This window comes from Nicotiana tabacum, chromosome 8 (genome assembly GCF_000715075.1).
Source record: "Nicotiana tabacum cultivar K326 chromosome 8, ASM71507v2, whole genome shotgun sequence".
Taxonomy (NCBI): Eukaryota; Viridiplantae; Streptophyta; class Magnoliopsida; order Solanales; family Solanaceae; genus Nicotiana; species Nicotiana tabacum.
This window is the reverse complement of record NC_134087.1, coordinates 2,545,542-2,689,720: the sequence shown is the minus strand read 5'-3', so window position 1 is coordinate 2,689,720 and position 144,179 is coordinate 2,545,542. Positions and strand designations below refer to the sequence as shown.

The 144,179-nt window shown below is 38.5% G+C and overlaps 7 protein-coding genes across 8 annotated transcripts in view; 4 read left to right on the top strand and 3 right to left on the bottom strand.

Annotated features, from left to right (window-relative positions):
* LOC107794337 (pentatricopeptide repeat-containing protein At1g56690, mitochondrial-like) overlaps positions 1-959 on the top strand; it is a 5,020-nt gene extending 4,061 nt beyond the window's left edge. For both annotated transcript variants that reach the window (XM_016616819.2, XM_016616820.2), the window contains one exon: positions 1-959. This exon is cut by the window's left edge and continues 402 nt beyond it. The gene's annotated coding sequence lies outside the window, so the exon portion shown is untranslated.
* Positions 960-5,609: 4,650 nt separating this feature from the next.
* LOC107765510 (beta-fructofuranosidase, insoluble isoenzyme CWINV3-like) lies at positions 5,610-21,268 on the bottom strand. The gene is made up of 7 exons (XM_075218891.1): positions 21,150-21,268; positions 20,962-20,970; positions 17,463-18,325; positions 16,677-16,835; positions 16,273-16,520; positions 6,096-6,186; positions 5,610-5,975 (listed from the first exon to the last, which is right to left on the bottom strand). The coding sequence occupies exons 1-7, from the start codon at positions 21,205-21,207 to the stop codon at positions 5,796-5,798; spliced, it is 1,608 nt and encodes a 535-aa protein (XP_075074992.1). The 5' UTR covers positions 21,208-21,268; the 3' UTR covers positions 5,610-5,795.
* Positions 21,269-23,289: 2,021 nt separating this feature from the next.
* On the bottom strand, positions 23,290-26,881 carry LOC107765511 (large ribosomal subunit protein eL15-like). Its single transcript, XM_016584170.2, has 4 exons — positions 26,763-26,881; positions 26,081-26,247; positions 24,134-24,331; positions 23,290-23,705 (listed from the first exon to the last, which is right to left on the bottom strand). Exons 1-4 carry the CDS (start codon positions 26,764-26,766, stop codon positions 23,460-23,462), a joined length of 615 nt encoding a protein of 204 aa, XP_016439656.1. The 5' UTR covers positions 26,767-26,881; the 3' UTR covers positions 23,290-23,459.
* Positions 26,882-73,850: 46,969 nt separating this feature from the next.
* Positions 73,851-84,450, top strand: LOC107804826 (uncharacterized). The gene is made up of 13 exons (XM_016628760.2): positions 73,851-74,330; positions 74,445-74,552; positions 75,102-75,128; positions 75,666-75,756; positions 77,823-77,866; positions 78,866-78,964; positions 79,648-79,705; positions 79,799-79,851; positions 80,135-80,236; positions 81,038-81,103; positions 82,345-82,466; positions 83,158-83,329; positions 84,120-84,450. The coding sequence occupies exons 1-13, from the start codon at positions 74,208-74,210 to the stop codon at positions 84,180-84,182; spliced, it is 1,128 nt and encodes a 375-aa protein (XP_016484246.2). The 5' UTR covers positions 73,851-74,207; the 3' UTR covers positions 84,183-84,450.
* A 766-nt stretch (positions 84,451-85,216) lies between these two features.
* Positions 85,217-89,031, bottom strand: LOC107804825 (11-beta-hydroxysteroid dehydrogenase B-like). The gene is made up of 6 exons (XM_016628759.2): positions 88,738-89,031; positions 87,493-87,685; positions 86,878-86,963; positions 86,571-86,702; positions 86,255-86,419; positions 85,217-85,811 (listed from the first exon to the last, which is right to left on the bottom strand). Exons 1-6 carry the CDS (start codon positions 88,918-88,920, stop codon positions 85,434-85,436), a joined length of 1,137 nt encoding a protein of 378 aa, XP_016484245.1. The 5' UTR covers positions 88,921-89,031; the 3' UTR covers positions 85,217-85,433.
* Positions 89,032-113,424: 24,393 nt separating this feature from the next.
* Positions 113,425-119,011, top strand: LOC107804823 (putative serine/threonine-protein kinase At1g54610). Its single transcript, XM_016628758.2, has 8 exons — positions 113,425-114,498; positions 114,690-114,974; positions 115,166-115,483; positions 115,688-115,915; positions 116,809-116,909; positions 117,472-117,574; positions 117,675-117,992; positions 118,474-119,011. Exons 1-8 carry the CDS (start codon positions 114,007-114,009, stop codon positions 118,624-118,626), a joined length of 1,998 nt encoding a protein of 665 aa, XP_016484244.2. The 5' UTR covers positions 113,425-114,006; the 3' UTR covers positions 118,627-119,011.
* A 9,136-nt stretch (positions 119,012-128,147) lies between these two features.
* Positions 128,148-131,281, top strand: LOC107780310 (putative late blight resistance protein homolog R1B-23). Its single transcript, XM_016600838.2, has 2 exons — positions 128,148-128,198; positions 128,763-131,281. Exon 2 carries the CDS (start codon positions 128,824-128,826, stop codon positions 131,119-131,121), a length of 2,298 nt encoding a protein of 765 aa, XP_016456324.2. The 5' UTR covers positions 128,148-128,198; positions 128,763-128,823; the 3' UTR covers positions 131,122-131,281.
* Positions 131,282-144,179: the final 12,898 nt, after the last annotated feature.

The window sequence follows — 144,179 nt, the reverse complement described above, 5'->3', positions numbered from 1 at the left end:
AAATGTTGGAAAGCGATTGAATAAAATAAAACCTTTCTATGGTAATGAAATTCTGAGAAGAAAGAAATGCATCGAGTCAGATGGCCCATAGTGACTAAAGACAAAAAGAAATTCTATGAGGTATGGGAATCAAAAATCTGAAATTCTCAACAAAAGTTTGTTCCCGAATAGTGTAGGAGGTACAATGAGCAGGGATGAATTGTGGAAGAATGTGATAACAGTGCAATACAGCAAAACTGATAACTGGTGCACTAGACTAGTGACTACTTCATATGTAGTTGCACTATGGAAACCAATTAGAGGTAGGACTTTATAAAAAAAAGATAACTGAAGGAGCGCAATGGCAGGAAGATCAGATTATGGTCAGATAAATAGCTGGAAAGGTCTATCATGAAAGAGCTGTTCCCTGACCTTTACTATATAGCCGTCTTCAAGATTCACAACAATCTCGATGCTACACTGGAGATGGATAGAAGAAGTTTCAGTCACTGGAAATAAAAAGGGTTAATATAATCCGCGTTGCATAAACTGGAAGCAGTAAATATGGAGGTGAACAAGACCCCGTTGTATGGACAGGCTGCACGAATAGCAGATTCTCAGTTAACTCCTGTTAGAAAACTTTACTTCAACAGAGGAGTTGCAGTAACTCACTGTCCTTGAAAAATGATTTGGAAAGAAGAGTTCCGACAAAAGTTGTGTGTTTTTATGGATTACATCTTTTGGTGCTTGTTTTGACACAAGACGACTTACAGAGGAGAGGATATCAGTTATGCTGCAGTAGACAGTAAGCACCATCAGTCTGTTTTACCATTTATTAGTCCTTGAAGTCATTTTTTCTGTTGCATGTATTGGTTTCTCTTTCTCTTTTTGGTACCTTCTCTATCTATCTTTTCTTGTGCTATTCATGTCTAACTATAAATCGTTCTGCTCCATGTCAATTGAAACTAATATTTTGCTCATTTCTTTTTCTTTCTATAGCGGAGCCAGAATTTTCCCTAAGAGGAGTCAAAATATAAATAAGCATATAAAAAAATTAAGGGGATTCAACACATATATATCTGCATAAAAATAAAATATTTAACATATCTATGCGGTAGGTGTCAATTGACTCTCTTTGCCAATGAGTGGCTCCGTCATTGCATTCTATTATGCATGGTTTGGATGTTATAATAGTATGCATGCGTATAGCTGCTGAGAACCAGAGCATGATCTATTTTAAGGAGAAACAACTCCTGAATTCCAAATTCTTTGCTAGAGAGACAACAGCCCAAAGGTGACCAAATAAATCTGCAGATGAGTTCTTAAAATTCTTCATGCTCTTTTGGCAATATGAAACAATTCTGCATATTGCACGTAGTATCGAATTGATGGACAGAGACAACAAACAACTGGTACCAAATGCTTATAGAAGTTGCAATTCTAACAGGAAAGTTATGCAAATGATGACACCAATAGGTCACATAAATATTTTGCTACTTGAAGCTGGCCCTTAATTTAGGCAGCTGCAACCATAATCTGTAAAATTTACCATAAACATACTGCTGGTGGTTTACTCTTTTCTTTTTGACTGTACAAGGGTCCAAAAAAATAACCTCCAACTCTAGCTCAATGAAAATTATCTTAAATTCCTGAATACAAGCTCAAGAACCACAAAATATTCAGACTTTTAGTGACAAGAAGAAAAACTCAATAAGTCTTGGAACACCCATAATTCACAGTATCATCATCCGAATGGATCCAAAATCAGCCACCTTAACATAAGACATCAGTTGCTGTAGAAACTGAAGCACTTTCACCACAATTACTAATGAACAGACAACTGAATCAATCATGTGTGTCGAGGGGAAGAAAAAGAATAAAAGATAGCCTGGTGCACGAAGCATCACGCATTCACACAAGGTCTTGATTTTGGACCGCACTCCAAAGAGTGTGATGTAACCGGCCTACTTGATGCAAGCATCAATGGCTGATTTCCGTAACCTTTAGGTCACACAAAGACAATTTTACTGTTGCTCCAACTCCCCTCCTTTGAAAGAAAAAAATACAAAAGGGAAAAGGGTCAACTCAAATTGACTATATACATTCAGAAAATAAAATTCAGGTAGATGGGTGATCAGTAGTTACAGGGAGATTAGATTATCAAGTCGAACTCAACCCAATTCTGTCCCAGATTTGAAGAAGAAGAAATAGAGGAATTATCAAAATCTTGATGATGAGATGATGAAGTAGAAGAAGTAGCGTAAGAATAACGTTGGTAGGAATAAAGGCTATGAGGAAAACAGAGGAAAGTCCAAACACAGAGACCAATCCGTTGAAGAGGAAAACAGATAACAAGATCCAACAGTTGTTGGCTGCTTATTGGATCTTGCAAACATGCCAGAAACTGCCAAATCTGTGCTGAAAACTTTGCCACTGACACCACTAATACCCCATTGAATGCCATGTTTTGTTAGTAGTATGCTCTTCTTCTGTTTTTCTTTAGATTCTGCTCTTAAACTTACTTTTCACTTTTCTGTCATTTCCCTCAACTTGAAACTGTATGTTGTCCACTTGTCTGCCAGTTGAAGGTGTAAAGTAGGGGCGGAGCCCGAGTGCTCACTGCGCGTTTGGTCGAACCCAATAATTTTGATTCAAATCATATATTTATTTTTAAAAAGTTCATTGAATATATACGAATTATTACTCCCTCCGGTACACAATAAGGACCAATTTGCTTTGGGCACACGAAAATACTAAATTCTAGACGAAAAATAGTTAGTATAACTAAACTACCCTTCATTAAATGTTGCACCAGAGTTATAGTAGCACTTAATTCTCTTCTCAAATATGAGGAGTAAATGACTTTTTAGAAATACGTACATAAGGGTAATTTTGGAAAAACAAGTTAGAATTTTTTTTCTTGATTATATAAATTGACATTTAATTTAAACCAAAATAAAAAAACAAATTGATTACTTTTTGTGAACCGGAGTAAATAATTTAGAACGCAATAACTTAAAATTTTAGATTCCTGAATCCATAACCTCGAAATATTAACTCTCTGGTGCAAAGTGTAAAGTGGGGGAGAAGTGGTCAGCTGGAATTAATTGGCAATATTACATTGGTTTTAATGGAGTGGTTAAGCTATAATGATAAACCTATTGCTTTATTGGATATAATATATTAATATCATCTAGTCTAACTCGGTTACCAAATAATAGTTGTATTAAATATCGTTATGACAATATTCTAAAACATGATTCACAAGGATCTTTGGCTTTTTGAAAGAGACAAATTAAAAAAACCAATATTGTGGATACGGAATTTCTTATTAAATGTAGCTAACTAATCAAAATGAAACAACTCACCACAATATAAAAGTTGAGGCATTGATGAGTTGTACATATTGAAACAAGACAGTCAACATATTCACATTTAAGATAATTTGTCCTTGAAATCATCATTTTACATTTTTGAAAGATTTCACAATTTTCTTCCCAAATTCCATCCCAAATCACGAAATAAATGATGAATTCAGTGATAGATTCATGTACTCTAGCCAAATCTGAGTTAGAATCACTTATACCAAGGAATTTCTTGAAAAACCTTCGAAAAATCACCAAAATCCGAGTTCTCTAGGTCAAAATATCAAATAAAACACAAAACCTCGTATTTATAGAGTACCCCTCAGATTTCAGCCACCGCGGGCCGCCGTTTCACAGAGATTTGAAGGAAAATAATCACGAATTAGGGTTGAGGGAAGAACGGGGATTATGTGGTGTGATTTTGGGCTGGTTTGGATGAACTTGCCACTTGGCCGGAAAACTTCAAACTCTACACCTCTCGGTGGTTCGAGTGATTTTGGCCGAATTAACTTTCTCAAGACCAATTGGATATGCAAATTTGTACAACTAGGGTTCAAGTCGGGTATTACTCTCTCGAGGTTTATTTGCTAAAATTGAAAGGTACGAATATAAAATATTAGATGTTGCTAAAATTGAAAATACATTAAAATTAGATATATATTAAAATTGAAAATATATTAAATTAAAATATATAAAAATTAAAACTACGATAAATAGCATAATAACAAAGTAGGGGCTTATGTCGTTTCCAGATACACCAAAATCGTGTCTGCCCATATTCTTTCAATTTGGGTTTACAAGTCTGATAAAATATTTATTCTTTTCGTCATTAGTTAGGTAATTAAATTAATTGTTTGAGTACAAAATTTTCCCTTTTGTGTATATTAGTTTACTCGTACATACTTATTTTATAAAAATTATAACATGTTATTTTGGACAACTGTATTGGCTATCACAAAGTTAATTAGACTTTCTAACTCTTATTAATTACAAAAGTATTTGGCTCTCTGTATTATTGTTTAGAATAATAAATATCTATTGCCAGCTCATGTTGTTCCCTTTTTAAAAAGTTAATCATTTTGATTTGAATAAATCAATCATATCTGATAACATTATTGTACCTCATAGAATTAAAGCAATGTAATTATAAACAATACCTAAGTAGCCTTATTTATTTTTTAATCTTAATTTGCATTTACATGATATCCAATCCATCTCTAATTCAAGTAGTTGGCCAGTACTAAAATAACATCAGTTTTATTTAGATCTTCTTAATTCAAACGAGAGTTTTTGACCAATATTGTCTCTTATCTTTGAGGGTAGGTGTATTTTGATCCCTCAAATATAACCTGAGCATATTTAATCCCTTAAGTATGCTAAAGTGGAGCACCTTTAGTCTCACTGACAGAATGTGTTCAAAAACTAACGGTGTTAACCAACTCTGATTCATGAATCAAATCTTCTGCTCTAAAGCAAAATGTTTCCTCTCCTTTTATTAGATAACGCAAATTATCGCTTTAATTCTTCATTTTTAGATAATGTCTTCTAAAATTTTGACCTTGAAAATATCCCCTATGTGCCAGTTTTCAATGAGAAAATGACACTGTATAGCTGTTGTAAAATAATAGCCGAAAAATGTATAAATTTGTATATTATTTTGTATATAAATACATTTTGTATGTTAATATACAAAAATTATACAAATTTTATATACTTTTTCGGCTACTAAATATAAATAATTTCTGGTGCGGGCTAAAAGTGATAATACAATCTGGTTATTTGTTTGCTTCAATAATATGCCTAGAAGTGATCTTGTCAGCTATATATTTTTCAAATTTTAACTTTTCTTTTTGAAAAAATCAACAAAAAATTTTAAAAGTAAAAGTTTCAACGTTAAAATCTTAAATTTATCAGCTCTCTACTATTAGTGGATGTTGGTTTATAAAATATTTTTGATAAGTAAATTAAAAAGACGGTCAGTGCCGAAACACAACTCCGTAATTGATCTTTGACAGATTCTATCAGTGAGACTAAAGGTGCTCTACTTTAGCATACTTAAGGGACTAAATATGCTCATGATTATATTTGAGGGACCAAAATAAACCTAACCTCAAAGATAAGGGACAATATTGGCAAAAACTCTTCAAACTAGCAGTAACTATTTGGTACTTTGGTTTCTACTTTATTTCTCTATACAGATATTATATATGCAGATAAAAGTTTATTAATTATGAGATATAAGAAAACTCATGCAAAATTTATACATATTCCCAAAAGCTGACTTGATCTTAAAATAAAAAGGCGAATGCAATGTTCCTTTTTTTTTTCGTACCTCCAAATCTTTTGGTGATCAAGAATTTAAAAAAAAACATACATGTTTTTATTTCAAATTTATTAAAAAGAAAATGATTTTCCCTTATAAATTATTGGTTAAATGATTCGTCGAACGGTTCAGTTGATCTGAGCCCGGTTTAGACTCCAAGCACTCAAACCGGAGACTTCAACATCGTGGGATCCATTGTTGAAAACAAATATATGGGCATTATCGTTGATGGCTAAAGTAGGATAAGCTCTGGTTGTAATGCAAGTTTTTCCCCCTCCACCAAAGCTTTCTACTATGGAATGATCAATCTGTTTTAAAAAAGAAAAAAAAAAAGCATATAATTAGTCTAGCTATTTCGAGCTTTGAATATGTTACATGTGTTGCATAATTCAAAAATTAGGAGATTTGTATTTTGATAGTAAACTTACCAAAGTTCTCAATGACAACTTTTCCGTAACAGGATCAACATCCAAAAAGGCTCCATATTTGCTTGTGTCGTACTCAAAACCCTCAGCAGACCTGCATTTTGAAAAATTCATAATGAATTTCTAAAATCTTTTTAGTTTAAACAGCTGGGTAGGCGACTATAGTTGGGTGGGCGACTATGTAAGTTAAATGCAAACAAACACTTTCAAACTTGTCATGTTCCATCAAGTAGTATTTGTTGAGTTTCTTTTTAATATGAAAAGGTATTAAAAAGAGGGTGAATATGAAATGGAGGGAAATGAAAATTTTGAGTAAAATTTTAAGTTTCCAAATGCACTTCATGTAGCTCTTAAAGAGTTAGGAAGAAGGCAAGCCTCGCGCCGCCGTCATCGCTCGCTCGGCTCGGCGTTGGATTTGGATTTGGATTTGGTCAAATGATCGATTGATTGATTAATATTTTGGACCAAATTTATTTGTTAATAGTGAATATTAACGTAATATTATCCGTGTTTGTAACGGATGTTTTCTAATCCGTGAATATTAATGAGCAAGTGCTCATTTCACCATGTTGAGTGCTTCCTCCATTAATTAAAAGTCTTAGTGCTCCAGCCACCATGAGTGCTTCCTCCATTAATTAAAAGCCTTAGTGCTCCAGCCACCATGAGAAAATGCTTCACCAAATGAGTGTGTTTACCAGCTGATTACACTATAAAAGAAACCAGCAGCTTGTTGAAAAACAGAAAAAAACGGACAGAAAATAGAAAGCAACGAGCAATCTAATTTCCTCTTCTATTATCGCTCAACATTGGCAATAAATTGCATTCCTTCCTCTCAAAAATTCCATTCGACTTCTGAGTTCTCCTCCTTTCTTATGCATTGCTTTAAACTACAAACAAAGCAACCGTAAGTGTGATTTGCTGTCGAACTTTGTGTTCGCTGAAACACCGGGCATCCCAACACACGAGCATAATCCAATTGTGATATGCTTTGGCCTTTATTCTTTGCTGGTGCAAGATTCACGTCAATTGGAGTCTTTGCAACTTTAAAGCCCAAGTGCTTGAATTTTTCAAGTACTGTCTTAATATAATGAGATTGTGACAATGCCAGACCTTGAGGAGTCTTATGGATCTTAATTTCAAGAATTAAATCAGCAACTCCCAAGTTTTTCATATCAAACTTGTTAGTGAGCATACGCTTAGTAGCATTTATGTTGGAATTGTCATTACTCATTATCAGCATATCATCCACATATAGGCAAACAATGACTATGTGATTTGTAATATTTTTAATGTACATACATTTATCACATTCATTTATCTTAAAACCATTTGACAATATTGTTTGGTCAAATTTCGCATGTCATTGTTTGGGTGCTTGTTTTAGTCCGTAAAGGGACTTAACAAGTCTACATACCTTCTTTTCTTTACCTGGAACCACAAACCCTTCAGGTTGTTCCATGTAAATTTCTTCCTCCAAATCTCCATTTAAGAAGGCTGTCTTTACGTCCATTTGATGAATTTCAAGACCATAAACTGCAGCTAAAGCTACTAGCATTCATATGGATCATTACTCTATGGATCATTACTGGAGAATATATATCAAAGTAGTCAAGACCTTCTCGTTGTCTATATTCTTTGACAACAAGTCTTGCCTTAAATTTATCAATAGTGCCATCATCTTTTAATTTTCTTTTAAAAATTCATTTACAACCCAAAGGTTTATTTCCAGGAGGAAGATCAACCAATTCCCATGTATGGTTGTTCAAAATGGATTCTATTTCACTATTGACTGCTTCTTTCCAAGACAATGATTCCGAAGAAGACATAGCTTCTTTAAATGTTTGAGGATCATTCTCCAGAAAGTCACAAAATCTGGTCCTAATGAAGTAGACGTTCTTTGACGTTTACTACGTCTTGGATCCTCCTAATTAAATGTAATTTCTTTGTTTCTTCCCGAGGTCGTTTAGATCCTTCACCAAACAACTCCCATTCATTTTTTTACGGATATATATTTTCAAAGAACTCAGCATTATCTGATTCTATAACCGTATTATTATGAATGTCGGGATTTTCTGATTTATGAACCATAAATCAATATGATTTACTATTGGTCGCATATCCTATGAAAACACAATCAATTGTTTTTGGTCCTATTTTTACCCTTTTGGGTTTAGGAACTTGCACTTTTGCCAAATACCCCCACACTTTAAAATAATTCAAGTTGGGCTTCCTTCCTTTCCATTTTTCATATGGAATGGAATGTGTTTTACTATGGGGTACTCGATTTAGTATTCGGTTAGCCGTAAGAACGGCTTCCCCCCACAAGTTCTGTTGCAAACCAGAACTTATCAACAATGCGTTCATCATCTCCTATAATGAACGATTCTTTCTTTCCGCAATCCCATTGGATTGGGGCGTGTAAGGGGATGTTGTTTGATGAATAATTTCATATTCTAGACATATTTCTTCAAAAGGAGATTCATATTCACCACCCCTATCACTTCTTATCATTTTGACTTTCTTGTTAAGTTGTGTTTCAACTTCATTTTTATATTGCCTGAATGTGTCTATTGCTTCATCTTTACTATTAAGTAAGTAAACATAGCAATATCGAGTACTGTCGTCAATAAAAGTTATGAAATACTTCTTTCCACCGCGAGATGGTATTGACTTCATGTCACAAATATCTGTGTGAATTAAGTCTAAAGGATTTGAATTCCTTTCAACCGACTTATAAGGATGTTTAACATATTTTGATTCCACACATATTTGACATTTTGATTTTTCGTATTCAAACTTAGGCAATATTTCCAAGTTAATCATTTTCCGCAAGGTTTTATAATTCACATGACCCAAACGTACATGCCATAAATCATTTGACTCAAGTAAGTAAGAAGAAGTTGAAGTCTTATTATTATTATCAACAACTATTACATTGAGCTTGAAAAGGTCCTCGGTGAGGTAACCTTTTCCTACAAACATTTCATTCTTACTTATTACAACCTTGTCGGATACAAAAACGCACTTGAAACCGTGTTTTACAAGAAGTCTAGTAGAGACTAAATTCTTCCTAATTTCGGGAACATGAAGGACGTTGTTCAAATTCATGATCTTGCCAGAAGTCATCTTGAGAAATATCTTCCCATATCCTTCAATTTTTGCTGTAGCAGCATTTCCCATGGAAAGCGTCTCTTCGGGTCCAGCAGAAGCATAGGTAGAAAATGCTTCCCTCACAGCACAAACATGGCGAGTGGCTCCAGAATCAATCCACCACTTCTTAGGATTTCCTACCAGGTTGCATTCAGAAAGTATGGCACATAAGTCATCAACATCATCATTCTTTTATACCATGTTTGCTTGACCCCTTTTCTTGTCTTTCTTTCGAGCACGACACTCCGTAGATTTTGTCCGGTTTTCCCACAGTTGTAGCAGTTTCCATTGAACCGCTTCTTGCTTGGATTGTATTTTGTACCATAAGCCTTCTTTCTCTTTTTGTTATCTTCAACAATATTTGCTCCCATTATTGTTGAATTTCCACGGCCTCTCTTTTTCGCAGCTTTAGTGTCCTCTTCTATTCTCAATCGAATAATGATATCTTCAACGGACATCTCCTTTCGTTTGTGTTTCAAATAATTTTTGAAGTCCTTCCACAATGGAGGCAACTTCTCAATTATTGCTGCTACTTGGAATGCTTCATTGATGACAAGACCTTCAGCAAGTAGATCATGAATAATTACTTGCAATTCCTGGACTTGGGTAATAACAGACTTGCTATCTACCATTTTGTAGTCCAAAAATTTTGCAGTGACAAATTTCTTCATCCCGGCATCTTCAGTTTTGTATTTCTTTTCAAGCGCATTCCACAATTCTTTTGATGTCTCCACACCACTGTATATATTATACAGATTATCATCCAGTCCGCTAAGAAAATAATTCTTGCACAAAAAATCAGAATGCTCCCACGCCTCAATCACGAGAAAGCTTTCATTTCTCTGGAGTTTCATCTGGCAGATCAGGAACATCTTCCTTGATGAACTTCTGTAGACATAACGTAGTCAAGTAGAAGAACATCTTCTGCTGCCAGCGCTTGAAATCAATCCCAAAAAAATTTCCGAGTTTATCTGTCGGTGCCAACGCCGGTGTTCGGCTTGTTGATGCGTTGGCTGTCATCATCGGAATAGCTCGATTTCCGTTGTAAAAATAATCCTTCGTGGCGGTTTGTTGGAAATTAAAATCGACGTGATTTTTTTTTCTCCCAGTTTAAACATTTGTTTGTGTCATTCTTTTACAGAAATGGAAAATGACAACAGAAACCGAGCTGTTCCGATGATGACAGCCAACGCATCAACAAGCCGAACACCGGCGTTGGCACCGGCAGAGAAACCCGAAAAAATTTTCGGGATTGATTTCAAGCGCTGGCAGTAGAAGATGTTCTTCTACTTGACTACGTTATGTCTACAGAAGTTCATCAAGGAAGATGTTCCGGATCTGCCAGATGAAACTCTAGAGAATGAAAGCTTTCTCGAGATTGAGGCGTGGAAGCATTCTAATTTTTTTGCAAGAATTATATTCTTAGCGGACTGGATGATAATCTGTATAATGTATACAGTGGCGTAGAGACATCAAAAGAATTGTGGAATGCGCTTGAAAAGAAATACAAAACTGAAGATATCGGGATGAAGAAATTCGTCGCTGCAAAACTTTTGGATTACAAAATGGTAGATAACAAGTCTGTTATTACCCAAGTCCAAGAATTGCAAGTAATTATTCATGATCTACTTGTTGAAGGTATATTTCAAAAGAATACTGATGTTGAAAGTAAAATTTTTAGTAATTTTACTAACGGAATTTTAATTGAAGGTCTTGTCATTAATGAAGCATTCCAAGTAGCAGCAATAATTGAGAAGTTGCCTCCATTGTGGAAGGACTTCAAAAATTATTTGAAACACAAACGAAAGGAGATGTCCCTTGAAGATCTCATTATTCAACTGAGAATCGAAGAGGACAATAAAGCTGCTGAAAAGAGAGGCCGTGGAAATTCAACAATAACGGGAGCAAATATTGTTGAAGATAACAAAAAGAGAAAGAAGGCTTCTGGTCCGAAATACAACCCAAGCAAGAAGCGGTTCAGTGGAAACTGCTACAACTGTGGGAAAACTGGACACAAATCTACGGAATATCATGCTCGAAAGAAAGACAAGAAAAGGGGTCAAGCAAATATGGTAGAAAAGCATGATGATGTTGATGACTTATGTGTCATGCTTTCTGAATGCAACCTGGTAGGAAATTATAAGGAGTGGTGGATTGATTCTAGATCCACTCGCCATGTTTGTGCTATGAGGGAAACATTTTCTACCTATGCTTCTACTGGACCCGAAGAAACTCTTTCTATGGGAAATGCTGCTACAGCAAAAATTGAAGGATATGGGAAGATATTTCTCAAGATGACTTCTGGCAAGGTCATGAATTTGAACAGCGTCCTTCATGTTCCCGAAATTAGGAAGAATTTAGTCTCTACTGGACTTCTTGTAAAGCACGGTTTCAAGTGCATTTTTGTATTTGACAAGGTTGTAATAAGTAAGAATGAAATGTTTGTAGGAAAAGGTTACCTCACTGAGGGCCTTTTCAAGCTCAATGTAATAGTTGTTGACAATAATAATAAGACTTCAGCTTTTTCTTACTTACTTGAGTCAAATGATTTATGGCATGTACGTTTGGGTCATGTCAATTATAAAACCTTGCGGAAAATGATTAACTTGGAAATATTGCCTAAGTTTGAATGCGAAAAATCAAAATGTCAAATATGTGTGAAATCTAAGTATGTTAAACATCTTCATAAGTCGGTTGAAAGGAATTCAAATCCTTTAGACTTAATTCATACAGATATTTATGACATGAAGTCAATACCATCTCGCGATGGAAAGAAGTATTTCATAACTTTTATTTTGGACAGTACTCGATATTGCTATGTTTACTTACTTAATAGTAAAGATGAAGCAATAGACGCATTCAGGCAATATAAAAATGAAGTTGAAACACAACTTAACAAGAAAGTCAAAATAATAAGAAGTGATAGGGTGGTGAATATGAATCTCTGTTTGAAGAAATATGTCTAGAATATGGAATTATTCATCAAACAACATCCCCTTACACGCCCCAATCCAATGGAATTGCGGAAAGAAAGAATCGTTCATTAAAGGAGATGATGAACACATTGTTGATAAGTTCTGACTTGCCACAGAACTTGTGGGGAGAAGTCATTCTTACGGCTAGCCGAATATTAAATCAAGTACCCTATAGCAAAACACAATCCATTCCATATGAAAAATGGAAAGGAAGGAAGCCCAACTTGAATTATTTTAAAGTGTGGGGGTGTTTGGCAAAAGTGCAAGTTCCTAAACCCAAAAGGGTAAAAATAAGACCGAAAATAGTTGATTGTGTTTTCATAGGATATGCGACCAATAGTAAAGCCTATCGATTTCTGGTTCATAAATCAGAAAATCCCGACATTCATAATAATACGGTTATAGAATCAGATAATGTTGAGTTCTTTGAAAATATATATCCGTATAAAAAGGAATGTGAGTTTTTTGGTGAAGGATCTAAACGACCTCGGGAAGAAACAAAAGAAAGTACATTTAATCAGGAGGATCCAAGACGCAGTAAACATCAAAGAACGTCTACTTCATTTGGACCAGATTTTGTGACTTTCTTATTGGAGAATGAGCCTCAAACATTTAAAGAAGCTATGTCATCTTCGGAATCATTGTCTTGGAAAGAGGCAGTTAATAGTGAAATAGAATCCATTTTGAACAACCATACATGTGAATTGGTTGATCTTCCTCCTGGAAATAAACCTTTGGGTTGTAAATGAATTTTTAAAAGAAAAATGAAAGATGATTGCACTATTGATAAATTTAAGGCAAGACTTGTTGTCAAAGGATATAGACAACGAGAAGGTCTTGACTACTTTGATACATATTCTCCAGTGACGATCCATATGAATGCTAGTAGCTTTAGCTGCAGTTTATGGTCTTGAAATTCATCAAATGGACGTAAAGACAGCCTTCTTAAATGGAGATTTGGAGAAAGAAATTTACATGGAACAACCTGAAGGGTTTGTGGTTCCAGGTAAAGAAAAGAAGGTATGTAGACTTGTTAAGTCCCTTTACGGACTAAAACAAGCACCCAAACAATGGCATGCGAAATTTGACCAAACAATGTTGTCAAATAGTTTTAAGATAAATGAATGTGATAAATGTATGTACATTAAAAATGTTCCAAATCACATAGTCATTGTTTGCCTATATGTGGATGATATGCTGATAATGAGTAATGACATTGCCAACATAAATGCTACTAAGTGTATGCTCACTAGCAAGTTTGATATGAAAAACTTGGGAGTTGCTGATTTAATTCTGGGAATTAAGATCCATAAGACTCCTCATGGTCTGGCATTGTCAAAATCTCATTATATTAAGACAGTACTTGAAAAATTCAAGCACTTGGGCTTTAAAGTTGCAAAGACTCCAATTGATGTGAATCTTGCACCAGCAAAGAATAAAGGCCAAAGCATATCACAATTGGATTATGCTCGTGTGTTGGGATGCTTAATGTATATCATGAATTGTACACGACCAGATATAGCTTATGCTATAAGTAAAGTGAGCCGATATACGAGCAATCCAGGCCAATCTCGTTGGATGACAATAAAACGAGTTTTGGGATATTTAGAACATACCCAGAACTTTGATTTGCACTACAGTAAATTCCCTGCGGTGATTGAGGGATACTGTGATGCAAATTGGATCACCGGTTCAGCTGATTCTAAGTCCACGAGTGGATATGTATTCACTATTGGTGGAGGAGCGATACCTTGGAAGTCGTCCAAACAAACATGTATTGCCTGCTCTACAATGGAGGTTGAGTCATAGCCTTAGATAAAGCCGGTGAAGAAGTTGAATGGCTCCTAAATTTCTTGGAAGACATTCTATTTTGGCCCAAACCGTTGGCACCAATATGCATACATTGCGATAGCCAAACGGCAATTGGAAGGGCTGGGAGCATTATGTATAATGGTAAATCTCGTCATATACGACGAAGACATAAAACCGTTAGGCAACTTCTCTCTAGAGGAATTATCACGATTACCTATGTAAAGTCAAGTGATAATGTGTCAGATCCACTTACAAAAGGCCTAACTAGAGAGGTAATTGAGAAATCATCGAGGGGAATAGGACTATGGCTGAGAACAAGTCATTGTGGCGGTAACTCTACCTAGAAGATTAGAGATCCCAAGATCTAGGTTCAAGGAGATCAAACAAAGTCATTAATGACGGTTCAACATTGTCAACAAAAATCTTGGTCCATTCTCGTGATGAGACAATGTTCAGTACCAGGGATAAAGCATTAAGGCTTTTTAATGATTTCTAAATTTAATACGGGATATATCAAATAGTGTATCTACGAGATAACACGTTTAGGAATCACCTATGTAAGTGTGAAGTGTTAGCCGCTTCAAGGAGAATTCTGCAAGGCCAATTCTCTACGCACTTATGAAATTAGGCGGTGTTCATGGCTGAAACGAACACAACAATGAGAACCAAAGACGGTTAGGGGTTGATTGTGTGACTTATGGTTTTCTAGGTATACACTAAAGTTCGACGGTTCAAAGATATCAAATCTACCGATTGACTATGTATATCCGACATAAGTTCACTACGGAAAGTTCAAAGGGAAACCTACTTATCCAGATGCAATTAATCCTTGCTTGCAAATCACATAAGTTTATCATGCATACTTCCGTGATATAGTAATTCCCCATTCATGTGGGGGATTGTTGAGTTTCTTTTTAATATGGAAAGGTATTAAAAAGAGGGTGAATGGAAAATGGTGGGAAATGAAAATTTTGAGTAAAATTTTATGTTTCCAAATGCACTTCATGTAGTTCTTAAAGAGTTAGGAAGAAGGCAAGTCTCGCGTTGCCGTCGTCGCTCGCTCGGCTCGGCTCGGCGTCGGCTTCGGATTTGGATTTGGTCAACTGATCGATTGATTGATTAATATTTTTGACCAAATTTATTTGTTAATAGTGAATATTAACGTAATATTATCCGTATTTGTAACGGATGTTTTCCAATCTATGAATATTAGTGAGCAAGTGCTCATTTCACCATGTTGAGTGCTTCCTCCATTAATTAAAAGCCTTAGTGCTCCAGCCACCATGAGTGTTTCCTCCATTAATTAAAAGCCTTAGTGCTCCAGCCACCATGAGAAAATGCTTCACCAAATGAGTGTGTTTACCAGTTGATTACACTATAAAAGAAAGGTGCCAGCAGCTTGTTGAAAAATAGAAAAAAACGGACAGAAAACAGAAAGCAACGAGCAATCTGATTTCCTCTTCTGTTATCGCTCAACATTGGCTATAAATTGCATTTCTTCCTCTCAGAATTTCCATTCGACTTCTGAGTTCTCCTCCTTTCTTGTGCATTGCTTTAAATTACAAACAAAGCAACCATAAGTGTGATTTGCTGCCGAACTTTGTGTTCGCTGAAACACTGGGAATTCAGTGGGCTCGAATTAATTACTGTTTCATTTATATTTACATTTATAGGCTAACGTTCTTTTCTCCAGAATTATTATTTACAAGTACAAGTCAAATAAAAATTAACAAGCTTATAAAAATATTACCAGTATTGATGTTGCAAAAGCATTTATATGTTGCAAATAGGGGGTGGCAAACAGGCGGGTCGGGCCGGATATGAGCGATTCAAAATAGATAAATTATTTGATCCATGTATAATACGGATTGAAAATAGGCTAACTGGCATATAATGTGAATATTCATATTATTCATGGTTTCTTGAATATGATCACTTTTGGGATAATTTCTAGTCTCACAAACTTTAGAACCTCCAATTTAAGTCTTTATAAGTATAAAAGTTAAACTCATTAGTTATTCATTGGTTATCCATTTTCTAAGTGGATAATATGGTTCTTATCCATATTTGACCCGTTTTTAAAAAGTTCATTATCCAACCACTTTTTAACGAATAATATAGGTGGATAACTGTTTTTTTTAATCCATTTTGCCACCACCAGCTACAAATAAGCCTAAAAACTAGTGATTTTTGTATGCAGCAGATAATGTAGCCTATCCTTTTAGGAGGAGTTGAGTAGATACCTTTTCTGATCACAACCCATTAGCACAACAAACTTGTCATTCTTTTTGAAAATTCTAAAGAACACTGCAGTATATTCTTCAATGGTATTTGAGGCCAATACTAGCAATCCAAAAGGTCCAACACCAGTACTGTTTGCTGATGAAGCTTTTTGGCGACATATCTCTTGTGAATTACTCCAACTTGATTCCAGATCCTCTGCTTGCTCAAGCGTCGCGATTGGGATTGAGAAGGAGATTTCTACATCCGCCTGAAACAATAATAAGTCGATGAATAAACAACAATTCCAGTGTAATTCCACGAATGAAGTTTGGGAAGGAATTTTTGTATCCAAACCTTCCGTTACCCTGTGAAGGTAGAAAGGTTGTTTCCGAAATGCGCTCGGCAAAAGTTTAAAGAATTATACCTGTGCACCAGTGACACCTGGAATTTCACTCTTTGAACCTGCTTTTAGTGTTGTAGCTGGTAATATAACTTGGTTTTTCCTTAGTGTTTCAAGTTCTTCCACTGGCCATTGAACCAATTGCTTTCCAGCTTTATCGAGCCAAATCTTCCTAGGAAACGTCTGTAAAACAATGATTATCATTAGATAGAGGTAGGCCGAAGAAGTATTGGGGAGAGGTGATCAGGACATGCAGAACATGTCACATCTTCAGCTTACCGAGGACATGATCCTTGATATGAGGGTGTGGAGGTCGAGAATTAAGGTAGGAGGTTAGTAAGTCGTCCAACGTATTTCTTTTCCAAACCTGTACTTCTTTTTCTTAGTTGTAGTACTAGTGTTATCCTGGTGTTCCCTATTTTTAGATCGCTATTATTACCCGATGTTTCCTATGCTTCGATTATATTTTTTTTGGTTATTGTTATTGTTTCTCTTTTTGAAACAGCTTCTCTATCCTCCAGGGTAGGGGTAAGGTTTGCGTACACATTACCCTCCCGGACCCTACCCACTGAGTTGTTGTTATTGTTTATCTTTCCGTAGTTCTTCGTCATAATTGTTGCGGTTTTGCTTTTCTTGAGTCGAGGTTTTATCAGAAACAACCTTCCTACTTTTACAAGGTAAGAGTCAGATCTAGATATATACTACCCTCCCTGATCCCACTTATGAGAATATACTCGATATATTATTGTTTTTCATCAGATATTTGAGAATTGTGCCATATATAAGAAAGGCATCAAAGGAATTAATTACCTGAAGACCAGACCATCCTTTGATGATATCAATTTCCCTACTTGTAGACTCATCAACCCAAGCAATCAAGATCCTCCTGGTTTTGGCACTGTCAAAAAAAGACTTAGAAGCATAAAACCTTCCATAATCCACCCTTAATCCTGATTCAATATTGTCTACAAATCCATCATCTGGTATATATACATCATTCTCATGGTCATAATTTCCAATCGTATAATAATCAACACCAGTACCAGCCACACTAATCTTAAGTACATATTTAATCCCTTGAAAAATCACTTTAGTGTCAACTCCATTTTCAGTACCATCAACTAATACAGGGAAAATTTCAGGACATTCCCACATTCTAGTTTCATTTGTCCAATGCAAGGGTCGCTCAGCTTCAGTCCAATGAATAAAATCTTTACTTTTGTATAAAATAGCAGTTCCATTGCCTTCTCTTTCATTTCCAATAATAACTCTCCAAATTCCATCATCAGGGCCTAACCACGCCGTGCTCGGGTCCCTGAACAAAGTTTCTTCCCCTGGATTAGGTACCATTATCGGATTATGATCCGATTTAATCCATTCGATAAGATAAGGATCTGATAAATCTTTTGGTATGGCTAGATTTTGAAGTTGTGTATCTTGTGTGTCACAACCAGTGTAAAGTATAGCTGGTGTGCCATTTTGGAGAAGTGTAACAGAACCTGACCAACAACCATTGATGTCATATGAATCTGAAGGGATAAGTGCAGGAGGATGAATAGTCCAGTCAACAAGATCAGTTGAAGTAGAATGACCCCATGCTAAGTTTCCCCATATTGCAGCTTCAGGATTGTACTGGTAAAATAAATGGTATATTCCTTTGTATATCATTGGTCCTGCAAATTTAATATTGTAAAATACTAACGGTGTAATTTAACTTGTTATAACAGGTTATTTACAGACAAGAGGGTTGCTCTGACGGTAAGCAACCTCCACTTCCAACCAAGAGGTTGTAGTTCGAGTCTCCCCAAGAGCAAGGTAGGAAGTTCTTGGAGGGAAGGATGTCGGGGGTCTATTTGGAAACAGCCTCTCTACTCCAGGGTAGGGGTAAGGTTTGCGTACACACTACCCTCCCCAGACCCCACTAAGTGGGATTATACTAGGTTGTTGTCGTTGTTGTTGTATAACAGGTTATTTACCATTTATTTTAGTTTATCAAGTTATGCTATTATAAAGTAACTAGCAATACCTATTGATTGTGTAAATATTTTTTTCATAATGTTTAGTGCATTGACACAATAAATGGGGAAAATATAGTAATGATATGATTGATCCAGTATCAAATACTGGTAATAATATAAACAAATGAATATTCTCCTGTGCTTCCAAATAATAAAAATAGCACGGGTTAGCCAGTTTTCGGACTGGTCATTCATAAATAGCCAGCGTTTGCAAAGTCATTGAAAAATAGTCAATATTTTACTGCAATACGAAAAGTTCCAGCATAATATACTGGAGATCGGTGTAACTGTGTATGAACTTCCAGCATATTATGCTAGAACTCCTACACGCGAAAAGTTCCAGTATATTATACTGGACCGGTAAGTATACTGGAGTTCCTGTATATTATACTGGAATTCCAGTATATTATTGGATTATTTTTCCGAATTTTGAACGATATTTTCGTTCAGATTTATCTTTACATGAAAAGTGGCTAAATTTCGATTACTTTTGAAATTATGGTTATTTTTGAATGATTACTTGTAAATTTAGCTATTTTTGAATTCCTTCCTTCCAAACATGATGTTCAAATTTGTACATAGTAGTTTAATTTTCTCCTCAGCTTTAGTTCCTATAATTACTTGGATCCTCTATTCTAGATGCACAACGAAGAGTTGATTATATTTAATTTTCTGATTAACATTTTCCTTATTATATTGAACAAGCAAGCAAACAACTACTGATGATTATAAATTCTATCGAATTATAAAATAATACGTAATTTGGTTATCACTTACAATACCTTCATTCAAGTTTAGTGTAATTCTTGAATTTTATTTAAATTTTGGCATACTTAGACTAGGGGTAAAAATAGGTAAGGTTGGTTCGGATTTTTTTAATTACAAACCATACTAATAATGCCGGATTTTTAAATCTGTAAACCAACCAAACCAACAAAGTCGGGTTTTTCAATCTCGATTTTTCTCGGATTTTCAAGTAGCACAAAATACGTAACTTGTCTCCAAATATTTTTTTAGTCCTAATAAGATACAATTATATAATGTATTTTTCAAGAAAATAATACAATAATATGATATAATTAAAATATTCAAAAAATAATAATAAAATTGCATAAAGCATATGCCATAATGAGAATTAACATAATCTAAAAATACTATATAGGTCATGCTTAAAATTAATATAGCTAATAAATACTATTAATTACATAATTAAGCACTAAAGAAAAAGATAAACTAAGTTATGCATTTTCATTATATACCAATGTAAAACTAAAAAATAGATATTCAACACTATCATCATTCCTAGTGTTGAATTGAATATCTTTTGTTAGCATTAGTATTGATTTGAACTTTGTTTGAGTTACTACATTTATGGGCTATAAAATTTATTTACCATTCAAGAATATTAAGTCCAAACTTAAAATAATACGTTAAAAAATAAAATTTTGAAAGAGTTTAAAATATATTTATAAATTACATTACAATAAATATTTATATATATAAAATATTTTTAAAAATTGTATAAATGTACTATCGGGTTGGTTTGATTTTGGTTTGACCTTTTTTTGTTAAACCCAAACTAATTATAGTCCGATTTTTTTTTCCAATACCAAACCACAATCGATTTTTTTTTTAATTTGACTCGAATTATCGATTTGGTGCGGTTTATCGATTTTCTTTGTACACGCCTAACTTAGACAATGAAATCCTTATTTTAGAAAGATTTTCTAGGACAACTTTCCCGTTTTCGTAAATGAAAATATAAAAACGGACAAGAAAAGAAGAACATTAATTTCGACACCCAGCCACAACTTATTTTTATTATTTCCTCCGATCCACAATAATTGACCAATTTATTTTTTTATTTTGGTCCAAAATAAGTGTTCGTTTATATATTCAAGAAAAAATTCAATTTGTTTTTACAAAATTATCCTTTTATACATATCCCTAAAAAATTTCTTACTCCTCACATTAAATATTTATTAAGGGTAGTTTAGTCATACTAGGTATTTCTATATAGGATTTAATATTTACTTAATGAGCGTGCCAAAAGCAAATTGATCGCTTATTATGAAACGGAGAGAGTAGTGAGCTAAAATTACATCCAATTATCCCCATTTCTCTTTCTTATCATACCCTTGAGTTTTTAGGTTGTACAATATTATTGGAGGAAGAGAGTTGGAACGACAACATTAAAATTTGCCAGTATTATTTGTGACGTGAAAAAGGTAGAATTATGTGATAGAATTTTAAGTCCTCTAAATAGAAAACAATTAGACAAGAAAACTTACCATTAGGATCTGTGAGTCCAACATGTATTCCAGTTCATCAGCATTACAAGTCAACGACACGATCCACCAATCGAACAAAAATCAAGAATAAATAAATAAAAACATAAAATATAAAAAATAAGAGTTTATTATATATTACACAAAAATAATCACAAATCTGAAAAAGGATAAGCATATTTAAGAATTACCATTAATCCAATTTCGGGGAGGTTGAAAATGATATGCAGTTCTATAAGGTTGAGCCATGAGGATAGGAAAATATTGATTTACACTTGAAAACTTCTTTTTTGTTAGTGCAAATGTTGCATACAATTGAAGAAGGTATAAATACACTATCCCGTCTTACTCTGTCTTGTACAAGTCATTTAAAATAATATATTCCAACAAAATTTAAATAATATATGCCAACAAAATTTAAATAATATATCCCAACTAATCCCAAATAGTGTATTCCAACTAATCCAAAGACGGCAAACAAGAGGAAACTTCCATTCCATATATCTTACACAAGTCAAAATATTATATTTACAAGTCAAAATAATATATTCCAGCAAATTAAGACCTAAAGTATTAGTGGTTTATGAATTTGTCATCAATAATCTTAGCCAAACGGTGACCTGCTACGTAAGCATTTTGGACACAAATTTCTCAATCAAACTTGATGAATTCGATCAAACTTGATGAATTGCCATAAAGACAATACTCTGCTCTATATATATTCCGACTAATCCAGAGATGCCAAACGTCCATATATATTGTACAAGTCGAAATAATCTATTACAACTTCTCTGTCTGCATTCAATCATGTACCTAAAAGACACTTAGGTACTGAAGCTACAGGGTGCGGCAATTAGAAAAAAAAAGATGTTAATTTCTAGTGCAGGATTTTGATTTTGATTTAATTTTATTACGAGATGCCGATTAAAGAAGCATGATTGGATATGTGAGACTATGAAAGGCTTACGTAGCAGGTCACCGTTTGGCTAAGAATGTCATTGGTCGTCTATTGATGCAGGGCTTTACCTGCTAATTTTTACTATACCAGTCATCTATTTCGTATTTCGTATTCTGTATTTCATATCTCTAATATTGTTGTTACTAATATATCGTCTTCTGTTGCTTTTTTTTTTTTGAGCCGAGGGTCTCCTGGAAACAGCCTCTCTAGTCTCTACCCTTCGGGGTAGGAGTAAGGTCTGCATACATATTACCCTCCCCAGACCCCACTTATGGGATTATACTTGATTATTGTTGTTGTTGTTGTTGATTGGATGGGTGAGACCATGAAAGGTAGAAACGATCATTTACACTTGGCTTGTACATAAATCCACGATTATAACAATTTTACCAAGAAAAAGCATGACATTTTTTTTCGTTACAATCCATACTTTTGCTGGACAAAATTGGCTTACCGTGACCAAACGAGGATATCGCAATACAGAATCCCCCAGACTCAAGTGAGGGACAATAAGGGAGGAGCATCGAGCAAGTGGGAATAATACATGTCATTAGGGGTGTTCATAAAAATTCGAACCAAATCGATCAAAAAAATCGATACTTTTTGGTTTGGTTTTGAAATTTAAAAACCGATCAAATTTGGTTTGGTTTTGGTTTTAATTAAAAAAACCGAACCAAACCGAATATAGGAGTAGCTATTTTAAATTTATTATTACACCTATATATATGTATACTTTTATACAAAGTTTTAAATTTTTTATAGTAAATATTAATCGTTTGCACTTTTAGTACAATTTTTTACCTTCACATTCTAATTTAATTGGTAGTTTTCCTTTGTTAAATGTAAGAATCTATTTCATGTTAAAAATAATATATTTTTAATTGAGTCCTTAAATTATTCATCACTATTTAATTCAATTATCATCAATATATCTTGGTAAATAATAGATTTCTCAAAGGGCAATTGATTTGATAGTGTTACATTAAAAATGTGGTCACCGAAATGTGTGTTTGGTAGTATATGTCTTATATTTAAGAAAAAACCGATAAATAACCAAAAAACCGACATAAACCGAATCGAGAAAAAACCAACTTAATTGGTTTGGTTCTAATATTTGAAAAACCGACTTACTTGGTTAGGTTTCTTTTTAGGGAAAAACCGATCCATGAACACCTCTACATGCCACAAATTTTTGTGAATGCTAATTTACCTGGTCAAGTATCAAATTGAAGCGATAACGTGTATTAATACCATGATTAAGTAGATAACATTAATGTACACACTAGAACGCAAGACTATTATTACCTTTTTCCATATTGCACCAATATAATCAGATAGTAACCTTAGGTCCTAATTTACTTGCATATGTATTGTTTAGTAAAAGTTGAACGCAACCCATTCGCAGCAAGAAAATAGTTACTTCAATACAAATTTAGATGTTCAAAAATGTAAAGAGCTGAACTTGTCTCAAGATAAAAGTGCTAAAACCAGATAATGAGAACAAAAAACTAAGCAAGCAACAATCTCAAAAAGGTCAAGCAGATCAACGGTAACGTCGGAGAGACAGAGTCTGGTTCCTTTTCCAGGTTCCCCTTCTTGATGGGCGATTTTTGTGGTAAAGATGTCCCTTTCCTCGGAGTCCCCTGTATTTCTTACCGGCTGAGGTGAGACCACGAAGTTCTCTATGCTTATGCACTGGGTTGCAGATCCAGTTGATCCTTGGATCATTGCGAATAGCAGCATGGGCGGCGTCAACCAATATAACCTCAAAGTACTTGTAAGTAGAATCCTACATTTGAGAAGCTTAAGATTACTGTTAATTCCCATTACTAAACCATGCCGTACAAATAGTATAAGCAAGCAATAAGAAACAAACTATAAATAACTCATTCCTCGAAGTAGAACCAATTACCAAGTGATGTTTGCATTTTAGAAAAATAAACAAAGTATAAACTAGCAATAAGAAACAAACTATAAATTACTCATTCCTCGAAGTAGAACCAATTACCAAGTGATGTTTGCATTTTAGGAAAAAAAAAACTAACCACCTCCTAAACCATTCTAGGATTTAACTCGTCAAGTTTAAAAGTTTGGTGTGCATCAAGAAACACAGTTGTTCGTGTTAATTAGAAATGAAATAACTTTACACTCTGGCATGTTAGAACATAAGAAATGCACTAAAAGTACAAGAAAATTAGTGAAAATAAAAACACAAACCTCATTAATCCAGTAAGAATTGAGGACTTTAAGACCAGCCAATTTCCTACCGGCACGCTCTTCAGCAACAGAGCGCTTGCTGCGCTGGAACTTCAGTTGGGTGACACCCTGGTTGGTGGGTTTACCATACACAATACCCTTGGGAACTGGCCTCTTCCTTCCACCACGTTTCACACGAACACGGTAGACCACATAGCCCTGGAAAGACAACAATCCCAATCATAACTTAGAAGAAATTCGGTACTATGGGAAATGACAAAGTGAAGTAACATGGTAAAAACAAAGACTTCTGCATTAGTACTGTTGCTCAAAAGAGTAACAGAAACAGAGTACTAAGAATATGGATTTCTGTTCTTTCTATCTAGGAACTGCACAGAAAGGATGAACAATAACATGGTCATACAGCCTTCAGAAGCAAACAATCAAAGATGTATGTATTTAGCATAACCAAGAACAAAAATAACATACAACAGTGAGAAAAATATAACTCAAGTCAAAGCCCTGTAACGATTAAAATACATTAAAAGTATGCATTTAACATAACCAAGAACTAAAATAAGATACAACAGTGAGACAAATATAACTCAACTTGAGTCAAAGCCCCCTAATGATTAAAATACATCAAACAGACCAGTATCAAATAGGGGTGGGCGTTCGGTACTTCGGTACAGTATTTAAGAATCTTGGTTCGGTACTTCTGTATTCGGTTTGTTAATTGTGCATACCAAATACCATACCGAAGTAGTTCGGCATGGTTCGTTATTATTTTGTTTGGTTCGGTACGGTTTCGGTACGTTTCTACTTTCCTTAACTGTGTATCTGTTTAACGACCCCCAAAAGATAATAAGACCATATAACCAAACCAATGTTAATGCTTCAACACTCTCGGCCAAAGAAACAACATTATATTCTTCGTTAATTATGAAATCATATTTTATCCTTTGTCGGGCCAAATTGTAAAATAAAAACATAAAAAGTAATATTTTCTCCACAAGTACCAGCAAAGAAATCGAGTAATAGAGTCAAATTGCCCAAAGTTTTTGCTCGGTTCTAGTTAGGAATTCCCTTTACACATGTTTGTTCAAATAATCCAAGAAATCGGGGAATGCTATATTTAATCTCAAATTAAAATGTTGATTATTACTCCAGCAATCTGATGTATGAATAAGTTTAAAATTTGTCATTTTATAAATATTCTAAAGGAAACGATCAAATTTTATTTCTAATGTGGTACTGTGTAAGAGAGGAATGAAGAGAGAGTTACACTGAGTCAGTTAAATGGAAAATAAGAGGAAAAGGAGTCGGCTGAAGATTGAACTCGTTGAAGTCTGTTTTGAGAAATATAAGAAAGTTAGAGTAAAAAATCTAAGGTAAAGAAATAAGACTTGGGTTGGGCACTACTTGGGCAACATGGGCTCCATTGGTCTCAATTTTTAGTTGGGCTACTCAAGTCTTAATCTATATAGTTATATTGTATACTTAAAAAGTGACCGCAATTCCAATACCCTAGAACCAAAGACCGAACCGAAGTACCGAAATATTAATTTATTAATACCGAAGAATGTACCAAATACCAAAGAACCTAAATCGAAATACCGAATTAATTAGGTCCGGTCCGGTTTTTCGGGATTTAGGATTTTATGCCCACCCCTAGTATCAAAAATTCAAACTTACTGTCACTGGAGAATAAAACAGCCAGACAGCCTTGACAAGCAAATTGGCAATCAGAGAAGTATGTATCACATATTACCAATAAATAAAGATACAACACTGAGATGAATATAACTAGACTAAATCATGGTAAAATATTAAACAGAAGAGTAACATAAAATCCAAACTTCCTTTTCATTGGACATCCAACTCACTATTTATGGACAAAAACATGCACAAGGCTAAAATATCAAGTCGCATTGTCAAGTAAATGATTATGACACAGCAGAAATGTACCTGCTTGGCTTTGTAGCCCAAGCGACGAGCCTTGTCAGGACGAGTAGGTCTAGTGACACGCACAATAGAAGGGAGCTGTCGGTACTCCCAGCACCTCACCCTTTGCAAGAACCTCATCACATCTGACTGCTTCTTCCTCCATAGCTCTGACACATACGTGTAAGCCCCTATATTTGCACCAAAACCAAACATCACATTCTATTCCAGTAATACCGATATCCATAAACCATCGATGTAACATTAAAAACCTCTACCTATCCAACTTTTACCGTAAAATATAAGACCAATTATATGTACACATGCATATCCTGAATGCTTTTTCTAATAATATTACATTTTTATCACAAAAATATATATAACTGACTGCGCGTGTACACATCCGTGTGTAAGTACACACATATGCGTATATGTATATATGTACGTATACATGCGTATGATTCAAATGCTAGATCTGCTTTATTCAGTCCAACAAATTATAGTGAAAATTCAGAGGTTCAACAAAATCATTAGAACAAAAAGGAACAACTGTCTGAGATTAATAGATGATTCAAAGTATAAACCTGTTCCAAACAAAAAGAAAAAATCTAAAGAAAATAAAAGATTATTCGCATTCAGCTAGATTTCCGACATGAATCAATTTAGCAAAGAGTACAATACAGAAGAGAGAGTTAGACGAACATACCCATTGAATCACTTCTGCTGCTCCTCTCCCTCTGTAGCTGCTCGGCGATGGCGACTAGGGTTTTTGAGTGAAGCGCATTATAAAAGGATTGTCATTACCCTCCTGGGCTATAGTCCTTCGGCCCATTGGCCCATTTAAAAACTGGCCCAAATCCCATTTTATCGAAGATTAGTGACTTGTATGGCCCGTTTGACCATGATTTTTGTTTCATTTTTTAACTTCAACTTGTCATTTGCAGAAATGTTAACAATAAAATACTTTTAATTATACGATACAATCAAACTGGCCTTGTTTGACAAGTGTTATTAGACCACCAAAGGATGTGGTGCAGTAGATGGAACTGCTCCTCCCTTAACCAGAGGTCTCGGGTTTGAGCTTTGGGTATGGAAAAATCCTTGGTAGGGAGCGCTCCCCCCGAATGGTGCCCTACGCGGCACGAATTTGAATATGGTCGGACTCCAATACGAGTACCGAACATCGGGTGGGAAACCAAATAAAAAAAAGAGACAAGTGTTACTGGTATTCTTCAATATTTAACACCAGAATTTAAAGAAAATTAGGTGAAAGCTAGAAAGTACTAAAGTCCTAAGATGTCTGGAGGCATCTTTTAGAACAATATTTATTAGAGATTTAAGAGTGTTGGAAGAGGAAAATTCAAGGAAATTAGTTTTTGGGGGACATTTACGTGGTGTACTTAGGCGACAAATGTTCATTTAGAAAAAAATAATTTTAAAATACAAAATAAATATGTATTTGTTATGAAACAATAAAATAAGAAGAATGAGTATTGCAAAGAAAAGTAGAGAGAGCGAATTCTTATTGATTCAAGATCAATTACAATGGAATAGAACCATCTATTTATAGCGGAAAAGTGACTTAGCCACAAAGTAACAAAACCTAGAATCTTTCTCAAATATAGACATTCACCTTAAATACAATTTTATTTATAACATTCCCCATTGAATGTCTATTCAACATATAATGTGCCTCGTTAAAACCTTAACTAAAATAAAACCCAGTGAAAAAAATTCTAGAGAAGAAAAAAGAGTACACATGTTTAGGAATACGCCTTTTGGTTGCCTCGTTAAAAACTTTACAAAAAAAACCATTAGGACAAAACCTTGTAAGGGAAAAAGAGTACAACGTGTATTAACTATCCCTAATGAGAGCATCAATTCACATCCTTGAGCCTTCTTCGCATTCCAATCTTGTGCACTAGCTTCTTGATGGTTGACGTTAGCAGAGATTTGACGAATAAAATAGACATATTAACTCCGATGAATATGTTGCACCTTGAAAATCCTCGCTATCACATTATCATGCTTATAGTTATAGGAAGATACATATGTGCGCAAATAGAACTTAGGATATGGTACTTCAGGATCAAGAATTGTATATGATTTAAGCGATTTAAATCCTTCAAGTATTGTCATATAAGTTAAGTCATATAATAGACTTTAATTAGATGCATATCGAGTTTTCATATCATGCTAGACAAATAAGATATCGAAAACTGATTGCACATATCATTGACTTTATACTTTCAAGTATTTGAACTACATGTCCAAAACAATAGATGTGCAGGCACACCAGGTTAGATAGGATTAGGAATGAGGTTATCCGCAACAAGGTGGGTGTGGCCCTCATTGAGGACAAAATATAGGAAGCGAAACTTAGGTGGTTTTGGGCATGTGAGGAGGAGGAGCATAAATGTCCCGGTGAGGAGGTATGAGAGGTTGACATTGGAGAGCCTACAGAGAGGTAGAGTGTCACGACCCGGATTTTTCACCCTCGGGAGTCGTGAAGGCGCCTACTCGTGAAAGCTAGGCAAGCCAACTATTAAGGTTCTACACATTAATGCATACCAAGACCACGACAAGTCCGGAGAAGGGATCTCGCCAATAACCGCTGAACTGGGCAGCCTACTGTGGTGGGGAAGCTGTGTCTACCCGTCAATCAGGACCTGTAACACGACATGCAGCGTCCACAAATAAAAAGGACGTCAGTACGAATAAAGTACTGAGTATGCAAGGCAGAAAAGCATAAGTATAAATAGTAATGTGAATAAGGATAGAGAATATACAACATGTAACATCTGGGTACCTCTGTGGGCTACTGACATGAAATGCATGATACAGACATATATATATATATAAACTTTTAAAACATACACCTCTGTGGGCATCATCATTATCATATCGTACCCGACCTCAAAGAGGACTCAGTAAAGACGTACCCTGCCATTATAAGGCCCCGTAGAATCGTACCCGGCCACGTGGAGCTTAGTAAAACCCAACTGATCAGTGGTTGTCCAATAGGTATCGTACCCGGCCGACTATAGCACAGCTCGGTAGAGTAAAATAGATACATATATATATTTATATATATATATATATATATATATATATATAATGCATGCTCGACTCATGGAATCACGTTCTAAACCTTTCAGAGTGACGTAAGGTCAGTATCCTCTATACACGTTATTAGGACTAAGTCTTTACTATGAACCTTATAAGAATCAGGTTGTACCAACAGCATTGATAACATAAGAATAAGAGAAGCAACATCAACATCAATTGTTCCATAAGAGGGGAAACAATGTAAGTACTGCTAGCTTCTAAGAGTAGAGTATCTTTGGAAGCTCGTTCATTACATTATATACAATTGGAGTCGTGCAAAAGAAGGAAAGGTATAGCTTCACATTACTTGTATATACATCCAAACCTCAAGTTATGCAAATGTCACGACTCATTAGTCTACAATAGGAGAAATGACACTATCGCTAACGTTTAAGCATCGTAACTATTATGTACCGACCACAACCTATTTTACGATGAAACGGATAGCACCTTACCTATTTATATGACTTACCACAAGTCAAAACAATCACCAAACAGCCCAAAAAAATCAATAATAATCATATTGAGCCTCCCAAAACAATCCACCAACCAACAACACTACTACCAAGCCTTTTGATATATATTTCACAAGTTCTAGCTTCAACAACTTAGACACAACTTGGATAATCTTAAATGCATATAGAGTAAGAGGTTCCTTACCTTTAAAAAGAAAGAACAACTCCAATTTGACCTTAATTTTCCACGAAATATCCCTCCAATGCTTCCACAAGAACAAGGAAGCGAAACTAGCAATCAATTAGGGGTTTTTGGCACTAGAATCACTTTAGAAGACTTGAAATCACCTAAGGTTGATATTAAAAACTTAAGAGAGTATTTACAGAACATAAACCACTTAAAACAACCTCCCACACGAGCTGGAACAATACAAAAATGAGCAATAACAAGAAGAACAAGAAACTTACTAGCGCCACGGGATTCCCGACACTTGATTTGTGTTGTTTGCCCTTTGTTTGGGTCTTGAATCTTGAGATAACCTTGAGAGGGTATTACTAGGGTTCTAAGGTCCGAATATACTAAAAATTAATGACTTAAAACGGGTTCTAGGCATATTATATATATCCATATCTCTTAAACCGACTATGTGGGACCCATAGAGAGGTGCTTGGTGCAGTCGTGCAAAAATGCGAATATCTCTCTACTCCAATATCGTGTCGACGAACGGTTGAATGAGTATGAAACTAGACTCATAGATCTTCAATTTTGTGGGTAGATCACCCAATAATTCAAAGTAAATTAGGATAAAAGCTTAGTAACATTTGACATAAAGTTTAAGTAAAATTATGAACGTAAGTTGCGATAACTTTTGTCGACTTTTATTTCATAACTCGTTTGACCTCAACACTTATGATACAGATATTATATAATTCAAATACCTTAAAACACAACCTCTTGAGTGTATTAAGCACCTCTAGATTTACCCGAAAATACGGCTGACAACATCCTTGATTCATTTAACTTCTAATACTTGTTAACCACTCTTATACACATTTGTATCATTTAAGACCTATAGGATTAACTTCTTATCATCTCAAAGATAATATCTTCTTGAATTTACTTTGATTAACTTACGACATAAACTAATATACATGAATATGGGTTGTAACACCCTCCCCCCTAGGAACATTCGTCCTCAAATGTAAGGATTTATGGGGAGTTCAAATTATCATGGATTCCAACGGAAATTTCCGGTTGATTTTCCCCTATAAAATGGTCACTAGCCAAACTTGCAAGCAGTTAAGCCCAATGTATAGCCTCACAAGGTTATATAAAGCATAATGGATATGTACATTATCTGTATATCACCATTTTGTATTAAGGAAGAGTATTCTCAAGATATTGCTTACCTCATAGAGTTGTTTCGCCTTCTAATGCGTCCTGCGTTCCCCTAGCATCCTCGTTATCTTTATTCTGGAACAGGTAAGGGTATTTAGACTTCATCTCCTCTTCAACTTCCCATGTCATTTCTTCCATATTCTTGTTCCTCCACAATACTTTGACGGAAGCTACATCATTTGTTCTCAGCTTGCGGACTTGTCGATCTAATATAGCCACTAACACTTCTTCATATGATAGATCCTCTGTAACTTGTACATCTTTGATAGAGACGACTCGAGAAGGGTCTCCAATAAATTTCCTCAACATAGATACATGGAATACCGGATGGACAAATTCCAATTCGGATGGCATTTCTAACTCATAAGCAACATGTCCAATTCGTCGAAGAATTTTATATGGACTGATATATCGTGGACTTAACTTACCCTTCTTCCCAAAACGCCTAACACCCTTCATCGGCAAGATCCTCAGGAAAACCCAATCACCAACCTCAAACTCCAGATCATGACGTCATACATCGGAATAAGACTTTTGCCTGCTTTACGACGTTCTAAGTCGTTCTTGTATCACTTTCACATTCTTAATGGCTTGGTGAATTAAATCTGGCCCATATAACTCTGTTTCACCGACTTGAAACCATCCAATTGGTGATCTATATCTTCTCCTATACAGTGCTTCGTACGGAGCCATTTTAATACTGGAATGGTAGCTATTATTGTAGGCAAATTCTATGAGTGGTAGATGGTCATCCCAATTCCCTTTGAAATCTAGAACACATTCTCGTAGCCTATCTTCAAGTGTCTGAATGGTACGTTCAGCCTGTCTGTTAGTCTACGGATGGAATAAAGTGCTAAGATTCACTTATGTGCCTAAACCATTCTGAAAAGACCTCCAAAAGTTAGCCGTAAATTAAGCTCCTCAGTCTGATATAATAGATACCGGCACACCATGAAGCCTAACAATCTCCTTGATATACAGCTTCGCATAATCTTCAGTCGTGTAAGTTGTCTTAATTGGCAGAAAATGGGCACATTTTATAAGTCGATCAACTATTACCTAGATGAGGTCAAATTTATGATAAGAGCAAGGTAATCCAATAATAAAGTCCATACTAATCACCTCTTATTTCCATGTCGGAATCTCTATATTCTGAAGCAATCCACCAGGTTTCTGATGTTCAATCTTTACTTGTTGACAATTAGGACAGCGGGCTACAAATTCTGCAATAGACTTCATGTTATCCCACCAATATTGCTCCTTAACATCATGATACATCTTTGTTGAACCGGGATGAATGGAATATTGGGATTCATGAATCTCAATCATAATCTTCTCTCGTAACCTTGCCACATTAGGTACACATAATCGGCCCTGGTATTGTAGTGCCCCATCTTCTCTGATCTCGAAAGTTGTAATCTTACACTGCTAAATGCCCTCTCTCAATCTTACTAATGTAGGATCTTCATATTGACGTGTTTTTACCTCAGCTACCAAAGATGATTTTGCTGTATTCTGTACAGTAACACCTCCGTCATTAGAGTCTAACACTCTGATTCTCATATTGGCTAGATGATGAAGCTCTTTAGTCAACCCCCATCTACCTGCCTCAATATGTACCAAACTTCCCGTTGACTTACGGTTGAGAGCGTATGCCACATTATTGGCTTTACCGGGATGATATAATATCTCGACGTCGTAGTCTTTCAATAATTCAAGTCACCTATGCTGCCTCAAATTCAACTCCTTCTACTTGAAGATGTATTGCAAACTCTTGTGATATGTGTAAATGTCAACATGGATGCCGTATAAGTAGTGTCGCCATATCTTCAAAGCATATATTAGTGCAGCCAATTCGAAATCATGGGTTGGATAAATCTTTTCATGCTTCTTCAATTGTCTTGATGCATAAGCAATCACCTTCCCACGCTGCATCAATTTGCACCCCAAACTTATACTTGAGGTATCACAATATACCATATAACCTTTTTTTTTAGGGAGAGTGAGCACTGGCGCGGATGTCAATCGATTCTTTAGCTCCTAAAAACTACGTCCACAAGTGTTCAGACCACTGGAACTTGGTAGCTTTCTGTGTTAACTTAGTCAATGGTACTGATATAGAGGAAAACCCTTCTATAAACCGCCTATAATATCCTGCTAGCTCCAGGAAGCTGTGGACTTCTGACGGTGTTGTAGGTCTCAGCCAATTCTTCACTGCACCGATCTTCTGAGTGTCAACACTAATACCCTCATCAGATATCACATGACCAAGGAATGCTACTGAGTTCAGTCAGAATTCACATTTAGAGAGCGTAGCATATAACTTACGATCCTGAAGCATCTATAATACTATCCGCAAGTGGCCCGCATGTTCCGCCTCCGAACGAGAATACACCAGAATGTCATCAATAAATACGATAACAAACACATCAAGAAAGGGCCTGAATACAGTATCCATGAGATCCATAAAAGCTGCTAGGGCATTTATCAGCCCGAACGACATCACCAAGAACTTAAAGTGCCCATATCTTGTCTAGAAGGTGGTCTTTGGAATATCCTTCTCCTTAACCCTCACCTAATGATATCCTGAACGTAAGTCAATCTTGGAGAAATACTTGGCACCTTGGAGTTGTTCAAAAAGGTCGTCAATCCTTGGAAATGGATACTTGTTCTTTATAGTAAACTTATTCAACTATCGATAATCGATACACATCATTAACGACCCGTCTTTCTTCCGCACAAACAAAATTGGCGCACCCCAAGGTGAAGTGCTAGGCCTAATGAAGCCCTTATCCAGCAAGTCATTCAAATGCGCCTTCAATTCTCGCAACTCTGCCTGGGAGTTCATCTGGGAAAACATCTGGAAATTCATTGACCACGAGGATTGATTGTATAGTAGGCGGTTTCGCCTCCGTATCCCTAACGTGAACGAGATGAGAAATGTAACCTTTTGAGATCATCTTCCTTGCCTTAAGATAGAAAATAAACCTACCTTCAGCGTAGCAGTGTTCCCACTCCATTCAATGACGGGTTCACCAGGAAACTGAAACCTAACCATCTTCGTATGACAGTCAACATTTGCATAGCATGAGGCTAACCAGTCCATTCCCATTATCACATCAAAATCAACCATTTCTACCTCAAATAAATTCACCGAGGTTTGACGACTACAAATCATCACAATGCAACCTCTATATACCTTTCTAGCAATCATAGAATCTCCTATCGGAGTAGATACCGCAAGTTGTTTACTTATCAGTTCAGATTCAACGACAAACTTATTAGCCACAAAGGGTGTAACATATGATAATGTAGATCCCAGATCAATCAGCGCATACACATCGTAAGAAAACATAGACAATATACCTGTAATAACATCTGGAGATGACTCGAGATCCTGTCGACCTACTAGAGCATAGGTTCGATTTTGAGCACCACTCGAACTCGGCACTGCACCTCTACCCCTACCACGACCTGTCGACTACTGAAAACCCAGTGCTGGAGGTTGAACTGATGAGGAAGAACCAGACACAGATCCAGTCGGCTGAGCCATACCACCACCTCCTCTGTTAGGTCAATCCTGCATCATATTGCCAGGCTGTCCGCAAGAATAACACGCATCAGGACCTCGACGGCACAGTCTAAAGTGGGCCTTGCCTCATTGATCACAACGTGGTGTTGGAGGTCTTGTCTGACTAGTATCCCTATGATATTGCAAGCCCGGTGCCCGCAAATTCTAACCTGGACCAGAATAGGTAAATTGATCATATCGAGGCCTCTGAAACTGTGGAGGAGCACTTGCTATAGGTGCCGCCTAACTCCTCAAAGATTGGGGCCTGACACTACCTCTTAAATCATCATAATACCCTGCAAATCTCGCCTTATTATGTTAGCCCCTATCCTGCTCCCTATCTGCCTTTTCCTGGCGCTTACGATCCTCTAGTGTCTGGGCATAAGCCTGAATACGGGAAATATCCAATGCCCTCTACTAAAGAGGTTGTCGTGCACTCATTTATCATATGTGGTCCCAACCAATTCACAAACAATTGCACCCTATCGCTCATCTCGGCCACCATATGGAGAGCATACCTTGCTAAAGAATCAAACTGCATACTATACTCTTGCACACTCATATTACCTTGTCGAAGGTTCAAGAACTTATCAGATCTAGCTCGTCATATCTCATTGGCAAGTAGTGACGAAGAAAGGCCTCAGAAAATTCCTTCCACACAGCTGGAGGAGCATTCAGACCCCTGGATCTCTCCCAACTATCATACTAGAAAACCGCTAAATCCCGTAACCGATAAGAAGCCAACTCTACTACCACCATATCACTAGCATTCATAACCCGTAGTGTACGATGAACCTGGTTAATAAAAGTCTGCGGGTCCTCCTTGGGGTCTGATCCGGTAAACACTTGAGGGTCTAAATTAATAAAATCACAAACTCTCGTACTAACTAGTTTATCAGCAGCACCTGCATTCTGCCTCTAAGCCTGATCAGCTTCCAAGCTAGTCAACAACTGCAAAGCACTTCGCGTATCCTGGTCTATAGTGCCAGACAGAGTAACTGGAGGTGTTGGGTGCCTCCTAATATCCTCTTGAGGAGATGGCGTAGATGAGGTATGAGACATCATCTCACTCTAAGCCTCACTTTGGCCTACTCTGGCTTGGGGCACCTGACTGGTACCCTCTCCCTTAGCTGTATCACACCGTATACTAATCGTTTGCTTCCTAGTCGAAGGAATCACTGAAAGAAAACAAGGTGAATATTAGAGACGAACACTTATGACTCAACTGTACGCACGATCTAGATTCAGGAAGAAGGTAACAACCCTAGAGGTCATGTAGCCTCTTGATTATAAATGTGGTGCGCTACACATCCATAACCAAGACTCTACTAGACATGGCTCATAGACAACCCCTAGAACAGACTTGCTCTAATACCAAGTTTCTCATGACCCAAACTGGAGGGTCATGACTAGCACCAGGGCTATACTTGTCATGCACCAACGTACATTTTATCTAACCTTTTTTATTATCTTTAAAGACCGACGAGATCAATATAAATGGTAGATACGGATCATGACCAACCAACAATGAAAGATAATGGCATAAACATACTTAACATGGAATAACCAAACAGTCAAGAAACTATATATAAGGTACATGCTACCACGCTGGCATGAAATACTATACAACAAAAATCAGCCGACAAGGCATACCAAACTAGACATGAGTCGACACCTGTCTACGAGCCTCTAAAAGAATATAAGTGATGCAACAAAGTCGAAACAGGGCCCCGACATACCCATAATGTCTATAACAAAAATGCATACCACGGTAAGTCCGGAGAAGGGATCTCGCCAATAACCGCTAAACTGCGCAGCCTACTATGGTGGGGAAGCTGCGTCTACTCGTTTATCAGGACCTGTAGCACGACATGCAGCGCCCACAAATAAAGTCAGTACAAATAAAGTACTGAGTATGCAAGGCAAGAAAGCATACATATGAACAGTAATATGAATAAGGATAGAGAATATACAACTTGTAACATCTGGATACCTTTGTGGGCTACTGATATGAATATGAAATGCATAATACATATATATACATAAACTTTTTAAAACATTCGCCTCTTTGGGCATCATCATCATCATATCGTACCCGGCCTCAAAGAGGACTCGGTAAAAACGTACCCGACCATCATAAGGCTCAGTAGAATCGTACCCGTCTACGTGGAGTTCGATAAAACCCAACTGATCAGTGGTTGCACAATAGGTGTCGTACCCGGCCACTATAGCGCGGCTCGGTAGAGTAGAATAGATACATATATATAATGCATGCTCGACTCATGGAATCACATTCTAAACCTTTCAAAGTGACGTAAGGTCGGGTATCCTCTGTACACGTTATTAGGACTAACTCTTCACTATGAACCTTATAAGAATCAGGAAGTACCAACAACATTGATAACATAAGAATAAGAGAAGCAACATCAATATCAATTGTTTTATAAGAGGGAAAACAATGTAAGTACTGCTAGTTTCTAAGAGTAGAGTATCTTTGGAAGCTCGTTCATTACATTATGTACAATCGGAGTCGTGCAAAAGAAGGAAAGGTATAGCTTCACATACCTTGTATATACTGTCCAACCTCAAGCTAAGCAAATGTCACGACTCTTTTGTCTACAATAGGAAAAATGACACTATAGTTAACGTTTAAGCGTCGTAACTACTATGTACCGACCACAACCTATTTTACGATGAAACAGAAAGCACCTCCCCTATTTATATGACTTACCACAAGTAAAAACAATCATCAAATAGCCCAAACAACATCAATAATAATCATATTGAGCCTCCCAAAACAGTCCACCAACCAACAACACTACTACCAAGCCTTTCGATATATATATTTCACAAGTTCTAGCTTCAACGACTTAGCCGCAACTTGGATAATCTTAAATACATGTAGAGTAAGAGGTTCCTTACCGTTAAACAGAAAGAACAACTCCAATTTGACCTTAATTTTCCACGAAATATCCCTCCAATGCTTCCACAAGAACAAGGAAGCGAAACTAGCAATCAATTAGGGGTTTTCGGCGCTAGAATCACTTTAGAAGACTTGAAATCACTTAGGGTTGATATTAAAAACTTAAGAGAGTATTTAAAGAATATAAACCACTTAAAACAACCTCCTACATGAGCTGGAACAATACAAAAATGAGCAATAACAAGAAGAACAAGAAACTTACTAGCGCCACAGGATTCCCGACACTTGATTTGTATTGTTTGCCCTTTGTTTGGGTCTTGAATCTTGAGATAACCTTGAGAGGGTATTTCTAGGGTTCTAAGGTCCGAATATACTAAAAATTAATGACTTAAAACGGGTTCTAGGCATATTATATATATCCATATCTCTTAAACCGACTATGTGGGACCCATAGAGACGTGTTTGGTGCAGTCGTGCAAAAATACGAATATCTCTCTACTCCGATATCGTATCGATGAACGGTTAAATGAGTTTGAAACTAGACTCATAGATCTTCAATTTGGTGAGTAGATCACCCAATAATTAAAAGTAAATTAGGATAAAATCTTACTAATATTTGACGTAAAGTTTAAGTAAAATTATGAACGTAAGTTGCAACAACTTTTGTCGACTTTTGTTTCATAACTCGTTTGACATCAAGACTTATGATACGGATATTATATGATTCAAATACCTTAAAACACGACCTCTTGAGTGTATTAAGAACCTCTGGGTTTACCCAAAAATATGGCTAACAACATCCTTGATTCGTTTAACTTCTAATACTTGTTAACCACCGTTATACACCTTTGTATCATTTAAGACCTATAGGATTAACTTCTTATCATCTCAAAGATAATATCTTCTTAAATTTATGTTGACTAACTTACAACATAAACTAATGTACATGAATATGGGTTGCAACAAAACCAAATATGCACGCAAGTCTAAAAATATCATACGGACATGCTCGTGCGATCAAATCATCAAAATAATATCAACAACTACGAATTTAACCTCAAATTCATGAAAATTCCTTAAGAACATTGAATTTTTCATTCTCAACTAAAGGTCCGATTTATACTAAACCAACACCAATTCTTACCAAATTTCACAGATTCAACTTCATTATTATTTTAAACCTGTACCGGGATCCGGAACCAAGATACGGGCGTGATACCATCAAGAAAATGCATCATTTCACTTCTAAAAGCCTTTATATTTTCTAGCAAATAATTTTCTTTAAAAATTCTTTTCTCGGGATAGGGACCTTGGAATTTGATTTCGGGCATAGCCCGAGTCCCATATTTTACTACGGACCCTACGGGATCGTCCGATCATGGGTCCAGGTCCGTTTACCAAGAATGTTGACCAAAGTCAACTTTAACCAATTTTAAAGGCCAAATTCATTATTTTTCTTAAATTTCACATAAGAGCTTTCCGGAAACACACCCGGACTGCGTATGTAAATCGAGGTGAAACAAAAAGAGGTTTACAAGACCTCGGAACACAATTTTGACTTCTAAAACAAGAGATGACCTTTTGGGTCATCACATTCTCTACCTCTAAACAATCGTTCGTCCTCAAACGGACATAGAAAAGTACCTGAGTCGGTGAAAAGATGAGGATAACGGCTCTGCATATCGGACTTAGACTCCCAGGTCGCTGCCTCAACAAGTTGACCTCTCCACTGCACACGAACTAAAGGGAAATTTTTCGATCTTAACTGACGAACCTGCTGGTCTAGAATAGCTACCGGCTCCTCCTCATAGGTCAAGTCCTTGTCCAACTGGACAGTGTTGAAGTCTAACACATGGGATGGATCGATGTGATATTTCTGAAGTATAGACACATGAAACACGGGGTGCACAACTGATAAACTCTGCGGCAACGCAAGTCTGTAAGCCATCTCTCACACTCGATCAAGAATCTCAAAAGGCCCAATGAACCTAGGGCTTAACTTGCCCTTCTTCCCAAATCTTATCACACTCTTCATAGGCGACACCCGAAGCAACACTCGCTCTCCGACCATGAATGTCATATCACGAACCTTGTGGTCGGCATAACTGTTTTGCCTGGACTGAGTTGTACGAAGCCTATCCTGAATGGTCTTAACCTTATCTAAGGTACCTGTACTAGATCTGTACCCAACAACCGAGCCTCTCCTGGCTCAAACCATCTAACCAGCGACCGACACCGCCTACTATATAATGCCTCATAGGGAGCCATCTGGATGCTCGACTGGTAATTATTATTGTAGGCAAACCCAACTAATGGCAAGAACTGATCCCACGAACCTCCAAAGTTAATAACACATGCTCGGGGTATATTCTCCAAAATCTGAATAGTACGCTCGGATGTCTATCCGTCTGACGATGAAATGTTGTGCTTAACTCGACTCGTGTGCCCAACTCACGCTGAACTACTCTCCAGAAATGTGAGGTAAACTGCATACCTCAGTCATAAATGTTAGACACGAGCACACCATGAAGACGAACGATCTCACAGATATAAATCTCTACCAACCGCTTAGAAGAATAGAAAATTGCCATAGGAATGAAATGTGTTGGCTTAGTCAGCCTATCCACAATAACCCACATTGCGTCGAACTTCCTCTGAGTCCGTGGGAGTCCAACAATGAAGTCCATAGTGATACGCTCTCACTTTCACTCAGGAATCTCAATCTTCTGAAACAAAACACCAGGTCTTTGATGCTCGTACTTTACATGCTGACAATTCAAACACTGAGCTACATATACCACAATATCCTTATTCATCCTCCTCCACCAATAATGCTGCCGCAAGTCTTGATACATCTTGGCGGTGCTCAGATGCCACAATACCTTTGTGCCGCACTATGTCTCTAAGGACAAGCAAATGAGGATAATCATACTACCGATATCAGATACACTCAAATAATGAAGAATGAGCGACTGTGCAAGCTAGCATAGGGCTAGGATCAGAAACATCCAACCTCACGAACTGATTGGCTAAAGCCTAAACATCCAAAGCAAGCGGTCTCTCATCGATTGGAATATACGCATGACTACCCATACTTGCTGACTTCCTACTCAAAGCATCGACCATTATATTGGCCTTTCCCGGATGATACAAGATGGTGATATCATAGTCTTTCAATAGCTCTAACCACCTCCTCTACCTCAAATTGAGCTCCTTTTGCTTGAACAAATATTGCAAACTCTTGTGATCCGTGAACACCTCACACGACACTCTATATAAATAATGCCTCCAAATCTTTAGCGCGTGAACAATGGCTGCTAGCTCCAAATCATGTACTGGATAATTTTTCTCGTGAATCTTCAACTGCCGCGAAGCATATGCAATAACCTTGCCATTCTGCACCAATACCGCACCAATCCCAATACGAGATGCATCACTATATACCATATATGGCCTTGAACCTATAGGCAATACCAGCACCGGTGCCGTAGTCAAAGCTGTCTTGAGCTTTTGAAAGCTCGCCTCACACTCGTCTGACCACCTGAACTAGGCACCCTTCTAGGTCAACCTAGTCATCGGGGCTACAATAGATGAAAATCCCTCCACAAATCGACGGTAATAGCCCGCCAAACCCAAGAAACTCCGGATCTCTGTAGCTGATATGGGTATAGGCCAGTCCTTGACTACCGCAATCTTCGTAGGATCCAGTTGAATACCATTTGCTGATACAACATGACCCAAGAATGCAACTGAACTTAATCAAAACTCGCATTTCGAAAACTTAGCATATAACTGACTGTTCCTCAGAGTCTAGAGAATGACTCGAAGATGTTGCTCATGCTCTTCCCGGCTGCGGGAATAAATCAAAATACCATCAATGAAGACAATCATGAAGGAATCCAAATAAGGCTTGAACACTTGGTTCATCAAATCCATGAAAGTTGCTGGGCATTTGTGAACCCAAATGACATCTCTAAGAACTCATAATGCCCATACCGAGTGCGAAAAGCTGTCTTAGGGACATTGGATGCCCTAATCCTCAACTGATGGTAGCCAGATCTCAAATCAATCTTTAAAAACACTTTGGCACCCTTAAGTTGATCAAATAAATCGTCAATCCTCGGTAATGGATATTTATTCTTGATTGTAACCTTGTTCAACTACCGATAGTCTATGCACACCCTTATCGATCCATTTTTCTTCTTAACAAACAACACTGACGCACCCCAAGATGAGACACTATGTCTAATAAAGCCTTTATCAAGCAAGTCCTACAACTGTTCTTTCAATTCTTTCAACTCTGTAGGGCCATACAATATGGCAAGATAGAAATGGGTTGCGTTCCCAAAGCCAAATCAATGCAAAAGTCAATATCCCTGTCGGGAGGCATCCCTAGCAGGTCTGAAGGAAATACCTCTAGAAACTCACGAACAACGGGCACAAAATCCATTGAAGGAACCTTAGTACTAGAATTACGAACATATGCCAAATAAGCCAAACACCCTTTTTCAACCATATGCCGAGCCTTTATATACGAAACAACCCTACTAATAGAATGACTGGGAGCCCCTCTTCACTCCAATCAAGGCAAATCCGGCAAGGCTAAGGTCACAGTCTTGGCATGACAGTCCAATACAGCATGATAAGGGGATAACCAATCCATCCCCAAAATGACATCGAAGTCTACTATATCGAGAAGTAAGAGATATACACGGGTCTTAAGACCCCCAATAATAACCATACACGAGTGATAGACTCCATTTACAACAATAGAATCACCTACCAGTGTAGACACATATACTGGTGCACTCAAAGAATCATGAGACATAACCAGATTAGGGGCAAAATAAGATGACACATAGGAATATGTAGACCCCAGATCAAATAGAACTGAAGCATCTCTACTGCAAACTGAAACAATACCTGTGATAACAGCGTCAGATGACTCAGCCTCAAGCCTGGCTGGAAAAGCATAACATCGGGATTGGGCCCCACCACTCTAAACTACGTCCCTGTGACGACCTCTAAATGGCTGGTCTCCACCTCTAGGTACCTGACCTCCACCTCTAACAGTCTGACCTCTACCTCTGGCTGCCTGACCCATGCCTCTGGCTGGCTAAGCAGGTGGTGCAGCAACTGGTGCTGGAACCATGGCACGAGAACTCTGATGATGTGAGATTCCCGTTGCCCGAGGGCAAAATCTAGCAATGTGCCTCGGATTACCACAAGTATAACATAACCTCGGCTGATGTGACTGCTGATCCTAAAACTGACCCTGTTGACCCGAGTAACCACCCTGATAACTCTGGAGTGGAGGTACACTAGGAGGTGGTGGTGCATTGTAGGGCAATTGATCAGAATACTGCATATGAGAACCACGACCACTTGGAGCACCGCGAGAAGCCTAAAGTTCTGAATGAAACGGCCTGGAAAGATAGCCCCTACCAAAAGAATCTATGACTCCAGACGAGGCACCACTAAACCTGCTAGAATGATGGGGCCTCTTGTCAGACCCCTGACCACTCCCCTATGATATAACCATCTCAACTCTCTTGGCCACATTGGCCGCATTTGAAAAGAAATCTCGCTTCATGTCTCCTTAGCCATCTGCAATCGAATCGACCGAGCGAGTCTCTCAATAAACCTCTTCACCCTCTCTCTCAGTGGGAAGTATGATAAGAGCATGACGAGCCAAGGCAATGAATCTGGTCTCGTACTGAGTGACGGTCATAGAACCCTGCTGAAGACGTTCAAACTGCCTCCGATAGTCCTCCCTATGAGTGATAGGTAGAAACTTCTCCAGAAATAGCTGAGAGAACTGATCTCAAGTCAAAGCTGGTGACCCAGCTGGTCTATCCAAACAATAATCCCTCCACCAAGTCTTGGTGGAACCTGACAGGTGAAAAGTAGCAAAGTCGACCCCATTGGTCTCCACTATCCCCATGTTCCGTATAACCTTATGACAGTTGTCCAAATAGTCCTGGGGATCCTCTGAAGATGTACCACCATAAGTAGTAGTAAAAAGCTTGGTGAACCTGTCCAACCTCCATAAAGCATCAGCAGATATAACTGCTCCATCACCGGTCTGAGCCACAACACCCGACTGAACTACCCCAATTGGTTGAGCTGCTGGAGTTTGAAACTGAGGAGCCATATGTTCTATAGTGCGAGTAGCATGACTATGTGCTCCTCCCCCAGCCTGAGAGACGATTGGTGCTACATGAAGTAAGCCTGCTTGGACGACACTCATCCTGAAGTACCGGGGTAGCGATGAACCCCTCTAGGACCTGAGTTGGCTATGCTAGAACGGTCTGGGTTGGAGCCTACTCCTCAAACTCTACCTAAGGCTCTGCCACTGGTGATGCTGCTCTGGGCTGAGCCCTGCCCCTGCTTCGGCCTCTAGCACAGCCTCAGCTTCGTCCTCTGCCCTGCATAGGAGCTGCCACTAGGGGCTCGAGCTACTGATCAACAAATGAAGAAGCACGTGTTCTCGCCATCTACGAATGAACAGAGTAGAAGTTCAATTAGCATTGAGAAATCAAAGCGCACGACAGAGAAGAATAAATGTAAAGTTATTCCTTAACTCTATAGCCTCTAGGGGATAAATACAGACGTCTCTGTACCGATCCCTCAGACTCTACTTAGCTTGTTCGTGAATTGTTAGACCTAAGCAACTTAGAGCTCTAGTACCAACTTGTCACAACCCAAATTTCCCACCCTCGGGAGTCGTGATGGCGCCTACTCTTGAAAGCTAGGCAAGCCAACTATTAAGGTTTTACATATTAACAATCAACCCAAACAATTATAAATAGTAACTATAACTAAACAAATGAAAAGCGAGAAAGAGTTAAAATAAATCCAAATACTTCATTACCTGTATACCCACGAATCTGGTGTCACAAATTTACGAACATCTATGAATTACTACAAACACTGGTTTGAAAAGAAAAGTACAACTGTTCTCGGAATGAAAAGAGACAGCAGAAAAGCTAAAAATAGGGAAGGGGGACTTTAGGCTCTACGAATGCCAACAGATCTACCTTGATCTCCCTATACTAAAGGCAGCTACCTCCAACTACTCACCGAGTCCGGTACCGAAATCTGCACAAAAGAGTGCAGAGTGTAGTATTAGTACAACTGACCCCATGTACTGAGTAAGTGTCGATTGTAACCTCGGCAAAGTAGTGACGAGGCTAGGACACGACAATCAATATAAACTTGTGTAGTTAAATCATATACAAACAGGATCATAATAACAGAAATCAACAGAATAGGATGGGAAGGGGACATGCTGCGAGGAATAACATATTCTAATAATAAGCTAATAAGGAAGCATCAATAAAGAAGCATAATGAACATCATATCTATATCAACAATAATAATGAAACGGTAACACGTGCACAACATCACTCTTCATGCTTTTACTCTCATCCTCACCATATGAAATAACAGAAACAACACGACATCACCCTTCATGCATTACCTCACATAATCATGGCACGACATCACCCTTCGTGCATTATTCCTCACAATATTGGCACGGCATCACCCTTCATGCATTAACTCTCAAATCATGGTACGATATCACCCTTCGTGCATTACACTCACTCACAATATTATGCACGACATCATCCTTCGTGCTTTATACTCTTCCTCACCCAAACAATAGAAATAATAAGTTTCGGCAAGGGAATCAACAATATCATAATAACATCCCGACAAGGGAATCAACAATATCAACAATAACATCCCGGCAAGGGTTTCAACTATAATCAATCTCGGTTTCAACAATTACTTTACAAAATGAAACTCAACTTGAGCCAATTCTCAACAATAATAAATTACCAAGGAACTTCCATAAACTTGTTCAACATTGAAAATCATCATTTTGAGCATGATCGGTATATAATAGATTCACAAATATCATGATATAAGACTCAAGGGCATGCTTGACACCAATGTATAGATACTCGTTACCATACCTATACGTCGTACTCGATACTAACACTTAGTAAATAAACCACAACTCCTATTTTCTCAAGCTAAAGTTAGGTCAAACACTTACATCGATTCCACGGATAAGATTAAGCCTCAACTACCGCTTTACCTCTCGATTCTACTTCCAACTCGCTTGTATCTAGTCATAATTTACTTAATAACATTAATAAATGCTAAATAAGCAAATTCTAATGCATGAAAATAAATTTCCCATTACTTTCCCCAAAAAGTCAAAAATCAACCCTGGCCCGCTTGGTCAAAACCTGAAGTTCGAACCAAAACCCGATCACCCTTCATCACGAACTCAAATATGTAATTAATTTTGAAATCGGACCTCAAATTGAGGTCCAAATCCCCAAAATTTGAAAATCCTAATTTCTACCCAAAACACCCAATTTCCTATGAAAAACCATAGATTTTGAAGTGATCTCATGTAAAAAGATGTTATAGATTAAAGAAAATAACTTAGAAATCGCATACCTATGATTTGAGGAAGAACTCTCTTCAAGAAAATCGCTTATGGGAGTTTAGGGTTTGAAAAGTTGTAAAAATGAAGAAGAATCCCGTAAAAATCCCACTTATCAGATCGTAGATGTCGCAATTGCGACTAGGGGTTCGCAATTGCGAACCCTGGGAATTTCTGCTATTTTCGCAATTGTGAAGAAATTGTCGCATTTACGACTGTTGGGAATTTTCAGGGAACTTCACATTTGCGAAGGAATCGTCGCATTTGCGACTGTTGGGAATTACTGAGGACTTCGCATTTGCGAAGAAATGCTCGCAAATGCGAGCAAGGCTGGCCGGGGCATATTTTGCAATTGCAATTAGCCCCTCGCAATTACCACAGTGACAAACTTCGCAATTGCGATCCCTGGTCTCGCAATTAGCCAATACTGATCGGGTCCAACCCTACACCACTACAGAGTGGCAAGAGCGATCGATGCAGCTTTTACTTGAGAAGGTCGGGATCGAATCCACAGGGAGCTAATACAACGTTTGGAATTGGATTCCTTTCTAATCTAGCAGTGTGTAGTGCTCTTGATTACACTTCCAATCATTCTTGTTTGTTTGTTACTTCTAATTTTATACTAATGATGCGCAAAATTAAGCTAAGTAGATATGTTTGTAGGGTTTTCTAAATGGGTAAAGAGGCACTAGGGAAGTGACTTATCCTAGGTGAGTATCTAACGGGATCTAGAACTTAGGGCAATAATGTTATAGTTGAGATCGTGATATAGCCAATGCACGTAGATACTCAGTCTACACCTCTCGGTAATAAGAGTGACTTTGCCCTAATTGGCTTTCTCAAGCCCAATTGGGTGTTCAACTTGTGCAAGCAATATTGGCTCAAGTCGGGTATTACTATCTCTAGGTTTAACCCTTTAATTAGGGCTATCAATCTCTTGAATACACCTCAATTACTTGTTGGCCTGAAATTCCTAAACTTAGTCTCTCTTTCTCAAGAAGAGCCTAAGTCAAAAAGGCACAAATTAGTGTTTGCAACCACTAATCAACATAGAAAGCATAAATCAGGCCAAATAACAATCACCCATAAACATTTAAGCCCTAAAATAAAAGACCCATTAAATACCCACACTAGGGTTGAGCCACAACCCTAGCTAATGGGTTTAGCTACTTATAATTGAAGAAGAAATCATAGATTAAGATGAAGAATAATCCATAAATTATAATTACAAGTTAAGAAACTAAGATTAATTACTAAGTAAACTACAAAATTACTCAAAATATACAAAAACGGCGCTTCACGTGCTCAGCTAACGTAAGATGCCCTAAAAGTCTGAAAAAGTAGTATTTATACACAGCCAAATTTTTCGGACAAAAATGCCCTTGATGGAGGTACCGTTGACAGTAGAAAATGGACCGCTGCAGCGGTGAGGCTACCGCGACAACGGTAAATCAACCGCGGACCGTGGTCTTCAACTTTAGCTCAGACTCCAGGCTCCCTGAATCTCTTCTCCGCAGACCGCGGTAAAAGGACTGTTGTTGCGGTATGGGTACCGTGGTCTCATAAAATCACCACGGACCGCGGTATCTTGAATTCCAAAAATGACAACTCTCTGATTCTTTGCCACCGTGGACCGCGATAAAAGGACCTCGGTCGCGGTGGGTCTTCTGCGTCCGCGGTGGATTTTCTGTTATAGCGCTGCTTTGACTTGGTTTTGAACTTGTTAGGTTTCACTCCTTTTTTGAGCTGGTTATGACATCCTTGTCCCTTTTTTGACCAAACACTACAAACAAGTACAACAAGTTAGGTTTTGGGGAATACTTGTACACATTTTAGTCCAAAACTCAAGCAAAAAAGAGCATAAACTAGACTAGAATCCCTAGTTATCAACTCCCCCAAACTTAAGCTGTCCTAAAGTAACCTTATCAAGAATTATTTGGGACTAACAATTACCCTTAACTCAAATGCATTATCAACAATACACAACCTTTTAGCACCATGGCTATAGTGCAACACAAAAGAATCAAGAGTTAACTCAACTTATCAAGGAAACTCTTTTTGTTACATTGGTAGTTGTGGAACCCAAAATCATACTCCTCAACTCTCTATAAGCAAACCTCACTTTTAGATTGTATCACTCACAACGAAAATTATGGAAAACACACGCATCTCTCTCAAAGGAATGTCACACGTCCGGCTCTAAGTACCATAAGCTTGCCCCTTATGTGAGTCACCACTAATGTAAGCTCACCCAACTCAAGATCATATAGGGCTTTTGTGGGAATTTAATGAAGGCTTTTGGTTCAAGGTAGGATATATTGGTCTACGAAGGTTTCATCTTCCCTTAAGCACTTCATTTGCTTCATTTTGGCACATATTTTCTTGACTTTTTGAGTCGTTTACTTCTTCTTTAGGGTCTAGAGAGACATACTGTCACTCTTTCTTGTTCATTTCAATTTTTTTTCTCCTTTCCAACCTTTCCATGCCTTTCTTCTTTTGCTTTTATTGAATCTCTTCATTTCCTCTACATTGTTCACTTTCTTTTTGACTTTTTTGTCTTTTCTTTCTTTTTATTTTTGCCTTTCCTTTTCTTAATTTTGTACCTTTTATCACTTTTGCATTCCTCGTCTCTCCCCCCAAACTTATGCTTTTGCCTTGTGCTAAGGAAAGATATGGTGCCAAGAGAGGATCATTTTAGAACGGATAAAGGTTTGTATCATGGTTATTAAAAGAATAAGGGTTATGGCTCAACGGGGTTGACTAGGGATATTATTATTGGTAAGCTATGGATGTTTTCAAGTCTCAATTAGGATCAAGGAGAGCCTATAACCACTTCTCAAGTCGAGTTTCACTTAGGATTTCACCTAGACAAACATTCAGGACAAGTTCTAGACTCATTGACACGGGACTTGGACTTGTAAATCAATACCTCACCACACAAGCTATAGGATTGCTAAAGAAATAGAGTTGGGGGCTTACAACAACCTTAGCTAAGATTTGAGCAACACAAATAGTTTCGAGAAATCACTCGATGATTGTTTAACCAACACAAGAGTCTCAAGGTCACAATTACAATTTGTTTTTAACCATAAGGTCAAAGGTAAATGTGTTAGGCCCAAGTGAAGCTTTGCCTGAGGCACCATTGCTTACTAACTACTATTTATATAAAAACAAAAAGAAAAACAGACTCAAACCCTTAAGAAGGTTGTCATGCCATCCATCACCGGGAAGAGCCACCTGGTTCACACAAACTCCACCTTTAGAAAGAACCATGAAATTAAGAAAACCAAAGGATTATTGATCATTGAAACTTGAAAAATAAGAAGCTACGGACCGAAAGAGAAGCTATTAAATGAAATAAGAAGTTATACTATTAAGAAAATCGCAAAAGAAGCTATGAAGTAAAATGCAGAAAGTAAATTGAATGTGCACAAAGGGGGTTTAGATGAATATACATAAGAAGAAATGAATACATACATGAAAGTAACTTTATATACAGACCAAGATAGAACAATAACGAAAATTAAAATAAAAGGAAAAGTTATATACATCCCAAAAGTGAAAAGTAAGCATAAAGAAGGAAAATAGTGTCATAATTACAATCCAACTACCAAATCAAACTACCAAATCAAAAATCAAAGTAGGGCCACTCCCTCAAATGAAAGTTAGCATTGTCTAACCAAAAATAAACTCAAAAAAGAAAGATAGAGAGTGAAGAAAACTCCCTATGGATCCTCCATCTGCATGGGGTCCTATGGTAGCATGGGCTCCGGTGACTGAGTGGGGTCCTGTGGTAGCACGGGATCCTGTGGTTGGGCACCTGGATCATCTGTCCCGGGTGCCTATGGCTGGCCAGAAGCAACACCATCCATCTCCTCCAACTCAATCTCAACATCATCCACTTGGGGGATCATCCTCCTCCTCTTTGGAGCTCCCTCAATCTCCTGCTCCGGAACCTGCTCTGTCCGAGCTGCTAGAGGCTGATCATGCAATAGTAGCTCTAAAGGCAAATGGACAACTGCCTTCATCTTCTCCACTTCTCCCCTCAATTCCTTAACTGACTCCTTCGATGACCGCGTCTTCTTCAGCTTCTTTGTGTATTTGCTCAGCTCCTTAAGTGTTTTCCCTTATTCAGCAAGAGCATCCATTATCAGCTTTTGGTTATCAAGGAGATTCTTTTGGTTGTCCAGAAGCTCCTTGAGAGTCTCCTCTACCAAAGCTGGCACATGTGGCTGTTGGGACACTGACTGGGCTGCCACTGAACTAGATAGCATAGACAGCTTAGAAGTTGTTGCGTGCATCCAATTGTTGATACTATGTTTGGCTCAATCTGTAGGTAGTCAATGGGTATGCTGAGGATAGTGGAATATATGGAGGGGTGGAAGTAGATGGTCTGGAGTCAGGCTCTGGTATGGTAGTGAGAGCCTGAGAAGAAGTGACTACTTCAACTAGTTCTTCAGACTGGCTAGTAGAAGTAGTGGCTTTGCCCTTGAATTCTTTGGCTTTGAGATTGTCCTCAGCCTTGAGGTTGTACTATGAAAAAGGCATCTTTGGCTTCACTTTCATGTCAAAGTTTCTTTTCTCCACCTCCTGATCTTCAAAATACATTGTAAGGAAGTTTGGGAAGGGGTATGATCTGTCACCCTCATTGACCACCCTAGCAATCACCCTAGACACGACATTCCCGACATTGATAGGGAACCCCACCATAATAGCTGCCACTAATATCGCCTGGGAGACCGGCATGGTGTTTTCATGGGTAGTGTGGTCTAGCTTGCTATATACAAAGGTCTCCCACCCCTTCGCCTCAAAGTTTAGGGTTTTCCTCAAGATAGGAACCCCTATTGTCAACCATATTGGGGTGGTGCCCGGGAGAGCCAGATATGATACCAACCACGGACGGGCTACCTCATCAAGTGTCACCTTCTCCAAGTACAATTCTTCATCTTCCTCATTAAAGACTAGGTATTCATTTATTGTCTTCCCATCAAACTTCACTTTCAATCTCCGCACTCTAGTCACTTTGGTATCCTTCTTGATGTGGGAAGTATTGGCATAAAACTCTTTAACTAAGTGCTCGTTTGCCTCTGACACCCTGCTGGTTAAGTAATCCTACCCCACTCGTTCATTGAATTGTTGTTTCATGTTGGGGTTGTGCGACAGAAGATCCCTCTTTATGAACTGGCGTTCATGAATAAGCGACCTTAGAGGCCACCACTCCCATAACTTGTGATAAGCCAGCTCACTAACGAACCATTTTTGCCACATCTCGGGGTTTCTAGTTCTTTCCATACCCCCGGGTTGGGGCACACCCCCTCCCTCTTCATCCGGTACCCCAGCATCTACATCCTATCCAGGTGATGAAAGTATAGGTGAGGTTGAAGTTGAACTATTGCTGCTCTCTGCTGAGCCCTCAAATGGCTCAAAAGAAACATGAACTGAAGCACAAGCAGTAGGGGAGGCTGGAGGTGTGGGCTCATCTCTCAACCTAATTCTCCATGGGAAGTCTAGAACAAATTCTCGCACTGAATCAGACTTTGATGCCTCCCGGGAGGGCAAGTACTCACTTCCCTCAAAATGGAAGCAACCCTATCTACAACCCTTATGGTTTGCCTGGTTTCCCCAATTGCTTCCAAACTATTGGGGTCAATTTAATCATGCCTCATCCCCTACCCCAGGAGGACTCTGCTCAACCCTTTTGCTTGTCACCACTTCCTCTAGATTTAACCATTGAGTGCAAGTATAATCAGTTGGAACTTATTAGTGCAAAGACTAGAAGAAGCAGTGCAGAAAAATAATTGATAGTGCAAGATAAAACCGCAGACCGCAGACCATGAAAAAAGGATTGCGGCTGCGAAGGCTGCACCGCGGACCGCAAAAATCAACCGCGACCACGGAGGTGTGGGATTCAAACTACCCACTCTCTGATTCAGTTGCACCACGTACCATGGAAAAACCATCGCGACCTCGGAGAGGCACCACTGTCAGCAAAAAATGCCACCGCTGACCGTGGTTATCAAGACTTAAAATTCTCACAAAACATAAATGACCGCGGACCGCAATCAAACAACCGCGGACCACAGAAGTCAAATTAGGGCCCAACTCCTAGGGTTTCTAATTTTCAAGCATTTTGGCATTAATCAACACATTATCAATCATGTTAGGTGGTTAATAACCATTTCTAACTAATTGAAACCTAATCTAATTAACATTATGGTACCCTAAGTCAAAATTGAAAGAAAAAGGAAGAAGAAGTAATAACTATCAACTTAAAAGAAAATAAAAAAGAAATTAAAGACTAAGGGTTGATTGGAATTACCAGATGTGAAATGTAAAACAAATTAAGCTCAGTTCTTGTGTTTGTGTAAGCTAGGGCGTGAGTGAACAGTAGTTTATGTTTGTTTGAGAATGTAAAGAGCGAAAAGTGTAAAAAGAGTCCATGAGGTTCTATTTATAAACTGGCCCTGGGACCCACAATTCTTACCTACTGCGGCAGCAGTGAATGCACCGCGGACCGCGGTTGTGAAATTCAGAAGAGCTGTTGCTTTGAGACCACCACTGACCGCAAAAATGCACCACGACAGCGGTTAAAACTTCAGAGAACCCCCCACTTTGGATTGTTTGGCACCGCTGACCGCAATCAAATTTCGCCCCCGCGATAAGGCCACCGCGGACCGCGAAAAATGGAGCACGGACCTGTCCAAACTTCAGAGAGCGACAAATTTTTTCAGCTTAGTCCCGCACTGCATCAAACATCCCTATACACATCTTACAACCAGTTAGTCCAAAAACAAATCATGTACTAAGGGGAAAATCAACGAAAAACACATGGGTTTCCTCCCAAGAAGCGCCTAATTTAACATCGCGGCACGATGCATGTTACCATCAATCACTTGAGATGGATCAGTGCCACCACGTGGCTATCATCAAACTTGCCAAGATAGTGCTTGACTCTGTGCCCATTAACTCTGAAGATCTCACCATTTTTGTTTTTCAAATCAAGAGCACCAAACAGAGTCACAATTACCACCTTAAAATGTCCACTCCATTTTGATTTAAGCTTTCCCAGAAACAGTCGTAACCGGGAATTGAACAAGAGAAAATCACCCACTTTAAACTCCTTGCCACAAGCATACTTGTCATGAAGGTACTTCATCTTGTCCTTATACAAGGACGAACTGGAGTAGGCATGAAACCGAAACTCATCAAGCTCATTAAGCTGCTCCACCCGAAGATTTGCTGCCACATCCGATTCAAGATTTAGCTTCCTCAAAGCCCACATGGCCTTGTTCTCTAACTCAACCGGTAGATGGCAAGCTTTCCCAAAAACCAACCGATACAGAGACATACCAATCAGAGTCTTGTAAGCAGTCCTATAAGCCCATAGAGCATCATCCAATTTCTTTGACCAATCGGTCCTATTTGTATTGACCGTCTTTGACAATATGCTTTTGATCTACCTGTTGGAGACCTCAACCTGCCCACTACATTGAGGATGGTAAAGCGTAGAAACCTTGTGATTGACACCATACTTTGCAAGCAAAGTGTCAAATGCCTTATTGCAAAAATGAGACCCTCCATCACTAATAATTGCTCTAATATTGCCAAACCGAGTAAAGATACTCTTATTGAGAAAAGCCATAACACTCTGGGCCTCGTTGTTGGGTAAATCCACGGCCTCAACCCACTTTGAATCATAATCAACGGCCACAGGAATGTACGTGTTGCCACAAGAGCTTACAAATAGGCCCATGAAATCAATTCCCCACACATCAAATATGTCAACCTCAAGAATGGTGGTGAGAGGCATCACATCATTCTTTGAAATTCCACCTACTCTTCGACACTCATCACATTTCTTCACAAGTTCAATTGCATCCTTGTACAATGTTGGCCAATAAAAATCACAACTTAACACCTTTGAAGTTGTCTTCTCCCTACCATGATGACCACCGTAGGGAGAGGAATGACAAACATCCAGAATACTCAATTGCTCTTCCTCCGAAACACATCTTCGGATCACACCATCATTACAGATTTTTAACAAGTATAGCTCATACCAGTAGTAGTCTAAGTTATCCCGTTTAAGCTTCCTCATTTGGTTAGAAGAGAGCTCATACGGAACAATACTGGTTACAAGGAAATTGGCAACATCCGCAAACCAAGGCATGCTATTCACAGACACAGAGAGGAGTTGCTCATCAGGGAATGAATCATTAATCTCGAGGCCATCACGGGGCCTCCCCTCCCCCTCCAAGCGGGACAAGTGGTCCGCCACTTGGTTTTCACACCCTTTCTGGTTCACAATCTCAAGATCAAACTCTTGAAGTAATAAGACCCATCTCATCAACCGCACTTTGGAATCCTTCTTCATCATCAAGTAGCGGAGTTCTGCATGGTCGGTATGAACTATCACCTTGGCACCCCATGATATAAGGCCTAAACTTCTCCATTACGAACACTATTGCCAACAACTCTTTTTTCGTCACCGTGTAATTCACTTGAGCATCATTTATTATTTTGCTTGCATAATACACTGGGTGAAACATTTTATTCACTCTCTGACCCAAGACCGTTCCTACCGCAATATCACTTGCATCACACATGAGCTCAAAAGGTAAGCTCTAATTGGGTGCAGTAATAATGGGAGTGGTTGTTATTTTGTACTTTAGGAGTTCAAAAGCTTTCATACATTCCTCATTGACCACGAACTTGGCATCATTTTCCAATAATTTGCACAAGGGATTCACTACCTTAGAAAAGTCTTTGATGAATCTTCGGTAGAACCCCGCATGCCCAAGAAAACTCCTAACCCCCTTGACTGAAGTAGGAGGAAGAAGCTTTGAGATCACTTCAATTTTAGCCTCGTCCACCTCTATTCCGTTCTTTGAGATCTTATGGCCAAGGACAATGCCCTTCTCGACCATAAAGTGACTTTTTTTCCTAGTTGAGCACAAGATTGGTCTCTTCACACCGGGACAACACCTTGTCAAGATTCTTCAAACATTCATCAAATGAGTCACCCACAACACTAAAATCGTCCATGAACACCTCCAAAATGTCCTCCACCATGTCGGTAAATATGGCTATCATACACCGCTGGAATGTAGTCGGTGCATTACATAACCCAAATGGCATCCTAGAAAAGGCAAATGTACTATACATACACGTGAAGGTGGTCTTCTCCTGATCTTTTAGAGAAATCAAAATCTAGTTGTACCTAGAGTACCCATCCAAGAAATAGTAGAAGGCACGCCCAGTAAGTCTATCTAGCATCTGGTCAAGAAAGGGCAAAGGAAAGTGATATTTTCGGGTCACTTTATTCAGCTAGCGGTAGTCCATCCACACCCTCTATCCGGTAACAGTCCTGGTGGGAATCAACTCATTTTGCGCATTGGTAACCATGGCCATACCACCCTTCTTTGGCACACATTGTACCGGCGAAGTTCAAGAACTATCCAAGATGGCGTACACAACCCCTACATCCAACCACTTGATCACCTCCTTTTTCACAACTTCTTGCATAGCCTCATTCAACCTCCTGTGATGTTCCACGGAGGGCTTGACATCTTCCTCAAGAATAATCTTGTACATACAAAAGGTAGGGATTATCCCCCAGATATCAGCTAAAGTCCATCCAATTGCCTTCTTCTATTTTTGGAGCATCGCCAATGTGGCATCTACCTGCATGTTAATAAGACAAGAGGAAAGAATAACTGGAAAAGTTGAACTAGGGCCTAAAAATTCATACCTGAGGTGTGGAGGCAAAGACTTCAACTCCAACACGGGAGGTTCCTCGATTGAGGGCTTTGTTGGTGGAGTCTTTCTATTCTCAAGATCCCAAGAGAGCTTTCGAGGCTCATAAGAGTAAGAGCTCATTCCATGCAAGGCATTGACACACTCCACCCGGCCTTCATCCTCATTGACATCAAGGTTCAACTATACCGCTTCTAGAGGGTCCTCCACATTGATCATTGCACTAGTATCATCAACTATCACCACCGTGACAAGATCCACAAAAGAGCACACTTTAGTACTGTTGGACTGCTTCATTAACTTGCACACATGAAATACCACTTTTTCATCACCCACTCGGAAGGTGAGTTCCCTGCTTCCACATTAACTAAGGCCTTCCCAATTACAAGGAAAGGTCTTACTAATATGATCGGAACCTCATAATCAACCTCACAGTCCAAAATCACAAAATCAACGGGAAAAATAAACTTGTCCACCCAAATAAGAACATCATCTATAATACCAAGCAGCCTCTTCATAGTTCTATCCGCCATTTGCAACCTCATTAAAGTAGCCCTCGATTGCCCAATACCCAAAGTTTTGAACATGGAGTAAAGCATCAAATTGACACTTGCACCCAAATCGCATAATTCCTTTGCAAAATTCGTGCTCTCAATGGTATACGGGATGGTGAAAGTGCCGAGATCTTCAAGCTTTGGGGCCATCGAGTGCATAATTGCACTTACTTGGTGAGTCATTTTGATGGTCTCACAATCCATGGATCTCTTTTTAGTCACCAAATCTTTCATGAACTTTGCGTAACCCGACATTTGCTCAAGATCTTCCACCAAAGGGACATTGATTGTTAAGCTCTTCATCATGTCAATAAACTTTCTAAATTGGTTCTCATTCTTTTGCTTCGCAAGCCTTTGAGGGTAAGGTGGAGGAGACCTTGTCAAGGGAGCCTTAGCCTTGGGCACTACCATTTCCTGTATGTCTATTATGTGTTCCCTAGACGGGTTCACGTTATTTTGGGTCTCCACCTCATCATCATGAACATCAATCCTCATTTCAGCATTCACATTCTCTTCTCTCACTTGCTCATCAACTAAAGGAACATCATCATCTTGCACTTGAATCTCATCACTCACAATTTCCTTTTGCTTGGAGGTATTCACATCATCACCTCGACCACTTCTAGTAATTACCGCTGTAGACATGTGATTTTTGACCCTCCCCAAGATCTTTTATATATTAGCGTAAAATATTTAATTTAGGTATAATATAGATATTTTAAGTAATTTTGACTCTTTTACTTTATTTTAGTACAAGAAAACAAAAAATTACAAAAAAAATAAATAAATATATAATACAATAATAAGTTCATTAATATTTGTAGTCATTTTAATCTAAAAAAAATATAAAAATAAAATCGTATTTTTATTTTTAATATAATGTTTGAAAATACAAAAAATAGATTTGTTTTAATGGTTAGTTTTGTTTTAATAAATTATTTTAATAGTAGGACTAGTCAATAAAGGGGCGCGTATTTTAATCTCATTCGCGGCAAAAGAATAGAGCTGGGGCTCGAGCAACCCATCTTTAGGCCTAATTTTAGACCTAGCCCACAATTGTCAAGCCCATAATTCCTAGGCCCATACCCCTTAACCTAAAAACCCTACCCAAAAAACCCTAAACTCTACACTATAAAAAAAGAAGAAAAGAATAAGAAAAACGGAAGGAGGAAGAAGCTGGAAAAGCAGCCAAGCTGCGCAACAAAACAACCCACCCCCACCCGGATCATCTCCTTCGCACCCCACCATCCCCCTGAACCCAAACGTCCCTACCCCTAAAAGCAACCCCTCCTGACTTCGTCGGAAACAAGAGAAGGAAACACAGAGGAGCAGCAGCTCGCATAGCTGCGCGACCCAAACGACCTTACCTCTAAAGAACAACCCCCACTGATCATCATCTTCCCGGATTCACGACTGTGGTGCTCTTCTTCTTCATGTAACAGCCAGCGTTCATTAGCTTTGTAGAGTGCAAAACAAAACCCTACCCCCTCATTCATGATTTGCTTGAAGCAGCCATCCATGGCTTGTTGTCAAACGAAATAACAGACCCCCCTTCCCCACGAGTTTATCTTCTCCATTGGAGCTAACAGACGGAGGAAAAGCTTGGGCAGAAGCTGCGCTCGTTAAAAGAAACTGGAAAGCAGCAAAGCTGCGTAGCTTTTCTTCGGAGACCCCCCCAGCCTTGGCTTCTTCTTCCTCGCGACATCCAAAATCCAAACGCCGCTGCTTTCATCTTCAACCCATCGTCCAGCTTCACGTCGCCCATCCTCCATTAAACAAACCAAAAGTTCCGCCTCCTCGTCTCAGTTTCTTATTCTTCATTTCACAACCAAAAGTTTCCTCCGATACATCGAACCAACCAAACTTCAACTCCAAATCGTTGCTCCCTGTCATGGAGTTTATCGATGTTGTTTTCCGAGTTTAGCTCAAGTTCTCAGGTGAGTTCCGAGGTCGCCGAGGTTCTGGTATTGGTTCAAGGCTCAGGTCGTTAGCTCGGTTTGGTCCGCTGCGTCGGAAGTTTTCTTCGTTGTATACATTGAAAATATGCATAAATAAAGGTCCGTTTTCTCTTATTAAATTCGAATCTTCATCTCCAGTTCAAATCCCACAATGAGATTCTTGTTAGATGTATTAGATCTAGAATCACATGCTAAGTTCTTATACTAACTGAAGCAAGTTATAATTAGTTCCATTTTTGCTTTGGTTATTATTGCAAATTGTATATATGTTCATGTATTGGAGAAATCGCATCGCTAAAATTGTTTGGATTGCTCCAGTCAACAGGTTGTTGTGGTTGCTAAGAGTCGGTCGTGGGGTAATGGTAGAAAAACGATTTGCAAGTTTAATTTGATTTCTTTGTCTTAAGCACTAAGGATTCTGTTGTTACTTATTTAATTAGGACATGGGGTTTCCATTTAATTTGTACTACTTTATGGGTTTAATTATTGGGGTATAGTTAGATTGGAATGAATCTGCATTTCTTATGAGTTTTTATTGCTTTTGAATTAATTTCTATGCCCGTCTTTGTAGTGCTGCTGTTAAAAATTAATAGAGTAATGAATTTGGAATTAAGATATAAGTTTCCATAGATAGTTTATGGTCAAGTTGATTCGGAATTAGAATAAAACAAAATGGTGATTTGGTTTAAAATGTCGTTAATGTGAACTGTGGCTGGCACCTTAGGTTAACGTATGCGAACTTAACTTTTAACAGGCTTAAGTTTGGATTATTGTTTTTACCATGCCAGTTTTGTTCGATAGAGTCATAGTTTAGATTGATATTGTGTTTCCCGTGGTTGTTAAGAGTATGCTTAGGCCGTTAACGATCGTGAGCATGAGTAACTTGTTTTTTAGTCAAGTACAATCTTTTGAAATAATTCGAGGTGTCGTGCCAAATAAAATCACAAGAATGCATGGCCTTCGCTTAATTGACTTGAATCCTTAGAATTTGGGAGGGCCATTTAGCAAACTTCATGGCTTTTCCCCAAAATAATATGGCATTAGACTCTTTAGGCACGATTTTAATAAAATTATCTTCTTAAACTCGTGTGCGCATTGATGCGACCCAAATCCAAATCTCGACGAAGTCGAAATGTGTGGACAACCACGGGTGCATTGATTGCGACGTGGTTCGAAATGCGTTTTCACGATGTCGTAATTCTTTCAAAAATATATAATGATAAAAAGCGGTTTACGAATAAAAGGCATATAAGCTAGCATGTATTAAAATCAGATAAAATCAAATACAATAGTTAAGCGACCGTGCTAGAACCACGGAACCCGGGAATGCCTAACACCTTCTCCCGGGTTAACAGAATTCCTTACCTGGATTTCTGGTTCGCGGACTGTTAATAGAGTCATAAATTTCCTCGGTTCGGGATTCAACCGGTGACTTGGGACACCATTAATCTCTCAAGTGGCGACTCTGAATAATTAATAATCAAATCCCGTTCCGATTGTCCTTCAATTGGAAAAACTCCTTTACGCCCTTTGCGGGGTGTAGGTGAAAAAGGAGGTGTGACAGCTGTGGCGACTCTGCTGGGGAACGAACCCAGAATCTCTGGTTCATGGTTCAGAATTCGAGCTTAGAAAAATTGTTGTATTTAATTATATCTAATTTTCTTACATGTTTTGCTGAGTGTGCTCAATGTTACCGCTTTGATATTATCTGAACTGCATATAAACTGTGCCGACACCCTTCTCTCTTCACCTCCGGGGATGTGCTTACTGGTTGAGACTCCCTATTCTGTTAGTGTCATACCTTGAAATAAGAAAGAGGCCGGACAAGTTACGAAGCCGGATGGCCTTTTGGTTCCCGGTAAGTTGCCCCTCCTCGACTCGAGTTGTCCGCTCGGGTACACAGTCTAGAACACTGACCCAGGTTTTGAACATAGAATAACGTGACTTCATGCCGGATCCCTAGTAGGAACGCTTATTTGCATCACGTTGCATTTGACTTAGGGGACTCAACACAGGGGTTGGGTCCGTCTAGGACTAGCAACCTGAAAAGAAAAGACCATCCTGAAAGGTGTGAATACCACTCCAATGCTTTGGGGCACAATGTGGAAAATTGTCGGGATTTGAAAAGAGAAATAGAAAGGATGATCCAGGAAAATTTGATTCAAGACAGTGGCACCCAGAATATCACGTTGCACCCCTTACATGAGGAGGCACACTTGGTGGGGATGATGCCCGGTGACATGGGGTATGAGAATACTCTTGGGAACTTGTTGACTGAAGTTGAAGATACTAAAGCAGATAGTGGTCATGGCAATATGGATGCGAAGCTTAGTGGCTAAGATGTCGTGCTTGTAATTGGAAAGACGCTCCATTCCTATGTCGGCTGGGGAGGAGCTTTGGGGGTCCATTTGGCTGTCATTTCTGTTGTCCGGATTATTTGCAGGGTTGTAATCCGGATATTGTCTTGTGTTCAAACCCTCCTATCCTTTCATTTTTGTCTAGCTTGTTCAGTCGTAGTGGTTTGTCTAGGGTTGTCTAGGTTTGTTTAAGTTCATTCTAGGGTTGCAATCCAGTTTGTTTTGTTTTTGTTTTGTTATTCGAACTGTTTCATCGTTTGTCTAATGCAAATTCCGATCTATTATTACTCCCAATCATTTTCTTTGTTTAGTTCTTTTCCAACTTTTTGTTTTGCCTTTTGCCGGTTCTAGTGACATGACATGCACGCATAATTCTCAATCTGATCTTCAAAAGTTGCGAAGCAATGAGACCATTTTGAAAACGATAAGGACACTTGAGGAAATGAGAACAGATTGGGACATTTTAAGATTGTTTGATGCCCGAACCATGTGAAACTGGGGCAAGTAAAACATAAAAATCCCCGTAAAAGCAAGTTGGCCAAATTGACAAGGGGGCCTGTCGTGGTAATAAGAGTAAAAGTGTTGTCGAATAGCACATTATATCTGACAGATGTAGAAGGAAAATGTGTGAAAATGGCCGTCAAATTCCTATGCGGTCAAGAGATGATGTGTATGGTTTCTTTATTCTGATTGTACTTGTTTGTATTTGGCATATTTTGAAGTTTGAAATGACGAAGGCATTTTGTTCTGCTATCTAAACACTTTACCCTTTTGTCAACCTCTTTGAGCCTTATTTGTTTTCTTTCATACCCCTCTTTCGGAATCAACAACACAATTAAAGAAATGCAAGTGCCGGGGATACGCAAATGGAAAAAGAAGGAAAAAGGAAAAGGAGAAAGAAAGAAAGAAAGAAAGAAAGGAAGAAAGGAAAAGGAAAAAGAAAAGGGAAAGAAAAGAAAGGAAAAGAAAAAACAGAAAGAGAAGAAAGAAAAAGAAAATGAAGAAAAGAAATGAAAAAGAAAAAAAAAAACAAAACAAAAAAAAAAGAGAAAGAAAGTCGCAACAACGTAGTTTCTATGACGTGAACTACGTTTGACTTGATCCCAAAAGGGTACGTAAGCAGCCTCTCTGAGGTTCAGTCATACCAAAACAAAAATCCAAAAGTCCTCAAGCAAGAAACTGGGGCAGAAATTGTGGTTGTTGTGAGAAGTTGAATTCCGAAAGTTGTAATTTTAACCCATTTTGAAATTGTTTTGAGCCTTTTATACCCTTTCTTTCTAACCCATCCAAAAGCCTACATTACTGTCCAAAAAAAGACCTTCTGATCAGTCTTTGAGAAATGCCAAGTCAAGCAGGTAAGGTAATTCCTGTCAGGGGCAACACTCCGGTCCAAACAAGGAAAATGAAGATGAGAGAATCTTATTGATGAAAATCCTCATGGGTATCGCAAGGTGATGAAAGCTAAGAGAAATAAAAAATGAGAGAGTCTTATTGGTGAAAACCTTCACGGGCACCTTGAGGCGACAGTAAGTTGAGAGAAAGAATGAAATGAGAGAGGTTTGATGGTGAAAACCCTTTGGGGCACTACAAGCCGAATAAGGAATGCGAATCAAATTGGATAAGCGGAGCAATGAAGCCCAGTTTCTCGGCAAAAAGGAACAACAAGAGATGAACATTAGATTTGCTTAACAGAATAGGTCGCAGGTGCATGTCAAGGTCATTAGAGTCGGTATCCACATCCGATAGGTTTCTACTGTGTAGTTTTCTTGTTAGGAATCATCTCTTTCTATTTGTCCTTTACTCTGTTCCTTTTGTTTTGTTTATGTCCCCTTTCTGAGTCTTTTGGTCGTAACAAGTGTGGAATGACTTCAAAATTTTCCACCAGCTTTCCAGTTGCACAAAATGGGGTCACAAGTCAGGTAAAATAACAAGAGCACTAAGCTGGTAATAATCAACATACTTTGGGATCCTTATGAAACACAAAATTTGGTAGAGGTCGGTTCAGGAATAATGCAACAGATAGAGGGTATTGGGATTGAACGGGGAAAAAGGGTATTTTAGTGACACAGATGACGGGGAAAGCGGTTAATCAGTAAACATGCAAGACCTTCAAGAAAATCAGTTGTCACAGAAAACATATGGGGTCAGATAAGAAGACTAGAAGTAATAATTAAGAGATAGTCGTCAAGAATGGCGGAAGTTATCAGCCAAGTTTTAAAGATGGTCGGACCACGCAAAGCATGGAAAGGAGAAAAGGAAAGCCATCCCAGCGGGAGTACCACAACCAACCACCGCACTTTTAAACTGACAGAATTTTCTTTGATTTGAAACAGGGGCATGGAAATGATATTGATAGCAGAAAGATATGCTATAGGAGGATTACCAAACTGGGGCAGAAAATTTTCTGTCGCGTTGAAAGTTTTTTTCGGGTACCCATCTGAAGAACATGAAGGAGGACAACACCAGTTTTTAGGGAAGCAGTGCTGAAAGAAGATAATTAAAGTTAGTGGGTAAATAAAACAAATTTTGAAGGAAAATGGTTAGATGAAAATCTTAGTCTGATGAATTTTTCACCTAAGATAAAGAAATCTTAGTCTGTTGAATCTTTCACCTAAGATAAAGAAATCTTAGTCTGTTGAATTTTTCACCTAAGATAAAAAATCTTAGTCCGATGAATCTTTCACCTAAGATAAAGGCATAAGTTGGAAAAATGAAAGGAAGACATAATGTGGGAAAAGAAAGGAAGGCATAATTTGGGAACAAGAAAAGAAGGCATAATTTAAAGAAGGGGAGGCAGAAGTCGAAAAAAAGAGAAGAAAAGAAAGGAAGGCATAATTTGGGAACAAGAAAGGAAGGCAGAATTTGAAAAGAAAGGAAGTTGGAATTTGGAAAATTAAGAAAGTCGGGATCACGCAAAATGGACCTAGTCTGATGAATTATCTCCTAGAGTCACAATCTTAGTCTGTTGAATCTTTCTCCTAAGATGAAAATCTTAGTCTGATGAATTTTTCACCTAAGATAAAGATAAAAATCTTAGTCTGTTGAATCTTTCACCTAAGATGAAAATCTTAGTCTGATGAATTTTTCACCTAAGATAAAGATAAAAATCTTAGTCTGTTGAATCTTTCTCCTAAGATGAAAATCTTAGTCTGATGAATTTTTCACCTAAGACAAAGTTTAAATTTTAAGATACATTGCGGTCTCTAAATTTTTAAAAGTTGCATTTCAGTCTTATCACAATTCAAGTTTTAGTTCTTATTAGTATGTGGTAACAAACAACCAGTTTCCAAACTGGGGCAGAAAGTTTTCTTTGTTTTGTCTATTTTTGTGAAGTTAGGAGCCCGCCTGGATAATAGAGGAATACATTCAATTTCAAATTTAGCAATCTGGAGCCCGCCTGAAGAACAGAGGTGATACAATTCAAATTTTTAGTTTTCAATCGATTTCTTTGTCTTTTTGAAGTCAGGAGCCCGACTGAAGAACAGAGGCATACAATTCAAGTTTCGGAAGTCAGGATCCCGCCTGTATAACAGAGGTATTTCAAGTCAAGTTTTAAGAAAATTCTTATTAATATCAAGTAACATGTACTCAGTTTCCAAACTGGGGCAGAAAGTTTTCTTGGTCCGTTTATTTTTATGAAGTCAGGAGCCCGCCTGGATAATAGAGGAATACATTCAGTTCAAGTTCAGTAGTCAGGAGCCCGCCTGAAAAACAGAGGTGATACATTCAATTTCAAGTTTCGGAAGTCAGGAGTCCGCCTGGAGAATAGAGACATACAATTCAAGTTTCAGCAATCAGGAGCCCGCCTGAAGAACAGAGGTGATACAATTCAAATTTTTAGTTCTCAATTGATTTCTTTGTCTTTTTGAAGTCAGGAACCCGCCTGGATCGGGCTGCGTGCCGCAACAATATGATGTTTGGGTTGTAGGAGCCCCTTCGGAGTCTGTACACCCCCAGTAAGCGTAGTCGACTATAAATTACGGATCGGGCTACACGCCGCAGTGGTTACTATGATTTCTATTATTATGAGATACTAAAGAGTCGAGTGTTGAGAGTGAGTATTGTGTGACGAGAGTCGAGTCAAAAGTGATTGAGAGGCTGCCCGAGGGGCCATATTCTGAGTAATTTCTTGCCCGAGAGGTCTTGTTATGATATTTTCATTGTTTTCACTCTTCTTTTAAATAAGCCTCTGTTTGACATACCACTAAGTATTTGATTCCAAATGTTTAAACTGAAAATGTGATTTTATAATGAAAACTGATTTTTAAACTGTAAAGATGACATGATATTCTGTTGATTATCCAGTTATGTATTTTTGAACTGCTCGTCACTGCTTTCAGTCCTTATTTACTCTAGTTACTTACTAAGTTGGCGTACTCACGTTACTCCCTACACCTTGTATGCAGATCCAAGTGCCCAAGTATACGAGTGAGGGCTTTCAACTATTTCAGTATTTGATGGAGACTTCGAGGTAGCTGCATGGTGTCCGCAGCCCTGTTCTCTCCCTCTTATCTTATTATCTTTCCGCATTTCCTAGACTATTGATGTATTAGGTATTCAGACTTGTATTAGAGGCTCTAGACTCATGACACCAAATTGTTAGGGCTGTGTAGTTATTCTTATTTTGACCTTCCGCATATTTCTGTTGTTTTAACGCTTATAATGACTTCAGTATTTAAAACTTGTGTTAGAAAATGGCTTAAATGTTAAAGGAAAAGGGGTCATAGTAAATTGATTAGTTGGCTTGCCTAGTAATGTAATAGGCACCATCACACTCGGTATTTGGGGTCGTGACAAGTTAGTATCAGAGCCTAGGTTACATAGGTTTCGCGAGTCGTGAGCCGATTTAGTAGAGTCTCGCAGATTGGTACGGAGACGTATGTATTTATCCTCGAGAGGCTGCAGAACCTTTAGGAAAATTCTTCATATTCTTGAAATTCTTGTCGTGCGAACTTGTTGATTCGAATACTAAACTTCTGTTATTCTATTCTTTCACAGATGGTGAGGACACGTGCTACCGGGCGGGGTGGAAGACCACCAGTTCCACCAGCTGAGGCCACCAGAGGCCGAGGGCGCGGTCGAGGCCGTGGCAGGGGTAGAGCAGCTAGAGCAGCACCGACAGATCCACCAGCTGCCCCAGTTCCCGATCAGGTCCTAGTTGTGGATGCTACAACAGCACCAGCCCAGGCACCAGCTGTGCCTATTGTGATTTCAGGCCTTCCGGAGGTTTTAGCTCAGATCTTATCAGTGTGTATCGGTTTGGCTTAGGAAATTTTAGTTACTACAGCCGCAGCAACTTCTCAGGTCGGGGAAGGCACCCAGACTCCCGTTGCTCGCACACCTGAGCAGGTTGTGCAGGGCCTCCAAATACCGAGGGCACCCCCAGCCCAGCCGGTTGCACCAGCTCAGGAGTTTGTGGTACCAGTTATACCAGATGATGAGCAGTATCAACTTGAGAGGTTTGGTAGACTCTAGCCTCCGGCATTTAGTGGTGCCGAGGGCAAGGATGCCCAAGGTTTTCTTGATAAGTGTCAGCGGATGCTCCATACAGCAGGGATTCTTGAGACTATTGGTGTGGCATTTACCACCTTTCAGTTTTCTGGGGCTTCCTTCACTTGGTGGGAGGTGTATGAGAGGCGTAGGCCGGTTGGTGCAGCGCCCCTGACTTGGTAGGAGTTCTCAACTCTCTTCTTGGAGAAGTATGTACCGCAATCTCGTAGGGAGGAGCTGTGTAGGCAGTTTGAGCAGCTGCATCAGGGGGAGATGACGGTGATGCAGTATGAGATGCGGTTCTCTGAGTTAGTCTATCATGCGGTTTGGATGGTTCCTACAGACCGAGAGAGGATCAGGAGGTTTGTTGATGGCCTCACGTACCAGCTTCGGATTCTCATGACTAGGGAGAGGGTGACAGGTGCTACCTTCGAGGAGGTTGTTGATGTATCCCGCGAGATTGAGATGGTTTGCCAGCAGGAGCGAGAGGAGAGGGAGGCTAAGAGGCCTCGGGGATCTGGTAGCTTTAGCAGTGCTCCTTCGAGGGGCCAGTTCCAGTAGGACAGAGGACGTTCATTCAGGCAGGCTCATTCAGCTCTCCCAGGTTACCGTGGAGCATCATTAGGTCATGGCTTTCATAGTTCTCATCAGGGCCACTCATCACTTAGTGCCCTTTAAGCTCAGAGCTCGTCTCGTGCTCTATCAGTCCAGGGTTCTTCCATGTCAGGTCCTTCTACTGGTTATTCCGGTGCCAGAGGTTCCCTTCAGTCCCCATCTTCAGCACCAGGGAATTGTTATGAGTGTGGAGAGTTTGGACATATAAGGAGGCAGTGTCATCGTCTTTATAATGGTCAGTCTCAGCAGAGGGGTCAACCCTCGACTTCTGCTCTAGTTACTTCATCACCTGCCCAGCCAGCTAAGGGTGGAGGTCAGGTAGCTAAGGGTCGCCCTAGAGGGGGAGGTCGATCAGATGGTGGACAGGCTCATTTCTATGCCTTCCCAGGCAGACTAGATGCTACTGCTTCAGATGCCGTGATTTCAGGTATTGTTTCAGTCTGCCACAGAGATGCCTCTGTATTATTTGACCTCGGTTCCACCTTTTCTTATGTGTCATCATACTTTGCCCGTTATTTGGATATGCCCTGTGAGTCTCTTATTTCACCTGTTCATGTATCTACTCCGGTGGGCGATATTATTGTTGTAGACCGTGTGTATCGGTCGTGTGTAGTGACTATTGGGGGTCTGGAGACCCGAGTGGATCTTTTACTATTATGTATAGTGGATTTCGATATCATTTTGGGCATGGATTAGCTATCTCTGTGTCGTGCTATTCTGGACTGTCATGCTAAGACAGTCATATTGACTATACCGTGTGTGCCACGGATTGAGTGGCGAGGCTTGACCGATTATGTTCCTAGCAGAGTGATCTCATTCCTGAAAACCCAGCATATAGTTGGGAAGGGATGCCAGGGATGTTGGAGCTCAGGCTCCCAGTATTGATTATGTCCCAGTTGTGAGAGATTTTCCAGATGTGTTTCCTGCAGGCTTGCCGGGCATGCCACCAGACAGGGATGTTGATTTCGGTATTGATCTAGTGCTGGGCACTCAGCCCATTTCTATTCCGCCGTATCGTATGGCACCGACGGAGTTGAAAGAGTTAAAGAAGCAGCTTCAGGAACTCCTTTATAAGGGGTTTATTCGGCCCAGTGTGTCACCTTGGGGTACGCCGGTTCTATTTGTGAAGAAAAAGGATGATACAATGAGGATGTGCATTGATTATAGGCAATTGAACAAGGTAACAATTAAGAACAAGTATCCTTTGCCTCGCATTGATGATCTATTTGACCAGCTTCAGGGAGCGAGATTGTTCTCCAATATTGATCTCCGTTCGGGCTATCACCAGTTGAAGATCAGGGATTCAAATATTCTTAAGACGGCTTTTAGGACCCGATATGGTCATTATGAGTTATTGGTGATGTCTTTTGGGCTGACCAATGCCCCAGCAACGTTCATGCATTTGATGAACAACGTGTTCCGGCCTTATCTTGATTCGTTTGTCATAGTCTTCATTGATGATATTCTGGTGTGTTTGCGTAGTTAGGAGGATCACGCGGAGCATTTGAGAGTTGTGTTACAGAGATTGAGGGAGGAGAATGCAAAATTCTCCAAATGTGAGTTCTAGCTCAGTTCAATGTCTTTCTTGGGGCACGTGGTGTCCAGCGAGGGTATTCAGGTTGATCCAAAAAAGATAGAGGCGGTTTAGAGTTGGCCCAGACTATCCTCAACCTTAGAGATTCGCAGCTTTCTTGGTTTGGCAGGCTATTATCGCCGGTTTATTTAGGGATTCTCATCTACCGTATCGCCCTTGACCAAGTTGACTTAGAAGGGTGCTTCATTTATATGGTCGGACGAGTGTGAGGAGAGCTTTTAGAAGCTCAAGACAGCTTTGACCACAGCTCCAGTGTTAGTTTTGCCATCAGCTTCGGGTTCATATACCGTGTATTGTGATGCTTCGAGAGTGGGAATTGATTGTGTGTTGATGCAGAAGGGTAGAGTTATTGCTTATACTTCTCGTCAGTTGAAGCCCTATGAGAAGAACTACCCCGTTCATGATTTGGAGTTGGCTGCCATAGTTCACGCATTAAAGATTTGGAGGCATTACTTGTATGGTGTGTCTTTTGAGGTGTTTACTTACCATCATAGCCTCCAGCACTTGTTCAAACATAAGGATCTCAATTTGAGGCAGCGGAGATGGTTGAAGTTGCTTATGGATTATGATATCACTATATTGTATCATCCGGGAAAGTCCAATGTGGTGGCTGATGCTTTGAGCCAAAAGGCAGTGAGTATGGAGAGTCTGGCATATATTCCAATTGGGGAGAGACCCTGTGCAGTTGATGTTCAGGCCTTGGCCAATCGATTCGTGAGATTAGATGTTTCGGAGCCTAGCCGGGTATTGGCTTGTGTGTTTTCTCGGTCTTCCTTATATGATCGCATTAGAGAGCGTCAGTATGATGATCCGCATTTACTTGTCCTGAAGGAAAGAGTTCAGCATGATGATGCCAGAGATGTGACTGTTGGTGATGATGGGGTGTTGAGGATACAGGGCCGGATTTGTGTGCCCAATGTGGATGGGCTTCGGGAGTTGATTATAGAGGAGGCCCACAGCTCGCAGTATTCCATTCATCCGGGTGGCGCGAAGATGTATCAGGATTTAAGGCAGCACTATTGGTGGAGAAGAATGAAGAAAGACATTGTGGGATTTGTAGCTCGGTGTCTCAATTGTCAGCATGTGAAATATGAGCACCAGAGACCGGGTGGTTTGCTTCAGCAGATAGTTATTCCCGAGTGGAAGTGGGAGATGATCACTATGGACTTTGTTGTTGGACTTCCACGGACTTTGAAGAAGTTCGATGCTATTTGGGTGATTGTGGATCGGCTGACCAAGTCCGCACACTTCATTCCCGTGTGTACTACCTATTCTTCGGAGTGGTTGGCAGGGATCTATATCCGGGAGATTGTTCGTTTGCATGGTGTCCTAGTTTCCATTATTTTAGATAGGGGCACTCAGTTTACTTCGCAGTTTTGGAGGTCTGTACAGAGAGAGTTGGGTACTCAGGTGGAGTTGAGCACAACTTTTCACCCTCAGACAGACGGACATTCCGAGTGCACTATTCAGATATTGGAGGACATGTTGCGTGCTTGTGTCATTAATTTCGGAGGGTCCTGCATCAGTTTCTACTACTTGCAGAGTTTGTCTATAACAACAGCTACCAGTCGAGTATTCAAATGGCTCCATATGAGGCTTTGTATGGGAGGCAGTGTAGATCTCCAGTTGGTTGGTTTGAGCCCGGTTAGGCTAGTCTATTGGGGACTGATTTGGTGCAGGATGCTTTGGAGAAGGTGAAGGTGATTCAGGAGAGGCTTCGTGCAGCGCAGTCGAGGCAAAAGAGTTATGCTGATAGGAAGGTTCGAGATGTGTCCTACATGGTTGGCGAGAAGGTTCTATTGAAGGTTTCACCCATGAAGGGTGTTATGAGATTCGGGAAGAAAGGGAAATTGAGTCCTCGGTTCATTGGGCTTTTTGATGTGCTTTAGAGGATTGGGGAGGTGGCTTATGAGCTTGCTTTGCCACCCAGCTTGTCGAGTGTGCATCCGATATTTCATGTTTCTATGCTCCGGAAGTATATTGGGGGTCCGTATCATGTTTTGGATTTCAGCACAGTTCAGTTGGATGATGATTTGACTTATGATGTAGAGCCAGTAGCTATTTTGGGTCGTCAGGTTCGAAAGTTGAGGTCAAAAGATATAGCTTCAGTAAAAGTGCAGTGGAGAGGTCGGCCCATGGATGAGGCTACCTGGGAGACCGAGCGGGAGATGCAGAGAAAATATCCTCACATGTTTGAGGCTTCAGGTATCTTTCTTGACTCGTTCGAGGACAAACGTTTGTTTAAGTTGGGAAGGATGTGACGACCCGGACAGTCGTCTCATGAGTTACCGCTCCGTTTTTCCTATTTCTGCTTCGTTATGCTTTGTTTATCCGTGTTATGTGGTATCGGGTTGGTCAGATCGAGTTCCAAAAGGATTTGGTAAGGTTTGAGACACTTAGTCTCTTTAGAGTAAGTTCAAGTTGGAAAAGTCAACCGGATCTTGACTTATGTGTTAGATGGCTCGGATGCGAGTTTCGATGGTTCGATTAGCTTCGGAAGGTGATTTGTGACTTAGGAGCGTGATTAGAATGAATTTTTAATGTTCGTAGTTGATTTAGGCTTGAATTGGCAAAGTTGATATTTTGGCGTTTTTCGGTTGGTAGACGAGATTTTGATATAGGGGTCGGAATGGAATTTCGAGAGTTGCAGCAGTTCCATTGTGTCATTTGGGACGTGTGTGCAAAATTTCAGGTCATTCAGACGTGGTTTGGTTGGGTTTTTGATCGAAAGCGTAATTTAGAAGATTTTAGAAAGTTTGGCTTGAATCCGATGTGTTTTGGGTGATTTGATGTTGTTTGAGGTGTTTTGATGATTGGAACAAGTTTGAATAAGGTATTAGGATATGTTTGTGCATTTGGTTGAGGTCCCGAGGGCCTCGGGGTTATTTCGGATGGTTGACGGAGAGGCTGGAGACTTGTTGCAGCTGCTGAACTTTGCTGCTTCTGGTATTTCTGCACCTGTGGATTGGGGACCGCAGGTGCGGCGCCGCACGTGCGAGAGAGGAACCACAGAAACGGATTTTGAGAATTTTCCAGGGACAGCAGATGCGGTGTGGGACTGCACCTGCGGAGTCGCAGGTGCAGAAGACTGAGCGTAGAAGCAGCTTGGACGTTTAAGTGAAGGAATGCAGAAGCGGCGATTTGACCGCATATGCGGTACCGCAAAAGCAGTGGGATGGTCGCAAATGCGAAAATCCCTGGACAGAAGGTATATATTGCTTTCTTTGCGATTTTTTGCAAATAACTCCATTTTTGAAGACGGGAAAGAGGCTAAGGCATAGGATCTCAAGAGGAATCAAAGGATATCGGTTGGGTAAGTTCCCTAAGCTTAATTACTTGGGTTAAGATCATTTTTCCACTGTTTAATCATGATTTTAGTTGAGATTAAGGGCTAAAAATGGAGGATTAGGACTTGAGTTTAAGAGACCTTTAAAAGAGGATTTGAGGGGTCATTTGGACTCCAATTTTAGTGTTCTTGATATGCATAGACTCGTGGGGAGATGAGGAATCTATTGATGTAAAAATTTCTGAATTTAGAGACATGGGCCCAGGGGTCGGGTTTTGGTAATTTCGAGATTTTTGGTATTTTTCGATTGTTTTCGCTTGGGCTTCGTTCTCTTGGCATATTTTGACGTCCCCATTCTGATTTTGGATAGATTCGACGCGCGTAGAGGCTGATTCGAGGGGCAAAGGCATTGCAGAGTAGTATTTCACCGGTTTGAGGTAAGTAACCATTGTAAATCTGGAACTGAGGGTACAAAACCCCGGTATTTGATTTGTCTTGATAAACGCGGTGACGCACATGCTAGATGACGAGCGTGTGGGCGTGCACCGGTAGGGATTGTGACTTGATCCACCCCGTAGCGACTATTAAGCCGTATATTTGATTTGGAAACGTTATATTATTCCGTATTTTGGATATTTATACTGTATTATGGGTTGAATGCCATGTTTGGGGCCTTGTGCCGACCTGTAGAAACCCTTAGGGGCATTTTGACTATGTTTCCTCATTATTACTTGCTAAAAACATATCCTTAGTCATGTCTTACCTGTTTAAATATTTAAAACTGGCTTTATCTTTTCACTTCTAATTGTGAGGACTGTTTGGGCTGAGTTCCCTAATTTCTATTGTTGTGCCCGAGAGGCTGTGAGGTTAACGACTAAGAGAGGTTGAGAACCTAATAGTGAGGATATGATATGTATATATTATGGATCGGGCTGCACGCCGCAATGACACTTATATAGATCGGGCTGCGCGCCACAGCGATATATATACCGGATCGGGCTGCACGCCGCAACGATATGTATATTGGATCGGGCTACGCGCCGCAGCAATATGACGTTTGGGTTGTAGGAGCCCCTTCGGAGTCTGTAAACCCCCAGTGAGCATAGTCGACTATAAATTACGGATCGGGATGCACACCGCAGCGATTACTATGATTTCTATTATTATGAGATACTAAAGTGCCGAGTGCTGAAAATGAGTACTGTGTGACGAGAGTCGAGTCACGAATGACTGAGAGGCTGCCCGGGGGGTCATATTCTGAGTAATTTCTTGCCTGAGAGGCCTTGTTATGATGTTTTCACTGATTTCACTCTTCTTTAAAATAAGCCTCTGTTTGACATACCGCTAAGTATTTGATTCCAAATGTTTAAATTGGAAATGTGATTTTATAACGAAAACTGATTTTTAAACTGTAAAGATGACCTGATATTCTGTTGATTATCCAGTTATGTATTTTTGAACTGCTCATCACTGCTTTCAGTCCTTATTTACTCTAGTTACTTACTGAGTTGACGTACTCACGTTACTCCCTACACCTTGTGTGCAAATCCAAGTGCCCGAGCGACCGAGTGAGGGCTTTCAGCTGTTTCAGTATTTGACGGAGACTTCGAGGAAGCTGCATGGTGTCCGCAGCCCTGTTCTCTCCCTCTTATCTTATTATCTTTACGCATTTCCTAGACTATTGATGTATTATGTATCAGACTTGTATTAGAGGCTCTAGACTCGTGACACCAGATTGTTAGAGCTGTGTAGTTATTGTTATTTTGACCTTTCGCATATTTCTGTTGTTTTAACGCTTATAATGACTTCAGTATTTAAAACATGTGTTAGAAAATGGCTTAAATGTTGAAAAGGAGGTATGGTAAATTGATTAGTTGACTTGCCTAGTAATGTGATAGGTGCCATCACGATCGGTATTTGGGGTCGTGACATACATATCGTGAATACAGTCAATCTGTCTAGCTGTAATCCCCTGTTTCACGCCGAGAAATGCTATTGTATTCAATACAGTAGCTTAAATACATCGAATACACTCTAAAAAATCTGAAAACATAACTATAGGAAATAATATAGTAGCTACAACTAACTAATAACCATTAAAACATAATAGTTTTTGAAAGTTTTTCAAATTAAAATATGAGCTATAAAATTAAAAAATATGGAGCTCAGTTATTCTAAGTTTGAAATTTTTTCAAAATTATACTCCACTTGTGCTTCTAATAATTCCTTATACTCCATGTTTTTCTGGTACAATTCTCAACACTCCCATGTAATAGACGCTCCGACATATTCTTTAGTGGTCAAAGAAATAAGTTGGGTTTTAATTTCGGCGCGCTATTTGACGGAATACAACGAAAGCCAGCCACCACAAATCTCTTGGCTGAGAAATACAGAAGAAATTCCATTATTTACATAGGAGGGGAAAGACAGAGTGTGTGTGTGTGTGTGAGAGAGAGGAGATCGCCACGCTCTCCCTCGGTCTCTCCGTCGCATTTTCTATTTCTCCATTTTCTCTCTTCCGATTCATTCACAAATTCCATTTGTTAAAAAAGCTGTCCAAGTTAACTGGAAGAGAGAATTTGGGCGGCGGTGTTTCTTCAGCGATCTCTTCTCTAATAGAAATGTCGGCCATTTCGAATTTCACGGCGTGCCGGCGTTTCGAAAATGGAGCTGCATTAACAAAAGACTCACCTGGGCTTGGTTTGATTCATAAGAAAGTGAATATTTCTAGACCATTTCAGAAGGTAAATTTGTAGAAAATAGGAGCAATTTGTTCTTGTTTTTAGTTTCTTAATAATTAAAAAATGAGCAGCTTTGCATTTTCTGAGGAATGTGTGCTTCGCTTTGATCTTCTTTAGGTGTCTCTTGTTCATTCAAAAAGGATGTTTAAAGGTTCAAATATAAGAATGACATTGGTTGATGAGAGACTTTCCAGTGGGAAGGTTGTTGTGCCATCTGAAGTATTGGTACTGGATCTGCACTCTATATCTTATTATTATTGTGTACTTATTTTGGATAGTTTGAGTTGACTGTTCTTATACTTTTAGTAAAATGTTTGAGACCTTCCATCAAATTTGTGACCTTTTACACTGCACATTATTTTGCCCCTCCAGAAGGATTGTACACAATCATTTTTTAGTATAGCTCATCTTCCTTTTCTTTGTTTCCAAGCAAATTGTTAAGAAATGACATTCTCTTTTACTTTTCATTTATACTCTTGTTTCTTTAAGTATTTGTTTCTCAGAGGAAAGAGACAAATTATGTATTTGTTTTAACACTTTTACATGAAAGTTACTCATGAGAAAGTTCAACGGAACTTTAAAAGCTGGAGGAAGGTAAATTATCAGAAAAATAAAATAAAAAATTGAGGAAGGTGTATCTGTTTTCTTTCACGAACTACGTAGTATCAAAGTAATTGTTGTTCTCTACAAAGTGTAATTATTGAAGAGTGTGACTACCAAAGTTGTTTGACGTGCAACTGAAGCTACTAGTGATGAGTTGACTTTTATATGCAGGCATATGAGCTCGTCCAAGGAGCAAAAGTAAGTTTTATTTTGTGGTGAAAAGTAACTATTTTATGTTTGCTATATTTTTCTCTCTCTTAATCTTGCTTGCATTTGTATTTGTTTGTGAAGTATGCATGTGGGATGTATCAGTTCTATAAGTATTAATAAAAGAACATGCCAAATTGTTCAATGAATAGCATATATTTCCCCAAGGCATGACAATAGACCTGCCCAATTTTTAATCATCCTTCTCTTCTGGAGACTGGAGCATGGATATAACTTTATAAAGACATCCCTTTTTGCTGTATATCATCATAATTATTAAAAATTATGAATTCGGAAAAATATTTTCATAGTCTTAAGAAACTAAGATTCTTTTTCAGAACACTTGCTCAACTCTCTAGCTCAACATTTTCGTAAATTTGTGCAGTTCAGTTTTTTTCAGTTTACTTCACTTATTCTCTCATCAATATGCTAAATAAACTATTGACTGGTATTTTCTCAAGCACATTAAGATTTTCTTTGTTGATTTACACTTGAGATGCCATTGATAATGAAAACTTGGATGTATAGGTAAGATGGAGTTATATCATGGAGGGATCTTTGCCTGAACCACCAACTGCTGTTCTCTTGCATGGTATTCTTGGCAGCAGGAAAAACTGGGGTAACCATTTATATAAATTTTTGTTAATTACGGCACATCAAATGCTCATTTCTTGTGTATTCGCTGAATTACTCATGATACTTTCAAAGTGCCTATCCTTTCTTCTCCTTGTTTCTCATGGCATATATGAAAACTGCACGATCATCTTTCAGTCAAGCCTTCTTATGTAACTAGCAGGTGGCATTTTGCTTGAAATATGAATTGTTGAAACGCCAGAATGTCTAAATGAGATTGACATTATTTCCAAATTAGCAACGAGGCATGGAAACAAATTCATGCGCCATTTAATTCCTTAATTTTCGAAATGCACGGAGTAATTCTTTCCATACCCATTCCCTATCTCTTGATTAAAAAAAGAGAGACAAATTTTATGTTGGGGTTAGCTATATGAATCCTATAAATCCTTTTCAGTTACTCAAGCTCTTTAGTAAACGATTCATTGTAATTAAACTTATAATGACTAATTTTATGTTGGTCGTCAACCTACCATATACCTTTTTTATCCAGAATGACATGCTATGCTATGCGAAGCTCATATAGGCGGAGTCGTTCTAAAACAAGACAAGCTTAATTTCAAAATTCAATTTTTAAATACGGTACTTCGTACACATCAACTCTAGAATTTTTTTTATATTGTCGAGTAAGCTTTTCCATATTTACAAGACCATATAAGATGGTCACATGTCTAACACTTTTCTTTAATAAGCTCACAATGACTGAACTAGAGCTGCAAATGGACTGGGCTGGTAACACACTTCTATTTTTCTTTTTGTTCAAATGTGACTGGAGTGCTTGTATGCTGCTTGAGCTCTACTTGGTTTGAGCTCAAAACTTGTTTCTCATTTTGAGTTTGAATCAAAGCTCGAGTTTGCTAATGCTTGTCTCGTCGTGCTTGCAAGTACAAGCTGGATATAGTTATGTTGTATCATTTTTAGTTTTATATTCAATCCTTTGTTGGAGTATTGCATAACCCTCGAAATCTTCAGTTTTCCTCCTTTCTTGTTAGGTCCAACCCATTGATATAGGGGTTATACAGCTTTATCTGGTGCTTAGCATGAGCCTTCGCCTTTCCCCGCACTCGACAGACTGGTCTCCTTTTTAATTGTCTTCTTTAGGAAAAACCTTTTTGTGTAGCTTCCTTTGGAGAATTATCCGCCCCAGATACTGGCCCTTTTCTTCTCTCCTGCATCCCCGCCTTCATTTCTCTATATGAGCTTCCACCCAGGGCAACCTCTCTATCTAAGTTTTGCCTCGCAATATATCAACTTGAAGCATATTTTGGATTGCCAAGAAAACAACTATTAAGTCTTTGATCAAGTATGTATATTTAATGCGGATATGAGTAAGATAAAGTTATCTAGGATAATTGACCTTTAAGTAGATTAATTATTTATGTACATTTTTTTGGCTGTTAAGCTATTAGGTTGGCCTCCTTTTTCTCTTCAATTTCCAGAAGTGGAGGGTGATTTTTTTCCCGATAGGTCTGATGTTTTCCAAGCCTAAGAGCTGATCTTGAGCCTTGTGGAATTCCTCTCAAAGTAGCTCGAGCTCTCTGATTCAGACTTGCACAATTTTGAACCGACATCAAGCTCCTTTTTGAAGTTACCAAGTCAAGTTGGGACTGTCCAGATTTGGGCTTGTGTGTACCCCGCATGCTCCCTGTGAACTCTCCTTTCACCTTCAAGGACAGTGGTTTACTCAAAAAAAAAAAAAAAAAAATTCTTTTTATTTCGATCTTATTGTGTTGCAAGATTTTGCAATAGACTTTAGAATTCTGATAAAGAACCTGTAGTTTGAGGGAACTCATATTGCAATAAAATGCAAAATTGTTTGCTTATGGAAAAGAATGATTTAAAAAGTGTTTCTATTGCTGGAATGCAATACAAATTCCACATCTTGAGGCATAGAGATTGTTCTTATTTCCATAGAGATTACTAGTTAAATTGTTGACGTATTACTTCTTTAGACAGTTTCCTAACTCATCCAATCTGCTTAAACAGTATTCCTGCTTCAAGCTTCTTATAGTCTCATCTTAGACTATTTCGATGACAATCTGAAATTTTCAGGAAGCTTTGCAAGGAGATTGGCCCAAGAATTTCCGAAATGGCAGGTACTAGAGATAAACATTTATTCTTATCCCTTTATGTAGTATTTTAAAGAACTTTGCATCATGTTTAACTTGTCCAGTTTGGATGGGAATGTGCTCTGTTGCATGTTGTTTACTTGATCTGTGAAAAATGAAGAGAAAGGAAGATTTGATTTGACATTAGTACCCTTGAGAGAGAGTGTGTTTATATGTATATAAAGCTAGGGATTGGACACATTGAAAAGATTCAGGTATAGGTTTTCACATAACCATGGTCCATGGATTAGATAAAATCAACAGCTGAGTGTTTATGGTAAAGAGTGCACAAATACCATTCCCTTCTCTGCTTTTCTATTCTTTCCTTTATTGAGTTGCCTGCATTTTGTTAATACTATGTTACATCCTAGAATTTTCTCATTGGTTGCTGTGAAGAAAATATAAGGTCAAACTAATGTCCAAACTTCAGAAAAGTCATTAATCAACAGCCTCTGAGAACTCTTTTTGGGCCAATCAGTTATTGGGTAAAATTTGTTATAGGGGGATGTAAGTGTCTACGCATCAAGTCCTTGCCCTGAAAACAGTGTTTCTTGTCATTGATTCATTCGCACAAAAAACTAAGGTTAAAACAAAAACAGTAATATATGAAGCTCTACAACTAACAAAAACATATGAAGCTCCCAAAGGTTCTGATGTGCTTTATCACCCTCCTGAGATATGCAACTAGAAAAAAATTGCAACGCATTGCACTCTTTCATATGAGCTTCTGTGACTTATCGTAAATATTTTCAGTAACTTTTGAAAACTGCTATTAATTGTGGTCAGAACATCCACCTATCTTTTCTCCTCTTTGTGGGTATGCATCCTAAAATTCATTTGCTTTTGGCTCTTTTCACCAGTGTGATCCTCAAGCTCACATTCTTCTCTAACTGATCATCCGATATCTTATGGTTGATTCGTTTTGATACGATATATATTTTGGTGATTTTGTTGGGGACAATACACAGTAGATTTACTTTTCTGCAGTTTCTCCTAGTGGACTTGCGGTGCCATGGTGATTCAGCATCTCTTAAGAAGAGGGGCCCACATACTGTTGCATCAGCTGCTCTTGATGTCTTAAAGCTGGTATAATTTCTTGACCATGACCTGCTGCACTCTGCACATACAATTCTCCAATGTCGTTCCAGTGACATCCGTATCAATAGAATTTTAAGTCATGTCTTGTCACCTGTTATGGCTCAGTCCCAACTGCCAAAGTATTGTCCTCTTTGGCCCAACCCCTCTAGGCCACCTCAAGGCTTTTGGGCCTTACCGTTTTGTGCCCTTGGGTTTTAATCCAAATGGCGCCTCAACAGTTGAATCTTTAACTCGCTCTTATATGAGTGCCCCCCCCCCCCCCAATGTGGGATTTTCCTAAAGCAGGTTTCACAAACCCCCTTTCGAGTTCAACCGCCAGTGATCCACGGTTGTTACAACATCAGTGAATCATTGGCCAAACATTCTCTATGAAATCTATACACACTCAAAAATCATGGGAATTCTAGTTACAATATCACTGAATTATTGGCCAAACATTCTCCATGGGAGGCTGCTTACGTGCTGGTAAATTTGTAATTCATGAACGCATTATATGGGTGATAGAGTATATGCCATGTCATTTCAATGGTGTGTCACTTATGATTTCTTTTTTGCTGGTTTTGGGTTGGGTCAAATGGTTACCGTTTTGCCTCTTTGCTTCTTGCCTGAGATGGTAGCAGGATTATGGTAATACCTTGTTTTGTCTTAATTTTTCTTTCTTTTTTGTCTAGCTTGGCCAGCTCAGATTGACTCCCCGAGTTGTAGTTGGTCACAGCTTTGGAGGAAAAGGTAACTTTTAGCTGATTATATTAGAAAGCTACTTGGAGAAATCAATTGTTAATTTGTCGTTCAGACATTCATCTTTCTTCTTAAACCTTGCAGTTGCATTGAGTATGGTTGAGCAGGTTGCAAAACCCCTTGCACGTCCAGTTAGAGTAAGTATTCTATACCAAAATTCTACAAGCATACTTGCACTAATATCAAACAGTGTTTGGATCTTGCTTGGGCCCTGTGAGAGGTTAAAATCAATATTAAAAACATATGCTTCACAGTTGTCTTATCTACGATTGATGATTTTGGTAATTGGTTTTCAGGGATGATAATTTTCTATTCTGATGTACTTTCTTTGTTCTTGAGATCTATTTTGCTATCCTTTCTTCTGCTTTTTTCTTTCCAACCCCTAATTCTTTGAAGTAATTCAAACTAATTGTGTCATAGGTCTGGGTTTTAGATGCTACTCCAGGAGAGGTTCGAGCTGGTGCAGATGGAGATGATCATCCAGCTGAATTGATATCATTTCTGAGTAAATTACCAAAAGAGGTGTGTGCTTTTGGTGATTTCAGTTTGTATAAATGTCTCCATGTCTATTTTCCTAACATGAATCATAACAAATTTTATGGTCTCTTGTTGTGAAATTCTCCATGATATCTGTAGTGTGTCAATATAGATATGTGTTCCTTTTTAAGACTTTTGAGTAGAAATTTGGAGTGGGAGGTGCAGTGGGCCTTATCATTCTCTGATGTGTATAGTTAGGAAAGAGCAGAACAGGAGCACGTCCCGCGGGGGTGGGGGTTTGGGGGGGGGGGTGTTTGAATATTTGATCAAATTGTGGATGGCTGCTCCTTCATATCAAATTGTGTAGATATTTGGTTATAAGTGTTTTACCAGTCCAAAAACAATTCGCTAGAAATGCTTTAGGTTTGTTGGAAAGAAAAAAACGAAATGCGTTAGGTTTAAGGTATGACTGTGATATTTGATGGGATTTTTATGACATAGACGAATTAGGTTTTGGTGGGAAAAGCTTGTCCATTATTTTGGTAGTAGAAGATGAATATGTATCAGAGCAAGGGAAAGAAGCCTTTCTCCTTTATGTTTTAGCTTGCTTCTCGGCTAATTCTTTTATTATTGCAAGGTGAATTGTTGCAGTATCTTGGCTTTATTTAAAATAGCATACAATGTCGTATTTGAACCCTTTTTAGCCTAAGCTATATAAATTCACTATTATTTTCAAATGTTGTCCCCCCCCCCCCTCTCTATATATATCTATATATATTTACCTGATACATTCACATAATTTGTATTGACATCAGTTCTTCTTATGAATATTATTTTTCAAGGAAGGTCTCTTCAAAACGAGATATCATGGAGGCTCTTATACTAGAAGGTTTTTCCAGGGATGTTGCACAGGTATCCCGTATCCCATTGGCCTCATTTTTTTTTTGGCCTCACATCTTTTCTTCGTAGGAATTCTGAAAGGTTTAACACTTTAACTTCAACTTTGCAAACTTCAAAAGATGGATAAGCGTAGGCACTTTTCTGCATCTAGTGAGACACTGAGCTTGATATTTATTAACTGTGATATGAGATATCAGCAATAAGTCATAATGTTTTCCACCCTTCTCACTGCCCCTGAGGGTGAGACAGTAATCTGTCTTGACTATTCTGATAGAAAAAGTGAGTTGATGATTCAGAAGGTGAAATACCAGAGGATAAGTTGGCTTAAAAAAAGGATACGAATTATACGACAAGAATGACACCCCAGTCTCTCTAACCGCATTTCCTTTCTAAAGAGAGCCTATTTGAAGAACATCATGACTCTTCTTTTTCCATGTGATTTATTGAAATGATATTCTTGAACATTGTTTTGGTCGGTTAGGCACAATGTTTCAGCCCCCCCCTCAAAATTTTAACTGTCTTTCTCAAAGGCGGATCTAGAATTTAGAGTCCATGGGTTCAGAATTCTACTGTGTAGTTCTTCTAATGCAGTGAATTTGATTCTTTATATATACGCGTATTCTCTATGTCTTTTCACATACATATGAGGTTCGAGCTAGGCACTGTGGATTCAGGCTGACTCACTGCGTTTATACTAGATACGCCTCTATCTTCACTTCTCAAAGAGGATGAGCTCGTTGCGCAAGCATTTAACACTGTATTTAGTTGGTTTTTCAATTGGAGAAGGGAATTCAGTGAAGGGCAATACTTTCTTGCTTTGAGGAAAGTAGAGGGGGGCTAATTACCCTTCATATCTACTTGTTGCCATCAAATTTTTTGTGATAACCGAGAAATCTCCGAGGTCCAGCTAGTGCACGACTCGAACTTGGTGGATAATGGACTCACCCCTCTACCCGATCTCCACTTAAATGCACTGCATCTCCACTTAAATGCCAGACTCTCTTCTGTAGCAGCTTTCGGACTCGTGATGAAAGTAGCATGTAATTGTTTGTACAATAGATGATTTAGTAAATAGAGTATATTGTGCGGTAATTCTGAAAAAAGATTCATCTTGCTGATCATTGTTCATTACCATCATTTAACTGTTAATTTGCTTGCACGTATCCGTTTCAAAAACTGTTAATTTGCTTGCACGTAAGATGCGAATGGGCAAGTTCTAATTTTTTCAACTGCCGTTTTTGTAATATTTGCAGTGGGTGGTAACTAACCTTCGTCAAATCAACTCTGCTGGTTCACCCCCTTCACATTTGTCATGGGTATTTGATCTCAAGGGTATTGCTGAGATGTATCAATCATACGAAGATACAAATATGTGGTAGGTTGCTCATGTCAATTTTAAGTATGCAGATTTTATTATGATCACTCTTTTGGCTTCTTGTTCATTCCTTGACCAGACTATCTTTTTAAAGTAATTAGTCATTAAATTTTTTTACCTGTTGCCCAATAGATTCTGGAGTAGTGTGGACATGTACCAATAGTGGTTCAACAAGACACCAACGTGCACGGCCTTTTGATCCTGTTGCTATCAATCAAATTTAAATTTTTAAAGAAAAGTAACATGGAAATGTCAGATAAATTGCAGGATGTCTTTTGACAAGATGGAGTTTCAACATTAATATAAGAATAGCAAGATGATCAGAAAAATTTCAGTGAATTCTATGGACTGGAGGACTGGTCACTCAACTCATACCTAGCATGACAATAGAAAGAAGAAAGAAAGAAAAAATATCTGGAATTATTTGAGCCTAAAAAGCAAAATTATTGACATGCTAAGAATAAATGTGAACCGTTACCTCATTCTGTTTATATGATAATCAATGTATAACTTCGCAATGAGTACATTACAGTTAGTTAAATAATAGAAGAATGTATCAACGGTTTGTTTCACATCTTTCATTTGATTTTTGGTTCTGTCACCAAGCTTATTAGCTCATTCTCTATAAAAGAGGAGATAGTAATTCCTTCTCAAAGAAGAAAAACTATAGTGACTGATAATCTTCACGCAGGAAAATTGTGGAAGATGTTCCTCGGGGTGTGCATGTTAATTTTTTGAAAGCAGAAAGAAGTCTTCATAGGTGGGCCCTTGAGGATATCAGAAGAATCCATGTTGCTGAGGAACAAGCTGTAGAGGAGGGAGGTGGAGTTGAAATGCATGTCCTTGAAGATGCAGGTCATTGGGTAGGTTGCTTCTGCCCTACACATTATGCTGTATGTTGCGTAACTTCTCAAGTTGCAAAGTGCTTTCCATTTTTAGTGTGCGTCAGATTTGAAAACTGGTAATTTATCATACTCCCTCCCTTTCAATTTATGTGGTGTAGTTTGACATGACGCGGATTTTAAGAAAGAAAGAAAGACTTCTGAAACTTGTGGTTTTAACCATGCCATGAGATTTTTGTGGCTATAAAAGCATGTCATTAAGGGTAAAATGGAAAGTTAAAATTTAAATTATTTCCAACTATAGAAAGGTGCCATTCGTTTTGGAATGGACTCTTAAGGATATAATGTCACATAAAATGGAATAATGGGAATATCTAGATTGACTCTAGTTTTTAACATACATGGCGAACCTTCGTTCTTCCTGTGCTGGACTATCTACACTCTGCTCCCAAACTGATGACATAGAGAACAGGCTGACCTGATTGAATCAGAAAGAATAACTTTCCAGTGTTGTTATGTAAAGCAGAACACTTAAGAATGCATCAACTGTTCTGACTCGCACTAACTTCTGAACGATGAACTTAGGATACATTTGTTTTGCTGTTAATGGCTATTGACTTTAAAAAAGCAGACGGTGAAACAAGGCTAACAGTTGAGCTTTCATTATTCTACCATTACTCTTGTTCCTCGACAATGATGGACAATCTTGAATCCTAGTGCACTGGCCTTCTGACTTGCCGTGCTGAAAGAAATTGCACAATTATGCATCACGCGATCCTAATCCTAATAACAAGGGTATTTCTTTTTCCAGGTACATGCCGATAACCCAGATGGGCTGTTCAAGATCCTTTCATTTTCCTTCCAAGGATTTTAGGCTGAAGGACTTCTAACATTGGTCATATGGCCGGGGAAATCTGTTGTGAACCCCTTGTGTACCTATAGATTGCAGAAAGGTCCAATTTTTTGTAGCATAGTGTATATCATCTCATTCATTGTGCTTGCTCGTTTTAGAACGTGAGATGTAGCGAGGCAATATTCACCTTTGAATCTGAATATACGATACATTATTGTGCAAAGAATCTCGTTACCAGTCAGCTCGTACTGTAATTTCCCCAAAAAATGTAAGAGAAATTATCTTTCTTTTCAAGGAAAAATGATTGTACCAAGTTACATCAGATATCATTCTGGAAAAGTGAGCCCTCACTAAATACTTATTGCTTACATTGAATATATTAGCTGAATAGAAACAAATATCTCTGTGTGTACATGAATTTTAGTGTCCACGAAAATCCACACCTGGCTATCACCGCAATATTCAATCACTCAGTGCGAGTAAAGTGATAGAATTGTTATGGACTTCACGAATAGAGCCAGATTCTGCGAAATATGGGAGAGATTAAAAAATAGCCAGATTTATAAGTGGTCATTCAAAAATAGTCGTAGTTTCAAAAGTAATCGAAATTTAACCACTTTTCATGTAAAGATAAATTTGAACAAAAATACTGTTCAAAATCCGGAAAATACTCCAGGATAATATACTGAAATTCCAATATAATATACTGGAACTGTAGTTCCAACATAAGTATATTGGAACTATAATATACTGAAAGTTCATACACATGTGCTCCAATCTCCAGTATATTATACTAGAATTTTCCGCATGTTGGAGTTTTAGCATAATATACTGGAAGTTCATACACAGGTGCACCGATCTTCAGTATATTATACTGAAACTTTCCGTGTTGCAGCAAAATAGTGACTATTTTTCAATGACTTTGCAAAAGCTAGCTATTTTCGAATGATCAATCCGAAAATTGACTAGCCCGTGCTATTTCTCGCGAAATACCTGTCATCACATTTGAAAGGATTCTCATGTAAGTTACCTTTTTATGCCAGATTAACAGGTAATTGACATAACATCCTGAAGGAACTTAAGGAAACTTCTTATCGAAAGTGTTTCTAAACCAAATACAAACATTCTTAAACAAGCCAAGTACATTCGTTTGTTGAGCCAACTATTGATTGTATCTTGTGAACTCTTACAATGATATCCACAGAATCTTGACTAAAAAACACCCCAAACACAATCACCGTAAAATTAAAGTATGACTCAATCTACTTCCTTTTATTCCATCTGCTGCTGAACTGGAACAGGTCCCACTCGTCTCCGAGGAGAAGAGGTTGGCTCGAGAAGAGGCTGTCGCCGTGGAGAGGATGACTCGGCAAGAGGCTGTCTCCGAGGAGAAGTTGACTCGGGAAGAGGCTGTCTCCGAGGAGAGGTTGATTCAAGAAGAGGCCTTCCCGTGCCAATGAAGGAAGTCCTCCGTGCACCTTGGTCTGCAAGCAACATCCGAAATGTCCACTGAAGAACATTTGGTGTGAATACTCTATAGAGAAGGAAAATGTCGTGCCAACTCGGATATTTCACATATGGATCTCCTCTGCATGCCCCCGACACAATCAACTTTGCGAAGTCCTCCACTGAACTCCCCGATGCATGAACCTTACACGAGAATGCATATATCAACTTTAATTGCGTGGAGATAAAATATTACCAAAAGTTCCCACGAATATCAGAAAATAAAGGTAATGAAATCATGATAAAGGCGGATGTAGTTATATGATCTTGCTAGACTCTTAACAGCATTAACCCTGTGAAGAGCTAACTTCTCAGTTCAATAATGCTCTTATCAGTTTAATCTAATTTCCTTGAAACTATGGCTAGTTATACAAATTCTGAATGTTCAACTTTCACAGACGGTATGGTATATTACTTAAAACCGCTCCACCCCGGGCACTTGGAAGACAGGTTCTCGGAGAAGGCTGCTATATGCTTTTGTTCCTTAAACAATGTTTGTGTGCTTGTTAGACAGTGAATTTAGTGAGCAACTACTACTAAGCAAATCTCGGGCAAAGAATGCCATTTCTTGGAAAAGAGAGACTTACTTCTCTTTCTTCCTTCCACTGCATCTCAGCACCTTCCTCTAGCATGAATCTTCCCCCGGTCATTTCAGTCCCAATCCATCCGTGTGTTGCTATTGTGACCCCTACGTCACCGTTCACCTCGAATCTCAACGTCTCATAAAAATTTACAAGTGCTGCTTTTGCTGCCTATTTTACAAAAAGAAGATGTGATGCAAGTATTATAATCTCTTGGGGAAGATGGGAATAGGAGGAGGATGAAGAAATCTTGAGTAATTCAGTTCTCAAACTAGACAAATTCAGTTTTGAGGAATAAATAGCAATGGTTAGAATTACTAACAGAATATAGGCTCATCCTTGGCAAGGGTAACCAACTCTCTACTGAAGCATTCACTATGACTCGGCCCTTGTTTTGCCGCAGGTAAGGTAGAGCTACATAGGTAGGATATACATTTCCCCAAAAGTTGATATCCTGAAAAATGGACAATATTTAGAATTCTGTAAATTTGGAAACATATTCGAAGATAAATGAAAAATGTGTATCCCCGCGTGCAGCAACAAACTTGGGAAAAATCATTATACCAACATAACTGCATCAAAACCAAAAGAGAGAATTGTGGACGATCTCTTGTAAAAGCTTCACATACCATCAAAATGGGGAAGACATTTGTATCCGTGGCTTCTTCCAGGTAGAAAGTATGACCCAAACTTGCCGTATTTACAAGATGATCCACTGAAAATAGGGAAATGAAAGGAGATTGTTGTCAGAATAAAATTCAGACAACCGTTTAGTTACTAGGTGCTATTCTCGACGATTGAAACATGCCACGCTATACGAAGTACTATCAATCCCAGTTTTAGTATTATTTTGCCTTCCAAGCATCAATCCACCAATTTGCATAATGCAATCAGAAACAAATCCATTTGTCTCTAGAGCATAACTTGGAGCAGGGGCGGATCCAACTTAGTAGGTGCGAGCTCCCGTAAACCCGGTAGCTTTTGCACATACCCTGTACGTATGTATATTAAAAAAATTCACTAAATATTCGTAAATATTTGATTGTGAACTCCATTACTTATTGTAAATTTACATGAGGTCTCCTATAGAAACCCATAAACTACAAATCCTGGATCCGCCTCTGACTTGGAGAGTTGAAACTACATAACGAAAGAATATCTGGTTGATACACCCCTTAATATAACCAAACGAAAAAATATATAAGTTGGGTCTCTTTTGCATAAAATGAGAAGTAAGTACTTACCACGCCCGTATAGATTTACAGTCTCAGTGATAAATCTCCTACAATCAGCTTCTTTAACAACATCTGCAGCTGTTATGAGGACACTTTTTGCACCTAGTCCCCTGGCATTCTCACTGATTCCCCAGAGTCTGTTTTCTCGTCGCGCAACCAGAACTAGATGGGCTTTCCTCTTTGCATATTCATATGCTATTTGCTAATATCACAGAGTAAAATCAAGTATTTTGTAACTTGTTCACTAGAGTTCACGCACAAGAAAGAAGAAGAAGAAGAACAGAATAATAGCATAATTGCAGCTTTAAAACAGGAGGGAAACTTAATATCTTTATGTTGTCACATAAATCAATGCTTTCCCAAAATGTAAATGCTGATGCATGACCAAAGTTACAAACAAGAACCTATATAATGGAAACTTGATTATGTAGTAGTAACTCATAGACTAAACGTTGGATCGACAATCATAGTAGAATTTCAATGTGGAAATAACAGATTCTCCATTTTACTGCAATTACTTCTACAATTGGAAGAACAAATTCTCTCTCTTTTTTTTTTGTTTTGGTTGAGAATTGGCAGGAAACATTATCGTTATCTCGAATAGTTAAGTGACCATTTAATGTAATGAACCGATGACTAGAATGGAGGTTTTTTAATGCTACAAAAAGCTTACAAGGTAAAGGGAATCAACTCCAATAAAACGTTTACAGAAGTATTGTAAAAGGGGGTTAGGTAAATTAATACAATAGAAAGGAGATAATTTTTTTTAAATGTAGTTGATCAGCTAGAGCTAAAGTGTTTAAGTTTGTAATGAAGTATCATTAGGTGATGTGGTCAAAAGTAATTTTACATCTTCAGCTCCAATTGTTGACTTTCGTTTTTGTAATCCCAAAAGACTTGAATTTCAAAAATAACTTATGAATTGTACTCCTCAGTTTCAGTTTCAGTTTTACCGAACCTATTTATTTTTTGGCCCGTTCCAAAAAGAATGATCTCTTTCTAACTTTTGAAAATAATTTAGTTTAAACTTCCAACCCTACCCTGGATGAGAAGCATTTATAACCACATAAATACTTTAACCCCTTTTTGACTTGTTTAGGATCACAAATTCTAAAAATCTTTCATTTTTCTTAAACGCCGAACCCAATCAAACAACTACACATAAATTCAAACGGAGGGAGTACTATCTATTGCTAATGCTAATAAGGAAATGAAACTGATACACAAATTAACAATTCCAAGTCACATTTTTACCTCTCCAATCCCAGAAGAAGCTCCGGTGATGATGACAACCTTGTCCTCCATATTTTCACCAAAGAAAGAGTTGTAGAACCATTCACACGTGTTTATGAAAGTCAAAGCTGGCCATGCAAACGCCAGCATCACCAAACTTGCTGGTGGTACCACAAAGTTCAGCACTGAATTCACCAAATCCATTCTCTTTTCTTTTTTTTGATCAGGTCAAGAAGAAGATGAAAGAGAAAATGAGAAGAGGGTATGGTTTTCTTCTTGGTTTTTGGTGTTTTGGAGGGTTTAACATTTAGTGTAGGGAAGATAAACATTAATTGAGTAATACATGCATGAAGTAAGATGTGTTTGAACACGTGGTACGAGGTGCTATAAGGAATTGGTGACGAATGGAGGGAGTTGTTTTTGGAAGTTTTTGCATGATATCAGACCAGTGATTATCTCAACTTGAATGTTGTCTGAGTATATGTTGTCACTTGAAATAGGCTAAGTTTGTTGGTTATTTAACTTTGTGCGAATTCATATTTCTGTCGCATAAATTAAAATGGATGGAGCAAGCTTTATGTTATTTAAAATTCACAAAAATATTATAAATTAAACGATCAATTGTTATCTTCCTACCTTTTTTTTTAAGATAAACGTGCCTCAAAAAAAAATGAAAAGAGTTTTGTTTTTGTCATGATAAAGTCCATGACATGTATTATCTGTTTTGGATCTTGACTATCTTTTGAGTTACAGCATATTGAGCTCCAAAAGTACATATACCTTGTGAACTTGTATCATGTTTCATAAAATCTTTATCTCTTATTTCGACGTGGGATTCGCCTAAAGTAACATGTGCATCTCTTATTTAAAAACTTGCCAGCCTAGAAGTCTGCCAATCCTGTTTGACCCTCCCCCATTGATCCGCCCTCCGCTATGGACGTCACATCTACCCCCTTTAGGACTCAGCGACATTTGCCATACCATCGTACTAAGGTAGTGTCAAACTCTTATACCATATTTGTGACGATCCAAGTCCATGACACGTATTGTCCGATTTGGGTTTCGGGCATATGAATTTGTCTTTCGGGCTACGTCATATCGAGCCCCATAAGTGCGTGTACCATGTGAACTTCTATTGTGCCTTATAAAGCTCTTCACTTTCCTCTCCCACTATGATATAGGATGCACCTAAGGTGACATGTGCATACCTTCTTCAGCCTAGAAGCCTACTAATCCTGTTTCATCGGCCCTTAAAGGTCTGTCCTCCATCCCTGCGTTACAGTTTTTACCGTTGTATTTGTAGGGTCCATCCCATTTGTAATAGGCATGTGCCTATGATTACTTTGGCCCCAAGTTTGGAAATGAATGGAGGAGAATTGAAGCTCCTCCTGTAGCATTATTGGAGGCTACGTATTTTTTCCTATAAAAGGAGAGCTCTTTCACTTCTTTCAAACACACTAACAAAGAGAGAAAATAAGAGTGAGGTATCACAGACAGAGTATAAGAAAATAGTCTATGAGGAAAACAGAGAGCGTGAGCGATATTGTAGTGAGGTGGGAATATCAAAAGAGTGTTATTTCTTTTGAGTGTTGTAGTGGTCTTTGGAGTATTTTACTCGGGCCTACAAAGTGTAAAATTTCTTGCTATAGTGATATCAGTTGCTCCTCTCGGGATCGTGGTTTTTCCCCTTATTCAGAAGAGTTTTCCACGTAAAAATCTTTGTGTCGTCGTTACTCTTTTATTCTTGTTGATTTATCGTATCTTGGTGTTACATTATTATTCTGCTTTTATTACCGTGAATATTATTTCTGTGGGGGATTTATTCCCAACAACTGGTATCAGAGCACATGTTCTGCTCTTTTATAGAAATAATATTCACTATCGGTAGTACTATACTCGGTGGAAAAAAAATATTCGGAGTAAAGTACGAGGTAGAAAAATTCAACGGAGATAGTGATTTCTCAACATGACAAAGAAGGATGAGGGATTTGCTCATCCAACAGGGATTGCACAAGGTACTAGATGTTGATGCCAAAAAGCCTGATACCATGAAAGTTGAGGATTGAGCTGACTTGGATGAAAAGGCTGCTAGTGCAATCAGGTTGCACTTATCAGATGATGTGGTAAATAACATCATTGATGAAGACACCGCATGTGATATTTGGACAAGGTTGGAAAGTCTATACATGTCCAAAACACTGACAAATAAATTGCACCTGAAGAAGCAGTTATACGCCCTACACATGGGTGAAGGTACAAATTTTTTGTCAAATTTAAATGTGTTTAACGGACTAATCACATAGCTCGCCAACCTCGGAGTGAAAATCGAGGAAGAAGATAAATCCATCTTGCTATGGAACTCGTTGCCATCTTCGTATGATAATTTGGCAACAACCATCCTACACGGTAAAACTACTACTGAGTAGAAAGACGTCACATCGGCTCTTTTACTTAATGAGAAGATGAGAAAGAAACCTGAAAATCAAGGACATGCTCTCATCACAGAAGGTAGAGGCAGGAGTTATCAAAGGTGAGCAACTATGGTAGATCTGGAGGTCGTGGGAAGTCCAAGAACCGATCCAAATCAAAAGTCAAAAATTGCTACAATTACGATTAACCAGGTCTAAAAAGAGATTTCCCAAATTTAAGGAAGGGCAAAGGTGAAACCAGTGGCCAGAAGAATGACGACAAAACAACTGCCGTAGTGCAAAATAATGATAATGTTGTTCTCTTAATAAATGCGGAAGAAGAATGCATGCACTTGGTAGGTCTAGAGTCGGAATGGGTGGTTGACACAGCAGCATCTTACCATGCCACACCGGTAAGAGATATTTTTTGCAGATATGTAGCAAGTGATTTCGGCACTGTAAGAATGGGTAACACAAGTTACTCAAAGATTGCGGGGATTGGTAACATTTGTATCAAGACAAATGTCGGATGAACATTAGTTCTAAAAGACATGCGGCATGTACCTGATTTGCGGATGAACTTGATCTCGGGAATTGCTTTGGACTGAAATGGGTGTTACACCCGGGAATATTATGTCGATATTATGCCCCCCAGTATTATATTACGATGATGTTACGCTTCACAATATTAAATTACGACAATGTTGTACCCTGCAATATTGTACGTTGAATTTGTCGTAAGGTAGATGACATCAGTCCAAGAAAAAGATTATTTGGAGATTTTAAGGATTATGCTATTTTAAACAAGTAATGAGTAAGTTCGTGAAGATGAGAGGGGAAATAAGTCAAAGAAAAATAAATTTTCGTCGAAGTTTGGTAATTTGGGATAAAATACGGTCCAAGCTATAATACCTCGATATTTATGGACTAGTACCATACAAGGTACCATATGACCATGATAGTAGGATGTATAAAGTGTATTAAAAATAAATAGAATTTTAAGTAATTTGAGGTAATTATTAATTATGCGGGTAATTAGTTAATTACCGAGTAACGGAATATTATCTAATTAATTAATTAATTATTGAATAATATCAAAATTTCCACCCACCTCCCACGTGGAAGCAAGCCACTAAATCAAACAATGACTCTTAGTCATTATTGATTAGGTGACACTTAGTTAAAAGAAAAGCCTTAAAAGGCTACATAAATTTGACAAATTAAAAGATACGATTCTTCCAACAATTTGAAAGAATTGTTTTAATGGTTTCCAACAAAAGATCTTATGATTACATACATAAAAAGCTAACGTAAAATACTTTAATGGTTTCATATGAAGCTAACGAAAAAGGCAATCTAAAGCTCGCTCCAACAAGAACGGACGCTAGTCTTGAAACAAAACAATTCCAAAAAGATTTCTTAGCACCGTAGCAACATGAGATTTTGCGATTCTAAAGGAATACGGTGTAACCTTTTCCAAGAATATCATACAGATTGTTTTGACAAAATTACATAATAATGCACTCCATAAGTTGACCTTGCATTATTTTAGCTCACTTACAAGTTTGCAAATGTGTAGCCGAATATCAATAAGCTTAGATATACATTTTTTTAGTTTTTTTATTCTCTATATCTTCAAGCGTGAAACATTTCCATTCTCCTTTTTTTCTCAAGTTTCTACATACCTATCATAACTACAAAAATTCAAAAATAGACTCGAGAAATCTAAAATTTCATTTTCTTTAATGCTAATCTTGTTAGATTTTGAATATGATTTTGTGAGAAATTTGGAGTGAGTATTGTTGAACTTATTATAATTAGTCTAAGTAGACTGTACAAAGTTTGAAGTCATTTAATGGAGAATTGAAATAGTTTTAATCAAGAATTGCAAGTGAAAATCATACAAAAAGTTCGTCAGAGATGCTTTATATTTTTATACAATATTATACACTTTTATACAAAGAGGTATATTATATATATAGTTGTATAAAAGTGTATAAAGATGTATAAGCACAGTAGTAAAAATGTTAGTGATACACCATGTATATAGGTGTAGTAGTTGAAGAAGAAAAAGAAAAAGAAGAAATGTGAGAAATCCACTAAATACTTGTAAATAATGTATCAACCTTATATAAAATAATGTATAAGAGGTGTTTATACACTATTATACATTACTTATACACTATTATACAAATGAATCCTATTAATGGAGCTCACTGGTTCTTCTTCTTCTTTGGGCATCTTCTGAAATTCAACTTAAATCTAGCTCAAATCTGCTCCAAATTACTTCAAATTTGAATTTTGAACTCCTTTTGACGATCCCAATCAATCTGGCCAACACCCAATCCGAACAACTAACAAAATTGAAAAATCCAATTTCTGAAATTGAAGATTCGAATGACCTTTAATGGTGACTCCAAAAATAATAATTCTCTTAAGTAGTATTTTTTTCTTCTCATCTTAATAGTGATTATAACCTTTGAATCTGGAAGGAGAATTGAAGAATATATATAATGGTAGAGAAATTTTAGGGTGCAACATCGTGAAAGAGGAAAAAGAATAAGAAGAACGAAGAAAAGACAAAAAATAGGGTGGGCTAACTGGTGAAAAATAATTTTCAGATTATGTACAATTTGGGCCATATCAGGTAATGACTTCAAACGTGGGCCATTTTTGATGGACTGTTGGGCCAAGTAACAAGGAGCGTAATTCCCCCATTTATTTTCCTACTCCAGGTATGTTAAGGCTATCCCTTCTTTCTTTTGGCATGATCTATACGACACAAACAAAACGTGCAAATGCACAATTTTCATAAATGACTCTATTAATAGAAGTACTAGAGATGCTTATGTTCTTGATTCCTCATGTGTTATATTATTCTATCATCTATTCATGGGTCTCAGAAAATACATAAGTTGATAAAGTTTATTTCATGATATTAATCAGAGGCATAATGGTCTTATGACACTCCGAAAGATTTTATTGACGTACTTCTCATGCATTGCATTACATTGACCCATGACCAGAAGGCGTTATATACATGTATATTATATATATATATGGAATATGGGAAAAGGTTATGGCGTTATATACGCACCACCACTTGATCAGCTGGTATACATTGATGATTTGCCTACCATGGCCGAGATGATATGATGGGATGCCCTTAGAGGCATGATGATATTATGAACATATGTACCTATGAACGACATAACATTCATATGCATATGCATGACACTATAAGTATTTCATGATTTACAAAGTTATCTAGACTTACAAGTTGAGTCATTTACTCTACATTTTTTCCATGTCTGTTATGTACTTATTTATGCGCCTTATGTACTCGGTACATTATTCGTATTGACGTTCCTTTTGACTGGGGACGCTGCGTTTCATGCCTGCATATCCCGATAGACAGGTCGAGAAACCTCCAAGTAGGCTATCAGCTCAACAGAAGATGTTGGTGCACTCCATTTGCTTCGGAGTTGCTTGTTTGGTCAGTATGATTTAGAAGTGTATTATTTGGTATGGCGGGACTCTGACCTGACCTTTATGAAAACTATGTATTTTTAGAGGTTTGTAGACAGATGTCATGTACGTAAAAGGTTGTATGGCCTTGTAGGCCTACGTTCAGTACACGAGTGGTTATTTTGGTCTTATAGGCTCGTACTTCATATGTATAAGTTTGTATTCCCTCATGATTTACTCCCGTTCATTTACCTATGATAGAATGATATGAAAGATACATTATGTTGGTACTTGATTGCGTAAGGTACCGGGTGCCCGTCACGGTCCATCGGTTTGGGTGGTGACAAAAGTGGTATCAGAGCAGTTCTGTCCTAGGGAGTCTACAAGACGTGTCTAGTAGAGTCTTGTTTATGGGTGTGTCATGAACCATACTTATAAGTAGGAGGCTACAGGGCATTTAGGATTGTCACTCTTTCTTCTTACTCTAGATCGTGTGGTAGAACTCAGTTGTAAGATCTCAATTTCCTAAATTCTATCTTATTCAAAATACGACGATGCCTACATCTAGAAAGATGTTTGGTAAGGGATTGAATATGGCTATGGAAGAATTGAGTCAGAGGAACTCGATTTTGCATCATGCTTATGATGAATGTAAGGTCTCCAGTAGAACATGAGAACACTAAGACGTGCAAGCTTCTTGATAAGGATCCCTAAGCCAAGAATGTTTATCCACTATTACAGTAAGGAATAAGAGAATCGGAAGGTAAATACAAGTTTCAACAAGTAAAGGAAGCAAGGTGAAAGAGGGTACGAGGTACCCTGCTACTGAAGATTATCCTTATTTACCATTCAGGAAGAGAGATATAAGTATTTTGAGTTACCTTCAACAGTAATAGAGGTACGTATAATTGTCCACACCCATCTAAGTGCTCTATATGAGCTAACAAATATGGTTTAATAGAAGGACATAATATCACGATCCGGCTGGGGTTAGAGTGACCCAAAATGGTGGATGAATTATTTGCTTTAGTTGACATTGCCGAAGGATATTGCAAATATGCTAATAGATCTCCTTGTGAGACATCCGGATAGTGCACTCTAGAATATTACAATTAAATGTGAATACTATCATGATAAAAAAAATCAGAAGATACGCACTGAAAGTCTGGAAAGGATAAATATTACCTTAGTATAACTCTCGTCCCTAGTAGAGCGAGGATGTTAAGCAACCCGAAAAGCCGATGAATGAAACAATGAGAGCTAGAAGCGAAAGAATGTCATGTTGAAGTTTTCACAAGAAAGGGGATATGCAGAAATTTAGTAGAGTAATGAGAAGAGAGATAAGGAAGAATTATGAGTGAGATGTGATGCATGGATGACAACGGTAGAGTGTTACAGAACCTATAGTCAGATGAAGAAAGAGACAAAAAGTGATGGGCCTTAAGACAACAAAAAAGTATAGGCCATACAGTCACATCCTCATTTCGAGAAATAAGTTCGCAACTCTAATATGCTTAACAAAAGGAAAAGTTAGACCCTAGAGTAATAAAAATCAGTATGGACTGGTGAACAAGGTAAACTAAACATGAATTAAGGAATGAGTGATTTGATAATGGTCGGCATCACGAGAATTTTAGGTTGCGTTCTGGCCATAATAGAATGTACAATAGAAGAAGATTCATAATAAATTCAGAGAAAGGTCATTCAGGAAGACGATTCCTTAAAGCAAGCAATGTGAGCAAAATTAAGCTTAAATGACTGTATGTGCCAGTTGCGCTAAGTGTCACCATCGCAAGTAAGGGAATTTATTATCCTTGGTACAGAAGGATTGCCTCAAGGTGAGTATGGATCATTAATGTTGTGAAACAACGCCAAATATGAAGAGGTAAAACATCTATAGGTAGATCCTTGTGGATTCAACTCTTAGTACTCCCCTAAATGGGGGAATATGGAGTGATGTGGAATTAAATCAGAATTAAGTGGTTCTAGTGACTATGTAATGGTAAATAAAGAATTCCATAAAAATTAAAAAGGAATGAGATGGCACTTATCCAAAATCCTACAGATATGCTACGATTCCAGAACATTATGCAAACACAACGTCAAGGAAAGGAAGTAAGCATCCCTACTCGAGATGTTATTGATAGATAAAGAGCCAGTGCGAGACGTAAGTTAAGATAAATGAAATAAACCAAGAATGGTTACAAGAAACATTGATATAAGAATGGGCCAATGAGTAATTAGTAATTGGTTCGGGAAGAGCGTAGTTACGACTAAACAAGAGGTTAAAGACGAGTCAGCAGATCGTGCAGGATAAACATAGTAAAAGCCCAACATGGGGAATTCAACCCCGCGGTAATGTCATTATAATACTTGAGATATATTCAAATAGGAGTCGGGGTAGTTAAAGGTACGTATGAGTGTTACGGGGATAAAAAAGAGTGCCACTGGGAAGACAGTCAAAATATCAGTTCAGAAGCAACCCCACAAACACAAGGGCATAAAGATAAGTAACTACAGATAAGTATAGGCAAGGAAAAACATCAAGAGGTCCGTTATAAGCTCACAACTTTACAAGAGTCAAGGGTTCTCCCTAAGTACTACAACGTAAGACTAGATGGGGAAATAAGGAAGAAGGCTTCAACCTAAGCAAAACGACCTAAATAGGAAATGGTCGTGTAACAATAGTCTCGCAAAAACATTGTAAGCACTCCAAAGGAAAGTGGCACCTACTGTGGCTAATGAACGGGAAGTAAAATTAAAAGTAATATTCGAGATCATATGAGTTGTATGAAAATTCTGGCATGTGTGGGCACTAAGATACGCTAAGTATGGACGTAATAAGGGGGCAGAAGGACCAGGAAAAGTAATAGCTTATGTTGAAAGCAAGTTAAGATGGAATGAAAGAAATTATTCGATCAATGATCCAGAGTGGGTTTTGTTATGAATGCACTTAATGATTCGGAGTTTTATACATGCAACATATACAACCATAGAAGATTCTGGTATACGTTAAAAGAAAGAATTGAGCCCAGGTCATAAACGAAGGATTAAATTGTTAAAGGATTGTACCATGCATATTCCTAAACACCCATGAAAGGATAAATAGAATAACTAATACCATGAACCACATATCAGGAGATAACTTAAGCCGACATAAATGCCGATCAGAAGAAGGAGGAAACTAAAGAGTTATATTAACGAAGTCAGGAATACGATTATTGGACCCAAAAGTTGTAGGAATCATGATTGAGAACATAGCAGGATACTCTTAATATTAGAGGTGGAAGAGCGATAAAACAACAACCATATTCTATAACGGCTCTACGATAAAACCAGTTAGAAAAATACCAGCCTCATAAGAATTCAGTATGGAGCTCCCACCGGATTGTATAGGCACTAGAGGTGCAAGTATTATAATAGAGCTTCAAATGGTGGATGTGATTTATACATGTTTGGGCGGGAGGTTATGAAAAAGAGATAGAAGAATGTGAGGTGATATTTTAAAGTAAGTAAGGTAAAGGTAAACAATGTATAAAATACTCAAGTATAGAAGGGTGAGAATGGTCATACTTCAGGTAAAAGACTAGAAGCGTTGGGATTCAGTATCCGGGGATGATAGCAGCATCATCAGAATCATACCTTCCAGCCTATGGTTTCTAAGTACCGAAAGGTCTAATTGGAGAGTAAAAAAAAGAGTTAAAGACGATGCGATGTCTCGCTTAATGTTCCAGAAAAGCCTAAGGGAATCGATCGCAAGCTAAAGTATGATGGAACGAAAAGGTTTTAGAAAGATACGAGTAAGGATAAGAAAAGGCGAGTGAAAAGGTGACAAGAATGGATAAGTTCTTGGGATTAAGCTCATGAAAATAAGAGAGCTGATGCATTCTCAAAGTTATAGAAGGCTCAGAATGAATTCAAAGGAGCTTAAAACTAGTAGCATTTAGAAGAGATAGAATGTTGCCCAGATAATGGAATAAAGGCGTAATTGTGATAGAAAAAGGATGACGTTTATGCCTTTGATTGAGTAATGGTCTGCAAAGAAAAGAAAGGGATCTCATGAATTGGACATGATTAAAATACCCATGTAAGGTGAATCACATTGGGATGCTGTGAGATACGCTTATAAATGCATGATATCACCCCTAGGTGGATCAATCTAATTACTCCGGATGTCCCCGATGAGATACTAGCCCTAGCGGCGGGGTTACATAAGAGATCAAGTTATCAGTGGTAGATGATGGATCAACCTTAAGGTGGATCAACAATAGATGGAGAAAAGTTCAACAGTATGAGATGATATTAGACCATCAGTCTTAAGGATAAGAAATGAGAGTAACATGGAGTTGGTTGCAGACCTTAGTAACGATAAATTGAAGTAAGAATTATGGTATAGTATGACCTACGTTGATGTAGTAAAGTCATACGGATGAATAACCAAGTCTATGAAATAAGATATAGCCATATTCACAAGTTCTACAAAGTACCGAGCGAAGAACTTCAGTACACCTATAGATGCTCAGAGAGGCATCCTATTAAGCCTTGTATATGTTTACAAAGTAGGGCCTAGAGATTGGCTAAAAGCTGGAGAATAAAGGAGAGAAGAGTCGCATAGGTACACCTACAAGGTCAGTATCGTAAAGGCTGCATGATGAAAGGTATTCGATCACAAGTCATGGCGTGGGAAAGAGGCCTAAAGGGGGGAATGTCCTGGCCTTTGGATCTATTCACAGAACAACTGCCTAAATGGCAAGGAGAGTATTGAGGTATTCACAAGAGCTATAAGTTATGAAAATGATAAGAACATCAGTCAACATTCGAGGACGAATGTTCCAAAGGGGGGAATGATGTTACACCCGAAAATATTATGTCGATATTATGTCCCGCAGTATTATATTACGATGATGTTACACTTCACAGTATTAAATTACGACAATGTTGCACCCCGTAGTATTGTACGTTGAATTTGTTGTAAGGTAATTAACATCAGTCCATGAAAAAGATTATTTGTAAATTATAAGGATTATGCTATTTTAAACAAGTAATGAGTAAGTTCATGAAGGTGAGAGGGGAAACAAGTCAAAGAAAATAAATTTTTGTCGAAGTTTGGCAATTTGGGATAAAATACGGTCCAAGTTATAATAACCCGATATTTATGGATTAGTACCATACAAGGTACCATATGACCATGATAGTAGGATGTATAAAGTGTATTAAAAATAAGTAAAATTTTAAGTAATTTAAGGTAATTCTTAATTGTGCAGATAATTGGTTAATTATCGGGTAACGGGATATTATCTAATTAGTTAATTAATTATTGGATAATAACAAAATTCCTACCCACCCCCACGTGGCAGAAAGCCACTAAATCAAACAATGACTCTTAGTCATTATTGATTAGGTGGCACTTAGTTAAAAGAAAAGCCTTAAAAGGCTACATAAATTTGACAAATTAAAAGATATGATTCTTCCAACAATTTGAAATAATTGTTTTAATGGTTTAATGGTTTCCAGCAAAAGCTCTTATGATTACATACATAAGAAGCTAACGTAAAAGACTTTAATGGTTTCATATGAAGTTAACGAAAAAGGGCAATCTGAAGCTCACTCCAACAAGAACGGACGCTAGTCTTGAAACAAAACAATTCCAAAAAGATTTCTTAGTACCGTAGCAACGTGAGATTTTGTGATTCTAAAGGAATACGGTGCAATTTTTCCCAAAAATATCATACCGATTTTTTTTCCTACTCCAGGTATGTTAAGGCTATCCCTTCTTTCTTTTGGCATGATCTGTACGACACAAACGAAACGTGCAAATGCACAATTTCCATGAATGACTCTATTCGTAAAAGTACTAGAGATGCTTATGTTCTTGATTCCTCATGTGTTATATTATTATATCATCTGTTCATGGGTCTCAGAAAATACGTAAGTTGATAAAGTTTATTTCATGATATTAATCAGAGGCATAATGGTCTTATGACACTCCGAAAGATTTTATTGACGTACTTCTCATGCATTGCATCATGTATATTGCCCATGAACAGATGGAGTTTTATATATATATATATATATATATGGGATATGTAAAAAGGTTATGGTGTTATATATGCACCACCACCTGATCAGCTGGTATAGGTTGATGATTTGCCCACAGTGGCCGAAGTGATATGATGAGATGCCCTCAGAGGCTTGATGATGTTATGAACTGTAACACCCTGTAAATTCGGCTTAGTTATGAATGAGTTAAAGGAGTAGTAAGGTTATATTTTGAACATGTGAAGTCCCATCGAGATGATTATGGGTGAAAATAGTTGTTTCAAAACCAAGATGGGAAGTGAGGTGCATAAGATTTGACAAAATCGACTAAGTTTGCAGAAGGTCTGTCTTCCAGCAGAGTGTAGTGAAAGTGTATAAGGAATTTGGGAAAATTCAAAGCATGAAAGTTGTAGGACATTAAAATAGCTTTCCATTGATATATTGTGAATCCCAAACGAAACTCTGTGCAAAATGTTATGCCCGTTTTACAGAATAGTGTGTAACCATCGCGGTCCTGCCGCGTTTTACCGCGACCGCGGTGGTCAGGCAGTGTCCCAGTGATTTACTGCAGTCGGGAACACGGTTGCGCCAACTGGGACGCAATGTCCAACTTGGGAAGTCATTTTAGCCCTATTTCGTCCCCCACAGCTCCAAAACATAAAAACTTGCTCTAGAAAGTAAAGCTCTCAAAAACCTAACTCCTTAAAGGTCCCTCCACCACCCAATGTAAGTTCTAATGGTGATTCTAACTTAATTTCAATTTTCCAGCATCTTATTAACATGGGTAAACCCTCCATATCATTAGATATTCGATTGTGACATCATTGTTGAGAGAAGAAAGCCTAGAACTCGAATTCAAAGGGTTTGAACCTCAAAAAGGTAATGTCTTCACCCTCTAATTGATTCTAGCATTGGTTTAATGATCATAAATCCTAGTTCATGAGATATGAGTTGTTGGGTTTGATAGGAAAGCATGAATGATTATATGGTTGGGGTGTTGATTGTTGATTATTAGTTAAGAGTGTTGTTTACCTTATGGGTGATGAAGAATAATATTGATTATAATTGTTTGAGACTTTAGAGTTTAACTAGGAACAAGAGAATAGGTTGTGGGGTGTAGAGACACCATTAATAAGGACTATGAAGCTTTATTCTCACCAAGTGTTTGATAGGATGCTTAAGTGACCAAAACATGAGCATCATAGCTAATATGGAATCCCTTTGACTTGTATTGCTATAGATTAAAATTGAGAGGGTTGACAAACGTTGTATTACGCTCAAGGGCAGGAAGTTAAGGTATGTAAGACTAACTCTTTATGTTTGGGAATGTCTATGATTCTCCCTACGTCCCATTCATTATGACCATTACTAGTTCCCTCCGAAACTAACTATGCCTTAGTTCCCTGAATAGTAGTAGAACTTCTATTCTCTAGATTGCATAGTTTCATAATAATTCAATATTCTATGAGTTTCAGTTATGATAAATCAACTTATTATGAGTACCCATCTCAGTCTAATCCTATTCACTATTCCAGTATCATGTAACCCAATATGGCTCATTATTTCAGTATCATGTACTGCAGTATGATTCTCAGTTCCTAATTTTTATATTCTTGAAAGTTGAACACCTATATTTGGGCCTGAGGCCTTAGTTTATGTTTTATGCATCTTTGGGCCTGAGGCCGCAATTATGTATACGTATACTTGGGCCCTGAGGCCGCAGTTATGTATACGTATACTTGGGCCCGAGGCCGCAGTTTGTGCACATATATATATTGGGCCTGAGGCCGCAGTTTAATATTCAGATAAACAGGTTGTTTATCATTCAGAAGAGGGAGTATTCATATCCTTACTTCCTTGTTCAGTTATCAGTTTATCAACTAGCAGTTCAGTTTCAGTATTTACAGTTCTTTTCTTCAGCTGTTTTACAGACTAGTGCAATTCAAATGTACTGACATCTCTTTTGCCCAGGGCCAGCATCTCGCGATGCAGGTAATGGTTTTCAGGTTGACGATTCTACTTGCTAGGACATCTCGTATCAGCTATTGGTGAGCCCCGGTCTTTCAGGGCCTTATCTCTCTTTTGTTTTAGTCATTATAGTATTTCAGTTAATAAGGTATACTGGGGACCTTGTCCCGGTAAACAGTACAGTGTTCTTTAGAGGCTTCGTAGACTATGACCCAGTCAGTCAAATATTAGCAAGCTTTCATGTGTTAGCCTGGTCGCTACTTGTTTATACTTGCAGACCTTTTAGTATTTTCCGCATCTATGATATTTCAGTCAGACTCTTTAGTAGATTATCATATTTTATATTTACCGCTAGCTCATAGTTATACCACATGTTGATCCATCCATACAATTGGTTCGCTCGGTCACATGCAGTTAGGCACCGAGTGCCGTGTTATGCCCAGACCATGGTTCGGGGCGTGACAAAGCTTGGTATCAGAGCCCTAGGTTCAAGAGTCCTAGGGAGTCTATGAAGCCGTGTCCAGTGGGGTCCCTTTTATTTGTGTGTGCGTGCCACACATGTAAATAGTTGACCACCAAGACATCTAGGATTGTTCCATTTCTTTCATACTTTAGATCGTGTAGTTAGAGCTATACTTTCAGGAATCTTTCTAACCCGTGCGAATTGTGTATTTCAGAAGAATGCCTACAAAATGAAAGTACACCAGTAGGGCCTCAGCTACTAGCCAGGGGGCCACAACTAACGCTGCTCAGGAGGAGGACACTCCGGCCCAGGGGGTTGCACCGGGCTCAGTGCCCAATGCTTCAGACATGGATGTCAGGGGAGCTATCCAGTTGCCTACCCAGATTGTTGCTACTCAGTCTCAAAGGCAGGGAACAAGTGATGTTCATGGTACGGGTAGTTCCAGGTCTAGGGAATTCCACAACATGAAACCTCCCATCTTCATAGGGTCCAAAAAGGATGAGGATCCGCAAAACTTCATTGATGAGGTTCAGAAGATATTTTGAGTGATGCATGCTACGGACACTGAGGCAACAGAGCTTGCTGCGTACCAGCTGAAGGATGTTGCCAACATTTGGTATGAAACATGGGAAGAGTCCCGAGGGGAGGATGCGGATCCTGCAACTTGGAAGGAGTTTGCAGAAGCGTTCCTTGAGCACTTTCTACCCATTAAGGTCTTGGAAGCTAAGGCTTTGGAGTTTGAGAGACTTAGACAGAATGATATGAGTGTGAATGAGTACTACTTCAAGTTCGTCTCTCTGGCCAAGTATGCTCCGGAAATGGTACGCGATATGAGGGCTAGAGTTAGGCAGTTTGTGTTGGGGCTTTCAGATGATTTGTTTGCTGATGCTAATATAGCTACTTAGAATAATGACATGACCATCACTAAGATGGTTGCCTTTGTTCAAGGGAATGAAGACAGGTTGAAGGAGGAAGAGCGGCTATGGAGAAAGAAGGAGAGGGAATTCAACAAGAGAGTTAAGTCTACAAGAAATTTCAACCATGGGGGATCTCAAATAGGAGGCAATCGCCAGTTTTTCAAGAAATCAAAATCAGAACTTGCTCCATCTTCAGCTAGTGCACCGGTTCAGAGGTCGAAGTTTAATAAGAAAAACCAGAATTTTAGAACAGCAGACTCACAGTCACAGGCTAGTGTGGGCTTCAGAGTCCCTGGTTACCCTATTTGCAACACGTGTGGTAAGAGGCACCTAGGGTTTATGTCATTTGGGCACAAATGGTTGCTTTGGGTGCGGTCAGTAGGGCCACTTCTTGAGGGATTGTCCATCGACAAAGCAGAACAATGGAGTCAATGTAGCTCAGTCCACTAATTCAGCAGCCCATCATAATTCTCAGGCTCAACAAGGGCGCGACGCGACAAAGTCTAATAATGAAGGCGGTGGACGAAATCGCTTGAATGCACTGGTAGACCGTCAGGATACAGAGACTCGTGGAGATGTTGTCACAAATATGCTAACAATATTCACTTTTGATGTCTATGCTCTTATAGATCCGGGATCCACCCTATCTTATGTAACCCTATATATTGCTAAGAAATTTGGGATAGAACCAGAAAAGTTGTGTGAACCCTTTGAAGTGTCCACTCCAATTGGAGAATCAGTTATAGCAAGGTGTATCTATAGGGGATGTCCAGTCAAAGTGTTTCATTGTCTTACTGTAGCAGACTTAGTAGAATTGGAGATGTTAGACTTCGATGTGATCATGGGCATGGATTGGTTAGAGTCATGTTATGCCACAGTGGGTTGTAGAACCAAAATAGTAAGTTTTGAATTTCCCGATGAACCAGTCTTAGAATGGAAGGGTGATGCAGTAACACCCAGGGGTAGGTTTATTTCCTATCTTAAAGCCAGAAAGATGATCTCCAAGGGATATATCTATCACCTGGTTCGAGTTAAGGATGCAGATGCTTAGATCCCCACTCTCCAATCGGTACCAATTGTATATAAGTTTCCAGAAGTGTTTATCGAAGATCTCCCTGGAGTCCCTCCCGATAGAGAGATTGATTTTGGAATTGATCTACTTCTAGGCACTAAGCCGATATCTATTCCGCCTTATAGAATGGCTCCAGCAGAGTTGAAAGAGTTAAAAGTCCAGTTGAAAGATCTTCTAGATAAGGGATTTATAAGGCCAAGTGTCTCACCTTGGGGCGCACCGGTCTTGTTTGTCTGAAAGAAGGATGAGTCTTTGCGTATGTGCATTGACTATCGTCAGTTGAATAAAGTCACCATCAGGAACAAGTACCCTCTCCCTGGAATAGATGATTTATTTGATCAACTTCAGGGTGTCCAGTGTTATTCCAAGATTAACCTCAGATCGGGATACCATCAGTTGAAGGTTAAGGAAGTTGATATTCCAAAAATAGCTTTTAGGACTCGATATGGGCATTTCAAATTTTTGGTAATGTCATTCGGTTTAACGAATGCACCAGTAGCTTTTATGGACCTTATGAATAGGGTCTTCAAGCCTTATCTTGATTTGTTTGTTATCGTGTTTATTGATGACATTTTGATTATTCCCATAGCGAGACTGACCATGCAGAACATCTCAGAATTGTGTTGCAGACACTACAAGATCACAACCTATATGCAAAATTTTCTAAGTGTAAATTCTAGTTAAAATCATTAGCGTTTTTGGGCGATGTCATCTCAGAGGAAGGCGTAAAGGTGGACTTTCAGAAAATAGAGGCAGTGAAGAATTGGACTAGACCTACCTCTGTATTCGAAATAAGAAGTTTCTTGGGTCTAGCAGGCTATTATAGGAGTTTTGTAGAGGGATTTTCTTCTATCTCATCCCCTTTGACTAGATTAACTCAGAAGAAAGTCAAGTTTCAATTATCGTACGCGTGCGAGAAATTTTTGAGGAGTTAAAGAAGAGGTTGACTTCAGCTCCAGTCCTGACACTACCGGAAGAAATTGAAGGGTTCGTTGTTTATTGTGATGCTTCAGGGGTTGGTTTTGGGTGTGTATTAATGCAGCATGGTAAAGTCATAGCCTACGCGTCGAGGCAACTCAAGGCTCATGAGACGAATTATCCGACTCATGATCTTGAATTAGCAGCTATAGTGTTTGCGCTTAAGATCTGGCGCCATTATTTGTATGGGGTACATGTTGACATTTTTACAGATCACAAAAGTCTTCAATACATCTTCAAACAAAGATAATTAAATCTACGTCAGAGGAGGTGGCTCGAATTACTTAAAGATTATGATATTGATATCCTCTATCATTCGGGGAAGGCAAATGTTGTAGCCGATGCTCTCAGTTGGCGTTCTATGGGAAGCTTAGGTCATGTTAAGGCAGACAAGAGAATATGATAAAAGAAGTCCATCGCCTAGCAAATCTAGGAGTTCGACTTTTGTACTCCGAAGATGGTGGCGTTGTTCTCCAGAACAGGGCTGAATCCTCCTTAGTAGCCGAAGTAAAAGAAAAACAGTTCAGTGATCCCTACTTATTGCAACTGAAGGAAGGAATTCACAAACACAAGACTATGGCTTTTGAACAAGGGGGAGATGATGGCACTTTGAGATACAGAGGCAGACTATGCGTTCTAGATGTAAATGGGCTCAGAGAGCGGATTATGTCAGAGGCCCACAATTCCAGGTATTCTATTCACCCAGGTTCCACAAAGATGTATCATGATCTTAAGGAGGTTTATTGGTGGAATGATATGAAAAAGAATATAGCAGATTTCGTGGCTAAGTGTCCAAATTGCCAGCAGGTGAAAGTCGAACACCAGAGGCCTGGCGGTTTAACTCAGAATATAGAAATTCCCATTTGGAAATGGGAGATGATAAACATGGACTTTATAACAGGTCTACCTCACTCGTTCCGGAAGCATGATTCGATTTGGGTGATTGTAGACCGACTTACCAAGTCAGCTCACTTCTTGCCAGTGAAGACTACAGATTCGGCCGAGGATTATGCCAAGCTGTATATCAAAGAAATTGTCCGATTACATGGGACTCCTTTGTCCATTATCTCAGATCGTGGTGCTCAGTTCACAACAAACTTTTGGAAATCCTTTCAGGAGGCATTGGGCACAAGGGTGAACCTTAGCACCGCCTTTCATCCTCAGACAGATGGCCAGGTGGAACATACCATTCAGACTCTTGAGGATATGTTGAGGGTGTGTGTTATTGATTTTAAAGGAAATTGGGACGATCATCTACCTCTCATTGAGTTTGCTTATAATAACAGCTATCACTCTAGTATCAAGATGGCACGGTACGAAGCTCTGTATGGGCGAAGGTGTAGATCACCAATTGGTTGGTTCAAAGTCGTAGAAGCGAAGTTGTTAGGACCCGATTTGGTCTATCAGGCTATGGAGAAAGTCAACTTGATACAAAGGTATTTGAAGACGACTCAAAGTTGCCAAAAATCCTATTTGGACGTGCGACATAGAGAATTAGAGTTCCAAGTTGATGATTGGGTGTTTCTGAAAGTATCGCCCATGAAAGGTGTTATGAGATTTGGGAAGAAGGGGAAACTCAGTCCTCGCTATATTGGTCCATATAGAATCCTGCGAAGGATCGAACAAATGGCTTATGAGTTAGAATTGCCACAAGAACTAGCTGCTGTACACCCAGTGTTTCATGTGTCCATGTTGAAGAAATTCATGGGAGACCCGTCACTTGTGGTTCCTAGTATTGAATATTCTTGACTTAGTATATTCTGATATTTGTGGTCTAATGGATATTGAATTGATGGGCGGTAACAAATATTTTGTTAATTTTATTGATTATGCTTCACATAAATTGTGGGTTTATATCTTTAAAACCAATGATCAGGTGTTTCAAGTTTTTCAGAAGTTTCATGCTCTGGTGGAAAATGAGACAGGTCGAAAGCTAAAGTGTCTCCAAAGTGACAATGGAGGTGAGTACAATTCAAGGGAATTTGAAGATTGTTGTTCAAGTCACGGGATCAGACACGAAAAGACAGTTCCTGGAATCCCACAGCATAATGGCGTAGCCGAGAGGATAAACCACACCATTGTTGAGAAGGTGAGAAGCATGCTCAGAATGGCTAAATTACCTAAGTCATTCTGGGGTGAAGTAGTTCAGACAGCCTGCTACCTGATCAATAGGAGTCCATCAGTTCCATTAGAGTGTGACATCCTAGAGAGAGTTTGGACCAACAAGGAGGTGTCCTACTCACATCTGAAGGTGTTCGGTTGCAGAACTTTTGCACATGTACTAAAGGATCAGAGAACAAAGCTGGATGATAAATCCATTCCCTAAATATTCATCGGATATGGAGATGAAGAGTTTGGATACAGATTGTGGGATCCTGTAAAGAAAAAGGTCATAAGAAGTAGAGATGTAATCTTCCGAGAAAGTGAAGTTGGAGTTGTAGATAATCAGTTAGAGAAGGCCAAGAATGGCATAATCCCTAACCTTGTTACTATTCTTTCTACTTCTAACAATCTCACAAGTGCAGAAAGTAGGGTCTACGAGGTTACCGAGCAAGGGGAGCAACCTGGTGAGGTTATTAAGCAGGAGGAGCAACTTGATGATGATGCCGAGAAAGTGGAGTACCCTACTCAGGAAGAAGAACAACCTCAACCTCTAAGGAGATCAAAAAGGCCAAGGGTAGAATCATGCAGGTACCATTCCACAGAGTATGTCGTCATCAATGATGAGGGGGAGCCAGAAAGTCTTAAGGAGGTGTTGTCCCATCCAGAAAAGAACCAGTGGATGAAAGCTATGTAAGAAGAGATAACATCTCTACAGAAAAATGGCACGTACAAGTTGGTTGAACTTCCAAAGGGTAAAAGACCACTCAAGTGGGTCTTTAAACTCAAGAAAGATGGAAGTGACAAGCTGGTCAGATACAAAACTCGATTGGTGGTTAAAAGCTTCGAACAAAAGAAAGGTATTGATTTTGATGAAAGTTTCTCACCCGTTGTCAAAATAACTTCTATTAATACAATCTTAAGCTTTGCAGCTAGCCTAGATCTTGAAGTGGAGCAGTTAGATGTGAAAACTGCATTTTTTCATGGAGAATTGGAAGAGGAGATTTATATGGAGCAGCCAGAAGGATTTGAAGTAGCTGGAAAGAAACACATGGTATGCAAATTGAATAAGAGTCTTTATGGGTTGAAGCAAGCACCAAGGTAGTGGTACATGAAGTTTGACTCATTCATGAAAAGTCAAACATACATAAAGACCTATTCTGATCCATGTGTAAACTTCAAAAGATTTTCTGATAACAACTTTATTATATTGTTATTGTATGTGGATGACATGTTGATTGTAGGACAAGACAAGGAGCTGATTGCAAAGTTGAAGAAAGATTTGTCCAAGTCATTTGATATGAAGGACTTGAGCCCAACACAACAAATTCTGGGGATGAAGATTGTTTGAGAGCGAACATGCAGAAAGTTATAGCTATCTCAAGAGAAGTACATTGAACGTGTGCTGGAAAGCTTCAACATGAAAAGTGCTAAGCCGGTCAGCACACATCTTGTCGATCATCTGAAGTTGACCCAGAAGATATGTACTACAACAGTGTAGGAGAAAGGGAACATGGCCAGAGTTCCTTATTCTTCAGCAGTCGGAAGCTTGATGTATGCAATGGTATGCACCAGACCTGATATTGCTCATGCAATTGGTGTTGTTAGCAGGTTCCTTGAAAATCATGGAAAAGAACATTGGGAAGCAGTCAAGTGGATATTCAGATACCTAAGAGGTACTGTAGGAGATTGCTTATGTTTTGGAGGATCTGATCCAATCTTGAAGGGCTACACGGATGCTGGTATGGCAGGTGATCTTGATTATCGTAAATCTACTACCGGACACCTGTTCACATTTTGAGGAGGAGCCATATCATGATAGTCGAAGTTGCAGAAGAGTGTCGCACTCTCTACAACTAAAGCAAAGTATATTGCCGCTACTGAAGCTGGCAAGAAGATGGTATGACTGAAACGGTTTCTTCAAGAACTTGGATTGCCCCAGAAGGAATATATAGTCTATTGCGACAGTCGAAGTGCAATAGACTAGAGCAAAAACACCATGTATCATGCAAGGACGAAGCATATCGACATGAGATATCACTGGATTTCGAGAAAAGATAGAGGATAGATATATGCAGGTTAAGAAGATCCATACAAGCGAGAATTCTTCGGATATGCTGACCAAAGTGGTACCAAGAGACAAGTTCGAGCTATGCAAAACTTGTTAGCATGCATTCAAACTAGAAACCCCGGTATTACCTCCTTCAAGTGAATGGGACTGGAGGGGGAGATTGTAGGGTCCATCCCATTTGTAATAGGCATGTGCCTATGATTACTTTGGCCCCAAGTTTGGAAATGAATGGAGGAGAATTGAAGCTCCTCCTGTAGCATTCTTGGAGGCTACGTGTTTTCTCCTATAAAAGGAGAGCTCTTTCACTTCTTTCAAACACACCAACAAAGAGAGAAAGAAAGAGTGAGGTATCACAGACAGGGTATAAGAAAATAGTCTGTGAAGAAACAGAGAGTGTGAGCGATATTATAGTGAGGTGAGAATATCAAAAGAGTGTTATTTCTTTTGAGTGTTGTAGTGGTCTTTGGAGTATTTTACTCGGGCCTACAAAGTGTAAAATTCCTTGCTATAGTGATATCAGTTGCTCCTCTCGGGGTCGTGATTTTTTCCCTTATTCAGAAGGATTTTCTACGTAAAAATCTTTGTGTCTTCGTTACTCTTTTATTCTTGTTGATTATCATATCTCGGTGCTACATTAGTATTCCACTTTTATTACCGTAAATATTATTTTTGTGGGGGATTTATTCCCAACAGTATTTTGCTGATTTATGTTTGTTTTGTTGTTAGCATTAGGAATGTCTTATTCTGACATAAGAATTGAGATTTATGTTGTCTGATTTATACAGTAAATGTCAGAAAAGAAATTTATAAGTTGCATTTTCAAAATGCAATTTAAATGTAACTAACCACAATTAAACGTAAATTATATTTCACATCATATTTTAATTTGTTTGAACTTTTTTGGATTACGAGGGTCAAGTTAATTTCGATGTGAATTAAACATAAATTATTTAAATTTTTTGAAATAAAATTATATATTAAAAACTATATAAAAATACTACAAGTCAGAATAACTAATAATTTAAAATATTTAAAAGTTATTTACAAAAAGAATAATCAATTTTTTTTTTGATTTCTCAATAAGTAATAGGTCATTTTTTTAAAGGTAAGGAGTATGTGTTTGCATATTTGGGCTGGTCAACAAATTTCTGAATAAAGTTCAGCTAGCAAAATCTTTGTTTTTTTAAAATTACAAATAAAGCCACATTTTGCAGCTAGATGTACTTCACGTGGCATAAAGGAAAATTTCAGCTCTAGTCTTATACGTAAAAATAACACGAGCTAACCAATTTTCGGACTGGTCATTGAAAAATAACCAGCATTTGTAAAGTCATCAAACATGAACTTCCAACATATTATGCTGGACCGCTATATTATACTGGAACTCCAGTAGAGTTCCAGTATAATATACTAGAGTTACAACATAATATACTGGAACTCTAGTATATTATACTAGAACTCCAGTATAGTTCCAGTATAATATACTGGAGTTCCAACATAATATACTGGAGTTACAATATAATATAGCGGTCCAGCATAATATGTTGGAAGTTCATGTTTGATGACTTTGCAAATGCTTATGCTGGAACTCTAATATATTATTCTGGAACTATACTAGAACTATATTGGAGTTCCAGTATAATATACTGGAGTTCCAGTATATTATGCTAGAATACTTTTTGGATTTTGAACAGTGTTTTCGTTCAGATTTATCTTTATATGAAAAGTGGCTAAATTTTGATTACTTTTGAAATTGTGGCTATTTTTCCATCACCACTTGTAAAACTAGCTATTTTTGAATTTCTCCCGTCTTATACTGTTGTGCATGTGTATGGTAAAAATAGCACGGGCTAGCCAATTTTCGGACTAGTCATTCAAAAAATAGCCAGCGTTTGCAAAGTCATTGAAAAAATAGCCACTATTTTGCTGCAACACGGAAAGTTCTAACATAATATACTGGAGATCAGTGCACCTATGTATGAACTTCCAACATATTATGCTGGACCGATATATTATACTGGAATTCTACTATATTATGCTAGAGTATTTGCCGGATTTTGAACAATGTTTTCATTCTGATTTATCTTTACATGAAAAGTGGCAAAATTTCGATTACTTTTGAAATTGTGACTATTTTTGAATGACCACTTGTAAATCTGGCTATTTTTGAATTTCTCCCATGTGTACGAGCCCGTTTGGACATAAGAGTTTTTTCACTTTTTTTTTCGAAATCAGTATTTGGTCATAAAATTTTTAATTTTAACTTGAAGATGAATTTTGAAAATTTTTAAAAACTCCAAAAAACTATTTTTCAAATTCTTCACTAAAATCACTCACAAAAATTTAAAAACAACCCCAAATTTTATTCATATCTAAACACAACTTTAATTTTTAACTTGAATTTCCCCCCACTTTTTCTTGGAAATTCTTATGTCCAAACGCCCTCTACGAGTTGCACAGCTAATTCAAATGGTGCTTCTTTCTGCAACTGCTAATGTATATTTCAATTTCTATACAAAAATGGAAATGCAGAATTACAGAAAGAGATCAAAGGTGAAGCAAAAGCTCAAACAAGGAAAAAAGAAGCTACTCCACACAGGGGCGTACGCAGAATTTTTTGTAAGCGGTGTCGAAATTTAGAGAGACGTACAAACGAAGAGATTACTTTAAATGAAATCACACTTTAGAAAAACACAATTCAAATATAGTAGTATAGTTCTCCCCCACGAACTTTTATTTTTATAAAATGTACTCATAATAGACTCAGTACAAATATTACCCAAAAAAAACTATATAAGGCAACAAAAATTTACACAATAGCTCATTATCCATTCGAATCCATAGGACGCTGCTTCTTTCAATAAATTTCCAGAAGAATACTAAAGAATATTAAGAATAAAGCTGTTTTCACCGTGGGAAGTCGAACGCCTCACCACAAGCAGAAACTGGATTACTTCACCAATGGGCCAAAGTAGTTGTTAACATCAAGTTGTGCCATGTATTATATTTAGACTATATTTCCTTTTGCAGATTATTTACATATATATTAATAAATAAACCTCCGCCCCTGACTCCACATATCTTCTTTTATTTATTTAATCAAAAGAAGAAAAATACCTTAATAACCTATGGCTAGACATATTTTTAGGTGTTCCCAATACTATGGATAACTCTATTATTTCTTGAATGATAATCTTGAATATTCAAAATATTAAGGTAAAAATAAAATCTTTTTCTTATTTTATGAAAAAATTTAATTTTTTCTTGATAATGAAAATAATGGCAAGTAATAAAACAGTTGAATTTTCTTTAAAAAAATCAAATTTTTTTTAAAGCCCAGAATCCATACCCACATTTTGGTACACCTTGACCAGCTTTCCTGCATTAATCCAACCTAGCATAGCAATCTACATACATATTTATTATAATTTCTTTGTTTTTCTGTATATCTGCATATGCTGGAATCTTGATTTTTGTGTTTGGCTGCAATGCTGGATTTCTGGTCTGGGTTTTTGAATTTCTAATGTACTAAATTTGGAAAGGATATATATGTCCTGAGGTCCTGGAAATTGGTTTTCATTTCTTTTTAATCTCTTATTCTTCTTTTGTTGTTGGCATTCTTGAAATTTTGGGTTCTTCTGAACAATTGTGATCTTGAGGCATATGTTTTAATTGGTAACATGGAAATAGAAAACTGGAAAATCAAGAATCTGTTATGAAATGTCAATTTGGTTAGCTGAATATGATACTACTGAAAGATATTGTGGAAAGCTCGAGTCTTTGGTGGCTGATTATTTGGGGCTTAAATGCATCTATTTAACAGAATATATTGTTGCAGACTTATGAGCTGCATTTGCTCAAAAGGTTCTTCTAAAGATGATTATGTTGTTGAACATGAAAAAGAAAAAGAAATACAGGTTGATAAATCTTCTGTACAGTTGGTTGCTCCATCAGTTAGAGAGGAGATTAAAGAAATAGTTAATCCTAAGATTGAAAAACCTATGAACTTAAAACACAATGTGACATCAGAAGTCAATGTTGTTTCTGATCCTGTAGTAGAAGTTGATGGTAATGGGAAAACTAGGAGTGCAAAGAGGCCTAAGGAAGGTCGTCTTAAGAGGCAATCGACGATGGATATTGGACTGCAACGATCAACGTCTCGTGTTGTAAGCATGCCTCATAGTGCAAAGGGAGAACTGAGCGCTGCAGGTTGGCCGTTATGGCTAAGTTCGGTGGCACAAGAAGCTATTCAAGGGTGGGTTCCTCGAAGTGCAGAATCATTTGAAAAATTGAACAAAGTCAGTTCTAAAGTATCTTTAAATTGCTCATTCTTCCATCAGATTTTTGCTACCTTTACTGCTTCTAAGTTTCATTGCACTGATTTTGTACTTTTCACATGGCACATGACTTTGGAATCTATAGTTTGTCCAATTTCCACTATCTAAGATATTATCCACCTAATAGATCTAACGTTTATTTTCCAATGCAGATTGGTCAAGGAACATATAGTAATGTTTACAAGGCCCGTGACCTTAAAACCAATAAAATTGTTGCAATGAAGAAAGTAAAATTTGTCAATATGGATCCGGAGAGTGTTCGCTTTATGGCAAGGGAGATTTTTATTTTGCGTAGATTGGACCATCCAAATGTCATGAAACTTGAGGCTTTGGTCACATCTAGGATTTCAGGCAGCTTATATCTCGTCTTTGAATACATGGAGCACGATCTTGCTGGCCTTGCAGCAGCACCTGGGATCAAATTCACTGAACCACAGGTACTTACTTCCTCTTTTGGTTTGAATGATGTTGGTGCAAGTTGAAAAATAAAAAATATAACGTAAAAAAGGAACATTCTAAATGGAGTTCTCCCCACCACCAGGCGCAATTTTGGTTGGTGCATTTTTGTTACTAAGTAGTGTCCATATTCTTTATATCCTTATGTTGCATGCTTTCAATTGTATTTCAGATAAAATGTTATGCACAGCAAATGCTTCGTGGACTCGAACACTGTCACAGTCGAGGTGTACTTCATCGAGACATCAAGGGTTCAAATCTTCTTATTGGTGATAATGGTGTTCTAAAGATTGGAGACTTTGGTCTGGCAACGACCTTTGAGCCCAACCAAAAGCAGCCATTAACAAGCCGTGTTGTAACTCTGTGGTATAGGGCTCCTGAGCTTTTGCTTGGTGCAACAGAATATGGAGTGGCCATTGATATGTGGAGTGCTGGCTGCATCCTTGCTGAATTATTTACTGGAAAGCCTATCATGCAGGGAAGAACAGAGGTACTCCTATTTCAGGGCTTTAATTCACTCCTTCCACTTCATAGGTAGAGCATAGGGATTACAACAGGCGATTACATTAACTATCTGCAAGCAATGTAGAACTATCAATCCCCTAGCGATTTTGTAACATTTGTTCATCTTATGACGAATTAGCACCTGTTTCTTCATGCATTTACTAACTGAGAGAGTTGAAACAATTACTAGGTGGAGCAAATGCATAAGATTTTCAAACTTTGTGGTTCACCTTCTGAAGAGTATTGGAGGAAATCAAAACTTCCACATGCTACTAGTTTTAAGCCACAGAACCCATACAAGCGCTGTATAGCTGATACATTCAAGGACCTTCCTCCGTCAGCTTTGGCCCTTGTTGATGTCCTACTGTCAATAGAACCAGAAAAGCGTGGCACTGCTTCGTCTGCACTCAACAGTGAGGTAATGTCAAACTTGCCTCTCCTTTGCCGAACTATGTCTTTGTTCTCAAAAGCAGTGGATGCCGCCAAATAGATTATCACTGATCTGCAGAAGCTAACTCTTTCAGCAGTATAGTGTGAAGAACTTAGGCAGCTTATATGATTCTTTGCTGTCATCTACGTTCCTCGTATCCTGATAGGGGGCTATTTTTCTGCATGCGTGTGAAGCGGTACCATTAGTTGACAAACCACTGGAAAGTGGAATTTTCTTATCTGATTTGAAGAGTCTAAAAAAGTATTTCCAAGTTTTGTCATTAAAACTGCTTTTAGTCTCAATCCGATCAATCCTTTTTGTCCAGCGAGGCCAATGCATCTATAATTAATTGGATATTTTCTGTTTACATATTCATAGGTGCAATTTCATTAGAAAATTTGTTTCCACTTGAGAATGTGGACAATCCTTCAGTGAAGAACTTAAGAGAGGATATTTTCATATAAACATAAAATCTGTTCAAATACGTCATTGTTTGTTTTGAAGCTATGCATTTTGCGATGACCTTATGTGGCTTGCCTTTCTTGTTTGATGTGAAATATCAAAGAGAAGTTTATCACAACTTCTGATCAACCCTTTTGTTAAGCATCTATATTTACATTCTATAGAAGAAATTTCATTAAAAAAACTATTCATATCCTCAAACTTGTCCTAGCACGACAATGTTTGTTCGTCAAGCTACACCATTTAGAATGACCTTATGTGGCCTGCCAGCCATTGATACAGATATGAGCAGATCCTTTGTTTTGTTTTTCATTTTTGGATATCATTGTTCTATCTATTAGAATAAGTTGCTGGTCTCCTACAAATTTCACTAACCATAAGAAATGCTTTACATCGTTCTTCTTTGTTTCACTTTTCAGTTCTTCAAAACAAAGCCCCTACCTTGTGATCCATATAGTTTACCAAAATATCCTCCAAGCAAGGAATATGATGCTAAGGTTCGAGATCACGAAGCAAGAAGGTATGCCATACTAGTTGCATATATTCATTTTTACTGCTCGGTTATGCTTCCAAATCCAACAATAATTTTACTTTGATCCCTCTCCTTCTTAATATTAGTACTGACCCCTCATTGCAGTTATATAATTGTACTACTTCCTTTAATCTTATGCTACTCAATTTTAATTTAAAGTTGTCGCTTATTTTTTCTCAATACTTTTATCTCTAGCTTTTTGTTAGAGATTAGTGACAGTAACAAAATAATGCAAACCTAATTTTGATGTCAATCTTCTTCATTAGAAATGGCTCTTTCTCGGGCTGCCTGGAGTATGAAATGACTAATTAGGAGTAATATATATTAATCAACTCTACCAACAGAAAGTGCAGAGAAAACAAGCCTTCAGTGGTTTAAGTACTGATTCCTACTCTGACCAAAATTAAGAGAGACATGCAACTTTGTACCCAAGCTTTGGCCTATATACTTTTTACTATCATGTTCTCCAAAGAAAGTGCAACTTTCTTATAACCAAACTTTGCAGTTCCTTCATATAGTCTCACAATTACATTATACCCCTTAATCCCAGGCGAAAGGCTAAGACCGTAAAAGGGCATGGAGGCGAATTAACAAAGAAGTCCCCGAGACAATCAAAGGAAGAACCGACAACAAAACTCAATGCTCACGGCCAGGTTTTATTTATTCTAATTATCCAATACTTTTACTGAATCTTTAGATTTTCTTGCTCAAGATCCCTGCTGTTGCACCAATGGCTAATGCAAATAATTGCAGGGACAGCCTAGAAAAAGCATCAGTGTGAAATACAATCCTCTAGAGGACAGTGGAACTGGTTTCCCTATAGAGCCACCAGTACTGAGATACAGGAACAGACTCGCTCATTCTAATTCAGTGATCCATCCTAATACAGCTGGTTACACGTGGTCAAACAAAGTAAAGGAGGATTCAAGTGCAATCACTGAACGAGCATATGCCGCTTCCCAACATGGTGTAGAGCTTCTAAGGCAGGGTTCTCACAAGCCTCGAGTTGCAGGAGAGTTTTCAAGCATTCGTACAAGGAGAGATGATAGGTCATCTTTTGGGGATTCCACGGTGAGATCCTAAGATCAACAAGTGCCTATTATATTAGCATGCTTTTAAACCCAGAGTTATTTGTTTCCTTACTGACTATTCAAACATCAGTCAACTGATCTAACAGACATAAACACACACGTGCTATAGGTCCCCAGGTCTAATAATCAAGTCGTCAAGCATCCGTTTAGACAGTTTAGCTAGGTGGTATCAGCTTAGGTTCTTTTAGAAGAAATTGAATCATTTCCCGTAGTTAAATAAAAAATATTAACTGATTCCACACAATACAAACACACACAGAGGTATAAGATGTCCTTAGGCCTACTGATTAAGTCGTCCAAGATCCACTTGCTGTTCATGAGCTGAAAAGTTAGCTTTGGATTATTTGAGCAGAAATTGATTTGATAACTAACTTCTTGTTTTTGCATGTGCTTTTTGGATAGTTTGAACATTTCCTCCTCTTTCTGAGCTTTCTTGAGTTTATCTTGCCACCATGTTTTAGGTTTATGTGCCAAAGAGAAGTAGAAGAATCCTATCTGGACTACTAGTACCAGCAGGGGGAAGTATGGAGGACATGTTAAAGGAACATGAGAGACAAATTCAAGAAGCAGTTAGGAAAGCGCGTCAAGACAAGACGAGGAGCAAAAACAACTGATTGCTCTTCTCTGGAGGAAGGATGTAATTCGGTTTTCTGCACATGAAATCCACATTTGTACAGGGCCTAAGAGGAGATACATCTATAATCTATTGTCCATTTCAGGAGTAAAGGTTCTTCCATTTTCTCCAAGGAAGAAGTTGTGAAACCTTGAAGTTAATGTTCATTATCGAGTAAGTGACATTTTATCTTTTAAGGTGGGAAATTTGCTTCGTATAGTTTGAAGAATTTGCTTGTTCCTAGTTACATGTCTCTGTTTACAATGTAAATCCATTTATTCTTTAATATCTAGAGAACTGAATCTCAGTAGTTTGTTCAGGATAGTGTTGTAGAGGGGAACTAATTCCTTTTTAATTTATTCAGAGGATGGATCAGAATTAGTATAGTTGAACCAATGTTGTCAGGCTACTCTTACTCTACTCAAAAGTTACAAGAAGCTATTTCTGTGCTGAAGAAAATCAGGCCAAGTTGAATTTTATAGAGGCTAAATACATAAGTTGCCACCTGACTTATAGCCCAAATCCCTGTTACACACTTTCTAGGAACGAATATTACTTTACACACCCAATCTTTCCAAAGTGTATCTAATGCACACCACTTTTCTTAGCTGGCGCGCGCGTATTTTACACAAAAAAGAGGCTAGTGAATGTAAAACTTTCGGGTCTAAACCATTATCTAAATGCCACATTTTTTTTTTTATTTAGCAATCCGCTAGGCAAACGCCTAGGGCTATTTTTTTTTATTAATTAAAAAAAGAAAATAACAGAAAATACAACAATTAGGAACAGTACAAATAAGGGGGACAATAGCACCGGTATTGTTACCTATATGCCTTGGCTATATAATCACTCCTCTGCGCCTCACATTGCGTTATGATGACAGCCTCATGTAGAGGATTCATGGTGTAGCTGCCGGCAATGTCTCACGAGGGCATATAATCTCATAGTCGTGTGGATATCTAAATGCCACATGTCCGGCCTTTGTTATTTTTTTCTTTTCTATTTTTAGTTATTTCATGAGCCAAATAATTTGGTCTTTTTTCCACACACCCCCACCCGTTTTCTTCTTCCCTTGGACACCTACTTTGTCATCTCCATTAATTATACTCTGAAATACAAAAATAGTTTTAGAGCTAGGTCCAAGTTTCAAATTAATTAGCCATCTCCTTCAAGTTTAAATATTTTTCGATCTGCTAAAAATAACTAGCAGATTATTTGGAGATGAAATAACTAAAAATAGAAAAGAAAAAAATAACAAAGGCTGGGACATGTGGCATTTAGATAATGGTTTAGACCCGAAAGTTTTACATTCACTTGCCTCTTTTTTGTGTAAAATACGCGCGCCAGCTAAGAAAAGTGGTGTGCATTAGATACACTTTGGAAAGGTTAGGTGTGTAAAGTAATATTCGTTCCTAGAAAGTGTGTAACAGGAATTTGGACCATAGGTCAAGTGACAACTTATGTATTTTGCCTATTATAAATAATGTCTGTACTACTTGCGTATCATCCTAGTCCTCTGATTTTACTCCTTATTATGTTTCATTTTATATAACACGATGAATGTTTTTACTCCTTATTATGTTTCATTTTATATAACACTATTTCATAATTGTTCAAAAAAGAATGACGCCTTTTTTTTATTAACTTAAAAATAATCTAACTTTAAAATTTTCATTTCACGCTCAATGACCCGATTTTATAGTCGCAAAAATGTCATAACAAGTTTAATATAAGTTTTAAAAGTTTTTCTTTTTTCTTCTTAAATACCATGACTAGTTAAACACCTTCACTTAAAATTAATGAAGAAAGTTACTATATTTTCCTTTATTTGTAATTTGCTAAATCATTCTTAATTAGCAAAGATCTTTTTTTTTTCCTTCAGATTTTCCTTCTCCTTGGCTGATCAATGGCCAGGAGTGGTTTAGAACTTCACATATTAGGATGGGTGATAACTGATAATAATCTATCCTTCTAAAGAAGGAACATGTTCTGCCTCGTTATATCAGTTGGTAACAATTTAGCTTAAACTTATAATTTTAGGAGAAGCTTTTATAACCACACAAATACTCTGGCCCATTTTTGACTTGTTTAGGACCACGAATTCTAAAAGTCTTCATTTTTTCTTAAATCCCGTGCCTAGTCAAACAGATTCACATAAATTGGAACGGAGGGAGTAACTTTTAAGTTAAAAGTCGTAAGCTAAAAGTAGCTTTTAACTTTTGGCTTATTTTTGTACTTTTTATGCCTAAAAGTAAATGCTTTAAGCACTTTTTATCATTGCCAAACACCACACAAATTTAAAAAATGCTTAAAAGCTACTAATTCCTGTTCACAATAAGTGACCAATTTGCTTTTTTAGTTTGATCCAAAATAAGTGTCTATTTGTATAATCAAGAAAGAATTCAATTTGTTTTTACCAAAATTACCCCTATGTACATATCCCTAAAAAGTTTTCTTACTCCTCACATTAAATTTTTGATTAAGGGTAGTTTTGTCATACTAGGTATTTTTTTTTTATAGAATTTAGTATTTTTTTAATGGGCGTGTCAAAAGCAAATTGGTCACTTATTATGAACCAGGGAGTAATAATCATTTAAAATAAGCCAATCGAAACACCCTCTAAGTTAGTTACACGATAAATTTTTTCTATTATAAATTATGAAACAATTTACCATCTCAATTATTTCATCACACAGAATTCAACCGGAATACCACATCTATTTGCCAGAGTAAATGTTTTGACATCTGCAACGGTAACAAACACTTTTTCCCTCTACTTTTACTCAGTTTTATTGTATTAGACCAAATATGCGCCACTTTAGCATACTATAGGGACTATTATTGCTCATCTCATAAAATATGGACTATTTCAGTCAACCTCCAAACTTAATGGACGATTTTAATTTTTTCTCTAATGACCCAGATTATAGTACTCAAGGTCAACTTTATAATGATATGATTCATGCTGGTGAGTAAACACATTCAAGTTCTATCTTTTCTTAAATTTAGATCTAGAATAAATTATCTTTATGTTGAGAATTCTTCTAAATTATTGCTTAAAACCAAGTCTTACCATAATTTTATTATTCAAGCACCACCAACAATTTATTAACTCTAAACCAGCCGTTGGCACCCACAAAAATTTTGCAAGTGAAAAACCATTTTTTGGTGGCTATTCCAAGTTAATTTAGTTTTCTTTTTTACATATCAGTGATGTGAGTGTTAAGTTCGGCAGAAATGTTTGTCCCACATCGGTGGAAAAAGAAGAGTTGGGGGGATTTTCCCCCTATAAAAGAAGACTTAATGTTTAGGATTTAAACACACCTCTCATTTGCCTTCTCATCTGTTTAAGGCATTTGTATCTTCTCTCTTTAGTATTATTTCACTTGTATTTTTGGAGTGGAATAAAATATTGGTTGTGTCCGAGGAGTAGGCAAAATTAGCTGAACCTCGTAAATTCTGGTGTTCCCTTTATTGTTGCTTTATTGTCTTATTTATTATTTGGTGGCTGTCATAAATTTTGGTATAGTAGTTGTGACTTATTCACACTATATACATTTGGCTTCCGCAACAATTGGTATTAGAGCCAAGGTACTGTCTTAGTATGCTCTGTGGTTGCAGCATAGTCTCATCTTCCACATCAGAAAAGATTTATCTTGGTAACTGTGTCAAGGTTCTGTCTTAGTATGCTCTGTGGTTGCAGCTTAGTCTGATCTTCCACACCAGAAAGGAAATAATCTTGATTTGTGTCGTCAGCTATTAAATAATATTTGTGTTAAAATGGGAGACAATAAACAAGAAGAATCTACATCAAGTGCCAATAATACGTCATCGTTGACATCTTCGCTTATGACAAGAATTGTGTCAAATGCGAAATTTGCGGTAGAAATTTTTGACGGACCAGGACATTTTGGGATGTGGCAAGGCGAGGTTCTAGATGTCCTTTTTCAACAAGGGCTAGATCTTGCCATTGAAGAAAAAAGACCAGATGTTATTGGAGAAGAAGATTGGAGAATTATCAACCGTGTTGCTTGCGGTACCATTCGATCCTACCTTGCTAGAGAGCAGAAATATCCATACACAAAGAAAACTTCTGCAAGTAAATTATGGAAAGCACTGGAGGATAAATTTTTGAAGAAAAACAGTCAAAATAAATTGTACATGAAGAAGAGACTGTTTCACTTCACCTATGTTCCTGGTACCACGATGAATGAACATATCACCAGTTTCAATAAGTTGGTCACAGATTTGCAAAATATGGATACAACTTATGATGATGGTGACTTGGCCTTGATGTTGTTGGCGTCACTTCCTGATGAGTACGAGCACCTTGAAACTACTCTACTCCATGAAAATGACGAAGTTTCTCTCAGAGAAGTTTGTTCGGCTTTGTACAGCTATGAACAAAGAAAGCGAGAAAAACAGAAGGGCGGAGAAGGAGAAGCACTGTTTGTGAGGGGTCGTCCTCAAAATCAAACGAGGTCAAAGAAGGGAAGATCCAAGTCAAGATCCAGACCCAGCAAAGATGAATGTGCCTTTTGTCGAGAAAAAAGGCACTGGAAGAAAGACTGTCAGAAGTTGAAGAATAAGGCCAAACATAATAATGGGAAGGCCATTATGGATTCAAATGTAACTGATTGTGATGATTCAGACTTCTCATTAGTTACAACAGAGTCATCAACATCATCAGACATATGGTTGATGGACTCGGCTTGCAGCTATCATATGTGTCCAACAGGGACTGGTTTGTGGAATTTCAAGAAGGAGAATATGGAGTCATCCACACAACGGATAACAGCCCTCTTACCTCATATGGCATTGGTTCAATACGATTAAGGAACCATGATGGAATGATCAGAACATTAACAGATGTTCGATTTGTACCGGATTTGAAGAAGAATCTCATCTCTGTAGGAGCCCTAGAATGAAAAGGGTTCAAAATCATTGCAGAAAATGGAGTGATGAGAGTATGATCCGGTACACTAGTGGTAATGAAGGCTAATCGGAAGAATAATAATATGTACCGCTATCGTGGCAGTACAGTTATTGGGACAACGACAGTGACATCCAGTGACGACAAAGAGGCAGAAGCAACCAAGCTATGGCACATGCGCTTGGGACATGCTGGAGGAAAATCCTTGAAAACTCTATCAGATCAACGATTGTTAAAGGAGTGAAGGCTTGCAACTTGGAGTTTTGTGCGCATTGTGTCAAAGGAAAACAGACAAGGGTTAAATTTGGTACAGCAATCCATAATACTAAAGGCATTTTGGATTATGTACACTCTGATGTTTGGGGTCCTTCCAAAACACCTTCATTGGGTGGGAAGCACTATTTTGTAACCTTTGTTGATGATTTTTCCTGAAGAGTGTGGGTGTATACAATGAAAAGCAAAGATGAAGTGCTGGGAATTTTTCTCAAATGGAAGACGATGGTGGAGAATCAAACAGGCAGGAGGATCAAGTGTATTCGCACAGACAATGGAGGTGAATACAAAATGATCATTTCAATAAGGTCTGTGAAAATGATGGCATCGTCCGACACTTCACTGTTAGACATACACCACAACAGAATGGAGTGACAGAACGTATGAACCGGACCTTGCTGGAGAAGGTACGATGTATGTTGTCCAATGCTGGCTTGGGCAAAGAATTTTGGGTTGAGGTAATTACATATGCATGTCACCTCATTAATCGTCTACCATCTGCTGCTATTGATGGAAAGACACCATTTGAAAAATGGTATGGAAAGCCTGCTGTAGATTATAACTCTTTACACGTGTTTGGCTCAACTGCATATTATCATGTGACGGAGTCAAAATTGGATCCAAGGGCAAAGAAGGCTATTTTTATGGGAATTACTTCTGGAGTCAAAGGATATCGCTTATGGTGTCCTATGACAAAGAAAGTAATATTCAGCAAGGATGTTACCTTTGATGAATCTGCTATGGTAAATAAGGTAACAGAAGATACCAAACAAAATGAAGGTGCTTCTAAGCAGGTGGAGTTTGAGGGAAAATTTATTTTTCCTACACAAGAAGCAGAGGAGGAAACAAATGAAGATTACCCTCTAGAAGGAGAGCCAGTAGAGGAGATTCCAACTCACGAACCTCAACAACAACTTGAATCAATAGCAACCAGCAGGCCAAAAAAAACAATAACGAAACCTGTTCGTCTCATAGAGACGGTTGCTTGTGCAACCTCAATTGTAGCTGATGATGTTCCTACCACTTATAAAGACGCTGTCCAAAGTTCAGAAGAAGATAAGTGGAGGATTTCCATGAATGATGAAATACAGTCCCTTCATCAGAATCATACATGGAGATTGGCCAATCTCCCGAAGGGAAAGAAAGCAATTGGGTGCAAATGAGTATTTGCAAAGAAGGAAGGATTTCCTAACCCAGTAGATGTTCGCTACAAAGCAAGATTGGTGGCCAAAGGATATGCTCAAAAGGAGGGAATTGATTACAAGGAAGTGTTTTCTCCAGTTGTAAAATATTTCTCCATTAGAATTATGTTGGCTTTGGTAGCACAATTGGATTTGGAACTAGTTCGGATGGATGTAAAAACTGCGTTTTTACATGGAAACTTGGAGGAGAAAATCTACATGACTCAGCCAGAAGGATTCAAAGTTGCTGGAGAAGAAAATATGGTGTGCAAACTTGAAAAATCGTTGTACGGATTGAAACAATCTTCTAGACAATGGTACAAGCGATTTGATGAGTTTATGTTGCGACAATGGTACAAGAGAAGCAAATACGATCATTGTGTGTATTTGCACATGCTTAAAGATGGTTCTTCTGTATATCTTCTCCTATATATTGATGATATGTTGATAGCTTCCAAGAATTCGGAAGATATTGATAAGTTGAAGATTCAACTAAAGAAGGAGTTCGAGATGAAGGATTTGGGTGAGGCAAAGAAAATTCTTGGCATGAAGATAATAAGAGATAAACGGTCAAAGAAACTCTGTTTATCTCAGAAAGAATATTTGAAAAGAGTACTACAACGTTTTGGCATAGATGAAAAGACTAAGCCAATTAGTACTCCACTTGCTCCCCATTTTAAGCTAAGTACTACTATGTCGCCAAAGGATGAAGCTGAACGAGAGTATATGTCAAATGTACCATACGCAAATGCTGTTGGTAGCTTGATGTATGCAATGGTCTGTACGTGACCTGACATTTCACAAGCTGTTGGAGTTATTAGCAGATATATGCATAATCCCGGAAAGGAGCATTGGCAAGCTGTGAAGTGGATTCTACGGTATATTCATAATACTGTAGATGTTGGGTTAGTTTTTGAGCAGGAAGTCAATAAGTCTGTAGTTGGATATTGTGATTCAGATTTTACGGGTGATCTGGACAAACGAAGATCAACTACTGGTTATGTGTTTACTTTTGCAAAGACACCAGTTAGTTGGAAGTCTACTTTGCAGTCAACAGTTGCTTTGTCTAAAACAGAGGCAGAGTATATGGCTATTACAGAGGCTGTGAAGGAGGCAATTTGGCTTCAAGGATTGCTAAAGGAGCTTGGTGTTGAACAAAAAGGTATCACAATTTTTTGTGATAGTCAAAGTGCTATTCAATTAGCGAAGAACCAAGTTTATCATGCAAGGACGAATCACATTGATGTTCGGTATCATTTCGTAAGAGAAATTATAGAAGAAGGTGGAGTCACGGTGAAGAAAATTCATACTACGGAGAATCCTGCTGATATGCTGACAAAGGTGGTGACTGCAGTCAAGTTTCAACATTGTTTGGATTTGATCAACATTGTTGAAAACTGAAGATTGAAGATGAAGACACAATCAAAATTTGTTATTGAGAGAAAATTGAAGATGTGGAATTTTGCCAAGGTGGAGATTTGTTAAGTTTGGCAGAAATGTTTGTCCCACATCGGTGGGAAAAGAAGAGTTGGAGGATTTTCCCCCTATAAAAGAAGGCTTAATGTTTAGGATTTAAACACACCTCTCATTTGCCTTCTCATATGTTTAAGGCATTTGTATCTTCTCTCTTTAGTATTATTTCACTTGTATTTTTTGGAGTGGAATAAAATATTGGTTGTGTCCGATGAGTAGGCAAAATTAGCCGAACCTCGTAAATTCTGGTGTTCCCTTTATTGTTGCTTTATTGTCTTATTTATTATTTGGTGACTGTCATAATTTTTGGTATAGTAATTGTGACTTATTCACACTATATACATTTGGCTTCCGCAACAGTGAGAAGTTCTTTATTAGCTGAAGCTGGACCGCCCCTTAAATTTGTCCGAATTTTTTATTTAGACATCTTAACTGAAAAATTATACCTATTGAATACCGAACTCGAAGCAAATTGTGTCTATTGAGCATAAATTGTTGATATGACACAACATGTGTAATACTTTTTGTTTATTTTTATCTTTTTGCTTTTGTCTCCTTCAATCTCAATTTGCCGCCGGGGGTGTATTTACGGGGAAAGGTTTGGGTTCACGTGAACTCATATTTTTTTTCTAAATTATGTATAATAATATTATAATTTTTTAAAATTATTTAAAGATGTACTGCATCCAAGTTCAAAAAATCCTATAATGTATAATTATTGGGTGCATCTTTACAAGTGAAGCAGAGGTGCGAATCCCACGTACATCTTGTTGTTTTTTTCTTCTAAAATTTAGCCAGTAGGTTCAAATCACACATATGTCTTGTTATTATTATTATTTTTTTCCTTTCTAAAATTGGGTTCAGCCATTGGAAATGGACATGACTTTGTATTCTTTCTTTCTTGCGTTTTAATTATCTTTTTTCTTCATCTTTCTTAGTATGGTTTATTCTTTCAAACCTCTCAAGGTGAACACCTTGAAATTCCCATTCTCCTTTTGTCATCGTCGATAAATTTTGTATGATTAAATTAAATGCACATGCACATGCCATTTTCTTACAGATTAAAGATCATTGAAATTGCAAATGCACATGCCATTTTATTGATCTTAAGTGACGAATATTTGACCATTTGGCCGGCAGCTAATTAGAACAGAACGTGAAATGAGTCATTAATCCATAAAATTATTCCTATTTAATCTTCGGAGTTGGGAATGATGATAGTGTAATTCCTGGCTTTGCGGAATGATGATAGTGTTGAATATCTATTCTTTTAGTTTTACATTGGTTTATAATGAAAAAGCATAAATTGGTTTATCTTTTTCTTTAGTGCTTAGTTATATAATTAATAGTACTTATTAGCTATACTTATTTTAGCATGACTTATATAGCAATTTTTAGATTATGTTAATTTTTATTATGACTTAGCTTATTAATTAGCAATATTTGCTTTATGATTTTTTAAAATCTTTTTATTGAATATTTAATTATAATGTTACGAATTATCTCATATTATTGTGTTATTTTCTCGAAAAATATATTATATAGTTGTATCTTACTAATACTAAAGATATTTGGAGCTCAAGTCATGTATTTTGGCAATTAATTTGTTTACTTATTGATATATTCCAACAACTACTACTTATATCAGTGTGTAGCCCAAAACCATCAAAATAAGCAACCTTGTACCAATTTCCATTCTCAATCTAACGAAAGGTGAGATTACTTTGACATTTCTCCTTTGGTCTTTTGTAGCATATTTCACATTTTATCTTCTTTATTATGAGTTTAATTCTTTTCTTTCCCACCAGATCTTAAACAATGGTTAGTCTAGTCTGTAAGCTGGGCGAAAAGTTTTTTTAAGTCATTTTTCTTAACAGGAAGGGCCTAAACCTTGCAAATCATACTGAAAATGACCATGGAATCTTTTAACTAAATCTACCAAAATTAATTTTGGATCTTTCCTAGTAACTGCATCTAATTTCTGTTAATAGTATTATCAGAAGCTGCATTTAATTTCTGCAGAAAGAGCATTACTTTGTATGTATTTGCATTGAATTGCTTGCATAGCTAAATATTTGAAATACATCACGAATGTATTAGGTGTTACTAATAAAAGGAAAAAAAATAAATTTGGGTTTTTCTCTAAATAATCTTGGTGGCCTTTAACTTAGACACAAAAGACTTTACATGTAGCACTACTTTTCTTTTTATATGTAATTTGGGTTTTTCTCTAAATTATGAAGATTGTTGATCTTGTTTCATTGCTTTTTATTGAAGGCTTGAAGCTGATAGAGCTATTAACTCAAAGGCAATCGTGAAAGACAGCAAGCCAATTGACATGGAGGTTGTTGAGACTAGTGAAAAAAGATCTCAAGCTCCTGCAGATTTTCCATCAATTAATGATGAAGTTGTGGGCTTTGCGAAAGATGCAGAATATATAATGAAGAAACTGACTGGCAGATCAAAGGAGCTCGACGTTATTTCAATCTTTGGAATGGCCGGACTTGGTAAAACAACATTGGCAAGGAAAGTGTATAACAATACCTCTATTATTAATCACTTTGATGTTAAAGCATGGTGTACTGTTTCACAAACATATGACATGAGGACATTGTTGGTTGATATTCTTGAACAAGCTACAAATAAGGAGTGGAAAATCAATGAGGACTTTGACATAGGTGACAAGTTGCAGAAGACTCTAAAAGGCAGGAGATACCTCATTGTCTTAGATGATATATGGAAAGTTGAGGCGTGGGAAGACCTAGGATTATGTTTCCCTAAAGGTGAATATGGAAGTAGAGTAATGGTAACAACTCGAATTGAAGAAGTGGCTAAGCATCTTCAATACCACAGTGATCCTTATTCTCTTAGATTTCTAACACTGGAAGAGAGTTGGGAATTATTGCAGAAAAGAGTATTTCAAGGAGAGAGTTGCCCCCTGGATCTACGGGAAGCAGGGTTAAAAATTGCCGAACATTGTAAAGGATTGCCTCTTGTCATTGTGCTGATTGCTGGAATTATAGTGAAAACAGAAAGGGAGGCATCCTTGTGGCTGGAGTTTGCCAATGACTTAAGTTCTCATGTTTTAGGAGAGCAGAGCATGAAGGTAATACAATCAAGTTATGAGCATTTAGAAGACCACTTAAAGCCTTGCCTTCTTTATATGGGATTGTTTCCAGAAGACCATAAGATTCCCATGCATGATTTGCTGAAGTTGTGGATGGCTGAAGAGTTTGTAGTGAATGTTGACACAGAGAACATGGAGGAAGCATCTAGATTTTGCTTGAACGATCTACTTAAGAGAAGCCTTGTAATGGTCTCTAGAAGGAGAATTAATGGTGACATAGAATGCTGCACACTTCATGATGTAGTGCGTGAATTTTGCTTGAGAAAACTTACAGAAGAAAAGTTTATGCAGCTCACAGTGCCATACAATCCATATGATCAACATTTGTATCCCCAAGAATCACGGTTATGCATTTATATTCATGATGATCTTGTTAATCAATTAGATCATTCTGAATATATGTTGGATAAGATTCCAATGCTCGAGTCCAAGTACAAAAAGTGTGTAGGTGAATGTCCTAGGTCTTTGGAGTTCATTGCTCATCCAAAATTCAACACATGGAACAGATCAAATCCTTTACCTTTACTCGTTAAACTAAGACTTGTTCGGGTGTTGAATTTGATGGAAGTGGAGTTGCCAAGTTCTTGGGCTACAGCAGTACAATCGCTAACTCACTTGAGGTACCTTAAGATTTTCGTCGAAGAATTTGATTTCAAGTGGATATCACATCTACAGGAGCTTCAGACTCTAGTGGTTGATTCAGTTCAGTTTCTAAGGACATCGCCGGTAGTTATCTTGAAAATGATGAAGCTAAGGCATGTGAATATAAACAGATTGACCAGTGTATGGGAAGACAATGATAGAGCAATTTTTGAAGAATCTTCAACAACTATGCTAGAGAACTTGAAGACCTTCCTCTCTTGTCGTATACATCTGGATGAGAAAAATCCAAGATTCTGGTGGAGGTTCCCTAATCTTGAAGAACTGAGCCTCCGCATTATTGCTGATGTACCTAGCTGTCCTTTGTTTCCCATACCGGAAGTTCATGTTCACCTTGAATCTCTTGATCTGGTTGTAAGCCCTAAGGGATTCTGGAATTCAGTTGGATGGGAGAGCTACTTTGTCTTGCCGTCAAATCTCAGGCATTTGTGCATTAAGGGTTGTTTCTTGACGGAAGAAATGGTTTCAAACATTGCAAGATTGCAGAAGCTTGAGAGTCTCAGATTAGAGATTGGATTTCCTTTGGGGAATGTAGAGCACTGTTGGGACGTGAGAAATGTCGAGTTCCCTGCACTCAAATACTTGTCGCTATTCGCCGTGAGGATGGCAGTATGGAGTGCTTCAGATACATCTTTTCCCATGCTTGAGAAGCTAGTTCTAAGAACTTGTTACTACTTCAAGGAGATACCTCCTAGCTTTGTGGATATTCCAACATTTCGACTAATTGAACTGTTTGACTGTACGGACTCTATTGTGGTTTCAGCTATGAATATTAAAACAGAAATTGAAGAAAACACTGGATGTGACACTCTCCAAGTTCTTATATCCAATACACCTCCTACTTATTAAAGATGGTAAGCCAGTACTTCAACACCTCTTTGTTCCGTCTGATATGGAAAACAGTTTTTTGCAACTTTTGTCTTGCATACTGAATAAGTTCCACTGTATATACACGGCATTATTATACCTAAACAGCATTTTGGGAAGTATAGAAGTTCCATGCATGATTTTAGCATCTGAATGAATTGTATAGTTAGTATAGATAACCTTTAACGTTTTGTGGAATGACATTTTTTCCTTCTCTTCTTTAGTGTAAAATTAAGATATGTACCAGTTTAAGTGCATAACTTCACATTATGTGGATCGGTGCACATAGCACTAACACTCTTCGAGAAAGAATTTAACTAATCCAATAGTGTGTGTTTATCATGTAATTTTTTTGCATCTATCTAGTTTTACACATTTTTGTTATCTTGGACCAAAGATGCATCACTTTTGCATACTAAGGGACTATTATTGCGCATCTCATAATATAGGGACCATTTTAGCTAAGACCCAAACTTAAGAACGGTTTTAATTTTTTTTGTAGTGACTCGGGTTAAATTTGAATAGTACTCAAAGGTCAACTAGGTCAGTGTGCAAATTCAATGTCTCTGTCTTTTCTTAAGTTTAGATCTAGAAGAAATTATCTTAAGTTGACTATTATTCAGAATTGTTTAAAGCCAAGTCTTACCATAATCTTAATTATTATTGTAACACCTCCTTTATTACCTACACCCCGGGAAAAGGTGTAAAGAGAGTTTTTTCCAATTTAAGTGACAATCGAAACGAGATTTATTTATTAAAAGATTCAGAGTTGCCACTTGGGAGATTTATGGTGTCCCAAGTCACCGGTTGAATCCCGATCGAGGAAAAACTTGACTCTGTTTAACAGTCCGCGAACCAGAAATCCGAGTAAGGAATTCTGTTAACCCGGGAGAAGGTGTTAGGCATTCCCGAGTTCCGTGGTTCTAGCACGGTCGCTCAACTGTTATATTCGGCTTAATTATCTGATTTTAATACATTTTGAATTTATGAAAATTTTAGTTTTAACCGCTTCTATTCATTTTTTTAAAGAAAATTGCAACGTTATTAAAACACGTCTCGAACCACGTCACATAAATGCACCCGTGGTTTTTGACATATCTTAACATTGTTGAGATTTGGATTTGGGTCAATAAATGTGCACCCGAATTTAAGAAAGTAAATTATTAAAAGAACGCGCCTGAAGCAACTACGCGTTTAACTTCGCGAGGGCCATGAAAATTTGCTAAATGGCACGCCTCGAATTCTAAAAAAAAAAAGCAAACACATTAACTAAATGAAGGCCGTGCATTTAAGATTGTTGGGCACGACTCCCTCAATTTATTTTAAAAGGAATTCAAACTAGATTTCGGAGGGCCATAAATTATATTCTGTTTAATATGGCACAATAATACTACAAATCCAACTCCATGAATCTGAACTGAAACCAAACACCTTAATTTTTAGGAACACTTTCAAGAATCAATCATTTAAACAAATTAGTTTTCCATGAAAAAAAACAGTAGCTCTGAGCTAAGATTAAAAATAGAACGCCACTTTCCGAACTTCTTATTTCTGCACATTTCGCATTAACTTGATCCAAATCTATCCGCCTCGTAGATATACACAACAGAATCCCCGACCCCTAATTCCATAGAATAGCATCCATTCATATTTCTAAGCACTTAAAGAGAATCTGTATTGGCCTGTTATTATTATAGCTACTCACATGAATAGTTTGAGTCCATTGTAAACTAGTAAAAGCATACAGTAAAATCATAAGAGGACCCTTTTTAGTAGCAAACCACTCTTTCATGGGAGTATCACTTTCAAACATAAAAATCACCTCTTCTATAGCTTACTTTTTAGGAAAATTCAGGTCCTGGAATGTATGTAATGTCATGGGCGGCTTTCCAGCCGTGCCCCATGACCCCTTGGGCGCGCCCCGTGGCGTCCTAGCAAGCCTTCCTAACGCCTAGCGCCACGGACGACCCCGTGGTCCTGGCCGCGCCAAGTGACAAGCGCGCATGTGCATCTGTCGCCCCACCGATATCCCTCGCCAGCGCCCAACCGCAGGCAGATGCCAACAGCGCCGCGCGCGCAGACCCTGATGCCAAAGACTATGCTGCTGACAACGGACCTGTTTTCTGCCTTATAGCAAACTAAGTCTTTTTCATTGTAAATATAGAGTAGTTTTATTCCATGTACTTCCATTATGTTTCTCTAGCTTAATCAAGTCTAGTCTTGTAGCTTTGGATTATTTTTTTAAGCATTATTAGGGGGGATCAAGTAATCAAACTTTCTAGCAAGCAAACAATTCTCTGTACTGGTGTCTCTTCCCCTCGACACCGCGTTGCCTTTCTATAATAGCTTTCATTAATGCAATCAAGCTTTCTTTCATTCTCAATTCTCATTCCTGTTCTCTCAATTGCTCTTGACATTGGTTTTCCCGTACGACACTAACAATCTAGTCTAGCGTACGGAGGGGACCTCAGTTGGCGGACAACAACTACACTGACATCAGTTGCTTAGCCTTACGTCGCCCTTCCAAGGAATCTCAGGAAGGCGCCACGTAACAGTTGGTATCAAAGCCTAGGCTCGACATCGGACGAGGGAATGCATTGCCATTACCACCATTTCTGACCATGGTGAATCATGGGGACCGCATTGCAGCCCTTGAACAGACGGTTGACGGATTACTGCCCATCATAGATACGGTGCCTGAACTAAGAACCAGCCTAGGGCAAAGGTTGGACGACCTGGACCGCAGGGTGCTCCAGGCCGAAGTTGACATAGAAAACATCAGTCGTGACTCCGAGGGAGATCGGCAAACGGCAGCCACAGAGGCAGCCGAAATTTTTGGCAAATTCGAGGGACTCCAACAGGAGCGTGCCGAGGATTTAGCTTACAGGGCACAAGAGGCAGACAGGGTGACTGCCATGCAACAAACTATTGACGACTTGACAGACAAGCTCAATGTTGTCAATGCTGCTTTACAGGGCCTACTGCGAGGCGGTGGAAACCAGGTCGGGGGCGCTGCAAACCCCACCTCCGCGACACAAAAACTGAAAATTCCTGAGCCAAAGCCATACAGTGGAGCTAGGAATGCCAAGGAAGTGGAGAACTTCATCTTTGATGTCGAACAATATTTCGATGCTGTTGGGGGTCTAGAAGAAGCTAAGAAGGTAGAAACTGCTGCCATGTATCTTCAGGGTGATGCTAAACTCTGGTGGCGGGTGAAATACGAAGCCATCAAGGCTGGTGAAGATGCTCTCGAAACATGGGCAGAACTGAAGGCAACCATCCGCCTACAGTTCTTCCCCGAGAATGTCGAATACAATTCAAGGAGAAATCTACGAAAGCTCCACCAGACCAAATCCGTGCGGGACTACGTGCGGGAATTCTCCGCGCTCATGCTAAGCATACGCGACATGGGGGACAAAGACAAGCTCTTCACTTTTCTAGAAGGGCTGAAACCTTATGCCCGTATGGAGCTACAAAGACAACGGGTAGATACCCTGCCCAAGGCGATCCAAGCAGCTGAATGCCTTGGGGACTATCAAATGGAAGCTCCAAAGGATAGGCCTCAACCGCCTGCCTGAGCGGGATTCAAAGGGGGCCAGTCTAGCAATGGTGGCCCTAGCAGAAGTGGGGGAGATCGGAGCTCAACCAAACCTAAGGCTCCCTCCACAGGCAGCAACAGTGCTGCGTCTAACAACAATGATCGGGGGAGGAAGCCTCCTTCAGGATGCCGTCATTGCGGCGGACCACATTGGAACAATGAGTGCCCACAGGCACAGATGAACGCCCATCAGACTTTTGATGATGGGACAGATGACGACTCAGACGATGCGGATCAGACTGAACCAGTAGGTGCCTTCAATGCAATTGTTGGCTCCATTTCTAAGGCATTAGCAGAGACTAGTGCTGGTATTCGTAAGAAGAAGGACCCATGTCCAGTCACCAAGAAAGGGAAAAATAAGGCAGATGATGAGACTCCTCTTAAGCACGAGAGGACCTTAATGTTCGTTGAGATGAAGGTGAATGGCAAGCCCATTCGGGCCATGGTAGACACGGGTGCTACCCACAACTACTTAGCCTCGACTCAGGTGGAGCGCCTTGGTCTAGTTGTAGGGAAAGGTAGAGGCCGTGTCAAGGCTATCAACTCACCTCCCCAGCCAGTGGGTGGAATAGCCAAAGAAGTACCGGTGAAGCTTGGCCCTTACGAAGGAAAATTCAACCTGCGCGTGGTGATCATAGATGACTTCGAGTTGATAGTTGGATTGGAATTCCTGAGGCAAACCAACACCATGCATGTACCGTATGCTGACATGTTACTGATGATGGGAGCAAACGGGACCAAGCCCTGCATTATCCCGTGCATGCCCATGAAGATGGCCGTTGAAAACATCTCGGCCTTGCAGTTGAAGAAGGGGGTCAAAAGGAATGAACCCACATTCCTGGCAACCCTCTGCATCGAAGATGTAGAACGCTCCTCGGGTCCCATTCCTGAACCCGTGAAGGAGCTACTACTAGAGTTTGAAGATGTCATGCCACAAGACATGCCAAAGCGACTACCGCCTAGGCACACTGTGGACCATGAAATTGAGCTGGTGCCGGGCGCGAAGCCACCCGCCCGGGCGCCTTACAGAATGTCACAACCCGAACTCACCGAGCTTCGGAGACAATTGACGGAAATGCTAGACACAGGGATTATCGTGCCCTCAAAATCCCCATACGGGTCCCCTGTGCTATTCCAAAAGAAACATGATGGTAGTCTACGACTCTGTGTGGACTATCAGGCTCTAAACAAAATTACTGTGAAGAATAAGTACCCTATCCCGCTAATGGTAGACTTGTTTGATAGACTGGGTGGTGCGACGGTGTTCACCAAAATAGACCTGAAGACAGGTTATTGGCAAGTTCGAATTGCAGAGGGTGATGAGCACAAGACGACCTGTGTGACAAGATATGGGTCGTACGATTTTCTGGTTATGCCATTCGGCTTGACTAACGCCCCAGCTACGTTTTTGCACTTTGATAAACCAAGTCTTCCGAGAGTACATTGATGAATTCGTGGTGGTCTACTTGGATGACATTGTGGTATATAGCCAAACATTGGAGGAACACCTGATGCACTTGCGGAAGGTCCTAGCTCGATTGCGGGAGCATGAACTATATGCGAAGCTATCTAAGTGCTCCTTTGCTCAAAAGCAAATTGACTTCCTCGGACATGTCATCGAGGAAGGGTGGATCAAGATGGACCAGCAGAAGATTCAGGCAATCACAGATTGGCCGCCGCCTAAGGATATCCACGCCTTGAGGGAGTTCCTTGGTCTATGCAATTTCTATCGACGATTCGTGAAAGACTACTCCCTCATTGCAGTACCATTGACAGAACTCCTCAAGAAGGTCATGCCTTGGGATTGGGGACCCAAGCAAGCAGAGGCCTTCAACGCATTGAAAGCGGCTATGTCTAGTAGCCCCGTCTTGGCCCTTCCTGATCTGGCCAAGCCATTCGAAGTACAAACAGATGCATCTGACTATGCCCTCGGTGGAGTCTTGCTACAAGAAGGGCATCCTGTAGCGTACGAGAGTCGGAAGCTGAAAGATGCAGAGCGGCGCTATGCCGCCCATGAGAAAGAATTATGGGCTGTCGTCCACTGCTTGCGCCTCTGGAGGCACTATCTGCTGGGAACTCCGTTCGTGGTCAAGACAGATAACACAGCTGTTAGCCATTTCATGACCCAGCCGAAGTTGAATGGTCGACAGGCCAGGTGGCAGGAACTCCTAGCTGAATTCCACTTCAACCTGGAGTACCGAAGTGGGAAGACCAATCATGTTGCTGATGCGCTCAGTCGGAGAGCTGATCTAGCATCGGTGTGCTTGCTCGCCACCCTAAGGGGGAGCGAAGTAGCCACCTCCATCAAGGACCAGATACATGATTTACTCATCAAAGACCCTGCTGCACAGTATTTGGTTGATTTGGTAGGACAGGGCAAGACTCGCCAGTTCTACATGGAAGATGGTTTTCTGAAAGTGAAAGGGAACCGACTTTATGTTCCTAAAGGAGGAGACCTACGAAGGACTCTTCTGGCGGAATGTCATGATACTCTGTGGGCCGACCATCCCGGTGAAGAACGCACCATGGCGTTACTCCGCCGTGCATATTATTGGCCTCAAATGGCCGATGACGTTGCTCAGTATGTGAAGACTTGTCTAGTATGCCAGAAGGACAAGTCAGACCGCTTAACACAGACGGGACTCTTGGAACCACTAGCTGCCCCAAAGAGACCTTGGGAAAGTGTTTCCCTGGATTTCATCGCCGGATTGCCCAAGGTCGGAGATCTAACAACTATCTTGGTTGTGGTAGATCGGTTTTCCAAATATGCTACCTTTATTGCTGCCCCACAATATATATCAGCAGAAGATACATCTCGACTCTTCTTCTCTCATGTCGTCAAATATTGGGGCCTACCCAAAGACATTGTTAGTGATCGTGACTCATGCTTCACTAGCAACTTTTGGACCCAACTCTTTAAGTGCCTTGGGTCAAAGCTGAGTCACAACTTAAGTTTTCATCCACAATCTGATGGCCAGACGGAGCGGTTCAATGATATGTTGGAGGAATATCTCCGTCATTTTGTAACCGGATCGCAGAAGAATTGGGTGAAGCTTCTGGATGCTGCTCAACTGTGTTTCAATTCACAAAACAGCTCTAGTACAAACAAAAGCGCTTTTGAAATTGTTACCGGACAGCAACCGCTACTCCCACACACAGTCAATGCACCAAATATGTCTAAATCTCCTCGAGCTGCTAGCTTCTCTAAAGAGTGGAAGCAAAATTTGGAGATAGTGCGGAGCTATCTTGTCAAGGCTCAAAAGCGGATGAAGAGGCATGCTGATCAGAATCGTCGCTTTGTTGAATACCAAGTAGGAGACAAAGTGATGGTCAAAATTCCAAAGCGTTACTTATTTGCGGGGGTCCATGACCCTCGCTTATTGCAAAAATACATTGGACCCTTGTCCATTGAAAGGCGTATTGGGAAAGTTGCATACTGGGTGGATACCCCAGCTTAGTGGAAAATTCATCCTCTCTTCCATGTCAACCTCCTGAAACCTTTTCGGGAAGACACGGAGGATCCTTCAAGGAGCCAGCTCACAATACCCAGTATTCGAGGGCCCAATTCAACCGGGAAAAGGCGTGTTGAAGCTATCCTTGATGATAGAGTGATTCATGCCTCAAGGAAAGATCACCAAGAGTTCTTGGTGAAATGGCAGGGCTGTGATGCAGAGGAGAACACTTGGGAGAGGGGAACAAACCTCAAAGCCTACAAGAGCCTAATTGAAGATTATCTTGCAAGTAAGGCGCTGAGGACGTTGCCAACTTAGGTGGGGGAGAATGTCATGGGCGGCTTTCCAGCCGTGCCCCATGACCCCTTGGGCGCGCCCCGTGGTGTCCTAGCAAGCCTTCCCAACGCCTAGCGCCACGGACGGCCCCGTGGTCTTGGCCGCGCCAAGTGACAAGCGCGCATGTGCCTCTGTCGCCCCACCGATATCCCTCGCCAGCGCCCAACCGCAGGCAGATGTCAACAGCGCCGCGCGCGCAGACCCTGATGCCAAAGACTATGCTACTGACAACAGACCTGTTTTCTGCCTTATAGCAAACTAAGTCTTTTTCATTGTAAATATAGAGTAGTTTTATTCCATGTACTTCCATTATGTTTCTCTAGCTTAATCAAGTCTAGTCTTGTAGCTTTGGATTATTTTTTTTAAGCATTATTAGGGGGGATCAAGTAATCAAACTTTCTAGCAAGCAAACAATTCTCTGTACTGGTGTCTCTCCCCCTCGACACCGCGTTGCCTTTCTGTAATAGCTTTCATTAATGCAATAAAGCTTACTTTCATTCTCAATTCTCATTCCTGTTCTCTCAATTGCTCTTGATATTGGTTTTCCCGTACAGCACTGACTATCTAGTCTAGCATACGGAGGGGACCTCAGTTGGCGGACAGCAACTGCACTGACATCAGTTGCTTAGCCTTACGTCGCCCTTCCAAGGAATCTCAGGAAGGCGTCACGTAACAGTAATAAGCAATGACTCAAGTTTACACAATAAAGTTAGCTCAGAGGGTGCTAGCAACTTGTGTAAGAAGCTCTTCAAAATAGAGTAATGCAGCTCATGGAAAACTAAAGACAATAAGCTAGCTATTTCACTTCTCAGAGCATATGCTCGCTCTTGATAGCAAAAGGATCTAAGCACAAATTGCTACATGTTTTCAAAGGACAGTAGAACAATTCAGGCACTGATGAGCAGACGTACGACCCCAACAGAAGAGATATCAAATCGTCCACCATAAACTCATTTCAAAGAGAGGAAAACAAACGGACACTTTCTGAAAATTGCACTTGAATGCACCAATTATGGAATTCCAACTAACAGAAGTAAGCTTAAACGAACCCCTGTCTCATTTATCGATGACCAAATGGAACAGAACTCAAAGGAAGATCACAGAACATCTATCGTAGCCATGAGTCCAAACAGATTTAGAATCTGCTTTAATACTCGTAGAAGTTAATAGAAGAAAACAAGGCAGAAACCAACAGCCAAATTAGGACAACAATTAAAAGGAAATCAGAATTTTGGAACTGAGATGATCCTGTCTTATTCAAAGGTGAAAAACAAATCACTGGTAATAGGAATAAGTAAACAGAGAATGCAAACTGATTGGAAATCCAGTGTGAAGATAGCTTGTATATTTCAGTATTAGGGCATGAACAAAACCGCTCATAACTGGACTGATTGGCACCTAGTACACGAATAAGCATGAAATTTCAAAGATACATGAGCCATTCAAACTCAGGCGACTAACTGTTCAAACTATGAGACCAAGTTAAGGGTGAACAAGATTTCAGGAAAACTCAATCAAGGCAACATAACTTGGTTCAAAAATTGAACGTAAACTCATAATTTACTACTGATTTTTACTCACCTTACTCAAATCGGCCTCTTGTTGCTTATAAAGGAAACTAAACATGTACAAAGCTATAATTTAACAATTAGCACATAGAAGACTTCCAGCAACTCTACTGCTAGGATACTTGATCCAATTGATTAGTTGTGTGCTGAATCCTCAATCAGAACACCACAACTAACAGTGAAAACCATCCTAGGTCGATCACACATTTCCAATATAACATCTACAGATCTATTAGTTAACTCCATGAACTTATGGCTCAAGCAAATCATCATGAACATCAGAGCATATTGTGAAGGAATTTCACCAGAAGAAACTGCACACATCGTTAAACTGAACGCGATGAAATTTAACTCAGAATATACCTCGAGCCCGAATAACAATCACGACATACATGAGGTGGAAGATGATTACTCAAATCGACTCTTATTGACTACATATACTCAAACACATACCACCACTGGTATTCGATCATAACACAGAACAAACCACTCTAGACTGAATCTCATAGCTCAAAAACACTGAAACAAAACAGCGTCGCATAGAAATAAAGAGAGGAAAATTGAACCTAAAGTTGCAAATCTCTTTTATAACAATTATGGACTCGACAATACACTTCTCAACTCCAAATCCTAGCGAGGTTCAGCAGCAAATCAGCAAGACGACAGTAGAAAACCAAGCTTGAACTTCAATTTTTATCTCCTTGGAACTCAAATCCGGATTATGAAAAAAGAACAAATTTGTATATATCTTTCTCTTAAACTTTGAAAGGACTCTTCAAAGAAGAAAATAAACCCCGAAAACCATCAGTTCAAGAGCCTTTCCACTTTTTCTTTTTTTCAAAACATTTTTTTTCAGTCCCCCTTCACAAAGTCGGATAAGGATTCTTTTGAAGAGGAATTCTTGATGAACGTGGGGCTCGGATTAAGTGAAATCAATCCAACGCCTCACACTCATCCAACATCTCGTCTCCAGAACCTTCCAATCATGCGATAAAACTCGAATTCGAGCGAGTGAGAGGGGAGGGGAATCTTGCGTCAGAAACCATTAGCAACGACAAGAAGAGAGAAGGAGGGACGCGTGGGTTAAGGATTTGGGATTCACTCACCCGAATTTGGACTACATTTGGGGCTTGGTTCGAGTGAGAACGATGGAGGAACAATGTTCCCGTCGTTTGGGTTGTTTGATTTAGGGCTCTGCATATCTTCGTGTATATTTGGGGAATGGGTCGGGTTCAGGGGGCAGACGGGTGTGGATCTAGGCGGGTAAATTGGATTTTGGTGGAAAATCGTTTGGGCTGAAGAAAAGTTAAGAGACTTGGCCCAAAACCATTTCAACTCTTTTATTCTCTTTTTCTTTTCTTTCCAAATTAACTCTTTTTAATTTCTTTTAAATTAAAATAAAAATAAACCTAAATTAATTCCTACTCAAATATCTTAGCAAATTAATTACCACAATTAATAAATTAAAGAAAAACTACTCAAGATCCAAATTAAAATTAAAAGGTGCAAAATGACCATTTTTTGTGATTTTTCTTTTTATAAAATAACTTAATTACTTGAATAATCCTAAAATGATAAATTAAACTCTAAATACAAATGCACATATTTTTTGTATTTTTCATTAATTAAACAAAAATAAAAAATGCACAGACAAATGCAAGCAATTAACAGAAAATGCCACAAAAATTCACAAAATTGCAAATAATGAAAAGAAATTATTTTGTTTTGAAATTATGGGAGTAATTAATATAGGGCAAAAATCATATGCTCACAGCTGCCCCTCTTTGCCCGAAAACACGAAGAGTTTTCGTGCAAAGATAAAGTGAGCGGATACGAGTGATTTTTGCCCGTTTGAATACTCCGTGGGAAGCATTTTGAAAGATTTGACCGCACCCTGCTTCCGAGGTTGCCTACAAAAAATCCTATCTATATCTTCAAACTTGCTCTCGTGGTTCTTGTTGCCTTGTTGATTGGTATTCTCCTGGTGGAGACCCTTTGTTGCCGCCTTGAATTGTAATCTAAGATGTTTTCCATTTCCTCCAGGTGGATGGCTGGATGCCAACTACACTTTGAGATGTTTTTCTTTTCTCCAGGTGGACGCTTGATTGCTGAACTTGAATGTATTCCCTGCTCTCCAGGCGGGCTCCTGACTTCAACAAAATAGCCAAAAACAAAGAAGATTTTCTGCCCCCGTTTGGGTATCTGGGCACACATGTAAGTGTAAAACGGATCACATTACCAAATATCAATAAGAACTTGAAAGCTAAAACCTGAATTGTACTCCCTTGTTCTCCAGGCGGGCTCCTGATTGCTGACTTGAAATGTATTCCCTGCTCTCCAGGCGGGCTCCTGACTACTGAACTTGAATGTATTCCCTGCTATCCAGGCGGGCTCCTGACTGTTGACTTGAATGTATTCCCTGTTCTCCCGGGGGCTCCTGACTGCTGACTTGAAATATATTCCCTGCTCTCCAGGCGGGCTCCTGACTTCTGACTTGAATGTATTCCCTGCTCTCCAGGCAGGCTCCTGACTGCTGACTTGAAATGTATTCCCTGCTCTCCAGGCGGGCTCCTGACTGCTGACTTGAAATGTATTCCCTGCTCTCCAGGTGGGCTCCAGACTGCTAGACTTGAATGTATTCCCTGCTCTCTAGGCGGGCTCCTGACTATTAGACTTGAATGTATTCCCTGCTCTCTAGGCGGGCTCCTGACTACTAGACTTGAACTGGTTCTCCCTATTCTCCAAGTGGGTACCTGATTTCAACAAAAAATAGACAAAATAAAGAAATTTTTCTGCCCCAGTTTGGTAACTGGGCACATATGTGAGTGTTAAACTGAATCATATTATCAAATATTACTAAGAATTTGAAAGCTAGGTCCCATTATCTAGGGGGGTCCTGGAAACTCTTAATTAAACGACAATTTTAAATCTAAGTTATCTCTTCTAAAGGTGTGACTTATGCTAAGTTTTGCTATCCAAGAAAGTTTTAAAACTATATCCCATTATCCAGGAGGGTCCTGAAAACTCCTAATTGAATCCTATCTTAAACATGCAAACTTTGAAACCAACTTATATTCCTTGGGCTAAATTTTGCTACTCATGATTGTTTTGAATTTTAAACTAAGTCACATTTTCCAGGAAGGTCCTGAAAATTTACGGTCAAACCTGTCTGGTGCTTGCCTTTCCTTGCGGAGGATTTCTTTGAAACAAACGAGATTTTCTGCCCCTGTTTCAATCAAAGAAAAATCTTGTCAGTTTAAAATATGGTGGTTGGTTTGTGGCCTTGACTTTGAGGGCGATTGCTCCTTCACTTCCCATGATAACTGATTTCCACTCGAGGACTTTGCTTGCTTATGGACTAACCACTTTCTCTGTCATCTTTATCACAGAAAATACCTCTTCTCCATTCAGACCCAATTCCCTTTATCTGTTGCATTGCTCATGAACTGACATTTACCAACCTTTGTGTTTCACCGAAAATACCTTTGATCCGTCCACCTAACACCCTCCATCTGTTGCATCGTGCTCTTGTGTTGACGTGTACTACACCTTTGTGTTTCTCATGAATTCCAAAGCACGTTAATTGCCATCCACTTAGTGCGCATGCTGTTCTTTCCCGACTTAAATCACTGGCCTTGGCCTTGAAGTCTATTTTTCCCTCACTTGTCACGATAACTTTGATTTCTGCTTGGAAGAACTCGCTTGTCACAGGTTAAACACTTTCTTTGTTGATCTCATCACAGAGAATAACCTTGATCCATTCACCCAACATCATCTATCTGTTGCACTGTTCATGAATTGAAATATACCAAACCTTTGTATTTCTCATGGACCCCGAAGCATGTTGATTGATACCAACTCAGTGCGCTTGTTGTTCTTTCCTAACTTATGCCATTTTGATGTGCTGGCCAGATCCCGTTTTGTGCAATTGAAAAGCTGGTGGCAAATTTTGAAATCATTTCTCACTTGTTATGACCAAACAGACTCGGGAAGAGGAGGTAAACAAGACAAAAGAAATAGAGTAAAGGACAAAAGAAAGGGATGATTCCTAACAAGAAAGCTACAAAGTAGAAACCTATCAGATGT

Coding starts and splice junctions, on each gene's coding strand:
- LOC107765510 (XM_075218891.1), bottom strand. CDS start 21,207: ATGGCTCAACCTTATAGAACTGCATATCATTTTCAACCTCCCCGAAAT. Junction 16,836..17,462: donor AAGGATGGTCTGGTCTTCAG/GTAATTAATTCC, acceptor ATTGTTTTACAG/ACGTTTCCTAGGAAGATTTG. Junction 6,187..16,272: donor ATGGGTTGTGATCAGAAAAG/GTATCTACTCAA, acceptor TTCAAAATGCAG/GTCTGCTGAGGGTTTTGAGT.
- LOC107765511 (XM_016584170.2), bottom strand. Junction 24,332..26,080: donor TGGGCTACAAAGCCAAGCAG/GTACATTTCTGC, acceptor TTGTCTTTCCAG/GGCTATGTGGTCTACCGTGT. Junction 23,706..24,133: donor ATTCTTACTGGATTAATGAG/GTTTGTGTTTTT, acceptor TCTCAAATGTAG/GATTCTACTTACAAGTACTT.
- LOC107804826 (XM_016628760.2), top strand. CDS start 74,208: ATGTCGGCCATTTCGAATTTCACGGCGTGCCGGCGTTTCGAAAATGGA. Junction 75,757..77,822: donor TGGCAGCAGGAAAAACTGGG/GTAACCATTTAT, acceptor TGAAATTTTCAG/GAAGCTTTGCAAGGAGATTG. Junction 78,965..79,647: donor CTCTTGATGTCTTAAAGCTG/GTATAATTTCTT, acceptor TTTTTTGTCTAG/CTTGGCCAGCTCAGATTGAC.
- LOC107804825 (XM_016628759.2), bottom strand. CDS start 88,920: ATGGATTTGGTGAATTCAGTGCTGAACTTTGTGGTACCACCAGCAAGT. Junction 87,686..88,737: donor CTTCTTCTGGGATTGGAGAG/GTAAAAATGTGA, acceptor CTGTGATATTAG/CAAATAGCATATGAATATGC. Junction 86,420..86,570: donor CAAGGATGAGCCTATATTCT/GTTAGTAATTCT, acceptor TTTGTAAAATAG/GCAGCAAAAGCAGCACTTGT.
- LOC107804823 (XM_016628758.2), top strand. CDS start 114,007: ATGCATCTATTTAACAGAATATATTGTTGCAGACTTATGAGCTGCATT. Junction 116,910..117,471: donor CGAGATCACGAAGCAAGAAG/GTATGCCATACT, acceptor CCTTAATCCCAG/GCGAAAGGCTAAGACCGTAA. Junction 117,993..118,473: donor CATCTTTTGGGGATTCCACG/GTGAGATCCTAA, acceptor ACCATGTTTTAG/GTTTATGTGCCAAAGAGAAG.
- LOC107780310 (XM_016600838.2), top strand. CDS start 128,824: ATGGAGGTTGTTGAGACTAGTGAAAAAAGATCTCAAGCTCCTGCAGAT.